Below are 134,883 nucleotides of genomic sequence, written 5' to 3'. Positions count from 1 at the left end.
CCTCGAAAACATCCACGAAACACTTGGACGCTTAGGATCCAAGAAAACAGTGGAAACCCTCCGTTGATACTTCTGGTGGAAGTCGATGAGGAAGGACACCCACAAGTTCTGCAGGTCTGGCAGAACTTGTCAAACAACAAAGAAAAGCACCAGGAGAAATCCCGGACTGCTTCACCCACTCCTGACCCTGGAAACACCATGGTCGTCAATAGCCATGGACTTCACAGGTCCATTCCCAACAAGCTTGGGATATGATTACCTCTGGGTAATCATCTGCAGGTTGATGCCCAATGTCCACCTAATTCCAATAAACACAACAACAAATGCATTAGAACTAGCGTTTGTATTCCTTTGCGAAGTTGTAAGACTTCACAGTCTACCACACTCGATCATATCAGATCAAGACTCGAAATTCATGTCAAAATTTTGGTGCGAACTACACGGTGTGCAGTTGAAATTCACAACTGCATTCCACCTGCAAGGTGACGGCCAAGCAGAAAGAATGATACAAAAAGTAGTACAGTCATTTGCTTCCGAAATGCACACTTTTCATGCTTAGTGCCTAGATGAGAATTTCGTATATATAAAAAATTAATAAAAATTATTCAGGGAAAGACCATCATCTCATCTCTGTGCAGGAAAATTTTGGGAAGAAAATATGGAGTTTCCATGGCATTATAATGAATCTTCCAAGGGGGATGATTTTGAGGCATGACCTCTGAAGTGCACAGGTGTGGAAAAGGCCATTGCCTAAGTTGCTGATGCGTGCTATCATTGCTAATTATTGATCAGGCATATGGAACCACTGTACATGCTGAATTGGGTCCCACATCTTGTTATTGTGCTTCTATGACCTGCTTTCTGTTTTTATATGCTGCACTATGGTTGCTGTGACTTTATGCTGCATGCAGTGCCCATTTCAGATCAAATATGCTCAAAAAAGTATTTATCCACTCCCATTGGCACTTGTTCTCCTGTCCTTCTTCAACAATGCCACAAGTGGGGCTGTAGCATGGATCAATTGAATTGCTAATTTGCTAAAAATGCATATTTCAGTGTTTCCTGAAATAACCATGAAGCCAAGGTAGTTAATATTCAGCATCTGTGAAGGCATTATCTAGTGGAATGTTATGCAAAAAAAATGGAGTGAAACGGCCCAGTTGTTGTTGAGAAATTGCCAGTGTGTACATCAGAGGTGTGTGCATTTCGGAGGCAAATGACTGTACAGATACTACGTGCAATGGTCAGACCAGATCAACATGACTGGGCAGCAAAGCTGTCAATGGCAGAATTCGCGATCAATGCGAGCTCGAACACATCAACAGGATTTGCCCTGTTCAAATTAATCTATGGCCACATGCCAAAGATGTGCCTAACAGCACCACCCTCGGACTACCCAGGAGTAAACGACTTTGCCCAAAAGGCAAAGGAAAACTTTATGGCAGCACACGACGCGATAATACACAATCACGCTGCTCAAACAATCCAGGTGAATAAGAAAAGACGCCCAGACCTGCCTTTGAGAAAAGGTGAGCTTGCATACTTATCCATGGATAAGCTGAACCTACCCAAAGGGAGGGCAGGCAAACTAAAGCCCCTGTATATAGGGCCTTATGAAATTCTGGAAACATTTCCAGAGACGTCAAACTACGTCCTCAAGTTGCCACCACAACTTGAACAATGCGGAAACCAATGATGGCTTAGGCTTGTAGCCATTGGCTGAAGGGGGAAGAGATGAATTTAGCAAATGGTGGCAATAGCATGAGTCATCTAGAACTAGGGCAGATAGGGGGTGAGATGGACAGTAATCCTGACTGCCAGGCCCCTTCCATTGTGTGTGTAAGCCCCACAGCATTTGCCCAGGCCACACAACTCAATGGCTCTGTAACCATTAGTCTGAGCATCCTGAGCAAGCAAGCTGCACTCAACCATGACCCCCAAGCCTACCAACCTCAATGCCATACCAAAGGCCTATCATGACATTGCTAATGTGTTTAGCAAAAGCAAAGCTAACACTCTGGCACCACATCATGAATTCAACCTGAGGATCAAGCCAGAGGAAGGTACACTGTCAGGGCACACCTGCCTGACCCGGGCCCACCCGGGCCCACCCGGCCACACCACACCCGCTCCCCGCTGTCTATCCCCCTCCCCCCTCCTTCCTCCCTCTCCTCCCCTTTCTTTATTTTGTTCTTCTCATCTTCCTCTTCCTGTTTATTTCTTTCTATCTACACGGACCACCTTCCTTTGTATCGATGTACTATTGACCCGTCCGGCCCACACACCCCAGACGGCTTCCCGCTGTGCCCAGCATGCGCGCATGTAGCGGACGCTCTCGGGATCCCCCACGGGGACACCCGGATGCCTGCGGCTGCCTCCGAGGATGACGTGGCACCTGTCATGTGACTCAAGCCGCATGTACATAAATGTACCTGAAGTGGGAACCGAAGAAGTAACCTTCTTCTCACATTCTCCACTTCAGGTAAGTAGTATAGTTTTCCCCTTTAATAATAACACATTCTCCACTTCAGTCTGAGTGGCCAGGGACCACTGTCCCGGATCGGGCCCGCCAGTACGCACGCCCGCTCCACACCCCGCGACGGCCTCAGTGCCGGATATTACCCCCGGGCCCTCTCGACCCCGGACGCGTCCCTGACATACACACCCCCCCTTGGGAATGTTATATTCCCTATCCCTGACCAAGTTTGAGGCTCTCCAAGCATTCCTCTCCAAGCACTTGGCCTCCAGCTTCATTAGGGTGTCATCTTTGGTGACATATTGTAGGAGGGCACAGCAAGTACTATACAAACAAGGCCAGAATCATGTTTTTCAAGGCTCCAACAAGCGCCCTCTATCTTCCGACACGGTCCCAACGCCCATGACACGCTGCCACATTTTTTCCAATTTTTCCATGCTTTTTTCTCATGACTCGTGTTGCCACTTCCTGTCACGACCGACAAATCCCGGGGCTCCGTCAGTGGCGAACCAATGCCGATAGGCGAATCCGCTGACCCGAAACCCATCCTAACCAGCCCCCAACCCCATGTCTGGCCCCCTGCCTTACTGCTTCCTGAGCCCTTGGCGCTCCCGGCATTCAGTCATGCCTGCCTTGTCTCCATCTGAACCACACTCATCGCTTCCCGCTATGTGGTCACAGCCACGCCCCGCTTCCGTGCATTCCGCACCCTCTGCCCACTCCGCACCCTCTGCCCATCTCTGCACCTTCTGGCCACTTCTGGTTGCCCTTGACACCTCTGGTCAGGTCAACACTCACACTCCCCTCTGTACCTCTGTTGGCCTTCATGCTGTCCCTGTGTGACAGTGCTGGCAGATCAACCTCTGTTTGCGGACTTGTGTCGGCACCGCACCGACCCCGCTTATTTGCGGACTTGTATCGGCGCCGCGCGCTGACCTCCGCTTTTCCTCTGGCCATTTGTCACTTGGCAGCTTATCATTCATTCCTTGCCGAGTGCCATTTATTGTTTGCTTCCCTGCCAATATCGGCATTTGATCCCCTCTTTATTGGCACTAGGTTATTGATCTCATTCAGTTATTCATCAATAACCCTTGCCACTTATTGTTTATTGATCTGTTCCTCGTTTCCAGTTCCCGGGCTCTTGTCCTTATTTAGTTTGACAATCCCCGCTTATCTCCGCGCCGGACCGCGCCGGACTGACCGGCCTTTCTATATTCCCTCTTGCCTATTTATCTACCTTGTAAATACTTTCGGGGACCCCAGTCTGAAATCAACTAGAGTACCCCCCTGTCTGTTCTGAGTCTCTTCTTCTGCAAAGGGGCTTCCCCCCCTCTGAGTCCGTGCTCGCGGAGTCCGCGCTCCTCCTACAGGTCCGCTCCGCCTGCAAGTCTTGTTTGAAGTCCGCTGTGAGTGTCAATCCGTAAATACGGGATCTCCCCCAAACGTCAAGCTCAGGGCACAGCGCTCCACCTGAGTCGCTGAGGCCGCGATCCCACTCTGCTAACCTTGAACAGCGCTTCCGGACGCGCCGCATATTTCCGCCCGCATATCCGCGCGTGCGCGCTCCAACAGACCTCTGCATCACCTCCGACTCCGACAATATCCCAGCCTCTGACAATAAATCCCGTCTCTGACACTTCCCCAAATTTCATGGTTATCCATCATTTTCCCCGTATCTCCACCAAATTCACACCAATTCACACGATTTTGAGCTCGATGGACAGCGACGGATCAGGAGAAGAGGATAAAATAATGGGACGGGAGTTCGGACGACGGATACGCGGTGGAGAAGCGAGATTGATGGTTGATATTGACTTCATGGGCTCATTTATCAATTTCATTGCCACCTTGTGTGTCATATCCATACCAACTCCACCTCACCTCTGCTCTACTCCGCCATGCCTCCAGTCCACCTGTCTGTCCTCCCCTCGCACCTCTGCTATACCCTCCAGTTCACCTCTGCCTCTGATCTCCAGTACCTTCTCCAGTACCTCTTATCCTCATCCTACACGATTATTAATATTTCTATCTACCCAATATTACTACGGACCTCCTAGGACCTCCGCCCACTCTGCAAAGGTTTTCCCACTTCTAGTAGCTGTCGCTAATTCCACCCTTCACCTACCCACTCCACAATGCCCGATAAGGCGATTCTCTCACAAGCTCGCTGACCCAGCAAGTGGGTAAGTCCCCCTTGGGTCTTCCCCTTTGTTCCCATTTGTCATCTATTATGTATATAAGTCCTGTACTGTAGTTGATGGCACCTCAGTGCAAAATCGATGACTAGACTACCCCCCAGAGTTCATGCCCTCTTGTTTTGAAGTTAAGGACCAGACTCCTAAGCATTACCAAACGTAGGCACAGTGCTCCTCTCCGAGTCGCTGAGGCCGTGGTCCCTCCACTCGTTCTCTACCTCCAGCCTCCTTCTGGGGAAAGGTCCAGGGACACTGCCCTCTGTCATATCCGTACAATCCCGACCTCCGCTCCGGGCTCCCAGAACTCCGAACCTGACTTCCAGAGTCCTACTTCCCTCCTCCTTGCCGACTTCCAAGAGGTTATCCCACCTCCAGCTCCAACACCACCTTCGGTCCGACTCCGGAACATTCCGGGTTCGACCTCAACCTCGACACCTTCCAGACAAGCATGCAACACCTATGCTCCCGACTCCGGACCTCCGCTCCGGAACCCTGTTGGCGTCTCCATCTCCGGAACCTCCGGTCTTAGCTCCGACCTCGGACTTTGACCCCACCTCCGCTTATACCCATTGTATTGGTTAGCTCATTCCATTTAATTATGTTTGCCAATATTCTGGAGTTTAACTTCCGAGTTCGGACTTTCCGGACTTACTCCGGACCTTGCAACTATTGCATTGTCCAATTCCGCTATTCTCCCTCATTCCTATTTGGGCTGCTGCTTCCTTTCTATTCAGTCAGCTGGCCATTCCCCACTCCCATCCTCCATCCTTCCTCCTTGGGCCTTGGCCCTTCATTCCTCCTTTGGGAAACACCATTGAGTCAAACACTTGACCCTCGGTGTTGTTCCTCTTTCCATCTCCCTTTGTCTCCTTTTGTCCTACCCTTGTCCCTTTTGATTCTGGACCCCTCCTTATATACAATGTACCTAGTAAATTGTAACCTCAGTCCGAAATCGACCTGAATTCCCCCCAAGAGACTTTCCCTCTGCTAGATCCGAAATTAGGGACCCCCAGGACAACCAGCAATGGCACAGCGCTCCACCTGAGTCGCTGAGGCCGAGGTCCTTCCACGATAAGTCTCCGATTCCACTCCGGAGTTGTCCGAATCCGCCAGTTCTAACACCCTCCTCACATGTCTTTGACATTGTGGTCCACTTTGTTGCCTTATTGTTCTTTATCCGAGCTGCTAACATTATTTTTGTTTCCATTGCTGCCATATATCGCCTTTTTTTGTTCTGATTTATCTTTTTTTATATATACACCCAGTTTACCTTGTACTGTCATGACCCAGCATATCCACCACTTCCATCAACGCTTCCTAGTGCCACTTGGCCCGTCCCACCTGCTACCATCATCATCCGTCCATCCATCTGCCCACCCATCACCCTCATCTGCACTTCCTCCCCCGTTGTCATGACCCAGCATTCCCTGGGGTCAGATGACCTCCTCCCCGACCTTCTCCCACGCCCAAACACTCCCCACACACTCCGCGCGCCGCCCATCGCCGTCTAACCACTCCCCGCCACTTCTCCACGACCCCTCTCCTACTTGTCATTGAACGACCTAGTGGCGCAGAGCGCCGCAACCTTCTGTCCTGTCAGAGACCAGGTTGAGACAAAGGAAAGTCTCCATGGCAGAGGGCTTCGGCCTCAGTGACTTATGCCAAGAGCGCTGTGCCAAGTAACACGTCCGTGCCCTAACTTACTAACTGGCAACCAGAACTGAAAGGGGGTAAACTCTAGTCGATTTTATTACTGAAGTGTAACCTATGTACAAGTTGGATATATATATGGTTACAGTGGAGACGGGTCCGCAAATGGCGGAGCTGAACAGAGCGGAGCTAACAGGGTTAAACATTAGCCGACTGAATATTACCGATGAGTCGGGTTGCAGGGTTAACAGAAAGGCAGGCAATAACCCAGAAATGGAAAGGAGGGATAGGCCCGAAGGCGGGCTCTGCAGGGCAGGCAAGTGTATTGCCCAACGGAGGTGGGAGTGCGCTAGCGGACGTCGGAGCTGTCCGGAAGTCTTCGGGGCTCCGTACTTAGGGAGGCGTAGGTAATAAATTGAAAGGAGGGGGTGGTGACCATCAAGGGGTACCGAGGGGATTGCGGAATACGGAAGCTCCGAGGTTAGTGGAGAAGGAGTGGAGGTAGACCGGAGGGATCGGAGGTACCAGAAGTCGTTGGCTGGGGATGGATATGACAGTATCCCCTTCTTAGGCCTGAACCCTTGAAGGCCCAGAATTAGTAAGGTGAGGGGAGCTGTACTTACAGAAAAGAAAAAGTGAGAAAATGAAAACGGAAGTGAGGAGTGGAGGAAAAAAGGAGAAATGGGAGAGGAGTCAGGGTTCCTAAGGGGCTTCGGGTCCAGGCTTCGCTGGGTACCAAGAGTGGAACGCTTCGACGAGGTCGGAGGCATGATCGAGTTCGCCGGCAAGGAGCCATTGTGTCTCCTTGTCGGTCCCTTCATAGCCTAGCCACTTGACCAAGTAGAGCAACTTGTTGCGTCTACGTCGGTCGATCTTGGAGTTGAGGATCTCCTCAATCTCGAACTCCATCTCGCCTTCGATTTCTACGGGAGGCAGAGGTGGCTGGTGGCGGTTCGGAATGATGTTCGGGACGGAGGGTTCGATCTGCGAGACATGGAATACCGGGTGAATGGCTTGCATGTTTTCCGGCAGGCAGAGAGTGAGGGAATGAGTTCCAACGCGGGCAATGATCTCGAATGGGCTGAGGTTTTTTTCGGAGAGCTTTTTGGAAGGTCGGGTGGAGTGGAAATACTTGGCCTTTACATAGACCAAGGTTCCTACTTCGAAAGCTGGGGCAGGACTCCGATGGGAGTCTGCCGGGCCCTGATAACGGATCTGAGCGAGATGCATTTCCTCACGAAGGAAGTGGTGGAGGGAGTTGAGATCGACGGAGTACTCTTGGGCGCGTACTGATGTCAGGTCTCGCTCCGGGTGAACGGTGATGTTCGGATGGTAGCCTTTGTTGGCAAAGAATGGGGAGACGCCTGTTGTGGCATTCGGAGCGTTGTTGTATGCGAACTCTGTGAGAGGCAGGAGTTCGGACCAATTGTCCTGCTGGTAGTTACTGTAGATGCGCAGGTACTGCTCGAGCGTCTGGTTCATCTGTTCGGTCTGACCGTCTCCTTCCGGATGATAACCGGAGGTGAAGTGGAGGTGGATGTCGAGGGCCTTACCAAGTGAACGGAAAAAATGAGAGACAAACTCCGGACCCCTGTCAGAGGTGACGTGGGATGGAACTCCGTGCTTGGAGAACACATGGAGGAGGAAGAGCTTGGCCAGTTCCGGGGAGGTGATGGTATCATGGGTAGGGATGAAAATGCACTGTTTGGACAGGCGGTCCACGATGACCAAGATGGAAGTGAATCCGGAAGAGGAGGGTAGCTGTTCGATGAAATCCATGGAGATGGAGTTCCAAGGACGTTCGGGGATGGGGAGTTGTTTGAGTAAGCCGTAAGGCTTATGATGGGGAACTTTGGCACGGGCACAAGAAGTGCAGGAGGATACATAACTCTTGACGAAGTTATGGATGCCCGGCCAGGTATACTCACGATGCACTAGATCCAGGGTCCGGTTTTGACCGAAGTGTCCGGAAAGTTGGTGGTCGTGTTTGTCTCGCAAAACACGGAGACGGAGATTGTTAGAGTCCGGGACGTAAATGTGGTTGTCCAGCCTTAACAGGCCTTCAGCATCAACGGACCAGCGGGAATTGGGGAGGTTGGGGGAAGCGAGATGAGAAGAGATTGTGGTGTCGGAGGAGAGGGAGGCTAGAATGTCTCAATGAAGAGCCTCTGTGTTGACGAGTACGGCTGCTTGGATTACTATGGCAGCTAGGAACGGCTGCTCGGATTACTGTGGCAGCTAGGAACGTGGCTTGTAAGGATGCAGTGAGCTGCTCCGAAGTGAAGACTGGTCGGAAGTTCTGCAGATTGATGTGAGCGTAGTCCATATCCCCTTCTTTGGGATAGACGTCCCAGCGTCTAGTCAACGCATCTGGTTTTACTCCGAGCCTTCCGGGATGGAATCGGACAGTCATGTGGAACTGGGAGAGGAACTCCGACCAGCGGGCTTGCTACCAGGTCAAGAGTTTGGTGGTGGAAAAATACTCGAGGTTCTTGTGGTCGGTGACGACGTCGATTGGGGTTCCTGAACCTTCAAGGTAGTGACGCCACGATCGGAATGCATCATGAATGGCAAGCAGTTCCTTATCATGGGTGTCATAATTGAGCTCCGGCGCCGAGAGTGTTCTAGAGCGGAAAGCGACGGGGCGAATCTCTCCGTCATCACAGCGGATGGACAGGATTCCAGAGATTGCGTAGTCGGAAGCGTCGGTTTCTACAATGAGGGGGGTGTCGGGCAGCCAATGTGTGAGGATAGGAGCAGAAGTGAAGGCTTCTTTCAAGGTGTTGAAAGCAGAGCGACAATTGTCAGAGAATAACCAGGGGGCTCCTTTACGTGTGAGGCATGTCAAGGGGACCACAATGTCGGAGTATTGGTGGATGAAACGCCGATAGAAGTTAGCGAAGCCAAGGAAGGATTGGACATCCTTGACTTTACGGGGCTTGGGCCAATCTTGGATGGCTTTGACCTTCTCGATGGACATGGTGAGTCCGGAGGGAGAAAGGCAGTATCCGAGATATTCCGTAGTGTCCATATGAAACTCGCATTTCTTTGGATTGGCGTATAGGCCGTGTTTGCGGAGTCTCCTAAGAACTTCTCGGACATGCTCCTGATGTGAAGTCATGTCTTCCGAGTAGGTAAGGATGTTGTCTAGGTAGACTACCACAGAAACGTCCAAGAGGTCGGCAAAGATCATGTTGATGAATTGCTGGAAGGCCACGGGTGCATTTGTGAGACCGAATGGCATGACAAGCCACTCATAGGAACATAGCGCATGCGGAAGGAGGTCTTCCATTTGTCGCCTGCTGCAATGCGGACCAGGTGGTAAGCATGCCGGAGGTCGAGTCTGGTGTAGACCGTGGCACGGCTAGGTGCGTCAAGGACGTCGGAGATGTGGGGAAGTGGGTAGTGATCCTTTTTGGTGATCTTGTTCAGCCCTCGGAAGTCAACGCAAAGATGGAGGGATCCGTCCTTCTTGCGGACGAAGAGGACCGGTGCCATGTGAGCGGAAGTAGCAGGGCGAATGAACCCGGAGGCCAGGTGTTCATCTAAGAACGCCCGGAGGGCCTCGAGTTCCGAAGTAGAGAGAGAGTACATAGTACCCAAGGGTGGGGAAGTGCCTTCCTCAAGGTTGATCTTTAGGTCGTGCTCACAGTGTGGTGCCAGCGTCGAGGCTTTGCTCTTACTGAACACATCCGCGAACTCGTGATACTCCTTCAGAACGGCCGAGAGGTCAACGGAATCGGTGTGGGATGAGGCAGCCCTCAGCGGCTTTCCTCGGAAGGGATGGTTAGGCTGAAGGATACTGATCCTTCAAGTCAACAAGCCTTTGCGAATGCAGAATGGCTGACGAACTCGATGGATGGTAACAGAGGAGTGGGAGCCTGTGACTGAGGTGCTGGCAAAACATCAGATGGTTGGATGTCGGACGACGGCAATAGTACCGGAGACGACGGGGGAGAGCTCGGGGTAACTGTCTTGGTAGGTTCGGAAGTTCGGAACGTAATACTGCTTGATACCCAGTCAATCAACGGATTGTAGCGGGTAAGCCAGTTGTGTCCTAGGACTAGGGAACATGATCCATCCAGGGATGTGACAAAGAAAGTCGTGGGGGTGATGTTTCCGGAAGCGAAGCAGAGGGGAATATCAATGGCATGGGTTATGATTGAGTTGGTGCTACCGTCGAATAGGCGTAGTTGTAGGGGTTTAATCTGGTATGTCTTCAAGGCCAACTATTTTATGAATGCATTGTCGATGAAGCAGTCCGAAGACCCAGAGTCTATGAGTGCGGGTACGTTCTCATAGGAGCGGAAAAGTTTATTTTGTGTCCTATCATTGGACGGAGGAGAAACAGGAGAAGAGAAAGAAGAGAAGCGGAGAGAGGTGGATCGATCTACGGAAGTAGTCGGAGGGGGCAGAGGAGAGAGTGGTACATCAGCAACACTATCTACAACGGGTAGAACATCAACCGAAGGGTCAACATTGAGAGGAGAAAATAGACCATTTGAAAGAGAAAAAGAAACGGGAATATGGAGGGAGGATAAATCAGAAATGGAAGACACGTTTAAACACACTTCTTTGAGCGCACGGAAGGAAGGATCGCAACCCCTGGTCCGTGCAGAGTCCACGGGGGTGCGGACTAATTTTTTGCTTCTGCGGAAGCGGATCCTTGCTCCTCGGTCTGGGCTGAACAGGCCTTAGATGCGTGAGAAGAAGACTTGGGACAGTCCTTGACCATGTGGCCAGACTGACCGCAGAACATACAAAGTTTCTCGTCGAGACGACGCTTATGCTCTTGTGGCATGAGCTTGCCGTTGTCTCCGAGTTTAGACGAAAGGTCCGGCTTAGCGGAGCTGGCCTCGGACTTCTTATTGTCCCTCGGAGGCCTACTACCGGAAGCGGAGTTGAAAGAGGAGGAAGAAGGAACGGGGTCGGAACGAGAAGCGGCGGTGGACTTGTCGAAAACGTTAGAGGAAGAGGGTTTCGCATGACGTGTAACTTCCGATTTACGCTCCCAATAGCGCGCATTGAGAGTTTGGGACAAGGTGCGAAGTTCAGAAAGAGTAGAGGGTTTACCTACTCTGGCAATATCGTCCTTGATACATTCTGGCAATCCATTATAGAAAAAACGACGAAGCGCGGCTTCTCCGTAACCGTGAAGTTGAGAGGCGTGTCGGTTGAACTCGACGACGTATTTATTGATGTGGTGCCCGTCCTTCATGTCCAGGGTCATCAGTTGAACCTCGGCGTTGCCCACAGGATCGTGAGGGCCGAAGTTAGTTTGAAGTTCATTAACGAACTCTTGATAGTCATTCATCCATCGCGGACGAAGCGTAGAATTCTGATCGAATAACAGATCCGGCTTGAACCAATCGAGGGCCATTCCCTTGAGGTAGGACTGCGCAAAGATGACCTTAGCGCGGTCGCTAGCAAAAGCGAGGGGTCGGTCCTGGAAATTGAGCTCGCATTGGACCAGAAATACTCGGAGTTCTCGGGGATCCTTTCCGTCGAACTGTTCGGGCTCACGGACCTTGGTCCGGAGAGCAGAGGATGGTGGTGGTGGTGGGCGTCCGGTGTGATGAGCCAGGCTGGCAATGGCTTGGGCTAATTGTGCAATAGCCACGTTGGAGGTGGGTTCGGCATCGTCGGTGGTTGGGACAGTGGGGATGGGAGGATCAGCAGGAGGAGGATCGACAAAGTCGGGGACCTCGGAACCAAGTCCAAAGAAGTGGACGGGGTCTATGGGTTGTTCCGTGGTGTCTCCGAAGTCGGAATCTGCAACTGGTGATCGATTCCTAACGGGGCACATGATCGGAGTCGATGGGAGAGGGGTTTCAAGGTTAGAAAAGCTTCGAAACTCAACTGGGTTTCTCACCAATCGACTAGGACCAGGCTGTGAGGGTTCTGGGGAAGGTGAGGCAGAGTTGGGAACTAATGTGTGTAGTTGCGAATGAGTGCGAAGGACTTTTGGTGCCATACAAGACATGTACTAGTCAGGGAGTAAGAAAATACTGTCAGAGACCAGGTTGAGACGAAGGAAAGTCTCCGTGGCAGATGGCTTCGGCCTCAGCTGTTAGAAATGGGTGGAAACAGACGACTCCGGAGTGGAATTGGAGACTTAGCATGGAGGGACCTTGGCCTCAGCGACTCAAGCAGAGCGCTGTGCCATTGCTGTTTGTCCGTTTGGTCCTTAATTTCACAGTAGGCGAGCAGGAAGTCTCTAGGGGGCATTTCAGGTTGATTTCAGACTGAGCCCCAAACGAGTATGTACAAGCGCCGATATATATAATGGAGGGGGCAAAAGCACAAGGAGACAAAGGGGATCCGAATCGGAACAAAGACATCTGAACGGGAACAAAGGGTAGACAGAAGCGGAGCGGTACCGAAGGTCATAAGGCAGGACCTGTGATACGTCCGAAAGGAGGTAGGGAGGGCGAGGCCCAGAGGGGCAGGAGGATGAGGAGAAGTGGGGATGATGACTAACTGGCTAGAATGGGAAGAAGCAGCAGTCCAAATAGGGATGAGGGGAAAACGCGAAAGATACATTACAAGCGGCGAAAGTGCTGAAGGTGATCCGCAAAGCTCGGAGGTTGCGGAGCTTACGGAGGTTACGGAGGTGGGGTTGAAAGTCCGAGGAATATTGGCAATGGTGTTTACGTAGTATGAGGTCACCAATGCAATGGACTAAGACCGAGGTGGAGTCAAAGTCCGAGGTAGGGACTATGATGGAGTGTCATGACCGACAAATCCCGGGGCTCCGTCAGCGGCGAACCAATGCCGATAGGCGAATCCGCCGACCCGAAACCCATCCTAACCAGCCCCCAACCCCATGTCTGGCCCCCTGCCTTACTGCGTGAGACTTGGCCAAGAATCAGAACCTAGACCCTGCCGGTATTCCGACCTTACCTCCAGTTCCTGAGCCCTTGGCGCTCCCGGCATTCAGTCACGCCTGCCTTGTCTCCATCTGAACCACACTCATCGCTTCCTGCTATGTGGTCACAGCCATGCCCCGCTTCTGTCCACTCCGCACCCTCTGCCCACTCCGCACCCTCTGCCCACTCCGCACCCTCTGCCCATCTCTGCACCTTCTGGCCACTTCTGGTTGCCCTTGACACCTCTGGTCAGGTCAACACTCCCACTCCCCTCTGTACCTCTGTTGGCCTTCATGCTGTCCTTGTGTGACAGTGCTGGCAGATCAACTTCTGTTCGCGGACTTGTGTCGGCACCGCACCGACCCCGCTTATTTGCGGACTTGTATCGGCGCCGCACGCTGACCTCCGCTTTTCCTCTGGCCATTTGTCACTTGGCAGCTTATCATTCATTCCTTGCCGAGTGCCATTTATTGTTTGCTTCCCTGCCAATATCGGCATTTGATCCCCTCTTTATTGGCACTAGGTTATTGATCTCATTCAGTTATTCATCAATAACCCTTGCCACTTATTGTTTAGTGATCTGTTCCTCCTTTCCAGTTCCCGGGCTCTTGTCCTTATTTAGTTTGACAATCCCCGCTTATCTCCGCGCCGGACCACGCCGGACTGACTGGCCTTTCTATATTCCCTCTTGCCTATTTATATACCTTGTAAATACTTTTGGGGACCTCAGTCTGAAATCAACTAGAGTACCCCCCCTGTCTGGTCTGAGTCTCTCCTTCTGCAAAGGGGGCTTCCCCCCTCTGAGTCCGTGCTCACGGAGTCCGCGCTCCTCCTACAGGTCCGCTCTGCCCACAAGTCTGGTTTGAAGTCCGCTGTAAGTGTCAGTTTGTAAATACGGGATCTCCCCCAAACGTCAAGCTCAGGGCACAGCGCTCCACCTGAGTCGCTGAGGCCGCGATCCCACTCTGCTAACCTTGGACAGCGCTTCCGGACGCGCCGCATATTTCCACCCGCATATCCGCGTGCGCGCTCCAACAGACCTCTGCCACAATCTCCGACACCGACAATATCCCAGCCTCTGACAAAATCCAGTCTCTGACACGGAGGCTCGGAGCAAAGATACGAGCGGTGCCCGAGTACAAAGTATGGGACAGCAGTGGAAGGTCGTAACTTGGCGGGGGGTTGGCGGAAGAGTACCAGAGGGAGGAGAGAGGAGAAAGGTAAGAGAGAAGGAGTGGCAGGAAGGAGAGTTGTCAGGTCCAAAGGTGAGTATCGGAGCGGACGGGGGAAGCGTAGGAGGGTGACAGAAGGGTGGAGGTGTTGTGAAGGAGGAGCGGAGTAGGAGGAGGAGGAGTAGTAGGAGGGTGGCGAGAGGGGTGGTGTTCGGTCCGAGGTGAGTATCAGAGCGGACGGAGATAGGGAAGGAGAGGGAAGGAGGAGTAGAGGTGGTATGGGAGGTAAAAGGAGGTGTGTTGCCAGGACCGAAGGTGAATATCGGAATGGGCAGTGGTAGGGTAAGACTCCGGAGGTGGGGAAGGAGGAGGTCCGGGAGTCGGGTTGGGATCGGGTATGCACGGATATGACATCAGCGACTTATGCCAAGAGCGCTGTGCCAAGTAACACGTCTGTGCCCTAACTTACTAACTGGCAACCAGAACTGAAAGGGGGTAAACTCTAGTCGATTTTATTACTGAAGTGTAACCTATGTACAAGTTGGGTATATATATGGTTACAGCGGAGACGGGTCCGCAAATGGCAGAGCCGAATGGAGCGGAGCTAACGGGGTTAAACATTAGCCGACTGAATATTACCAGCGAGTCGGGTTGCGGGGTTAACGGGAAGGCAGGCGATAACCCAGAAATGGAACGGAGGGATAGGCCCGAAGGTGGGCTCTGCAGGGCAGGCGAGTGTATTGCCCAACAGAGGCGGGAGTGCGCTAGCGGACGTCGGAGCTGTCCGGAAGTCTTTGGGGCTCCGTACTTAGGGAGGCATAGGTAATAAATTGAAAGGAGGGGGTGGTGACCATCGAGGGGTACCGAGGGGATTGCGGAATACAGAAGCTCCGAGGTTAGTGGAGAAGGAGCGGAGGTAGACCGGAGGGATCGGAGGTACTGGAAGTCGTTGGCTGGGGATGGATATGACATGTCCCATGTTTCGCCACACCCTGTTATCTCGCAGCGAAGGTCATGTTTGACCTTCGCTGTCTTGAACACGTGTTCCTTGTTTGTTTTTCCTTTCTCTTTTCTCCGCCCACAATCTCTGCGAGATCTGGCGACTTATTCTCTATTCAGTCCCCTAGCACTTATATACAGCTTGCAACTAGTACTTGTACTGTAGTTCGAAATCAACTAGAAATTCACCCCTAAGCTTACTTCTGTTCCCTGTAAGACCTCCGACCTTCTGAAGTATCAGGACCATGTCGAGAACGAGGTGCAACACTCCTCCTCGAGTCGTTGAAGCTGAAATCCCAGCTCACTCGCCTAAGTAGCCTCAGCCTCAAGATTATGGCTCGCTGAAGCTCGGTCGTGTGTAGGATGCCTGTACCACTAGCGGACAACGTTCAGTTGCCTACGGCTACCATCGGCGAAGCTTTGCACGGTTCTGACACCTGTGCACATACCTTCCAACCAAGGTTGCCTGTTTGAGTGGTTCATTGTTGTCTGCCTGCCAGCCAGATGGCTTGCTAGACAGCCGGATGGCCTTTTCTCTTTTGTTCGCTTGCGGACAATTGTTCCTCCTTTGTCACTCGTTGTTCTTGCTTGCCTTTTGTTGACCAAGTTTGCCGATATTAACTATTTGTCTATTTCTTCATTCATTAATATCGCACTTGATCTGCCACTCCTTCCGGGCCGGTCCTATTTAGTTACTTGTGCTTATAATGCATGTAGGTTACACTGGATGTACCTCAGTTTGTATATCGACTTGGATTTCCCCCCCCCCCCTAGTCTCTTCTTCTCATCGTAAGGCTTCTGTCTGAAATTGGAACACCAATGTAAGAACAAAGCGCAGCGCTCCACCCGAGTCGCTGAAGCTGAAGTCCCACCCCTCCAACCTTACGAGCCCGGACGACTTTGCACACCTTGCAGATCATCTGGATACGTGTCCGACATGTTCCTGACATGTACTTAGAGTTGTTGGACCCCTTGTCTGTGCTACAAAGACTGTGGTGTTGAGCAATCCCTCCATCCATTTAAAGAGCTTAGTTTGACTCCCTGGCAACTGTCCAAGAAAGACCAGGGGCAAGTACTGAGTATATTACTATCATGTTCTTGCACTGTCAGGAAACTGTCATATCCATTCCAACTCCACCCAACCTCTGGCCTACTCTGCCATCATTCAGGTCCCTCCTCACTTCTGCATTACCTCCTAGTCTACCTCTGCTCCACCTCTGCCTCCCATCTCCAATATCATCCTCCACCTATCCTATATGATTATTAGTATTTCTACCCCCCCTCAATCACTATGGACCCCCAAGGAACCTCCACTGTCTGCTGCAAGTGGGCTAGAAATCTAACCCCCTAATGTGAGCAAATTCATGGGGAGGAAGTCTATGGGTGTTCTAAGCTTGTCCTAGGTTTGTGTTACAGTTTAGCCATAACCCTGAGCGGACTTGACGGATGTCTCATGTGTCTTGCCTATTTCAGTTCCGTCTCAATTCATGTAGCTCTGCAACTACCTGTATGACTCGGATGTCTCTCTTGTTTCATTTTGCATGTGTTAATGTATATAAGGAGTTGACCAGTGAAGATGGATTCTTCAACTGGTCAACACAGGTTGCCAACCTGAATTGACTTCTTGTGATCTTGTGACTTGTGACTTGTGATCTTCTTGCTCGTGACCTCGCTTCTCGTGATCTCACAACTCTCACTCTGCTCTGCTCCGTCCCCACACTCCTAGCACCAAGAGGTTTGTGACAGTTTGGTCCAGGTGCTAACAAAAACAAAATAATCACAAACACTCTTTAAGAATTACATACCCGTGGTTTGTCTTGGACAATTGTTAGGGATTCCTTATAATACTCAAGGAGTTAAGCTTAGGGTTTCTTTCTTAGTTGGATCTCTCAATGCTACAGTCTCTTTGTAGTCAAAAGGGAGGTTGGTCTTTCCATTCCTATGTGTACAGGGCTTATAAATGCAAGGAATGGCAATAAAGTGGAAAAACAAATGAAAAGAAAATATAAAACAAAAGATTGTTGTTAGAGAAACCGTGTGGATAGTTATGTATGGCCAATAAGTCCAACGGCCAATGCAGAAGTTCAATCAATGGGAAATAAGTGAGATAAGCAGGCCATATGTCAGGGCAATAGCCCCAAACCTGTAACAAAGTTGTATGTAGAGTCACATGGTTAAGCAGCAACTTCTGTTACCACTTACACACTACTGTTTATACACATCTTTGTATCACTTATGGTTCTGGTGTGCTGAGTGACCCCTGAGACCTCACACCATATCCACCAATAATTGCCATCTTCCACTAATTTCCATCCTCACACTACCCTCGTCCATCTCCTCCTACCTGTGGCATGCCTTCCCAACCTCTCCATTTGATTCCCCTGGTCCATAGGTTTCTGCCAATACCAAATTTGTCCCAAATGGTTGAGATTTGACTGAGTGGTGGGCATGAGAATTGTGAAATTGGCCCATGCACAGGGTTAGACATTCCAGAAAGTGTCTGCAAGAGTTCCTAGGCCAACTAAATCTTTGTACACATCTTTTGTGATTTTTCTGAAAATTTCCAAGCACCCCAGAGTGCATTTTGGTGGTTTGTTTACTTTGGTACAGCTTGTGATTTCCATTTTGGGCTGAAAACCGGTTTTGCAATCTCCTGAAGTATGGATCTCAGCACTGCTGCCCTGGATTCTCAACACCACCACCCTCACGTTGTTGTGGGGACAAGTCTGTGCACCGCAAAAAGTTGGATTCTGCAGATTCTGCCCAACAATGCACACTACATACCCGCCAATACTTCCACTGCTCATCCCCTTACTATCCAACACTCCATACACCCATTCCCTATTTTTCCATAATTTTTCCCATCATTCCCAACAATCCCAAGTCAAATTTCCCATGCCCAACCACACCGCCAATTTCACCCCCTCCCCAGACCTCCACAACCACACATTAAATCTAGCTGTTTTTCTACCCGATGGTGACACTCTACCTTCCCCCTTTACCCACGGAGCATTTCCCAGAATGGAAATCCCATACTTGGATGGTTCAGCATGGTGTAGAGCCTCATGTGGTCTTGACAGCACCTGTCAATGGCCATATTTCAGGAACTACTGCACCAATTGGGACAAATGAGGGTTCGTTGGAAAGCTGGAGACGAGGAGGTTGCTGAAGGGAGGGTAGGCGGACGCTGTAGCGAAGTGTTGCGGAGTTAACTTTTACAATTTCCATTTCGGATCTGTTGCCACAATTTCCCCATTCATTCATATATCTTTTATTGTTTCTCTGTCCCTTATTAGACATCTTTATTTACGATTGCCTATCAGCCCGTATGAATTTCCCCATTCCATTCATTTCATTTCCAGTCCATATAAATAGAAAAACCTTGTACATAACAAGTTACCCATGCAAGAGTGAAAAACTAGTTACATCCAAGTGGCAAAGATGCCATCCATGACCCCAACGCCCCCTCTAAGCTTGTTACAAACGTCTAAGACCCCTCTTGTCATAATTCTCAGCCTAGCCTTCCAAGAGAGATGTAGGTGAGTGTTTGTTGAGGTTTTTGCAGACCTAGTAGCACCCCAGGACAAAACCCAGACCTCCCAACCTGTACCTGCACACATTATTACCCTCCCTGTCATATCCATAACAACTCCGCCTCACCTCCACTCTACTCTGCCATGCCTCCAGTCCACCTCCGGTCCATCCTCCCCTCGCACCTCCACTATACCCTCCAGTTCACCTCCAGTTCACCTCTGCCTCCGATCTCTGGTACCTTCTCCGGTACCTCTTATCCTCATCCTACACGATTATTGATATTTCTATCTACCCAATATTACTACAGACCTCCTAGGACCTCCACCCACTCTGCAAAGGTTTTCCCACTTCTAGTAGCTGTCGCTAATTCCACCCTTCACCTACCCACTCCACAACGCTCGATAAGGCGATTCTCTCATGAGCTTGCTGACCCGGCAAGTGGGTAAGTCCCCCTTGGGTTTTCCCCTTTGTTCCCATTTGTCCTCTATTATGTATATAAGACCTGTACTGTAGTTGATGGCACCTCAGTGCAAAATCGACAACTAGACTACCCCCAGAGTTTGCGCCCTCCTGTTCTGAAGTTAAGGACCAGACTCCTAATGTTACAGGAATGGGTTCCGGGGAACCCAACCTGAGCCGTTCGGCTCACTAATGGAGGTGGCTGCATAGCCATCGGAGGGAGAGCGGAATGGGATGAGTGTCTGGCAGTGTAACCTGTGGGTTGGCCAACGGTAACTTGGCGCTCCTGGGAGCATACCGGTAGCGAGTATGACATGGGCTCCTTGAGGGAGCCACCTGGCTGTCTGCTAATGGGGACTTGGCGCTCCTGGGAGCGTGCCGGTAGCGGGTGTGCTGGGAGCAGTTGGCTAGTGGTGACTTGGCGCTCAATGGAGCATACCGGTAGTGTGGGATACTGGGACTCCCAAAGGGAGTCACCCAGTTGGTGGCTATCGGTGACTTGGCGCTCATGGGAGCGTACCGGTAGCGGGAGTTGTTGGGGAAAGCGGGCTGGTGGACCAGTGCACGGTAGTGAGTGACCGTGGGAAGTGGGACCCGCAGGTGCGTGGCCAGACATTCTGGAGCTGCCTGGACTATATCCCTCTCCTAAGGAGGTGGGATAGGCTACAGTTCCTGATAGGGAACTTCTGGTTGGATGGGAGTGACCGCTCAACCACCCGGTGGACTGGTGGGAGCGGGCAGCAGGAGGTTGGGCGTGGGAATGCCCTCCTCGCTGCGGTTTTGTCATGGAGAGGATGAATAGGGAGGTGGACATGGTTCCAAGGTTACAGGTTGAGTTTACAGTGGTGGCACAATGGTGAGGATGTTACAATTGCGGTACAAGGTTTGTGGGTTATGTATTCGATAATGAGAACAGTTCCGGCATCTGCCTTATACATCATATGACTTCTAACTATCTAATATAAAAATCATAATGGTCAAAGGAAGTCCCTTGAAACTCAACAAATCCCCCAGCCAGCACCAAAACCCAGTGGGAAAGCTTGGCATGGGGTTTGACAAAGAAGTAAAGTTGAAGGGGCTAAGGTTTGATTGTCTATAGTCACGGACCATAAGATTCTAGGTCCATTCCCATAACAAGCGCTGTGCCATTGCTGGTTGTCCTAGGGGTCCCTAATTTCGGATCTAGCAGAGGGGAAGTCTCTTGGGGGGAAATCAAGTCGATTTCGGACTGAGGTTACAAGTTACTAAGTACATTGTATATAAGGAGGGATCCGGAATCAAAGGGAACAAGGGTAGGATGAAAGGAGACAAAGGGAGCTGGAAAGAGGAACAACACCGAGGGTCAAGGGTTTGACTCAATGGTGTTTCTCAAAAGAGTGAAGGGCCAAGGCCCAAGGAGGAAGGAAGGAGGATGGGAGTTGGGAATGGCTAGCTGACTGAATAGCAAGGAAGCAGCAGCCCAAATAGGAATGAGGGAGAATAGCGGAATTGAAATGGGACAATGCAATAGTTGCAAGGTCCAGAGTAAGTCCGGAGAGTCCGAACTCGGAGGCCAAACTCCAGGATATTGGCAAAGGTAAATAAATGGAATGGGCTAACCAATACAATGGGTATAAGCAGAGGTGGGGTCAAAGTCCGAGGTTGGAGCTAAGACCGGAGTTCCGAGATGGAGATGCGAATGGGATTCCAGAGCGGAGGTCCGGAGTCGGGAGCATAGTTGCATACTCATCTGGAAGGTGTCGACCCGGAATGGTCCGGAGTCGGACCGAAGGTGGTGTCGGAGCCAGAGGTGGGATAACCTCTTGGAAGTCGGCAAGGAGGAGGTGACAGAAGGGAAGTAGGGCTCCAGAGTCAGTTTCGGAGTTCTGGGAGCCTGGAGCAAAGGTCGGGATTGTATGGATATGACATGTAGTATCTGTACTACTTTTTGTATCATCCTTTCTGCTTGGCTGTCACTTTGCAGATGGAATGCAGTTGTGAATTTCAACTGCACACCGAGTATTTGGTGTAGTTTGCACCAAAACTTTGACATGAATTTTGAGTCTCGATCTGATATGATCAAGTGTGGTAGACCGTGAAGTCTTACAACTTCACAAAGGAATACGAACACTAGTTCTAATGCATTCATTGTTGTTTTTATCGGAATCAGGTGGACATTGGACGTCAACCTGCAGATGATTACCCAGAGGTAATCATATCCCAAGCTTGTTGGGAATGGACCTGTGAAGTCCATGGCTATTGACGACCACAGTGTTTCCAGGGTCAGGAGTGGGTGAAGCAGTCCAGGATTTCTCCTGGTGCTTTTCTTTGTTGTCTGACAAGTTCCACAAGACCTGCAGAACTTGTGGGTGTCCTTCCTCATCGACTTCCACCAGAAGTATTGACAGAGGGTTTCCACTGTTTTCTTGGATCCTAGGTGTCATGGATGTTTTCGAGGATTATTCCTCAAATGGACTTCCTTTTGTAGTTCCCTTTCAGGACTACTATTTGGGTCGTCCCTCCTTCTCCAAGTTGGGTTATCAGCCCATCTTTTATGGAGAAGCTTTTGAAATTCCCAGGGTTCTCTAGGATTTCCCAGTGGATCTGGCTTTGCGTGTATCCAGATTTTATTGCCTCAATGAGGTCTTTTCCTTTGAATTGTTTTTGAAGGTTCTCTTCTGGAATTATGATTTCTTCCAGGTTTTGGGTGCTCCCCCCTAGAGTTTCCTCTAGGTTGTCACTCCCCCCTAGAGCTTCCTCTAGGGTATTTCTCGCATGTATTGCTGCAAGTCTCTTTTCCTCTGAGTTTTTACTCAGAGTACTGCTTAGCAGCAGTTCTTCATATTCCTCAAATCTGTTGGGGATGATGTCTTCTGCATTTTTATCCAGATGGATATCCGCTGACATGTAGTCATCAAAATGCAGATCCTCGTCTGTTGACGAGTCATAGTACCGTGAAAGTGCATCTGCCACTTTGTTCTTGTGGCCTTCCATGTATTTTATTTCACAATTAAAGCTTGCAAAGAAGGCTTGCCATCTCAGGTGTCTACCTGAGTTGTGGTTTTTCGCTTTGAAATATTCCAAAGCTTTGTGATCCATGATTACTGTGAATTCACGGCCTCCCATGAGATCATCTTGCCATCTCATGAGTGCCTTGAGGACGCCAAGTGCCTCGAGTTCATAGGCAAAGTACCTACATTGTGTGTTGGTAAACTTCTTGGACATGAATGCAGCCAGGCAGCAGGTCTGCCACTTTTTGCCTTGTCCAATTAATGCACCCATGCCCACTGGGCATGCATCTGTTATGACCCAGACGTGGAGTTTACTCCTCTCTTCTTCCAAGAGGTTTTCTGGTGGATTCCACTGGACGGGGAATCAGAGCCCTGCATGCGAGACATTTAATCTTGTCAAAGCATTTCTGGTGGAGTGGTGTCCACCTGAATGTCTGCTTGTTGGAGCAGATTGTTTGCAGTGGCCCTGTGTAGCCACTGACGTTTGGCATGAATATTGATAGATATTCTACCATTCCCAGGAATCGTAAGACTCTGTGTGGTCTACTGGCTCTTGCCAGTTGCGGATTTTCTCCATTTTGTCCACTTGAGCATGGATGCCTTGTTCATCCATGCGGCTTCCTAGAATGTCTAGGATTGGAGCAAATGGCTGGAATTTCTTCTGGCTTATATAGAACTTCGCCCCCTTGAGGTGAGTAAACAACCACAATAATGCTTTATGTGGTTCTCCACCGAGCTTGTGCTGGTGAAGATGTCGTCAAACCAGACGTATAGGCGTCTGTCTACTTCTCCTCGTAGTTCCCAGGTCAACATGCACTGGAAAGTACAGGGAGCATTGCGACTCCTAAACGTTACCAAACATAGGCACAGCGCTCCTCTCTGAATCACTGAAGCTGCAGTCCTTCCACCCATTCTCTACCTCCAGCCTCCTTCTGGGGAAAGGTCCAGGGACACTGCCCTCCTTGCCATGTGCCTGACAGCTGCAATCAGATGTCCAGATGAACAACCTGGAGGAAAACCCTCCTCTGGGGCAATAACTCTACCCTTGAGGAAAGGGAAAGTGACATGGTAATATGCCATTGAGGCACCCATGAAAACACCTTCCCCCAACTTGAGGCCCTGCTGTCAGGGCACACCCGCCTGACCCGGGTCCACCCGGACCCACCCGGCCACACCACACCTGCTTCCCGCTGTCCAACCCTCTCCCTCTTTCTTCCTCTGTCTCTCCTCCTCTTTCCTTTCTCTCTTTCTTCTCCTTTCTTTATCTCATTCCTCTCATCTTCCTTTTCTTGTTTATTTCCTTCTATCTACACGGACCACCCTCCTTTGTATCAATGTACTATTGACCCGTCCGGCCCACACACCCCGGACAGCTCCCCGCTGTGCCCAGCACGCGCGCATGCAGCGGACGCTCTCGGGATCCCCCACGGGGATACCCGGATGCCTGCGGCTGTCTCCGAGGGTGACGTGGCACTCATCATGTGACTCAAGCCGCATGTACATAAATGTACCTGAAGTGGGAACCGAAGAAGTAACCTTCTTCTCACATTCTCCACTTCAGGTAAGTAGTATAGTTTTCCCTTTTAATAACAATAACACATTCTCCACTTCAGTCTAAGTGGCCAGGGACTGCTGTCCCTTCCCGGACCCGCCAGCACGCATGCCCGGTTTGCACCCTGCGAGGGCCCTTCTGCCGGGCGATACATCCAGACCCCCTCTACCCCGGATGCGTCCCTGACAGCTGCACACAATATTGTATGCGAGGAACTGCAAGTAACAATTGCGGAAATCTCTACTTTGTCAAACCCACATCCACCACTGCTCATGTGTAAACACCATTTACACACAAATCCTCATGGAACAAGTGAGGAGGAATACCAAAGACATATAATCTTTGGGTCGAAATTTATTTTCGAAAAACTCCTTCTCTTCATTATTTTTCCCCTTCACAATACCCATGTATCGCCGTTCACTTCAAAGTGACGGCCCCACACCCATTTATTCCCTCAATTTCCTCACCAACATGTATAAATTGTCCACTTTAAAGTGGCAATAATAAAACACTCATTGATATTCTCAAACTCAATGTAACTCCCTTTTTTAAATTTTATTCTCCCCATCATTAACCATGTATGCATCACAAATGCAATGCAAGGGGGGAGAATGTCAGGGCAATAGCCCTGAACCCTGAGCCATATGTAATTATGAGGTACATATAGTCATGTGGGTAAGCGGTAACTTCCATTAACTGCTTACACACACCGTAAAATACACACCTTCGTATCACTTACAGCTCTGTGTGCTGAGCTACCCCACTGAGACCTCACAGCTCCAGAGCATCAAGAGTGGCTGGAGCATATGGGAGACAAAACAGCAGATTGGGCACTCCTGGAGCCAATAGTGTTCTCCTGGGAGGGGTTTCAGGAGCAGCTGGGAGTGGTGAGGAGTATGCAATGTGCCAGGAGCAGTGGGAGGAAAATTTTGGTCTCTAAAAAGTTGAAAAAAAAAAATTAGGGAAAAAATCAAAAAGAAAATCAGGAACTATAGTGCCTTTAAAGTGCCTTCAGGACATATAATTATTTGCGAAATTGAGGAAGAAATGATGGAGAAAAATGGAAAATACTTTGGAGACCCAAGAAATAATGAGAACTGAATTGATGGGAAAGTCTGAAAATTGAGTAGGAAAGTGAGGGGAAGCCTTGTAGCATTGTTATTTTCTGCTGTTCTGATTTTTCCTGATTGTTCTTGGTCTCACTCCCAGCTGCTCCTGGACCCTCCCAGGAGCTTTCAGGAGCTTCCAGGAGTATTGAGGAGCAGCTGGGAATGAGACCAAGAAGAATCGGGAAAAATCAGAACAGCAGAAAATAACAATGCTACAAGGCTCCCCCTCACTTTCCTATTCAATTTTCAGACTTTCCCATCAATTCAGTTCTCATTATTTCTTGGGTCTCTGAAAGTATTTTCCATTAGCTGCTCCTGGACCCTCCCAGGAGCATCCAGGAGCATCCAGGAGTATCCAGGAGCAGCTGGGAGTGTGACCAAGAAGAATCAGGAAAAATTAGAACAGCAGAAAATAACAATGCTACAAGGCTTCCCCTCACTTTCCTATTCAATTTTCAGATTTTCCCATCAATTCAGTATTTCTCAGGTCTCCGAAAGTATTTTCCATTTTTCTCCATCATTTCTTCCTCAATTTTGCAAATAATTGTATATCCTGAAAGCACTTCAAAGGCACTACAGTTCCTGAATTTTTTTGATTTTTTCCCTAATTATTTTTTCAACTTTTTAGAAGTCCCTATTTTTCAAATTTTCCTCATTTCCCTCTATATTCCCCCCTTATTCTCCCCCTCATTTCCCCCCCCATTTCCCCCTCCTCCATATTCTGCAAGCCCGAAAGTGATTAAGTTGCCAGATTAATCATATATCAGGCCATAAATTTTGATTGTGTATTGGTGAGTCTCAGTGTCCTTGATATATAGTATAGTGTTTGATCTAAATGTTAAGCAGTGTCTTGTTGTGTTAGTCTTGTGGTAGGAGGTATTCATGGGGAATCTTCCCTCTTTTTTTCCTTTTCATTTTCAAATGCTCCAGGAGCTCCCAGAAGCTTCTCACCCCTATACACTTTGAAGCATTTAAATTGTATTTACTGGATATGTTTGTGCACAAAGCAATGCTCCATGCCCTCCTGGGAGTGCCCTGGAGTACCTGGCCAACTCTGGAGGAAATGAGCTGTTCCTGGACTGGCCAATCTCCTCCTGATTCTCCCAGTGCTCTCCATACTCCAGAGCACTCAGGAGCATAACAATTTTTTGCTGATGCAACAGAAGACCATTTGAAAGTTTCCTCATACCCCTTCCTCAAAGTCATCGGATCTCTCATGTATGCTGCTCTAGGAACCCATCCAGATATCTGCACATCTGTGAGAGCACTGGCACCATTTGCATTGACCTTCGGACAAGAACACATCAAGGGACTTAAGCACATAATGAAATATCTTGTGGGGACTATGAACCGAGGGATAGTATATACAGCCAGGAGCGGGGACCTCATAGGTTACACTGATGTGGATTGGGCAAACGATGTGGTAAACAGAAAGTCAGTATCCAGATATGCCTTTCTTTTATCTGGGGGAGTGGTTTCATGGATGTCAAAGCAGCAAGCCAGCATAGCATCATCTTCAACACACATGGAGTATGTTGCAGCAGCTGAAGCAGCCAAAGAAGTAGTCTGGCTTCAATGACTCCTGGAGGAATTACATGAAGGAATGCCCAGCCCAACCACGTTACACATTGATAACCAAGCTGCAAACCTACTTGCTCAAAACCCTGTCAATCACGCTGCAACCAAAAGTATCGACGTCAGGTATCACTTCATACGAGAATGTGTTGCAGATGGAACAGTTGATCTGAAGCTCATTGGAACGAATGATATGGCAGCCGACATACTTACAAAGTCCTTAGTCAAGGTAAAGCACGATCGCTTCTGCCTGATGCTTGGGATGGAGTTTGTGGCCTAAATGGATGTGTGGACGTTGGACTGTGGGGGAGTGTTAGAAGTTGCAGCCCAATGCCACTGGTGGTCAAGGGAGTCATGCCGGACATTCACGCTTTTGTTGGAAACTGCAGCCCAACACCACTTGTGGTCAGGGCCGAAGGTTGCCAAGGCAAGGTACCCGGGCTGCACACACTAGCTTTGGGAGGCAGGAGCACTTTGAGGTGTGATCGCCACCCAACCTTTCTCTTTCCCATTGTGTTGTTACTCACCATTGTTTTCACGCTTTTACTCTCGGTTTCACCTCAGTGGCATAGAGCCCGCATTTATGTATATAAGGATGGGACTTGCTCTGGCAGCCAATACTTTACTAATACAAGTATCACATTGCGCAGGCAAGTCCACCATTGCTAGCTACTTATACTTTACTAATACAAGTATCGCATTGCACAGTTATTACAGGTTATGAGCCGCTTTGGGAAGGGGAGGGGCACTTTGAGGCATGAACGACGGCAAACTCTTTGCAGCTTTGACTCTTTGTCTTCACACTTTTGTTTTCCACTTGTTGTCTACCACTCATGTTTCACTTCAGTGGCATAGAGTCATTACAAGATGTACAGTGCCCCAAAAAACCGTTGCAATGTTTTGCACTTTTCACTTTATGAGCTTATTGCACCCTGGGAAGGGATCCTAAAATTGCATAAAAATATGAAAATAATGCACTAGTAGCTCATCAATAGCTCCACCAATTCTCTAATAAATGTGTTCATTTTTGGTAAAGTTATTCACTTTCCAAAGGACCCATGTGTCAGGGCATGCCACGCCGCACCGCACCCTCCTGCTGCCCCTCTTTCCTTCTTCCCCCTCTTTCCCTTTCTCCTTTGTCTTCCTTCTTTCCTTTCTTTCCTTTCTTTCTTTATACGGACGACCTCTCCCCTTACCCATGTAGCACAGACATGTCCGGTGCCAAGTACCCCATGTGGATACTGTGCCGCTGGATACGCTGTGCATCTTCACTTGTACTTCTCCCCTCTGACACCCGGGACCACCTGCAGAGCCATCCACAATAACCCGGCTCCACCCAGGCTGACGTGGCACCCCCCATGTGACCCGTTCCCACTTGTATATAAACCGAGCCGAAGCAGAACCGAAGAAGCAGCCTTCTTCTCACTACTGCTTCAGGCAAGTGTCTTACTTTAGTTTAGCTTAGTCTTTCATCCTAATAATGATCACTACTGCTTCAGCCTAAGAAGCCGGACAGGGACGCAAGCCCGAGTAAGGGCCGTTCGCTATACATTCCTGCCACTCTGCCACCACCCAGGCCACTAGCGCTGGGGGCTACGCCGCCACCCCTGCCCCTCCTGTACCGTCCCTGACACCATGTCATTGCAACGGTTTTTTGGTGTGCATTTTGGAGAAAGGAAAATCACATTAACTAGTATTTAGTATAGCCACCTTTTGCCCTAAGTAGTGCCTCAATCCTCCTAGGCATACTCTTGATTAAATTCTGGCAGACACTTGGTCCTATCCTCTCCCACTCCTCCTGAAACTGATCCCACAGCTCATGAACACCACTTGGAGGTTCCTCATACTCCCCAAGCTTCCTCTTTACATGGTTCCATAATTGTTTGATTGGATTAAGGTCTGGGGACTGGGAGGGAATTTGGGTGACTTGTGCAGCATTGTTGGCTTTACCAGAGTTGATAAGATGCATTGCATGACAGATATTGGTGTCTGAGAGCTTAGGTGGGCAACCACCACTGGGCTTAGGAGTATCAGGATGATGTTTAGACCAAAGATGGGTAACAGTGGAATGGTGGACAGCAGTAATTGATGAGCACTGTGGCCAGAATCAATGAGAGAAAGCACTTGTTCAATTTTCAAAGCAGCCAATTGACACATATTAGAATTGGGGATTACAGCTTAAAATCCATGTGTATTTATGCTCCAGCAATGTTTATTTGTTTACTAGTGTGTATACTAAACAATATCACATGACATATCAGATGATATTTCCAGTTTTAGTCCATTCTGGCAGCACACCAAAAAACCGTTGCAATGACATGGGTCCCTTGTGAATTGAATAACTTTACCAAAAATGGACATATTGCTTACGTAATTGGTAGAGTTATGGACAAGATACTAACACATGTTTCACATATTTATTTAAAATTTTAGAACCCTTTCCCATTGTTCAATAAGCTCTTGAAGTCAAAGGTACAAAACATTGCAACAGTTTTTTGGGGCACTGTATATAAGGACTGGACTTGCGCTAGCAGTTGCACCTTGGACAACCGATATCTAGACCTATAGAGGGGGGTTCTCAGGACGTTTGAAGAGGGCCTAGAGGCCTCTTTTGTATGGGAACATCCTAGGACATCCTGAGATGTCCTGACAATTCACTTTCAATTCAAATGTTCAAGTAACGATGTCCTTGATTCACAATCCACTTCTGGAGCTGTGTGCATGCAGAATCATGAGTTAGAGTAATAATACGAAATAAAGAGGCGATTAAGAGAAATTTATCGCAAAAAACCCGATGGCAAATGGTTGAGAACTGATGGAGAAATGTGTGATTCTCGGTTCACTCAACACCGCATGGGAGTGGCATGCGTGGGAAATGACATGCAAGGTCAAAGTTCAGTGCCTCTCAGATGTCAAAAAAAATACGAAAAAATATGTCAAGTTTACTTTGAGGACATGTATTGTAGTGCACAAACTTTCAGGACATTTGGACTACTATTCAGTGAGATAGGGGAAATGCACAATGTATTCCCCGCTCCTCCCATACTATCTTGCTCATTTCTCCACCATTTGGAATGAGACCAACTGCGTTGTAAAGCTAAGGTTTAGTATAGTTGAATGGTGTAAAGTTAGAATGGTTATGGTTATGGGGAGCGGTTGAGGCTTCCAACACAAGTTTGGGTTTCCAGACCACTTTCTTATTGTTCTGTCTTTTTCAATTTCTTTTATTAGTGTTTTCCATTCCTTAAACCCAATTGGAATGTTCTTGAAGCTACCATAGCATATTATTTCTGTTTGTTTCTACAGGGAAAGGTTCATACACCACAAAATAACTATTTTTATGGATTTTACACTGTAACCCACACAGCGCACAGGCCCAGTCTTGCCGCCATTTGCACATCCATTTACGACCCACATTACTCGCTCTTTCCAATTTTTTCTGAAACCATTTTCAGTTCCTAAGCAGGATTCTCATGCACAGCATAACTTTCAACTTCTTACTCAACGGTCTCCACAACTACGCATTTATACCCAACGTTCTTATGCTCAATCGATAGAGCACGATTAGCTCTCCTACCATGCCAATTTTCGTGCCGAATGGACAAATATTAGTAGAAATTCTGATTCAACACCATGCTGAATCTCATGTGGACTTGTGTCAGGGCACACACCCTGACTAGCCCGGACCCGCTTCCACATGCCATGCTTCCCGCACGCCCGCATGCTGTCAGAAACTGTATTCGTGGTGATCGCAGGAAGCGGAGCGGAGTACGGCGGCGTGAGTGGTCACTTAGCTAATGAACTACTCCGTTGCAAGGCATCGTGGGGGTTGGGACTTCAGCTTCAACGACTTGGCTAGAGCGTTGTGCCACGCGTTCTAGGCTGTCCCATATTTCATGTTAGCGGGAAGGACCTTGCGGCGACGTTGACTTGAGCAGGGATGAATTGAGAGGCGAACTTAAGACGAGAGTACTTGGGGGGGGATTCTAGTCGATATTCGAACTAAGGTACATCGACAGTAAGCTACAAGTATAAATAAGAAAGGAGAACAGAGAAGGGGCTGGTCAGTCCGGCGCGGGATGGGAGCGGGATGGTAAGTACGACAGAACTAAAAGAGCGATGAGGACCAGGGAAGTGGAACAGAAGAAATGAATGGAACAGAGAATGGCGAAGTTGGGAGGCAGAATGAATAGGCCGACAATCTAGGCGCGCAGATCAGAACGTCAATATACGAATAAATCAAATGTCAATAAAGGAATAAACCAAATGTCAATAAGGAGCGGATCAACGGCGACCATATCAACCGCTAGTTAGTTAAGCGAATGAATAGAATAAAACGGTATCGGCCGAATGGCTGAGAAACTCAAGTGGTGGCGGGAGAACGAAGGAGGCACTGCTATGGGGCCGTGGGATGGGAACCGCTATTGGCGCTGCTAAGTGATGGGCAATGGCGCGATTTAATGGGCGCGAGTAACGGGCGCAAGAATGGGGGTGCAGAAAGTGGTAGAGGGGCAGGGACATTGCGGGGCCATGACAGTATCCCCCTCTTAGGCCTGAACCCCTGAAGGCCTAAGTTCCACGGCATGAGAGTTTTCCGGCAACTTCCGGGGATTTTGTTTCCGCTGGCTAGAATCAAAATTTTCGTTCATCACTCTCGTTCTCGCTTCTCAATACTTCCCACAATGTCTTTGGCACGCGCTACCAACATTCTCGATTTGTCTCTCTGGGTGGACACGACGCTAGAAGAGTGCATGTCGGACTCTGAGGAGCTGGCAATGGCCAAAGCTCGTGAACGACGCCTGCATCGATTGCAGGCCCAGAGGGAGGAAGAGGATCGATGGGTGAGGGAGGAGGAGGAGCGTAAGGCGCATGAGGCGGAAGATCGAGAAAGGAGGAGGGTTGAGAGGGAGAAAAGGGAGCAATGGGCCAGAGCCCAGAAGGAGTTGGTGCGAGCTCGACGAGAGAAGAGGCGCGCAGAGGAATCAGGCGAGGGCTCGGCACCTAACAAGGTAAGTAGACCCATTTTCTTGAACTCATCTTTTAATTGAACAATACTGATGGTTACTTTCGTTAGCGCCAAGTCGTTGAGGTCGAGTTACCCAGTCGAGAGCGGACCTCTTGTTCGCGGTGTGTCAGATGTAAGGTCCGCTGCGTGCGTGGTCCTGGCAAGGCCTGCCAGGAATGTTCCCAGGTGAGGCAGAGGTGTGACCTGGTCGAGCATGGCGCAGAAACGATGCCTAAGCGCCACTGGGCTGGGTCGTCAGACCTTGTACAAGAGCTTGGGGGGCTGAGGAAGGATGTCAGGGCCATCAGGGTCGCGATCGAGCGAGTTGGTGAGCGGATTGGTGACATCCTGGAAAGGATCGCAGGACAGGTTGGTGAGGAGCCGCATGGCAATGTGAAGAGGAGGGGTGTGGTCGAGAGTGAGGCGGACAGTGGAGAGAATTCGAGTGAGGAGGACGAGGATAAGGACGAGCAGAGGACAGAGGAAGAGTCAGAGGGAGTAGTGGGTGATGATGGTGGCGATAACGGCGCTGGAGACGAGGCCATGGATGTGGAGGCTTCCAACGTTGGTTCACCCTCGTTGTAATCTAGATCCTTCTTCCCACTTCTTTTTTTTTTTTTTGTTAATTAATTCCTCGTCCACTTCGAACTAAGCGTGATTAGGGCCCGGCTTGCCTGGGTAGCATGAGTGGAAATCAGTAACCAACTCTGAGGCATGTCCCAGCTCAGTAGCCAGTAACCAGGAAGTCTTGTCGTCTGTCCCTTCATAACCTAGCCAACGTACCAGATAGAGTAGCTTACAGTTGCGGTGGCGACGGTCAACCTTGGAGTCTAAAATCTCAGAGATCTCATACTCGGGTTCTCCATCGACCTCGATCGGCGGCGGCGGAGTTTGTACGCAGTGGGAATGGTGTTTGGGGTAGACAATTCGAGCTGAGAGACATGGAAGACGGGGTGGACAGATTTCAGGGTATCAGGAAGTCGGAGGGTGCGGGAGTGTGTACCAGGTTGTGCGATGATCTCGAAGGGCCCAAGGTTCTTTTCCGAAAGCTTTTTCGAAGGTCGAGTAGAGCAGAAGTACTTAGCTTTGACATAAACTGAACTACCGACTTCAAATAGCGGGGCGGCCATTCGGCAAGCATCGGTGGGACCTTGGTAACGTTCTTGAGCCTGATGCATTTCCTCACGAAGAAACTGATGCAGGGAATCAAGATCCACGGAGTATTCCTGGGCACGGGCAGAGGAGAGGTCTCGTTCGGGATGGACAGAGATGGTTGGGTGATAACCCTTGTTGGCAAAGAACGGCAAGACACCGGTAGTAGCACTCAGCACATTATTGTAGGCGAACTCGGCGAGAGGGAGCAACTCAGACCAGTTGTCCTGTTGATAGTTACAATAAACGCGTAAGTACTGCTCCAGTGTCTGATTCATGCGTTCCGTCTGGCCATCGCCTTTGGGGTGATAGCCAGAGGTGAAATGGAGTTGCATGTCAAGGGCCTTACCCAAAGAACGAAAGAAGTGAGAGACGAACTCGGAACCTCTATCGGAAGTGACGTGCGCCGGAACCCCATGTTTAGAGAAGACATGAAGGAGGAACAACTTAGCTAGTTCGGGTGCCATGATAGTGTTGTGGGTCGGGATAAAGATGCATTGTTTAGAGAGACGATCCACGACTACTAGTATGGCGGTGAAACCGGCGGAAGACGGAAGTTGTTCGATGACGTCCATGGAGATAGAGTTCCACGGGCGTTCAGGGATGGGGAGTTGCTTTAACAGACCGTAGGGCTTGTGGCGCAGAGCCTTGGCATGGGCACAGGCGGTACAGGAAGAGACGTAATCTTTGACAAACGAGCGAATGCCTGGCCAAGTGTACTCTCGACGGATTAGGTCGAGGGTGCGGCTCTGCCCAAAGTGTCCAGACAGGGGGTGATCGTGCTTATACCTCAGAATCCGCAGGCGGAGATTGTTAGCATCTGGCACATAGATACGGTTGTCTAACCTAAGCAAACCATTATTATCTAGTGACCAGCGTGAATCTGCGGGAATCGGGGAAGTGAGGTGTTGGGCAACGGCAGGGTCGGCGGGAAGGGCGGCAATGATGTCCTGATGGATGGCCTCAACGTCGACCAGTGTGCCTGCACGGAGAACAGGGGTGGCAAGGCAAGTGGCTCGAAGGGACGATGCGAGCTGTTCCTGGGTGAAGACTGGGCAGAAGTTTTGCGGGTTGATGCAGGTGTAGTCCCTATCCCCCTCTTTGGGATAGACGTCCCAGCGTCTAGTCAACGCATCAGGCTTGGCACCGAGTCTACCAGGACGAAAACGGACAATCATGTTGAATTGGGAAAGGAACTCAGACCAGCAGGCTTGCCGGCGAGTGAGGAGTTTTGTGGTGGAGAAGTATTCCAGGTTTTTGTGATCCATGACGACGTCAATGGGGTTGGTGGAACCTTCAAGATAGTGACGCCAGGAACAGAAGGCTTCATAAATGGCTAGGAGCTCCTTGTCATGTGTGTCGTAGTTGAGTTCCGGCGCCGTCAACGTCCGCGAGCAGAAAGCGACAGGACATATCTCTTCATCAGTACAACGAATAGAAATAATACCTGATATCGCATAGTCCGAAGTGTCAGTTTCAATGATTAGCGGGGCGTCGGGGACCCAATGCGTCAAGATAGGAGCGGAGGTGAAAGCGTCCTTGAGGCGTTGGAAGGCAGAGCGACAGTCGTCAGAGAATACCCAGGGTACTCCCTTATGAGTGAGGCGGGTGAGAGGAATCACAATGTCGGAATACTCATGAATGAAGCGGCGATAGAAGTTGGCGAATCCCAGAAAGGATTGGATATCCTTTACTTTACGCGGCTCGGGCCAATCCTGGATGGCTTTAATTTTCTCTGAGGACATGGACAGTCCATTTGGCGAGAGAATGTACCCGAGGTACTCCGTCGTGTCAGTATGGAACTCACACTTCCACGGATTGGCAAACAAGCCGTGAATGCAGAGCCTACGCAGGACCTCGCAAACATGTTCCTCATGTGAGGCCATGTCAGCGGAGTAGATAAGAATGTTGTCAAGGTAGACTACCACACACACATCGAGGAGATCAGTGAAGACGGAATTCACGAACCGCTGAAAGGCCGCAGGGGCATTTGACAGACCAAAGGGCATTACAAGCCACTCATAGGAACCGTAGCGCATGCGGAAAGCGGTCTTCCACTCGTCCCCAGCAGCGATGCGTACCAAGTGGTAGGCATGCCGGAGATCGAGCTTCATGTAGACTTGGGCACGGCTTGGGGTGTCTAGGAGGTCAGAAATTCGTGGGAGTGGATAGCGGTCTTTCTTCGTGATCTTGTTGAGGCCTCTAAAGTCGATGCAAAGACAGAGGGAACCATCCTTCTTGCGGACAAAGAGCACAGGGGCGGTGTGGGCGGAGGATGATGGGCAGATGAATCCCGACGCCAAGTGCTCATCAAGGAAAGTGCGTAGGGCCTCAAGTTCAGAAGGAGAGAGAGAGTACAAAGTACCCAGTGGTGGATGCGTACCTTCCTCTAGCTCAATCTTTAGGTCGAACTCACGGTGCGGTGCAAGCATATTGGCTTTCTTCTTGCTGAAGACGTCCGCAAACTCGTGGTACGCCGTTGGTACGGCTGAGAGGTCGATAGGCTCGGAAGGGACAGATGGATTAGTAGCTGCAGCACGCAGCTCACTGAATAGAACAGAAGTGCTCACGGCAAACGCTACCGAGCCTTCAAGTCAACAGGCCTTGGTGAAAACCTCGGCGCTGACAAGCTCGATAGGCGGCGCATGGCTAATGGATGGTCACGGTGTGTCGACAGATGGAATGCTTACTGACGGATTGGGATCCAGAGGTTCAGTGGAAGCGCTTATAGGTTCTAGGTGGGATTGTGTCGGTGCTTGGAAGGTTATACTACTCGATGCCCAGTCAATCGACGGATTGTTGTGGGTGAGCCAGTTATGCCCAAGTACCAGAACACACATGCTATCTAGCGGAGTGACGTAAAAGGTCGACAGAATGACGACACCGGACGAAAAGCGGAGCGGAAGGTTGATGGCCTGCGTAATAAGGTTATTAGTAGTGCCATCAAACAGGCAGAGTTGAAGCGGGTCAACAGAGTAGGTTTCGAGACGGTTCTGATTAACAAAACTACTATCTACGAAACAATCGGATGAGCCGGAGTCCACTAAGGTGGGATAAGTCCCTCCAGGTAGAGCAGCGGCGACATAGGCGGATTCCGATGACGAAGAAGAAAAAGGAACAGTGGAAGGAGGAAATATTTTTGAGCCGGGGACATTCCCCCTTGAATCAGGAAACAAATGAGAACCAGGGGCATACCCCTTTGAAGGCGAAACAGATGGAGAGCCAGGGGCATTCCCCTTTGAAGATGGAAGTCGACCATAATCAGACACAAAAGAAATAGGAACAGAAAGAGAGTTAGAGGAAAGAGCGGACGCGTTAAGGCGAACCACTCGAAGCGCACTTTCGCGATTGTTACGACCATTCGAGAGTGCTGGACTCGAAAGATCGACGACTAGTTTTTTGCCTCGTCAGAGGCGTCGAGTTCGGCGTCGGGCACCTCGGCGATCGCCTGATGGGCCTTAGTTGCGTTGGAAGACGATTTTCGACAGTCCCTTGCCATGTGGCCAGGCTTGCCACAGAAGAGGCAGAGTTTGTTGTCGACTCGGCATTCACGCTCTTCAGGAGTGAGCTTACTGTCTTTCCCGAGTTTTGTCAAAAGGTCGGAGGTGAAGGAAGTAGGCTTAGCGCCAGATGGCTTGTCCTTAGGTGCTTTACTACCAGAGGCGGAAACGGAGGAAGGAAGAGATGACAAGGTCGAAGAGTTCTTGTTGCTGTCAGATTTGGTGGGCTTAGAGGATGACGGAGCGGAGGGAGAGGCAGCGTTGTTGTGGGAAGGTCATATGCTGTCTTGGTGGCGTTCCCAGTAATGGGTGTCAAGTTCTTGCGCAAGATCACGAAGATCCCACAACGAATCAGGCCTACCAGATCGATAGATCTCATCTTTAAGGCGATCAGGCAACCCATCATACAAAAGAGACTGAAGCGCACCTTCACCGTATCCGCGCAACTGTGAAGCGTAACGGTTGAACTCAACGATGTATTTACTAATCCTTTGGTTGTCCTTCATGACCAAGTTTTTTAGTTGATGCTCCACGTCGTGGGCGGGATTGTGTGAACCGAAGTTCTTGCAGAGTTCCTCAATAAAACGTTCCCAGTCGTCTTCCCAGGGAGGTGCTCGACCACCAGGCGTGCGTAAGAGATCGGGTTCGAACCAGTTGAGCGCGGAGCCCGTTAGGAACGACTGAGCATAGATAACCTTCTTACGGTCGGAGCTAAACGCCTGGGGACGATCCCGGAAATTTAGTTGACACTGAACTAGGAACGTACGGAGTTTCTTTTGGTCCAACCCATCAAACTGGTCAGGCTCACGCACCTTCGTGCGATAATTGTCGATCGAGGCAGTTGGCAGAGGTGGAGGTGGCGGAGGTGGCGGCTGACGAGGGACATTGGACTGGGTGAGAGCCGCAATGGCTCGAGTTAACTGGATCAAGATACTTGCCTCATCTTGCACGTTAGCAGGATCATCAGGGTCAGGGTTGTTACCAACAGGACCATCAGGAGGTGGGACAACTGGGTCAACTGGAGGTGGCGGCCTTGATGAAGATGGCGGAGGACGAGGTGTGGAAGGATCGGGAACTGCGGTGGCGTCGACATCGCCTTCCACTTCAGCCTCAGATCGGGACCTTGTAAAAACAGGCGTCGACGATCGTTGGCCTCCGCGGTCAGCTGTGAAGCTAGCAAAGGGTGTGTCGATGTCGAGGTCGTAGTCGTCAGGAATCCCGAGACCAGACTGGTGCTGTTGTGTGGAGGTGGATGGTTCGCGGGTCTGCGAACGAGTTACGTAGTTGTCAGGGACTCATCCAGGGTCGAGGGGGTCCGGGTATAACGTCCGGGACCGAGAGCCTGGCGGGGGGCGGATCGGGCGTGCATACTGACAGGCCCGATGTGGGACAGTGGTCCCTGGCCACTTAGACTGAAGTGGAAAGTTGTTATTATCATTAAAGGAGAGATATTGTACTGCTTACCTGAAGTGGAAAGTTGAGAAGAAGGCTACTTCTTCGGTTCCCACTTCAGGTTCGTTTATATACATGCGGCTTGGATCACATGACGGGTGCCACGTCACCCTCGCACACAGCCGTAACCACCCGGGTGTCTCCGTGGGAGATCCCGAGGGTATCCGGTGCAGGCGCGTGTGCTGGGCACAGCGGGAGGTCGCCCGAGGTGCCCGGGCCAGGTACATGGTGGGCGCGCTGCAGATGGGTCAGTTGTACATTGATACAGAGAAAGTCGTCCATGTAGAATAAAGGGAGAATAAAGAAGAAGTAAGATAAGGAGAAACTGAGGAGGGGAGGATGAGGGGGAAGAAGGGAAAGGGGGAGGAGGTAAGGGAGGGTGGACCGGCGGGGTACTGGGTCAGGTTGGGCTGGGTGAAGCCGGGTCAGGCGGGTGTGCCCTGACAGTAGTGTCTAGAAGCCATTTGAACGCGCAGTGAGTTCGAATATACTGTCAGAAACTGTATTCGTGGTGATTGCAGGAAGCGGAGCGGAGTACGGCGGCGTGAGTGGTCACTTAGCTAATGAACTACTCCGTTGCAAGGCGTCGTGGGGGTTGGGACTTCGGCTTCAACGACTTGGCTAGAGCGTTGCGCCACGCGTTCTAGGCTGTCCCGTATTTCACGTTAGCGGGAAGGACCTTGCAGCAACGTTGACTTGAGCGGGGATGAATTGAGAGGCAAACTTAAGACGAGAGTACTTGGGGGGGAATTCTAGTCAATATTCGAACTAAGGTACATCGACAGTAAGCTACAAGTATAAATAAGAAAGGAGAACAGAGAAGGGGCCGGTCGGTCCGGCGTGGGATGGGAGCGGGATGGTAAGTACGACAGAACTAAAAGAGCGATGAGGACCAGGGAAGTGGAACAGAAGAAATGAATGGAACAGAGGACGGCGAAGTTGGGAGGCAGAATGAATAGGCCGACAATCTAGGCGCGCGGATCAGAACATCAATATACGAATAAATCAAATGTCAATAAGGAGCGGATCAACGGCGACCATATCAACCACTAGTTAGTTAAGCGAATGAATAGAATAAAACGGTATCGGCCGAATGGCTGAGAAACTCAAGTGGTGGCGGGAGAACGAAGGAGGCGCTGCTATGGGGCCATGGGACGGGAACCGCTATCGGCGCCGCTAAGTGATGGGCAATGGCGCGATTTAACGGGCGCGAGTAATGGGCGCAAGAATGGGGGTGCAGAAAGTGGTAGAGGGGCAGGGACATTGCGGGGCCGTGACACATGCTCTGCACGCCGCATGCTCCAGGCCCGGTTCCTACCCCTTCATGTGACTTCCGGGTATCCCCGGAAGTTTTGCTGATATTGTGGCCACTGTGGGAAGATGAGAAGTTAGCTTCCTTCTCATCTTCTTACCCACAGTAGGATTGTGCCCTGGATAGGGCTGGCCAGACCTGAGGCTGTGGGCCATAGGGGAGGGTCATGGGGACCCGGGAGTCATCCCCTGACAACTTGACAGCACCTGTTAATGGTGGTACCTCAAGAACCACAGGGCCAATTTGAATAAAATTGAGCTTGTTGGAAAGCTGGAGGAGAGGAGAAGTTAGTGTGGCTCAAAAAAAAGCATGGAAAGGGATGGTTTGGTTTCGCGTCGACCTTCTTTCATATCAGGCTGCTCCAGCAGTATTTCCCCGATTTCTCCCCCATTTCTTCGTCAATTTACACATATTTTGTATCATTGGAAATCTGTTATCAAAATGAGTCGAACTAGTCTGTAGCAGAGAGATTTGGTTCAGCCATTGTGGAGATCAACTTTATTCATTGTGTTGCCATCAATCCGCATAACTTGCAAATATATTGACAAAAATGCCATCGATTTCTCTCAAACTTGGTACTATAGGAAGAATATTCTCCACGGGCACTCAGGATATTTTTTCATATTTTTAAGGCTCCTGAGAGACTCTGAATGTCGACTTTTTCCCTTTCCCACGCAATCCATGTTCGGTGAATATTCATGACAACAAACATTAGAACTTGAATGTGGTAATATATATGCTTACATGCGACATAACATGTGTGTTCTTCATTCTGATACCTAGCTATAAGGTTATACATTTCCTTACAGAATGTTAGCCAGAGCTTGTATGTACTTGTAAGCAATGGATTTTCCAAATCGGTGGAGATTTGACAGAGATGCCAGCCTCGCAAGCTACCCATAGTAGATGCATACCGGATATGGTTATCTACAATGGCCTGTAAAATCTCCAAAATCTTTATAAGCATTAAAAATCCCCTTGAAAGCACCATGGCAGAGTATAATGCTCGAAATCATTGAGAAACATTGGCCATTCCCCCACCTCGGCCCTAATTCCCTTTATCTTTTCCATTTTCCTGTCTACTATTTATGTAAATAGCCGTATGTACAACATCATGGGGCACATAGTTATCAGGACATCCTCAGATTTTCCCACAGTCCATTTTTGGCAGCAAGCCGCATCACCAGGACGTCCCAGGACGTCCACATTGAAATAGGCCGTTTAGGCCCTATTTGAAGCGTAAAAAACACCCCTTGATAGGGTGGGTTAATTGGCTGACTAGCCTGAGCAGTTGATACCTCACTAATCGAGGTATCGCGCTGCGCAGTTGTTACAGTGACCCTCCTTGGACCATGAACTTTGGTTCACGTGAAGTTCATGCCCAACTCTAGACCGACGGCGTCCAGCACTTAGTGTGAAGCTTCGTATCAACGGGCTCCAATTGCTCACTTCCAAAATTTTCATCCCACTTTGTGTCGTAGATCTCTGGCGCCCAATATCATCGTGGACGAATGTATGATACAGTTACTCTGATGCAAGGGTCCTGAATTCCACAGTTAATGGTCGGACAGTCGCGAGTCAATTCGCGTGGGGCAGACTTGCGACGACAAATTTGGTCGAACGCAGTACCAGTTGATCCACACCCTTATCTGTTGACTAGTTTTCACCATCAACCCCTGGACGATGTTTACGACTCTGTCCTCACCATGCAATCTCCCATACCCGCCCCTCTCGATTCCTCTGAAACGAGTTGTCTTCGAATCCAGCTGACATGTCTACATCCAAAGTACCCAACTCGGGTACTGATTCCGAGCATAGGAAAACCATGAGCGCTCTAGTCCAACTGTTATTTGAACATCATATGATCAAGAGGGACAATAAGTAATATATGACCTCTCCTTCAGGTCCATTGTATCAAAAGAATGATGCAGTGATGCAGAGAATAGATTATAAGACCCAACTGGAACCCACTCTACCAACTTCCCTTGTCCACCCCCGCTTTGGATCCATCAATGACAGAGGCTCTTAAAGTCGATCTTGAGCTCACGGACGACAATTCCCTGTCTGACCCCTCCTCGGTATATCGCATCAGAGGAAGAGAAACATAAGCTGGTGGAACTGGGTCCTGCATTTCGTAATCTCGAGTGACACTCATCAGGCCTGCTGGTTGACTAGCATCGGTAGGCGCTCGATCATAGGACCTCCATTGAGCGCCCAAACCCGTCCTGCTATGCCCTTGATCGGCCGTGTTGCGCTGAGGCTGTAGAGGAGAATGAGTTCGAGAAGGTGTATAATCCTGGTTATCGTGATCTGGATTCTCGGTATCACGCGTTGGTAGACGTGTGTGGGCGTATGAATCATCCTTCCGAATGTGTTGAACGAGAGAGCGAATAGGGAAGAGGATAGAAATCACGGCGAGAGTAATTATGGGTATCTGGAAATCGGTTAGCAAAGGTGAGTATCGGAAGGTCGTCGTCGAAGGACAGGGACAGGTGTACCTGCGAAGGCTTGATTGTTCGGTCTGTTCCACCAAGGAAAGGAAGCTCTTGCGATTTTACATAAAACTCCGTAGCTGTTATCCATATCCCATACACCATCCCAAATAAAATGAAGAGAATTGACTTCTGCTTAACTGAGGGCTCCGCAGCCACACTAGAGGAACGACTTTTTTTCATGGCGACGCTATAAATCACCCCAGTTAACCACGGCATTCCGACCAGGATGACGAACACAAAATGATCGGGTATCTTTGAGGATCTCCACGGCGCGAGGTTCAGGCGGGAATTACAAGCCGCCTGTGACCCAAATATCTTTCTAGATGATTTTATCACGGTAAGCTTTATCACCAGCAGGCCACAAGTGACGTTGAAGAGTAGGTTGGATAAAACGAAGATGATAAGATCCAGGGCACGTTGGCTGAACAGAAGAGTATAAAAAGTGACAGTGACTATGATCATCTCGCATAAGCAAGTGAAAATCTAGTTATAAATATTTGACAAAAACTCACTGGTAATGTTGGCGCCGAAGGAGAGATAAGCGGCCAGGAGGGCATGATACGCGCTTAGTGTTTTGTTGCGCAACATCCCACCAAAAACGAGGGAGGAGATGGTAAGGATAAAAAAGATTGTGTACTGGAACCAATACAGGAAACGCTTGTCCGACAAATTCTTTATTGCGACAATCGAAAGCCCTAAAAACACATGGACAGCATTATTAATCTGTCCAGCACAAGAGGATGATAGTAGAAAGAACAAGCTTGCCTGATACCGTAACAATAACGTACGTCGCAACCCTGGCAGGGACTCCGCCAATTTCTACAATGATCGAGAGTGTCCACGGCGCTTAGATGCCACAGGGCGTTGCTTCCGGATAGGAGGTCACAAAGCTCACCATCATCCGGGCACCACCCTTTACAATCTGTTTGCGGTACCGCACAGTACGCTGCTATGGATGCTGCGTCCATGTCGAGAGTTATTAGGAACCGACTGACAGGTCAATTTTAGCCAGCCCTTGTCAGTTGGGTCGTACGTAACGTCACCAGCAGACCACGATCAGAGCTATCTGAGAGGAGGTCACAAAGTCCGGCTGGAAGGGGTTGAGCGCTGCGGTGCTGAAAGCGCAGGGTCAAGCTTTGAGCATTCGGACAGAAAGGCACGAGGCGGCTATGCTACCGAGGCACAAATCAAATTCGAGCCAAGCGCAGATCATAGGCACAGATGTTCAAGGCACCGCCTCGCAAGCGGGCGACAAAAATAAACGACAGCTGTTGGGAGGCTTGGCCAACTGGAGAACCGCCAGAACTGTGGGGTTCTGGATGTCTTACCGTAACGAGGATCGAGGTCACATGGCAACATTTTGGCGATAATATTTTCGACAAGAAATGGATGCGCGGCGCAAGCCAGGACATGGTCCTACGGCCAAGATCAAGGATTGTTTGGGGTTGGACTGTCGGCAATTAAGTGTCTACTAAACGCAAATAATGACCAACGGATGACAGTTATGACCTCAGCACACTCCGCAAGACGTCCAGCCTCAAGATCAATGCGGGCTTATTTAGTCGGACCTCGCGCCGGAGTCCAACTCGGTGCAAAAAAAAATCGGCGCATATAACTCGATGGGGAACAACTCCGATTTGGGATAAATGGGCCCTTGTCATCGTGACTCGGCACCGCTGCACGAAGACCATACGTGCATGGCAAGACTTAACCAGGGACCACTGTGGTAAGGACATGATATGAAACGAAACACAAGATACAGGGGAGAGTACAGAGGGGTATCAAAGGCATGCATGATAAATGAATGAAACTGGAAATCGTATGTGGGGCAGGAGAACGGGGTGGAGATGAGGTGCGCGCGAGATTCAATACACTAAGACGAAGGTTTTGCACAGAGTAAACGAGTGCAGTGACAAGCATTGACGATGTGTTGACTGACGTTGAATGAAAAAATGGCAAAGCAACGATATTGGCAGCAGCGGCAGTCAAAACTTGGGTGCTGCATGGATTTAGATAGATTAGTTTCACAAACTACAGCGGCAGCGCAGGGTAGTTAGCAGAGGGTCCCAGCTCTGGGACGAAATTAAGTGCGTAGCTAGCCGCAAAGGCAGGCAAGCACGTTCAAGCAAGCGCAGAAACACATAAGAGGAGATGTAAGTATGACACTGACAGGTATGTGGAGTCAAGGCATGTGAAACAAGGGCTCGCAGACAAGCGCCAACCTGTAATTAGTCTTGATACTGAATGTCAAGAAACCCTGCCTGATCGCGATGCCGAGTCTATGAGCATGTCGGATACTATCTCAGCAGCACGGCCGGACAGAGCTCCGCATGTACACGTAAGTTGGTTAGCAGGATGAGGAAAAGGCCTCAGATGGCAGCCCAAGAGAGAGATGCAACTGAGTTAGCAAGGACCCCCGAGGACGCGCCAGTGGAGGTGGCCAGATAGGGTTAAGGCGCTAAAACTGCGATGTATTGAATTATATTTTTGTTACCATTTTTGGATGATCATAAGATCTACCTCGGGCACGCCGATTTTTTTGGCACCTTGCTGTAAAAGGCCACCGCTGATGAGTTTACAACGTGAACAACTCACCCGGGGCCACCGGAAACAAAGCTCTGCTCATGGCCATCTCATAGTCTCGCGGTACCATTTGCTGCGCAGTGTAATCGAGCCCGAATCACGAGCCTTGGCCGTTCCCACTGTGTTCGCGGCCTCAACTTTTGTGTCTGAATAACAAGGTTTCTGCACTCTCTTGGCCACGTTGAATGGCCCGAAGCATGCTGGCGGGCCATTTGAGCCGTCGGGGGGTGAAGTTTGGGTAAGTCGTTTGGCGTTTTCATTCGAAACTCTAAGGAGACATAGGCTAAGCGGCCCGAACTGACCCAGGATGTGACTAGTATAGCGTTCTTCCCTTTGGCACACCTTCTCTAATCCTGCTTTTGGGTACCATGGAGTGCTCGAATTGAGTACGATGGCTGATCCCTAACCATCTGCAAGACTCAGATGGGAATACTAGGCGGAAACTGGCTGGAATTCAACGCCCCCTTTGGGGACCGCATCCTGGAAATAGGGACAACTGCTTCAAGTGTAAAGATCTACGTTTTGTGCTTGGAGAGACCAAGAGGCCATGGAGAGCCGATAATTCATTTACATTACAACGTTCTCCGCAATCACAGCTCCCAGAAGGAATGGGTCCTCCTGCACACTGGTGGATTTTGCTTGTCATTTCCAAACAGTTGTTTACGTAATCATGGAGATTGACATGTCATCGCCACCAAATTATTCAAAAGTCGCGGTGAACAATTCACAAGTGTGAGGCGGGTCAAAGGGGGCTGTCGGGCGGTGCGTCTAGCAGACCCACTCAGTTCCGGGTCCCTTGTGGGGTGTGGCTACTTGATGGTCCTGCGCGTTCCTATCCAATCAGGCGTTCGGCTCCATGTCCTCGCATTTTTGTTTCCGTGAAGTGTCTTGAAGGGCCGTGTGTCTATTAGCGAAGCTATATGTTTCACTTGTCACAACGGTGACAAGAGACTGGTTTGAATCATTGAAAGTCGCCTTGGATACCCAGAAATCCCAAGGCACATAAAATAACCGGATAGCACGCCAATGCATACCATCCCACAGGGGGCATTTCAGTCATTCTAGGCGGTCACCGCATGTCCCTACCAGCATTTAGTATAGATAGAACCAGGCCTCATTTGATTTGGCGTCTGTGTTCACTACGAACTGGTCGAATGTAATTCAAGGACTATTCTAGAGGAACTTTGGACAGGTGGACCTTCAAAAAAACTGCTACACCATATTTGGATCGGCTAGCAGTATTGAGCGGGCTTCTCTGTCGATCCATTAATTTTAAACGACACAGCCGGTGGGCATGAAACATGGAGCCCGGGAGACCGTGTAGGGTGCCAAGTGGCTGCCTCCACATTAAACGCCGGCGCTGGGCGTTGGCACACTGAAGACAGTGGCAAAAATAAATCAAGCCCAAGTCTCGCCTCTGCGTGGTATGGTTCAATTTCGTTTCTGGACTCAACTGATTCCTTGGTTCAATCGTGTTACGTACATGACTCCTATGGACTCAAGTATTGAGAGTTCTCCTTTCTTCCACAAACGGGGAACGGGGAATGTAGTACCCTAGCTCCCAAAGTCTAGGGGACGAGGGGAATGCCTCCCGCCCCATGGTCGACTTCTGCGGCCAACCGGGACGGCACCATGTGGTACTCGCATGCACACATCACGATTTGGTGAGGGCGAGGCGGCATCGGGCACACCTGAACAACGCTTGATACGAGAATACAAGCTGAAACGATGCAGGGGCCCGAAGTAGACAAACTGATTTTCCTTGACTTGCACTTGTCTGGAGGGTCAGGGGATAGTGCCAGGCCATATGGCCAGCGGAAGAAAGGTGTTGCCGGCGCGTCGTCGTCGTCTAAGACTGCACGTACAGGATCTGAATTGATCTGCACGCCGCATTCACCCAGGATAGAATCAGAGGGGGTACACGCGCTTCAACCCTATGTGGGATATCAAAACGAGGCTTCAGAGACATTTAAAATACTACCACTGCTTCGTGCGTGTGCCACGAATGAGGGGTTAAAGCGTGTGTGGAGTCGCAGGTTTTTCTTTGAAGCGTGGGTGAAACTGCCGTTGGTTATTGACGATCACAGCTTTTTGGGATCATCGTATTTGCATACTTTATTTATATGGATCAAACATAAAACACCAAGTGCCAGTTAACTCTAACAGTCAAAGCGACAGAAGGGACAAGCAGGGCGCGCAGTGTGTAGGCACGTTATGGAGGCTCGAATCAGCAAGAGAACTCCAGAGTGCTGGGAGTGTGATCTAATTGGGCACTGAGTCTACATACTAGAAAAGAGCTCGGATAGATGTTTGATAAGGGCATTGGCATCCGTGGCAACCTGCAGGGGAATGGGAAGTTCATTCGTCATCATTGTTAAAGATTCGAATCACCTTCTGTTCCTCTAGTTGCTCCTTTACCTTATCGTGAGTTTTCTGAACAGAGCACTTCCAAGCTCGGTTACGAATGGTTGCCCTCTTTTTTACTGCAATGTCGCACCAGCTCCAAAGGGGATTTTCACTGAAAGGTCACAGTACTATACCGTCGGCGAGGGCAAGCTGAACAACTAGGGAGCGCTCCTCAGGCATATCGGCGAAGTAAGTATTATAACTTTCTTGCAGTGCTTTCACACTTTTTTGCTGTGACGGATATTCATAGGATCAGAGAAACAATTCTAATAATCATACCGCTCACGTTGCGGAACCCAAACCTGCGAGCAACATTGCTAAGGTTCAGGTCAAGTTCAGATTCCTTCACTTGCGCGAGTTCTTCTTTAATTTCCTGGCTGAAGAAAAATAACTGTGATGAGTGGGCGGCCGAAAGCACGCAGCTGTGACTACATTGCAGAAAATAGCCCCTTCTCCAGCGAGGAAGCCTTCGAGCGTGCGTTATCAGCAAGGGCTGCATTCTTAACTTGTAATGCTTTCCCATTCATAGTTGATTTCGCGCTTTTCGCTGTTAAATAGGTCGTCATGAAAAGTGGACGTGTGTGAGCCATGAGCCCTAAAAAAAGGGCTTCCAAAAATATAAATAAAAGAACCTTTGGCAATTTCGAGTAGCTGTCGTAGTCTGAAGATGTGAGTTCAAATTCACAGGCAATTTCAAGTTGCACAGGGAGGATGAATGCTCACTTGGAATCAGAAATTGTTTCATCGTCCAGTAAAGTCCCACTCTCAACGTCCTCATTACCTCGTTTTCAATGTCATCATCAGGGTATGTATTACTATCCTGAGTGAGCTCAAGGGTTTGGATGCGTGAAGCAGGTGCGTTAGCGACGCGTTTTGTAGCTAGAATTGAACGAGTTGGAAATGAGAATGGTCAGTGTACTGCTGATAATTCCCAAATGCGATTCGTACGTGAGCCCATTTTCATAGCACGCGCCACTTACGACCCAAGATGTTTATTGATTATGTAATTACATCGCTCGGTCCCGACGGCTGTGCTTGAATCTCCGTCGAAGTGACAATCGTCGATTTATTCTGTATCCATCAACTTGAGACCCGTAGAGAAACACTAATGTCCCTTTCTAAACGATTTCTGCCGCTCGTAACTGTGGTCCGACTTGGGCTTGGAGCATTTGTGGCCTTCACTGCTTGTTCGCCAAAAATTCGGCCGCAAAGAGTCCCTGATCCTCTCTTTTTTGGGTGAAGGGGAACTGGCAACTGCCATAGAGGTTGAAATTGTGGTCCAGGCCGAAACTCAAGAACAAACTCCCAGAACAAGTGCTGCTTGATCTATGGTGCTTCGTCTTAAATTGAACCGGGACACTGGGTTGCTACTGAATAGGATGGCTTTGCGGCCTGCTGACAACGGTGGGATTCTTTCCTGAGGATGTCAACGGCGCGTCGGGTATAAACTTATGGCCGCAGCATTACCTTAGCGATTCATGATCAATTGGGAATGCAGATGGAAGAGCACAGGCGTACTCACAATAGTTGCCATCATACTTCTACGGACGTGGTTGAGGACGTAGTTGTAGCGGCGTCTGCAGGGGGCTTGGGTGTCGCAGCCACACCGCGACGACTCGGATATGTTATCTACTCAACTAACAGCTTTGAATAGGCTTTTCCTGCCTGGTCTCTCTACGCCACCCCCAGAATTCCATATCATGTCCCGCCGCCTTGTATCCGGTGTATTGTCTCGGTTTGCGCCGAGATCATTCCACCTTTTGAATTAGTCAGCTTACAAAGGAAACAGAATCTCTTGCCAAAAGCTGTCCAAAGACTGTGTTCGTGCCATATTTGTACGATGATGGACATAGCAACGAGGGAAAAACTCCACATTCAAGAGTATATTTATCGGCCATGCCCAAACCGGTACTAGTCAGAGGCGGTGATTACTCACATAGTGTTCCGGCGATCCTATTACAGTAATTGCGAGCAAACGAGTGTGGGTCTTCCCGCTTCCCGCTTCGAACAAGGCCCCGCCGACGGTCTCAAGCAATTCCGGCCTTTCTCCGTTTCTCCTACCAATGCGTTTCAGTTTTGAGTGCTTTTTCTCCGTATACGGATCGAGAAGCTTCGGGCTTTCGCTATTCTCAATGGCAGACATATTCGTAGAGGCGATGTCAGGGGCAAGACCATTCTTTTAGTTCCAGCCTCAAACGTGTCCATACCTGATGATATTCACTCACTTCGTATTGCAGGTCCCCAATAGGGATCGGCAGACGGTAACGGTTAGGATTGGGATACAGTATAAATAGAAGACTCCATCGAGGAGGCCAGAAATAACAATATAGTCAATACATTGGTGCCTGCATGTTGGTATTGATGGAAAGATGCTGCATGCAATGCAGTCAAAGAAACGAATTAACATGACGAAATCACAGTGTTGAAACGCGAATCTCCATATCCTTGTTCGTATCCGCGCGTAATGCAAATGGATGGAGTGATGAATGGGAATGTGTGGATACCGAAATGAAGTAATGTGCGGATGGCTCAGGGTAAGTGACTTCTGCAAATGAAGAGGGACAGCAGGAATGGGTGTTCAGGGAGAGCGAGAAATGGGCTGAGAAAGTGGATCAAACAATATGCAATGTGAATGGGGCGAAAAGAAGCAGAGGTGTATGACGAATACTGAATATCAGAAATGGGATATCGAAGGATGGTGGCGCCGGATGCATGGATCTACAGTAAAAGACAAAGAAAAATGGCTGGTAAGACTAAAGGGAACTATAGAATCGCACTTTATAAATTTATGAAGGGAATGAGGAAGATAAGCAGTGGGGAAAATATCATATGTAGGGCATGAGGATCATAATGTTCTTCAGGATCGTAAAGCGGCGGAAGCGTCCCGAAGCGTAGCAAGTGCATCAAGGGAAACCTCGGCAGGGTTGGACATGCCTTCCGCCTGAGTGGTCCCATGGATATTGTGATGGACATGATGACGATGGTGCTGTTGAGGAGTATGCAGATGACTGTGCGATTGTTGCTGCTGTGACGGCTGTTGCTGTTGTTGTGATTGCTGTTGCTGATGATGCGCGCTAGTACCAATATCCAGTCTGGGATCGTCGTCTCGTTCTCGTTCGTGTGATTCAAGGTGATGTTGAAGATGTTGAATGGGTTGATGTTCTCCAACACTTCCACCAGTGCTGCCACCCACATTTTGTCCACCGCCGAGGGCAGGGCCCGTCATGATACCAGGCGGGCCAGGATCACGGTGAGGGCCGAATTCTTCTTCTTCACCTACGTCCGTGCCAGTCATCTCCCCACGTTTGATGCGCTCGAGCTGAATCTGCAGACGGATGACCTCGCGTTCATGCCATCGTATACGCTCCCTCTCCTCACGCTCCCTATCACGCTCCTGTTGCTCGAGCTTCAGGCGCTTGATGGTAATTGTGTGCTCCTCACGCTTTCGCTTCCGATTATCTAAAGCGTGAAACAAGTTCACAATGGTCTGGCCGAGAGGAGGAGACGGCGGATCCCCGTCGGCTGGCTGCGAATGGTCTGATGAAACATCTTCGCCTTCCCTATGACTCAGGGGCTGTGAGTGCTCTCGAGCCGAGTCAGGCTACAAATTCAGGGCGAGTTAGCAACTCCGTAGACAGGAGGCTCGATAGACTGTGACATACATTCGCAGAATCACGGAGGCGTCCAGAAAGCTGAGGAGGAATGTAGCCGCCTCCAACAATAGGAAGCAGATGATTGGCGGCAGACGAAGGTGCGTTAGGATCATGGCCTGAGGGATCTAAAGAAGGGTAACTAGAAATGAAAGTGGTCCTCGGCGGGGGCGGAACAGGTGGAGGAGGGTAGTACCGCTGATACTGTGGATGGGTGCGACCATTAGTAGGCTGAATGGGGGACATGATGGGTGAAGTGGTGTATCCCAAGCTGCCCGCGGACTGGAGAGGGACAATTGTGAGAACCGAGCCAAAAAAAAGTGCGTAATAATGGAGTTAACCTACCTCTATGGGGAACGGCCCACTGACGGAGCGATTCAGCGGCCGATAGGTGCCATTTCCTGACCCAAGTGGACCAGAGGATTCTGTGAGGGGGACAAGTCCACCGGTGGCGCTGCAACAACAGGACGGTTCATAATGTCTCTGACAGTGAGAAATTGAGGGAGTTTGTCCTTCACTCTTGCTGACATGGTGGAAGGTTAAAAGTGAAGGCGTAAGTTCAGTCACATGATAAACATAGATTCTCCAGGCGCTTACCCCATATCCGCGACAGGTCTGAGTCAGGGGGAATATCGTGCTCGTCGTTCAGGGTATCCGCAGCAGGGCCAAGCTCTTCCTTGCACTCATTATACAATTTTCGAATCCTGTGGCGAACGCGAAGAGCGTCAACCCAGCTGTCAAGATGGACTGGGAACGCGTGCCCTACTTATTTACTTTGTTTTTCACACTAGTCCCCAGAAGGTCAATCGTGCGCGTGTCGTCCAGGTCAAAACGCGGGTCGTCTTGGAAGAGATATCGCGCAATCTCCCGTTGTAAGTCACTTTTTGGCATGCCAATGACTGCACGCGAGTGCTCAGCAGTGGAGGTGGCGATGAACACGCCTGCCCAAAGGTCATTGTTGTGTAGGGCATTGATGAGACGATCCGTGAGGTCAGCTTCTTCCCATCTACGATGAAAATGAGACGCGACGATTTGGGACTGAAGTCGCGCGGGGAGTAATGAAATTGGGCATGAATTGCGGCTTACCGGACAGAGATACCAGTCTTTTCCTTACTATCCTTCTTTCCCGGGCCACGTCCTCCTTTTTTCCGGATACGGAGGGGAGAACCCTCCTCGAATTTCTCAAGCATCACAGGATGCGGAGATGAATGACTCGGGCCAGCTACGACGTCAGATTGGATGAAGTGCTGATGACGCTCATCCGAAAGATGGGGCCGATCCATCGAGGACAGCGACGAGTGTGGTAGGTGCTGCATACGCAGATCTAAGTGTGGACGAGTGGGAGACGAAAAGTTATGCGGTCCAATGTTGGATTCTCGGAAGACGCGACGGAATAGGGCGGAAGCTAAGGAACGTTGCAGATGCGGATTCGGTAGCCCCAGCTTTTCCACTATTCTTGTAACAGCGATTAATAGAAATGAGCTGAAATAACAAGCGGCGAACGAGGAGCACAGCGACAGTCGAGTAGATTTTCTCGGAGGCTAGTTAACGGCGTATACAGACAGAAGGGAGCATACAGGACCAGTATTTACGCCAGGCAGAGAGGTGTGCACTGGAGCAGCGTGGTAGGGAGCACCAGCTGCCATGAGGCTCATAATATGAATGGGCGTGACGAGCCAGTGTGACAGATGATTCGTGACCGATTGACTAGGCTCTGCCGGCGCTTAATCTGATCACCGCAACAAGAACAATGTCTACATACTATCAGCGTCTGAGACATTCACGGCGAGAGCAGATCAGTGACACTCCATCAGATCTTGAAACCCCGGAGCTATCTGTTCTTCCCCAACACTCCATTCTCATATTCCCATCGCCTCCTTCCGACCCAAGCACTCCCTCCCTCACGCACCTGCGCCACGGATCAGCCACGCCATCTATCCCAGCTTCCCTTATCTCTTCCGTCGAGGCCCGCTCACCTCCAACTGGCAGCACACCAACTGACTCATGGGATGACCTAGGCTCAGACGCTCAGCGGCTGCGCGCCTCCGAGCCTCTCACTCGCGACAGACTGGCCCAGCTCCAGTCAGGCTTTGAATGGAGTGAAAATGGCCTGGTCGAGCACTGGGAATGGAGTGGTGGCATGTCATCGTCCAGTTCCAGCCCTTCATCTCTCCTACAAGGCAGGCGTCCGTTATCTCGACCTCCCCCAAGCGCGCTAGCCACAGACTATCATAGTGCTTCGTCTGAGTTTCACTTCTCGACGACATCCTCCTCTCGCCTTGATGATGAGTCCGATTTTGGCTCGCTGTTTATGGTCGCATTGCGCACGCGTGACGATCCGAACCTTCTGCCCGATCCCTTTGCATCCACTAATTCCTGCATAATTCGCCACCCAAAGACATTTCGGCTCCCTTTTGAGTCCTGGTTACGATATATCTTTGATTTGGACCCGACGACCCTCGATCTGCTCAAACAATCCAGTAGACCTCACCTGAATAATCTGTATCATGGTGACCACCCAGAGCAGGACCCGTCTTGTATCTTATTCACCGCCCCTACTATCGGTGAAAAGGCGACGGATGCGGATCAAGACGTACAGCCCCCGCGTGATGTATTCTCCGATGGACCCCACATTGCCATCCGCACCCTGCGCAAAGGTTTAGAGGGCCTATCGGACCAAAGCATTTCTGCCCAACAATTATTTTCGACCGCGATTCGAGTACCTTATATTATATTGCAGGCCGTGCTAAGATGACTGCGTTAACTTGCTATTTCGAGCCTTGAAACGTCAATCGTACGTTTTCCCTTAGGGCCCCTAACCCTGTAATCCTAACCACTTCGTCCTAGAGTTAACTTAGATCTATATACATCAGGATAGTAAATATCGCGGTTGTAATCAGTACATAGACTGCCATGTTCCAAACCCTCTCATCATTTCGTTATGGAGGTTTCAAATCAGTACCCACAACGCCTCATGCGCAAAGGGTGCCAAAGACGGGCGAACATGCTGATGCACGACTGGCTCGGTATCCTACAATCTTTAGAGTTGGCCGTGTGGGGACGCACTTCCGCTGAAACTTGCCATATTTCGCAAGTGGCCATGTTGAAGCTTCATGGGGCATACGCGCGCATCAGTACACGCCAAACCCCACCCTTCACCTGCTTCGATCATTGTGTGACATGTGGTGCGGCGTTTTGGCAAAGCAGTGCGTCTTGAACAACAAAGCTCTGTCCGATGCTACATGGACTTTTGCAACTAGTCCTTCACAGACACCTCTCACAGTTTAATCGAACGCGGCGCATGCCACGCTCCCTTCCCCCACTTCTACCGCCTAGTCCCTTTCCCTTCAAGCGACCAACTTCGCAGAAGAAATGACCGTGTGGAACAAGTTCACGTTTTATGGTGGACATGACAACAATAAATATGACGATGTTCGTTCAGTATTGGAAGGAATCTATCGTCATTTCCCAATCGAATGCGTACTATCCCAAGTGCCGTGCTGTCCAGGCGTGTTCGGCCACGCTCTCTTCTCTCGCGCAATATTTTGATTTTGGTTCCGGGGGCGTGTTTACACATGAATGGACTCTGAATTCCAAATTGACGTTGTGAGGCGTTTGGGGTAGGAAAAGAGCAATCCCTTTTCCGACGGAGTTGGGCATTATTCCAGATAAGCTGGGAGCCTGATCAGCTTGGGTGAGAACGGAGGACAATATCCGATATTGAGCAATTTGAGTATTCGATATATATCCAAGTGATGGCTTATCCAGGTGCGGGAAGAAAGGAACTTTTCTGTTGAGGCAATTTGATGTAACGCAATACTTTCGGCGGTCGATCGGGTTGCCATTCGTTATGGATCTGAACCGCACAACCGTCAATTGGAACTTTCGAATGAAATGGCCTATAACTGGTAAGTATGCCAGACTGAGACTGCTGGCGCCAATTTATGACCGCATGATTCAGGGGACGCTTTATCAGATTCACAACAATATGACAGCAATATTTGGATGAGGTAGGGACAGCATTGAGTTCGGTGTTTTACTGGACAGATCTGTCATTAAAAAAGTGACCGATATTGATGAAGGGTTCTTTAACGCCATATCGACAAGGAAGTAACAATTCCTACCACAGAGCAGGCGTTGGTAACCGTTTCGTGTTAAGTACTCGAGTGAAACGGGGTGTGGTGATCAAGTCTGCCCAGTTGATAGCCAAATCATTCGACTGTGATGTTGCAGCCAAATGAGGTTCAGATCCCAAGGGCACCTCAGAATGGACCCTAGAAACCCTCGAGACCCCTCTTTATTGTGACATAGATTCGATACTGGTTTGTACCCGAATTCAAGATGAGATGCACGCTCCAGATATGGCTTACGTAGAAGTCTGGCAAATCGCACAGGATGGATCGTGATTGCTCCGGAGACCAGGAGATACCCTTGTTTGGCATTCGAGAAGTTGTGCGTCCGCGATCTCGCAGCGAATGAGGACAAGACCGCCTGGATAGTCTCTGGGGCCCAGTGAAGCTCCGAGATCGAACCAAGAGCCGGGCCAAGGTTCTCGACCTGAAGTTCACTTATTCAGAAGATGTCAAGATCCTGAGTCTCTAACGTAAGTCGAAGGGGGATCCAGTAGAAATCCGACTTCTCATCCTCATGGCTTGAGACTCAAGCCCTGCTACGCAGCCATCTGGCGATCGTCGAAGACTCAGCAGCTGATCTTTGGGATGGCCAAAATGGATTGGACTTTCGTCCGCTCCACATGTTTCTTGCTAGCGTTCCTGGACCTGGCACTTAGTCGCTGGGAACACACATTCAGCAAGGAACACGTTTGTGTGCATTTCATATGCTTACGGAAGTTGGTGACGTTCTGTACCCAGCCCTCCGCGGTCACCGCCGGAGGCAACAAAACGGTATAAGCAAAGCCCGTTGCAGCCCGGAATTCGCACAGGGAGATGGATTGTGTGAGCACCATCGGCGGTCACAGGCGCGTGGTTTTCGCGTATGACAAACGGTCAGCGAATAAGCAGTTGCGGGTGACAAAGCTGCCCATTACACCACTCCGTAGTAGAACACCCTTCTATGACATATGATATGCCGCACTCGTCAGGATGACGCGCATTGACGGCCCCCAAATCGCATCATCCAACGGCATCAAATCACAGGTTGGAAAGTCCGAATGGCATTCTGACCTAGATGCGAACTGGTCGAAGGAATCGTCTATGCTTAGGCAGGCTAGCACAATTGGTATCCTCAACGGCGAAAGTAGCCCCCACATTGGACCCAAGGGCGCAGAACACATGTGTAGTGCTAGGCGAAATGAAACCAGCAGCCGCCAGGGAGTATAACGATATTTTCTATCTCAAGTTCGCTCAATGTCAAATTGGAAGTTGAGCGCGGCTCTAATTTGCATGAAGAAAATTCTGCATGACAAATGAGGGTGGTCCCATCAAAACAAGACAAGATCAGATATCCTTCTTTCCAAGGCATCTGCCGATTACCCTTTCCACAAGAGCCTTTGTAATGACAATCAGATTGCGGCACCGCACTTGGGTTGACTTATCAAGATACATACAGTTAGTCCCATACTCGGCACAACCCTGACTCCTGAACGACCAGACGTTATTCTCGGGTCTGTAATACCTAAAAAGCTCAAAGAAGGCTGACAGGACGGGAAGATGGGAATATTTCGGTCATATCCGCTTCATATGTGGCAGAGGGTGAGGACTCTGAGGAGAACAGTGCGTCCAGCCTTCGCCCCATGCAAACTACGGTGCTAGACAAGTTTTCAGAATGCCGCTTTAAGGGGACGAGGATCTTCCAAGTGAGATGCCCACGACGATGCTTTCAGTCATCGCAACATTGTGAGTCACAGTTGACCCAAGCTTGACGACGTCAGACTACCGGTCACACGGTCACGCCCATAGAGGCTGGTATCCTGCCTAGTCACGCCCTATCACGGTCTCAGGGTCAAAAGCCAAGACCTGGACATGTGACCGTACAAGAGATGTATGCCTGGCGGAGTTGGCCGAATTCTCACCTGGCAGTTGCCATCTCTAAATGCATATATGCATCCCGTTCCGCAGTGATTGACCAGCGAATGACACGGCCAGGACAGGGCTGACGAGAATTTGACCCGTCATTGTCAGTCCAACACACTGGCACTGAGTCATATTTCATTAACGGCTCTCCAAGACGTTCATGCCTCGTGGCGGCTCTCCCAAATCCGCAGGCTAAGATGTCTGTCCTACATGCCGCTTACGGCCTCGGTGCATTCTCATCGCCGTTTGTTGCAACCCAATTTATGCGGCAGGAGTGGTCCACACCGAAGACCACAATAATTCTTCTGAAGATTCCAAATTTGCGGAGGTGATGAAATGGGTGTGATGCATCTTTGATTCTTGTTTATGTTAGAGTCGAAGGCGAGCATTTGCTTCCATAGCATCGGTGAGTCTTGAAAATTTTGCATTTCAGTGTCCATGGGCGGATGGATTGTATCATTCATCATCGAGAAGCGCGGAGGTCGGGGAAATGCTGGATATATATCAAGTGGTTTCTTTGGAGGCGAGCAATAGGGAATATGTTTGTTGGTGAAATAATTGTTTGGGGTATCCGGTTGGATCAGAAGGTGGGTGACAACACCGTGTGCGTTTCTAGGCAAGGAACTTTTGGGGCAGCTCGGTCCACGCAAGGCCATAACCTTTACGGGCTATGCACCATTGGGTATGCGTTCACATCACATCATTGAGTTGCAATGATGGCACAACACGTTCGTTCATTCCTTTAGGGTCTACTGACGCAAGCTTCTCGTGTAGTATGGGCCCCAAGTGTTACGGCCGCTGTAAGGTTGGCATCCTTTGAATGAAAGTAACTCTGCGGCCAACTACCTGAGTGTTAGTTTGATTGGGATTTCTTTATGCTTGGGGCTTGGTGACGCGACGGTTGAAAGTGGCAGAGTGATGATGATATATAGCCAGCTCAGAACTTGTTCCCGTCAACAAGCGACTGGTTTGGAGCGGAAGGATGATACCAAGCCCACCAGCATCTGGCAACTGCCGCACTGCGGACAACGATTCACCATACGCGAACACACCACAGTAATGGTCTATGCGTCCGCAATACACATGTGACTCATCGACAGGCACAGAATTTTCGGTGTCTTTGCTTCCAAAGTTGACTATCATGGTGTTGTGGGTCAGAAGGCCTTGAGATGCCATGTGGCTGTTCACGCCAAAAACGCCGCCGGCGAACAAATACAGCACGCTGGCTTCATACACAGTGCCATCCCCGTCGCTTGTAAGCAATCAGACCGATGTCATTATCCCCCATGCTTGTCAGAGTTCCCACTGTGGTAGCCAGCCGACCCAGGTCCCCTCAGAATCTGAACATTGCTCCTGAGTCATGAAGTGTGCATTCCAATGAGCGCGCTCAGCACCCCTGCGGCCCAAAGGCTAGCTCGGCACATATTACAATTCCTTGGAAACCATTAGTGAAACCTAGGCAGGTTGCCAGCCTCTATTAGTATAGAAGTGGAGCCTCGTACTGAAACGGTTGGGCACGATAGCGAAGCTAATCAGCGATCAAGATTCCGTTTGCCGTGGACGTTACCGGGGAACGGTGGACACTGTTCCCGCAACTCCTGGCTCTTTGGCCGATGGGGTGATCCTCTCCTGAATGGATGGGTTAATGATTCGGAAAGCACCGGGGTCTAGCCTCCAAGATAATGCGAAAGTTTATCTCCTCCGCGTGCAGCCCAACGCTAACGGACTCGATTACACATAGAATGGGTGAAACACCAGCTGAGTTCTCGAGTGCGGAAATGGCCCAAGGTCGTGGGAAAATTACCCATTTTAAGAGAGAGAATTACGAGTTGTGGATGGCGCCACGTTTTGGCCACGTTTGAGCAATCACATTGGAATCATTCTGACGGTTGCTATTAACGCTTAGATATATTTTAGAGGCTGGAGCTATCCAGCCCAACGCTGTCCCCTAGTTTGATCTCGATGACTGAGATATCCCCGCCTGGGACTGGGATTCATCCAGCTAGGGAAATTGAACCTCATATCCATCTATCTCGACCGTCTTCCAGAGCCTCCAAGACAGAAACCCCAGCGGTTAGATACCCTCCGAGCCTTCCAACTCAACCACCCACTGTTGAAACTGTGGAACCTACTGAAACTATTCCTGCTTCGAAGCGCAAGTTGTTAGAAAGACAGTACTTTTTGTCGATGTGCATGAGTTTGTTCCTCGCCGGGTGGAATGAGTCAGTGTCCATCGCCTTTACTCGGATTTAATCCTTTACCCTTTGATCAGCGCGAGTGCTGGCCCCTTGTTACCCCGAATGCAAGCCACCTATCATGTTGGATATACTGTAGTATCACTCATCTTTATCTGTAACTGTGTCGTACGATCTATCTATTCCGTCGACTGATTGTTTTTATCTCACTGCGGTCATATTAGGGCTTCATATCGGCCGCCCTTGTCAACCTTTGGCTAACGGATCGTTTTGGGTTTGGAAAAGTGAGCTTGATCACGCTATCACCATGAAGTTCTGAACCAAATATGGTTGTCAGGTAATTACACTTGGTTCGATCCTTCAATTAATTGCGTACTCAATTCAAGCTCCCCAACCACCATTTCCGCTTCTCGTCCTCTCTTACTTCATCAATGGTTTTGGTCAGGCTCTCCAAGACGCTCAATCAAATGGCCTCGTGGCGGCACTCCCAACAAACCCGCAGGCTAAGATGTCTATCTTACACGCCGCCTACGGCCTCGGTGCATTCTCATCACCACTTGTCGCAACCCAATTTACCCAGCGGCGTAAATGGACATTTCACTTCTTGACTAGTCTTGGGGTCGCCTTCATCAACATGGTGGCCCTGGTATGGATCTGCCGTCTTAAGACGCAGGACGGTGAGAATGACAGCGTCGATGCAATTCATTCGTATTTATCTGCAATGTGGCGTAGAATTGCTTCGCAATGTTGGAGTGGTTCACACTGAGGGGCATAATGATTCTACCGAAGATTCCAAGTTCGCGGAAATGATGAAATCGGGTGTTGTTCAGCTTCTGGCATCTTTCATTCTTGTTTACGTTGGAGTCGAAGGTGAGCAATCGTTTTGGAGCGTTGATGAGTCTCGTGTGGACCCCGAATTTCAGTAACCATTGGCGGATGGATTGTATCGTTCATCGTCGAGAAGCGCGGGGGCGGGAGCAACGCTGGATATGTGTCCAGCGGTTTCTTTGGAGGCGAGCGATAGAAGATATGTTTGTTGGCTAAATAATTACTGACGCCGTTTTGGGGTGTAGGATTAACACTGGGTCGAATGCTACTTATCTGGTTGAATCAGAAGGTGGGTGACAATGCTACGGGGAGGGTTGCGCATGTTTGGATAATGGGTCTTTCGGGGCAGCTTGGTCCACGCAGGGCCATATACCTTTACGGGTTATGCGCCATAGGGTATGCGTCGCGCTGTATCACCTAGAATGGTACCTCACCAATTATGCAGCCTCGAGTTCACAATTTGGTTCACGCCTTCACTTATCGAGAATGCACTGGCGGTCTCCTTTGTCGGTCTCTTTTTAGGGCCTATTTACCCGCTTGTAATGAACGTAGCGTCCGCCATCGTACCTAGGCGGTGAGTGAAAGGAACGACGTCAACAACTGCAGGATCCTCAAAGAGATCAATGTTAAAGCATTCTGACTGGCTCGATTGGGTGGATAGCTAGGTTTGTAGAAGCCCCCAGTCAGTGGAGAAGGACTAATGTTGGAAGCGCAGCATTGGTCAAACAGGATCCGCTACATTCCCGTTTATTCTTGCAGTGATAGCACAACACGTTCGTCCATTCCTTTGGTATCCCACTAATGCGAGCTGATCATGACTTCTCGTTTAGTATGGGCTCCAAGTTTTACAGCCACTGTAAGTTTGGCGTCCTTTATGAAAATGACTCTGCCACCAACTGCCTTCGCGTTAGTTTGATTGGAACAATTTCTTTTATGCTTGGGGTTTGGTTCTTTGTTCCAACTCCAGATAGGCGCAAAGATTAAAAGTAGATGAATAACGATGGTATAGAACTGACTCGGACCCGTTCCAATCGACGAAGGTCTGGCCATAGAACTTTAGTGTACTACAAGCCATCCTGCTTGTAAACTTGAACTTTGCTGCAGCTCTGGGGTCATATCGAGAATACAGAGTCAAAGACTCACGCCGAATACATTATGCCACACCTCCTGAAATCACTACTCTATGTTGTGGAGCTATAGCCGGGTAGAAGGCATCGTTAGGTAAATTTAAGCTAGTCGAAGGGTTCGATGCGGGGGAACTTAGGGTAAAAGCAAGCCTACGTGCACCGGTATCTCAGCAAGATAGATGTCGAGCTTCGAGTGGATTTGGATGTGGGGTGGCTCCAGCGTAAGGCGCCCATTAGCTGTGCGTTCGCAACGCACGAGTGACATTTTGTGACTCAAGAGTGTCACATGTGACATGTCTTTGCACTTGTTCAATTGACTGCGACGGCGCTAAAAATGTTGGGCTCATTGCGTGCAGTGCACATAGGCCTCCGAGGGACCTCTTCTTTTCACTGTTCCTCGAAGTCCCTTGCCCAAGGTGCCAAGGATGTCGTGATGAATCGCTACAGCAGAACAGTTACCCAACCCAAAGATCAAGGCGCCAGTCAGGTGTGTTTGTGAGTTTCGTCATGTATTTCATTACCTACGCAGTGTCTATCTTGTTGTCAAAATGAAGGCTATGTTATTTGCCACTGAGGGGGTCTCTGAGGATGCTGATTTCAATAAGGCAATGGTTGGTGTTGCCAGCGTTTGGTGGGTTCAGCTCTTCCTCCGATCCCCTCCATAATTTTAACTCGTATTCGCCAGGTATGAGGGGAATCCGTGCGTATAATTTCACAAACAATCTGGCAATTCGAAGCTTATGCCAGCGGCGGATAGATGTAATCGTCATCTGCTCGGTCTAGGCCAACGAATTAAAAAGTCATTAGTGGAAGCCGATCTTATTGGGTATCAGTTTGGTACTGTTGGTGTCAGCGATGGTATCAGCATGGGGACACGGGGGATGTCATACTCTCTCCAGTCCCGCGATCTTATCGCTGACCAAGTCGAGACTGCTGCGGGCGGACATTGGCTTGATGGAATGGTCGTCGTCCCTGGCTGTGACAAGAATATGCCGGGCGTCCTTATGGCATGTAAGTGAAATTGGTTTGGGCTTCAGACTGCGTCTCTAAAGTGGTTTCTTCACAGTAGGACGTCTCAACCGCCCTGGGATAATGGTGTATGGGGGTACTATCCGACCAGGGGCGTGTGAAGGACAGCCCCAACTTGACATCGTCTCAGCATTCCAATCTTACGGGAAGTACTTGCAGGATGGTCAGACGTCCGAGGCGGAAAAGTTCCGTTATAGTACTATTCGACACGCGTGCCCGGGACCTGGTGCATGTGGAGGGGTACGTCCATTGCAGCCTCAGGTTTCACACCTCTAAGTCTTTTCCTTGTCCTCGAAGCTAGATGTATACAGCAAATACTATGGCCAGCGCTGCTGAGGCACTTGGAATGACGTTACCGGGCTCGTCATCCTTCCCAGCGGAGGAGAAAGATAAGCTCGACGAATGTGACAGCATCGGAGCAGCTATGCGTGCCATTATTGAACAAAATATCTTGCCGCGGGACATAATGACCCGCCCGGCCTTCGAAAATGCAATGGTAAGCATGCCAACTGCTCTTGGCCACCTACGGAACTTAGTAGGTCAAAGGTACTTACCATGATCCTCGGAGGGTCAACAAATGCCGTCCTACATCTCATTGCTATTGCACACTCCGTCGGAATAAAGCTCACCATTGAGGACTTCCAAAATGTCTCCGACCGTACACCGTTCCTTGCAGATCTCAAGCCCAGCGGGAAGTACGTGATGGAGGATGTTTACAAGCTAGGAGGGGTCCCGAGTGAGTCTGCGTGTTAATAATGGGTGGTTTGGTATTTCCTCATGCTCAAACAGAAATTTTGCACTATCTGATGAAGAACAGCCTCATTGACGGCAACACCATGACGGTGACCGGGAAAGCTCTCGGTGAAAACCTGGAACGATGGGTTGTGAAGCATGGGGAATTTCCTGTCAACCAAGACGTCATCCGACCCCTTGATAAGCCTCTCAAATCCACAGGACATATAAGGTGTGCTAGCTCTCGTATGGATATTGAAACAGTGCCCATTCTCCTATACTCAGGATTCTGAGGGGAAATCTTGCCCCAGGTGGCGCGGTAGCAAAGATCACCGGGAAGGAAGGGTTTCAATTCAGGGGGACAGCGCGTACCTTCGATGGGGAAGAAGACTTTGTCGCTGCTGTTGAGTCGGGCTTGTTAAAGAAAGGCGAAAAGACTGTTGCGGTTTTGCGGTATCTGGGACCGAAAGGCGGGCCTGGTAAGTCGATTCGTAGCCCATTGACCAATTCACGGCTCATTGTTTCCCATAGGCATGCCTGAGATGCTGAAACCCACTAGCCTGATCATGGGCGCTGGCCTGGGTCAAGATGTAGCCTGTCTTACTGACGGACGTTTTAGTGGAGGGTGAGTGAATTGTTCCCGATGCTGAGTGAACTTCTCCGACCGTCATGGGTGCAGTTCCCACGGATTCGTGATTGGTCATGTTGTGCCAGAGGCCCAGGTCGGGGGCCCCATTGCACTTGTCCGCGACGGAGACACGATTTCTATTGACGCCGTGAAGAATACCATTGACCTGATTGACGTCGATGATGCGGAGCTCGAGAGGCGGAGGACGGAGTGGCAGGCTCCTCCGTTGAAAGTTAGCCAAGGTACTTTGTACAAGTATACAAAAATCGTGGAAGACGCCAGTCATGGGTGTGTAACTGACGCTTGATTGTGCCCTGATCATGTATATGGTGATTATCCATGTCGCAGGATTCAGGACTGTCTGCACGGGTAGTGCCATAATTATTGTATTTAGTCGCTCCACGAAAATTAACGTATGAGGATGTTTGTGCGGTGTGGAACATGCTTCGTAAAACCCATCGGTTCCAAGTGTAGATATTTGTACGCAGTAGGAGGACCCCATAACTGGCTCTATGAATAGATAGGGGGGCCCTTGACTGTCAGTGCATTCCCCGACAGACCCGACTGCTCAGCTGTTAAGTACGACGCAACACGTGACGAGTATGTTTATTAATTCAACGCCAGGACTCGGGCCCATCGCCATTTAGGTGTCTAAGATTTGACCGGGACTGGTTGACCGCCGTACGATCGTCCACGATGCGAGTTTGGTCCAGGGACAGATGGATGCTCTTCTGCGCCAAGGGTCTTTGGGGTCTAGCCGAGTCGGAATTGCGTTCCTCTCGCCCCTTTTGATGAATTGGCTCATGGACGGTTCTTGTACACCGGCTGAAAACTAGCCCCATATGGTGTGTGTTGGGTTGGATGGCAAAACTGCTGTGGCCGGTCGAAATGTCGATAATGCGGCGATTGAGCATCGGGGGGTTGAGACGACATCGGTTCGGGTGGGTTACACTGAGGACGAGCTTGTGTCCCATTGCTAGACCTCCTGCTTTCACGCTCGCTATACTGTGAGTCTGATGGAGATCGGGGCATCAAGTCTGGGGGGGAATCCAAGTCCACTAATTGTGCACTCTACCTCGTGCATCATTATCGATGTGGACTGATGGTGAATCCCAGTCTAGAAAGTACACGGGTGTAGTCCTGAAGTCCCGCGGCACCCGATCCGTCTCATGAGTAGGCTCAGCTGTGGGACCAGGCAGTAGACTGGGCGAGGGGTCGGACAAGGCAGGCGGTCCTGAATGAACATGAGATTCGGGGTGCACAACAAGGTCTTCTCTTGCAATAGGTCCAGAACCGGGGCGAGAAGTGTTCATCCTACGATGAGTGGGACGGGGGGACGGGGTGGTGGAGCCGTTGCAGGATCTTTGGTTCTTTTCCCCGGTCCGCGACGCTTCACTTGCACGTCGTATTCGCATCCTTGGTTTCGCTTAGCGCAGTTACTACATGGGCGGCAACCATCACACTTGAGCTTGCGACCTGAGATGCGTAATAAGATCAGTGCAACCGAGCCATTCACTGAGGCTTTTTGGCTCACGGCGGCAGAAGTGGCAAGCGCTACTAGTCTTCCTCCTCCTGGGAGGACAAACACCGGTGGATGTCTGTATATTACTGCTGATGGTGCTTGGTCCTTGTTCACTGGTGGAAGCCTGGTTTTCCTCCACTGGAGAAGACACATATTCACGTTCCCCCGATGATGCAGAGCTCTCTGAAGTGTTTGGCATAAACCCGAGTCCGTCTTCTGGGCCTTCATCAGGAGACCTGTCCTGCGTATTCAAAGGTGGCAAGGGGGATGACCCGTGCGAGTCGGAAGACAGACGGATCCCCCTTAACCGGGCAGGTGATGGAGGACGTATGTGTGTCGACCAGCCTCTGGAAGCTGGCCAAGTGGGCGTCAGCGGTGGAAGTTGTGAAATCACGTCCGGGATCGAGGGATAGGACGATGGACGTGTCGAGGGAGCATGGTAGATTGGCGTATTAGCTCGGGGAGCTCGCACAGCCTGGGGATTGGGTAGGAGAATACCAGGTAATCTCGTATCACAGAAATCAGGTTGAATCCTTTCATTTGGCTGCGATTGCTGCTGAAAAAGTTGAGCTGATGGGGACCTCGGTAGAAAAGGAGGAAGGGGAAGGTGATTTGGGGGTCGATCAGCAAATGGATCATGGCTAGAAGCGTGCGCTGGAAGTGGCCAAGGGTAAGCACTTCGAATAACACGGGCAATTAAAGATCTCGGACCTAGGAAGTATGGTTGCATGTAGGATGGTGCGGGAGCTGACGTTGAAACGCGTTGGTGTACTGGCGCCTCTTCGAGTCCGTACAATGGAGGAAGGTGTTTGGAATTAATTGGCTGGCTGCTGGCATGATGATGTGGGCCCGGCCTGTCTCTTTCTCTGTGCCGAACTGGTTATTTAGTCAACAACAACGAACTATGATGGTGATATCGAAACTGGACATGCCTGGCTCGTTTGAAACATGGCGCGGTTGGTGGGCTCTGATCTCAGAGTTGTTGTCTGAAAATCCCTGGGGTTGAAGTCGGTGGTGCACTCCTTGTCCCGGCGCGAAGTGTTCTCTCGGACGATCACAAATGGGGAGGTCGATAGGCTCGGGTGCACCGCGGCGATATATACGTGAGTGTTGGTGCGTGGCAGAGGATCCGTACTCAGCGGAAGGGACGTATTGCAACAAGTGGTTTGGAGGCGTGCCTTGAGGCCGGAATACTTGTCTCATCTGCCGCTGATCGGAGGGGCCTGGACCGTCGAGGGTCGCCAATGCAATGTGGCGCTGAGATGAGGAGGACGGAGGGCGTGATCCTTGACCACGTTGAAGATGATGATGTGGATTTCTATCCCAGCTGCCTTCCATGTTTGATGCAGGTTTGGTGGCTTGTTTGCCAAGGGAGCGCAGGTGGCTTGCAGATCAGTGAAACCTATGTGAGACAACCGAATGTAAAGGTGAGCACGTTTGCAAGAACTGCTGGCGGAGGAGCCGATGGAGGTGTTGATGTTGGACTACGTGACAAGGAAAAAAAAATAGGTTGGACCTCGCGTAGACGGAGACGAAAATATTAAAATAGGCGGAACTGTGAATTTCAAGGAACCGATTTTCGGAGCCAACCTTGAACTTCTTATTGATTCCTCTTTGCTTTTCTTGGAAAATGTTCCAGAATGGGCGATGGACGCTGGATAACGTTTCGAGGGAGGAAGGCGGACTATAACATGTCAGGGCGCGTGGCCGATAGACCTGAGACATGGTGTCACAGGTCATGATGGCCTTCTAGTGAGTCACTCACGAGCTTCTCCCGCGAGGACTCATGCGAATCAGCAATGATATCTCGTAAGATGTGGACAGAATCCCTGTCTTGAACGTTCCCGGGTTTCAAGGGCGTGTAGCAGGAATTGTCCAATCCCCAAATAGGCAGTTGTCTCCGTCGGTCCTAACTCAGCGCCGGAAAAAATACCGAAGGGGTTTACGACTCAAATTTATTCCCATCCAGGATCTACTAGTGCATACCCTCTCTCTGACTTCAAGTCCTCGACTAGAAGTTTCCAAAGACTTCGTCATTCGCTCTATAAAGCCTGTCACAAGCTGTGCCCCGTTCACTGTTTGCCGGCAGGCACGCATCCTTAGAAAAACATGAACCATTCCCCGAGATGAATACACGGTACAAATTGGTTCAATTAGGCCTCCACCAGCTCATCACGCGTCAGGTAGCAAGGCTACCGCATTGCATCATGTCCACGATTGGAAGAGATGTTTATTTCCCTTAACTGGTGTGGGAGATTGAGCGGACGGATTGAACCTTGTCGAGAAAGTTGCCAACGACTGCAATGCTGCCGGACCCTTTCGGGTTTCAAGGGTTTGACCTCACAAACCATTGGGTCGATCTACGCTACCCAGCCCGCCCGTGTCGTTTGACCGTCTTCACGTCTCTTTTCTCCAGCGCTGTCTGGATGTCATGATTAGAACAACTTGGCCACAGCGTGGTGCTGTTGTGTTGTTCCCTCGCGGTGAGACCCTGAACTGCGCAGGGCTTGAAGGGTTTTCACAGTATCAATATTAGTGCGGTGATTTCAGAGCCGGTTATGGCATTCCTGAGACATCTTATTTATGCGTTATTCCACTTCAATTTCCTTTCGTCATTTCATGGCAGACTTAGCTAACTTTTTTTGGTTGTGACATCTCCTTCTGATCGCCAATTCGAGAATTGCGAGAATTGCGAAAAACATCCTGCGGTCGGGGGTTGTTAATTCTCTTCCGTGATGCTCTCATGTACTTTGGTATAGGAGGTGCGCGCGCAGTGGAAGCACTTGTGCCAAAAAACACTCGTCAAACCTAGCTGGAACACTTTAAAACGTGCGCGCCTGAAGGCCTAGGTACGTTAGGCAGGAACATGTGCTTATCACGTAGCCAATATAAGTGGGCAGCAGAACGTCAAGGATTGGCTGAGTGCCGACTCGACTTACATGGAAGTGGACGCTGAGATTCCACTAAATGGAAAGGCGGGAAGCTCAGGCAATACAGAGAAAAAGGGGGTTAGGCCGGAGGCGAGAATGGCCCGTTTCCGGCAAGGATTATTGGCCGGTCCTGAATGAATATATTGTCTGCTAGGTTCAAGCTGCGCTGAGTCGAGGCAAGCGCACGGAAACTCGAGATAGCCTCGTGGCAAGGCACGCGGTCATAAACAAATGCTCAGGGAAGGTACATAGTTCGAGATCTGCAACCGGAAGCGCCGCCATGGGTCGGAGACAGTGGAGATCCAACCCGACCCTTTCCGGAATCGAAATAATATTACTTTCTTGTAATCTTTACCGGAAAAAGGGTTAGTTTTCCTTTGCCTGCTATCTCCTTTGAGTGAGATTCAATGCCTTTCTGGCCGCGGTCGGCCTATTGTCCCTGCTTTTCATTTGCCTCAGCTGCGCTGCCCGCTATCTCCACTGTGAGCGAGATTGAGGAAAGCCAACCTTGCTATGGATCACTGCCTTCCCGCAATCCTCACTTCAGGGAGTGGGGTGGGTTTATTGTACATCTCCTTAATGCTCTCCTTGTACGTGCCGCCAGCTGCGCTGCTCGCCATCTCCACTTTATGGGTGAGATTTATAATTTGGCGAAAACCACCTTCGCTGGGGGTTGGCATATCGTTCCTTGCGTCTTTTGCCGGCTTGTACTGACCCACTTTGTGAGTGAGATTTAGTCTTGCCTGTGATTCTCGCCGGAAACATGCAGGGTCGGCTCATTGGCCCTCCCTGCTTTGATTTGTCCCCCCTGCGCTGCCCGTTATTGGCCCGTTATCTCAGGCTGGTGAGTGGAATTTAGCGAAGGTCGGGATCATGTTATGTCTAACGTACTTGCCCCTGTTTGTGTTGGAGCCCGCCTCTTTGCTCCAGTCGTCACACCGTTTTCATTACGCAAAACTCTTCCCAGTAACTTCTCGCTTGCGCTTCTTTCCTGCCTTGTGTTAGTTTGCCTAGATTTTTATGCTTTCTTCCTTTCCTAGTACCCTTTGTATGTGTGGGATACGCGTTGCCAGCATCTCAGCCTAACCAGGCAGTCTCGGGTTAAATAAACAACATTTTAACTTCTCCACCAAATTGCCCAGCAACGCAAACATCAATTTCTTTGAGCTCAGGAGATCCGCCATATATATTTCATGATAACACGTTGCTGCTTTGAATGAAATGAAGTCCACAGCTGCAGTTGCAGCAGCAGCAATCTGCAATATGTCCGGCCCGTTATCTTTAGTTTTAGAGTGCCAGGATAGCTGCACTGCGACGCGGCCGCGGGGCAACAACTGTATTATTCTCTTTATGCGACGGGCACGCGACTCGTGTAGCTCGCGTATAAGAAGGGAGCTTTTTAGTCTCCCCCTCCCTCAGACTTCTATCTAGTACGAGTCTGAGGTGAGATTGATTTTATTATTCTTTACAAAAATTGTCTAACTGTATACTAATTACTTACCGCCATTGCCTTATATTTAAAAACAACAACAACAAACACGTCCAGCCAGATATGGCAATTCGCTACTCAGCGGAGACTTTACTGATGATTTTGCTCGACGCACGTCTGCGCGTGTTTATATGTACGGCGAATGTATTGAAATGTGAATACAGGTAAAATATTCGACTGCGCAAGCGCTGACCGAGGAAGAATATTCTCGGTTGTTGTACTCTACTTATTTTGTTACCCGCGGCCTCGTGTCAACGTGGCAGTGCGGCCATCCCAACTCGCTACAGCGTGTGTACATGAGGGGATCATCCTTACATGACATGGGTGGTGTCTTCGGGTGAGTGGGATCCTCGGGAGTTGTGTCGTCGGGGGGGGGGGGGGGGGAGAATATTCTCGGTGACTCGTCCATTTCGACAAAATGCGTAAAAACTATAGCTGTTAAGGCTCGAGTATCGCAATGTTGCTTGCTGTCGAAGTACTCGATGACGCACTAGGCAGGTGACCAGCCTCTCGGATGAATGACGCACCAGACTGTGATTTAGGTCGTAACACGTGATGGCCGCGTTGATTCGGAGTGGCTGTGCTGGTCTAGAAAGGTCTCGGATCACGCCATTTGGGCTCAACCGTAAGCCAGTAACTGGCGCTGCACCACTTCCCCAACTCTGCAATTGTGGAAATCTGGTTGCTCCTATTAATTTGATTTGGCATCTCGTTCAGCCTTTTCCCTCTGAGTGACTCAGCGGCCATGAGGAAGTTACGTGTTAGAGCTGGATCTGCTCCAGTAATGCCAGAAATTATTCATCCTGTGAAGTTACTCATCCCCCACGATGTTGTGGAAAATATAGTGGCTTTCGCTGATACGCAAACGCTCAAGGCGCTCTCACTTGTCTCTCAGGAGTTGAGGGCACTCTGCAATCGCTTTCTCTGGAGGGAATGGTCTGTAGATATGCGAGAGGATGCATATGACTCTCAGGTGGTCAAGTGGATTCTTCTCTCTGACCGAGCGACCTATGTCCATCGATTATCTATCACCTTGCCGCGAACCGTGTTGTTCTCTTCACTCCCACATGATGCTTCCATGTCCAAACAAAACAAATTTCCGCCGCTGGAGCCGTACCTGAAAGGACTTCTTTCCCGTGCTACCCACTTGCGTTGTATTACTATAAATTGTTGTCAAGATCGAGCCCTTATCAGCCCCTCCCATCCCGCCGTTCAGCAAGACCGGTTTATCACTTTAATGATGTCTGGAATTAGCCAAGAAACACACCCTCACCTATCCTCACTGGGATTGATATCAATCAACCCGCACGTATGCAAGGAGGTTCTGCAACGAAACCTCAATTTGAAGAGGCTCGAACTCGACGTGGCATTTCCCATTGAGCGCCAAGCGAGTCAAACCCCTATTTCACTTCCAGACCTCAGTCACCTGTCCTTAGGATACAACGGAGTGTGTGGCATGTTTGGCGAGTGTCCTTCACTTATCCAGCTCTGCGTGTTTGTGAGTCCTGAGCTAGTTTTATTCCAACAAGCTGAGACGATCTGAAGGAATGGTTGATTGCCTGTGTTCAGCGCGTAGAGCTAAACTTTAGGGATTATCTTAATTTCATAAAACTTAACCCAAAAGTCCGGATACTCAAATTAGTCTTCAACGGTCACTGGTGGCAAAATTCGGAGCTGGAGGGAAACATGATCCATACATTCTCATCCCTGACATCTTTGGAAGAGTTGGAATTATGGGGAATGGTGGATGGTTTTGCGGAAGCGAAGGGGTTTTTGGAGGGTATTTGCAGCCATCCTTCCGCGCCCCATGCACTAAAACAGGTCACTTTCGTTTGGTGGCACGGTGACGGCAGTGTGAAATTAACCTATCGAATCCGGGATGTGGGGAAGCCCTGGGCTTTGGAACACATAAGAGCTCAAAGACCTGCCGTGAAAAACCCTCCTTCGCTCCATCAAATCGGGTGAAACATCGCCTGTATGCTTCCTATGACGCGCCAGAGTAGTCGTGCCGGGCTCGTGCCAACGGGCACAAGTGGGCATACATTCTCAATGAATTCTCATCGTAACCAGTTTCAAGTAATAATCTTCCCTCAATCTCTATCCTCATCTACTCCCCCGAGGATCTCTGGCGTCTCCTTGCGGTTTACTTTTTTGGGTTTCAGGGACTTCCAAGTCACTTGCTTACCATCTATCCTGCAGGCATCGAAATTCACGTTGTTACCTTACCTTGTTTTGTATTACACCGACGCCAGCGGGACTTGCTGCATGCCCCTCTTCCATTACGATTCCCAGAGCACATCTTCAGGGTTGCATAATTCATGAAAGATAATGAAAACATCCGCGTTTCTCGTGGGTTTAGTTAGAGCTGAGTTGTCTTTCCGCATGGATCGGGACATGGTTGGCAGTGGTTCACTCATTTGTCCCGTGGAGCCAGGAGAGAGGAAGGAATCCCTGGTGATTGCGTAGAAGATGGACGTCGAGCTCCACATGCGATGTCGGCTCACCGGCAGGCAGAAGGGAATGCGTTGTAAGCAGGAAGGAGGACACTGAACTAGCCAGGATCCCAGCCTCCACTAAAGTAGAACACTGAACAGCTGGGGATAATATCGACGACAGTGCAACCTTCGTGAGCCTGAGCTAGAGGCGGGTTCCATCTTTGTGGGCCCAAGGGGAAGTATAACTTGATTGTACTCTTATGTCAGAAACCCTGCTCGAGTGATGGCTTCGGAGTATTTTTGGCTGCGGTACGTAACAAGGGGAGTGACGGAATCCTTCCATTACCCTCTCAATCCTTGGGGGCCACTTCGGATTTCGAGCGTGGTGTCTCCAGGGCCGGACAATACGGCGGGATTTGATGGAAGAGAAATGGGAAGATTGCGGTAGTATCGGTCAGTGCTTCAAGGGGAACAGGAGCCAATAGGCGAGCCTAGTTGTCACCAATCTACAAGGTTCAGTTAGGCGGCGATGCCGATTGTCATGTCCATATTGTAAAACCAAGCAGCCGGCCCGGGATTACTTGCAAGCGCGACAATATTAATGACATAGATTCTGAGAGCCGACGAGATGACATAGACGTTGGCAGCTAACCGAACCGGAAGTTCATGCTTACGAACGGATTTCGGGTCACCCAAGAACTGAAGAGGGCGTGTATTCAATGACTCCCCACCATTATCCGCCAGCATTAGGAATAGGTAGGGAAAGAGACGGAAGATACGTTGTTCCTCTCATACCGCAACCGTACTTAACGAATTGGATATATGGGCAGTTCGCCTCTACCTCAAGTTGTGAAGGCCACCAAGACCGAACGAATGTAGCAGGTTATCCCAATGGGCGAACTTCATCGGTTATGAAAGTGAAGGTTCTCACTCAGCGTACTGTGGTCCGGCGTGTCAACGATCTTCTACCTCTCGGGGGTGCATGGGCGCACCCACTTGTAGTGCGTAAGTAAATGCACATTTTCAGTGTAAAAAATTACCTAATTGTGGGCTGGGGAAGTGACTCTGCTGTGCAGGTAATCTATGTCAAATACAAGGCTATAAAATATTAGAGCAGTTAGCTAATGCTGCGCAACCCCGTTATCCAAATTCTCAGAAACCCATCAAAACGTTCCATCCGAAAAATCGCTCCTGTGTTTTTTCCCAAACACTCGGGTGCCAAATTTTTAGCCGATTCCATCCAGCTGTTGGGGTGAAAAGTGGGGATGAAGTTCAGCTGCCTAGAATTTAAAATAAACGAGGCTATCTACAATTAACACCTTCCAATCGCCTGGAAAGTTTATTACTTTTTCCCTTTCGTTTGCTTGATCTTCTTCTTCTTCTCAGCTTTAGGCATCTTGTTCTTCCTTTTCTCCCTAGCTGCCTCCTTTACTGCCTTTTTATGCGTCTAGCAGTCGAGTACCCGATGTTAATGAATATGCTTAGTATGCCACTGCGAAGAATCTCATACCTTGCTTGCCTCTCTGTCCGCGTATCGACGTCCACGGGGTTTACGACGTTTATCTCCATCTTCGTCTTCATCCTCATCCTCGTCGTCATCGTCTCCACTTTCGTCATCCTCATCGCTTACCTCCGACTCACTCTCGTCAGCAACGGGCGCCCGGTTCGCTTCCACTACGCCCGTGATATTTCCATAGATAAGCTCGTCGCCTTCACCACGTTGAAGTTTCCTGACATCTCTCTCAGGATCGAACACTTCGTTGAGGGTACGTGGAATGTAGGAATGCATGAAAACGGCATCCTCCAGGGCTTCATCGCCAGCCGACGTTGGGGGAGGGATGGGAAGGTTGGATTTGGCGGGAGCTGCAGGTGGTGGTGGTGGTGGTAATGATGATGATGGCTGCGGTTCGGATATCCGGACTTGTTTTCGTTGTTCAAAGGTGGCAGAAGGAGGAGGCTTCACTGACGAGGGGTCTATCGGTGGCGGAGATGACACCACCGTTTCGGAAGCTGTGGTAGAGTCATGCTGTATTTGCAGCTCCTCCGTTTCCTGGAGGCGCAATACCTCTGCTCTAATATACTCTTCAAGACGTTCATTCGTTTCTTCCTCTCCATTCGACAACACCTGATCCGAAACCACAAAATCGAATGTTCGTCGTAATCCGAGCGTCTGAATTCCTCTTCTGGTCCAAAACTCATCCACGTTCCTGATATCTGCACGCAAGAAATCGAATGCAGATGGATGATCGTGCTCGACGGATTGTGAGACATCGATTACATAAAGATGGGAGTTGTGGTAGCTGGGAAGTTAATATGCGATAACCAAATTGGGATGAGAAAGGAGTTTTTTTCCATCCGGTTGAGGGTACGTTGTGGACTCACAGCAGATTGTATTCGCTTAAATCGGCATGGACCAGTCTGCATGAATGGTACAGTCGTCGAACAATGATCACCAACTCTACGTATAACGCCTCAGCATCACCAGCTGGGACGTGCGCATCCTTCAATCGGGGAGAAGCCCTATCTAAACGGTCAATTTACTCTTGACCAGCCAAACAAGAAGCGAAAGAACACTCACCACCCCTCCTTATCGCCCAAAAAAGTCATCACGAGCACGTTCTGCTTAACCTCCAAAACCTCCGGACAAGGGATCCCTGCATTAGCTAGCCTCCTCAGATTCCTCATTTCCTTCTCGGCCCACACCCGAACCATTTTACGTGGATTGTGACGACTGTATCCGCTTTTGAATCGATATTCTCCAGTGACATATTTGTCTCGATCTTTGAAGACGAGAATGGAGGTTTTATAGATTTTTAAGGCGATATGACGACCTTGGGGTGTTAGAGCGTGGTAGACGTTTGCCTAGTAAATAAATGAGATAGTGTGTACTTTGGGAAGGCTTAGAGTATTATAACAGGGAAGAAAGTATGGAGCGGATGATGGGGGTTAAAACATTTCGGTTACCTACCTCTTTCCCCGTACTAACACACCCATTGATCTCCTCGATCAACCCTTTGTTAATCATCTTGAACAAGATAATTCTCGTTCTGGGATCCAAGACCTGCTCGTTCGTTGCACGGTCTGATTTATCCTTAATGGGTAAACGATCATTGGCCGCCTTCGGATTGGCTGCTACACCGGCCAGGCCGTGATAGGGAAGAGCGAGGTTGGCTATGCGGGAATTGTACTTTGCTAGGGCTGTCAGTTGGTCAGTTTGGAGTTTCCTTTGTTTGGTCGAGGGCGTGGACGCGTCTGTTGTGCCAGATGTCGCGTTAACGTGAGGCTGGGGTGGTCGTGGTCGGTTTGTTGCGGGCATGGGCATTGTCGACGTACGAGGCTTTGCAGAGTCGGTTGTTTGGCCTGTTCGAACCTCGAGAGCCTGCCGTAAACGATTGTATGATTTTGTGAAATCTGGGCCATAGAATGTTAGGGCGGTTGTAACAGTAGTAAGCTAGATTCTACGAGGATGGAATCTCGTACCTCGATCGGCCAATTCCCAATCTTCAGCATCCACACGCGCCAAAGATTCCTCCCATGTTTCCGCCTCGAGTTGAGAGTCGTAGTCAGTGGACAAATCGTTATCAGAAAAGCCGTCTAGATCGCCATCGCTCGCTAAATCAAGGGCAGCATTATTTGACGGTAAATCAACGTGACCGTCAGCAGGTGCAAAGGCCTCGGCATCATGGGACAGCCCAGGCCTACTTTTGTCCAGAACGTTGTCCATAGTCGTCTAAGTACTTAATCGACTTTCAGTCAAGCCTGTCCTGTGGAGAGAGGCCGGGTCACCTGCCTATGTCTTGTGGCCAAAATTAAACAGAATCCACTGGAAGGATGGCTCCATTCAATTGGAGTCACACGTGACCCGTTTCCAAAACGAATCAGACGGTCAAGCCGTCATGAATACCAACAGGGAAGAGTTGTCAAAGCTCCTCAAGGCGGCTGAGACGCTTACGGGCCCGGCAGATGGTCAAGAAAAAGCCCAGGCAAAGGATATGGCAGATGTGCTAGGGCGTCGATTAGAGGCTGCGTGTGTTGTTCTCAGTAATGACTTCACCGTGGCTTCAAGCGATAAGCTCGTTCTGCAAAAAGCGACGGCAGACTATGCGCTCTGTCTGTTGGAGCGTATACAGGGCCTCCTGGATGTGGATCAAGGCATTGGTGGTAAGGCATATGTCTCGAGTTTTCGTTTTCTGCCTTGGGGATGTGGGCAGGGATGATTGACAAGGATTTTTTCTTTAGCTGCTCCTCCATTGATCGGCACGCGCGATATGGGTCTGATTAGGATGCTACTATCCATCGTGTTCAAGTGGGGAGTGGAACAACAACTTGTTCAGCTCTGGAAGAGTGAACCAAGAGATCCAGCATCAGGCTCACCTCCCTCAGCGCAACAACCCATGGAGATCGATCCAACGAACCACCGCGTGGACCTGAATAAGGCCGCTACTCGCATCTATGAACTAGTCTTTCGTAATAAGGCGCCGATCAAGGCAGAGCCGAGTCTTGCAAACGGCGTCGGACATCAAAGCAATTCGTTGCGACAGACACATATCACACAAGTATTGTTGACACGACACGCGACAGATATGCTGCGCCCCGCAATATACCTGGGGTGGCACGATGGCACCCAAACTGCAACAGTCGACTCTGGCGTGGCGGTTCAGATGACGACATACACCAGACGTCTGCTCAATATGTAAGTCGCGTGTGAAGCCCGGCTAAATGAGGAGGACTAATATAGTATACCTGTCCCTGTAGGTTGCCAGCCGCGCAAACGATAGCGTCGTTAGGCGGTATTATGTCACCGCCGCCTTCCTTCCCATCTCCGCCAGCATCGTTGTTGAAGGGGTGTTCAAACTTGCTCACTCAGCAACTACTAAGGCCGGACGGAGTGATTGGATTGTTCTCCGCTGTGCTCGGTGATGTTGAGGAAGGGGTCAACGGTGAGTTTGTTGTTTGCTCCGAGGGGTGTCGTTCTCTTTTCCCTCTTTTTCCTCGGAACCCCGTCGTCATTTCGTCATTGCAATAATCCATATCAAATTGATTTGCCTCCGCGATGATTCGCCTTTTTTTTATTTTATAACTCTATTCTCACTGTCTGGTTTTTTTCCCACGTAGATGCACCCCTGGCGCGTCTAGAACACATCGCTCAAATCTTGAGCACTCCCCCAAAAGTTTTATCCAAGGCTGTACGTCATCCAACGTGCGAGCTTTCTCACTGATCTCACTTTCATCCTTACATCCATCAAGGCTTATTTTCGCACAATCATTCCTCGACTGCTTCCCCTCTTGCTTTCTCCAGACAACGCCAACAACGATGGCTCAACTCCGGTACAGAATCCGTCTGAGGCACAAATCAAAGTCATCCCAAGACCATTCATCAGAGGCGCAGCATTCGCCCTCGCTCGCATCTTGACTCGCCCTTCCACCGCAGAAGCTGCATCAAATTTGCTCTTGTCGTGCGTTCATTCACCCTTTCTTCCCAAACCGTCTCCCTCCTTGGCTACTTCCTCAGATTCCGACTCACTCCCACCGTTCAAGACTGTACATTCATCCATCAGATTCCTCGCTGCTTTTATTCTTAACACCGACCCATCACCAACACTCATCTCGTTTCTGATCACTCCTGTGCTCGTGCCCTTGTATTATCTGACCGAGTTTTTTGATACCCACCCACGTGTGGTATTAAAGAGTCCGGAGGTGAAAGAGATGACGCAAGGACTGATCAGAACTTGGGCCAGGGTCATCAGCACTCTCGACGCTCGAAATGGTTGGTGGGACGTGATCACCGGAACCGGTGGTTGGTCATCCTCGCCCTCATCAAGCACGTCTCATCCCGAATTTTCCGTTGACGAGGAAGATCAGGTTTGGAATGAATGGGCCGCTATCGGCGGCGAACTTGTCATCCAACAGCGAAAGTAAGTGAAGCTCTCGTAACCGCGGACCCAGGGGCGATAGGGCCGATCGTGCTTCCTTACCTTGTGGAGGCTAATTCATTTCTTCCGTTTTCGATATTGTGCCTGAAGATCGTCGCTCCTTCCCGACGTCAGCAAACTTCTTGGGAAAAAAGGTTCCTCGACGGCAGGACCGCTCGAAATACGGCCTAATCCAGTCCACTTTGTTAGCTTACTCAAAGGTTTCGACCGTAAAGAAGTGACTGGGGCGATCTTCATCCGCACGCTGGATGAGTACAGTGCTTTGCGACAATCATCCCATTTGCGTAGGAGGGCTGGTGGTGACTCGGTCCGGTACGTTCGGTAAGGATCTGAAGGCGATCTAGCTTAATTAATTCTATTTACCCTAGGGCAATGCTTTGTCTCTCGATCGTGCTTGAGATGATTCAGCAGTTGGACACGTCTGTGATATCGCAGACGCACCATATCTTGGGATTTATATCTCATGCTCTCGAGCCTGCTGCAATGGATTCAATGTCTCGGGCTGGGCGTGGTATCAGCCGACGGAAGGCCGAGGGCTCCACCGACAAAGCACGTTTGACTCTCGATGATCTCAAGATCGTCCATGACGAGAGCGATTTCTCTGATGATGACATGGACGGAGGGGATAGTGATGATGAGAGTGATGAAACTATTGATGACAGTAGGCCATTGGTTAAAGGGGGTGACGATGAGATGGCGTTTACTGCTATCAACCTGCTCTTGAGCCTCCTCGAAGGTACGAATGGTCTCTAACGCCATGAGATTTCGCGATTAATTAGGTCCACCTTTGAATTAGCAAATCCCGATCTGACACCCCAAACCTCACCCATATTGCTCGTAATCTTCCACAATCTCGAAACACTGATGGACCACCTCTCACCATCAATTCGTAAGCCAGCACTTGAAGCTCGGCTAGTCATCACGACTCGCTCCTCTATCATCCCCCCTCCTTCACCTACATCAACAACCGGCTCATACCGAGCAAACTCGGACGGCGACGAAGATCCTCCAGGAGGTCGACAAGGGACAGTAAAAGAGGGTCCCCGAACAGATCAACAGTCGATCTATCAAGAAGCACTTCGGCTGATTCAAGATCCTATCTTACCAGTGCGGGCATATGGATTAACAATGCTCAGACAACTTATTGTTCCTTCTGTTTCTTCCAATGCCAAGCCACCTTACTCGAACACCCTTTCAGCGGAACACGCGCTGATCCCTGCTATTCTATCTATTTTTATTGAAGCCGTCCAGGATGATGATTCATTTATTTTTCTCCATGCGGTGCGAGGTCTTGCTGCTTTGGGGACCGTGTCGGGTGGTGTGGGGAAAGAGGTTGTTCGGAGGTTGGTGAGTGTTTACGTGGGCGGGCTGAAAGTCGGCAGGGGAGGTGGAGAGATGAGTAAGCGCGAGATGGACAAGAGATTGAGGATTGGTGAGGCTCTTGAACAGGTCGTAAGGAGGACAGGAGGAGCGTTAGGCGGTCATTGTGAGCCACCCCTTTTTTCCGTTCATTCTGGGATAACTAAAGGCCCCTTGAAATCAGCCGAAACGATCATACCTCCTCTTATTCTGGTGTTCCGATCTACACACGCTCCAACGACACTTCGAACATCTGCTCTTTCAGTGCTTGCTTTATGTGCAGATGCAGCTCCGGATGCAATCCTTACATGGAGTGGAGAGTTGACTTCTGCTCTCGTGGACCTCTTACAAGTTGAGAGTGTCCCGACGAAACTGAAACAAACAGAACCACCGGACCCGCCTGCGTTGGGATCTCGACATGCCCCTGTGGGGTCCTCTGGCGCTGCATCTGCGACTCCGTCATGTCCCAATCGCAAGAAGAGCCTCGTAACTGTCCCGACTAATGGGAAGACAACCTCGTTAAGGAGTGACGGAAAATCGGCATCGTCTTCAACCGCGAGACATGACTATGAAGACTCTGTCCCACCTTTAACGAAAAGCGCAAAGATTCCATCGTTCCGTCGTGCAGCGCTTCATTTCATTGCGCTACTCATTCGAACATGGCTATCCCGCTCTTATGATAGTTCGTCCGTGAACGGCGCTTCATTCTCGGGCCCACAAGGTATCGGATTAGAAACGTTGTCAGTGCCCTCTAAGAGGGATATTCCTCACGCGAAGGGTCCGTCGAAATCAGGCGATCCGATGGACGAAGACACCAAGCGGTTGAATAATGTCTTGAGGTACGTCCGCATGACGGATGAGGATGGGCTGGTGAGGATTCAGGCAGGGGAGTGCGTTGAGCTTTTGGAGGATTTGGTAAAGTATCGTTTGGGAATGGTTTAGACTCTCTCGCAATCAAGTACGGCGCACTACAACACAAACCTATACTTCGCAGTGAAGTCACACGTCCGAGGAGGGGGGGGAGGAAGGACTTGTGCTGATCTGTTTACTTGTTTTCTTTTATACCGCGCATCTGTGCAGTCTTATGGTCTACGGTCCGGTTTGCAAACCGCAATCTTTTTCTTGGTTCCTAAAGCACAAATAATAATCCCATCGTACGTCTCGTCTCGTCTTTGTCTTTTTTTTTCTTGTAGTCCCTTCCAACCCATTCTCATCCCATTCCACATCTATCAAATTTTTTTCTTGGTTTTCGTTTTTCTGAGCTTTGTAACAAACCGTCACCGCCAGCCGATGATGTTTGTAGTTTGATGATATGCTTGCTCTCTTCATGCACTCGTGCATCTCTCTTGTCGTTGCTGCTTCTGTAATGTCTGTTCCGATCACACGTTGTATTTGTACCTACTTGGCATCTAAATACATTGCTTGTCGCGTCGCGCGTCACTCGGGGTTGCCCTTGAATCCAATTGTTACGGCGATTTTTTCACAGCGGTCCTTTTCCCGAGGTTTGCGTACATCCAGTCCTCTCACCCTGGGCATATATGGACAGGTGAGAATGGGCACGAGCCCCATCTTTCTGCCTAGCGAAACGAAGTGATTGTACGGAACGAGTTGAGGGATACTTGATACGTTACGTAAGCGATCCTTTGTGCATATACGTGAACCCCATTTGGGTGCCTGAACCTTGTCCAAAACTCGCGGCTTCTAGCTCTCTTGCGTCCACCCGCAGGGAGAGGACGCAAGTGCAGATCGAGTACGTACGGGACTCGCTGATTGCAACAACTGCCTGCCGCCTTGATACTCGACCAACCTATGCCCAACTAGCTCATTGCATGTGGGGCTCGACGTCATTACTCGAGAACTCTGGTCATTCCGATACAAATTTTTTGCCTCAAGATGATATGCTGTTTGAGCCTATCCCCATACTGGGAAATCATCAAAAGAGCGCGCGCATTCAGACTGTGAAAATCCTCGTGTTATTGATAACTTAATGGGGCACAACGACATAGCCTGGCTTATTTTTGAAATAGTCACACCTACGTTCAACGAAAACCCGCCTACATTGCCAATAGTATTGCGTGGCGCTGGTTAATAGCCAGCTAACTGTAAAGTGGTTGTCACGATGAACCGTTTCATCGAGTGTTGAACGCCCCCGTGGAGAACGCCAAAACCAATGCTTGAGTATCATACCACTATACCAATTCACTGTCATTTGTTGAAGAAACGGAGGGGTTTCCCACTCTGATTATCACCCAGTGATCCCGACGTCTAGTGAGGCGTTCCTTTCTCTCGGTGAAACGTGGAGACTGAAGATGAGAGAACCTTCAAGCTGTGAGCAGTCCGTCTCGACCAATCATTTCCCTTCCCCTTAGAGCATGCACGTATGTATTTCTTTTCTGGAAACCGGATTACCAATTAAGGATAACGAGAGTACAAACAAGCGCTGGATCCTTTTAAAGTTTGCGTGCAGTTGTAGTCCCGTTCTAGCGGTTCCGCAGCAAGACCTTGAGGGATGTTGATTCCGAGATCTCGGCGGATGTGACACTGAAAATGCTGAGCATGAGGTTGCAGGTGTATACGGATGATCAGAGTTCACGTCTCAAAAGTATGGAAGTCGACGCTTAGTGTGCGTCGCGCAGTGCTCGCGCCGCTGTATCTTGCCACTATATATACGTGTTTCAAAGGTGTCAGCGCGTCCAAGTCTAGCTCTGATATCATAATACTGGATGATCGTCGGGGTTTAAAAATTGGAATCAATCGATGAAATTGCGTGGTACTATGCATTTGTAAAATTGTGTCCCCCCCCCCTTTCGTCATGACTCGTTTCTCCTTTCCAAACTCTGTTGTGGCGGCATCTTGACGGCAGGATTTACGAGGCACAAGGAAATGAAGGCCACAAGCAACAAACCTGCACCTGTCAAGAACATCATGCGCGGAAAGAACCCAACGGTACACGCGTAGACCTCCCCCATAAGGAGCGGCTATTGAAGGACGAATATAATTTCAATTATCTTGACCTTTTTGGAAGCACAACCTGACTGAAACGACGTACCCCGATGATCGTTTGCCCGACTGCCTGTAGTACGCTTATCGCCCCAAACACCTCCCCTACCCCAACATTTTCGACATTCGCCACCTCCGCCGAATCTTCTTCATCATCGAACGAGACAGAAGCATTCTCATTCCTGCTACCGGCATCCATAGGAGCATCACCATCACGAGCGGCGGAAAAAAACGACTGTAGTAGCATGTTCTTCACGTCCACGGTGGTCCACTAAGGCTAAAGCTAAGCTTTGGGAGGCGGGTGGCATGCCCCCGCCGAGGCTACTCAAGCCAGTGGTGATGATAAATGCAGTTTGGGAGGATGTAATACCGGTGAGTGTGAATGCGATCGTGTCGCATAGCACGGATAGCTGGGCAAGACGGAGATCGAAGCGTATGATGGGGAGCAAGTATGTTCTGCGGTGTGCGGCAGTGATTGCATTTACTGAAGTGGTGGTGGTGGTGGTGGTGGTGTGTCCGGTTGCGGCCTCTGGTTTGGGTTTGGGAAGGCGAGGCTTGAATGCTTGAATAAGAGCTTCATGACGCATATTAAACGCGATGGTCGTTATTCTCGGGCCCATATATATAACTTACCAGGAAGAGCGACCACTAGCCAAAAGGCGCGAACAGCTGCAACTGTCATTATGTAATACCCAAGCTACAAAGACGATGAATGAGATGGTAAGAAAAAGAAAAGAAAAAGTCGTAAAAGTGTCCACATGCCTCCTCCGGTGTCCAGTTGTAAACGTGTTCCGCATACAAGTACTTGTTTGGAAAAATCCCCTGGAAAAGAGGCGCGTGAGCAAAATTCATTAAGTTTGAAAAAAAAACACAGGACATGTCACCAACCATACTGAGATATGCACACCATAACGCTATACCAATCAGCGTCAGATCCCAGTCCCACCGCCAGAAAGGCTTCCGCCTTGGAATCCCTGATTCATCGGAACCACCATATTCAGGAGACACCCTTGGCGCGAGGACCGACAACGGCGCCAGGAATCTGAATACCTTCCTCAAGCTACGACGCAAACGCAAATAGCAGTAGTAGTGATCACGAGGGTACTGAGAAAGCTCAGTCATCCATTGTGCCGATTCTTTCTTTTTCCGCGCTTCTCGTCCTATACGCAGGCGTTCCTTCTCCTCGGGATCGAGGCTCTCGGGGAGTGCAAAAGTGACGTAAATCAATACGATGAGATTGGAAAACAAGGCAAGGTAAAAGTTGTTCGACAACTCTGGTGAGTCCGAGATGCGTAGAAACGCTGAGCCTATGGCTGGTCCGATGGCAATACCCCCATAGTAGAGTCCTCCATATGAGGAGAACAAGCCAGCTCTGAGAGGGATGGGCGACAAGCCATTAAGGCACAGTAAGTAGGCTGCGCATGGAAAAAAAAAAAACCAAAAAAGGGGGGTACAGTCACCTGGCACCTGGTTCTGAGCAGTCTGAGATGTAGGCGTTCATAGTAGCGAAAAAAGTCGCCCAGCTCCCCATTAAACCTTCAACTATGGCGCCGAAGACGACCAGAATACGGGCAGCACGTGGTGACGTTGCGAATTGTGGACTACAAACTACCGAGAACATGAGGTCCCTGAAGTTCCAGAAACGGCCCAAAGAACCCAAAAAAAAAAAAAAAAAGTTCTCAAAAAACCCCCCCAACAGTGCTGAAAAAAAAGGGGGAGGGGGCACATACCAAAACATCAAACCCAAAATTAGAAAAGTCATCACTCGAGTGCGCCCATACTTGTCGCCTATTTTTACATCGGCCTCAATGGAGCAACGATAATAAATCGGAATACTACCTTACCCGAGGTACCCCAGAAGCCAGTAGTAACAGCGCTAAGAGCTCCGTTGAGAGTCAATGCTAGAGCCTGTAACTCGGCAGCAGACGCCTGAACAGTAGGAGAAGCTACGCAATCCTTCGAAGGAGAGAATGATGGCATGGAAGTGGTAGGTAGTTGGATATTTGGGAGATATACTTCATGCCCTGGAGATCGTAAGCTGGGTACAGAATGATCCAAGGCATAAGGGGTCGAGTGCATATCAGGGGCCGAATCGTATTTATTGACGCTCTCTTTGCACGCTACGAGGTGGTGCATAGGAATAAGTCATACAGGACGCCCAACTGACTGATCGACGCGGGATCACCTATATCCATGTATACTTGGACACGAGAACCGATAGTAATTCCACGCTGTGGTACACATAAGCCACAGCTTTATGGCCATTATTCGAGTACAACGCACGGATATCGACAAAATTATCACGAATGGTACCAAGTAAGCCACCAGAGGTTTTCTTCGCGTCGCTGGCACGTTGCAGTCCTCAACCACGGAGGTGCGCGGAAGCAATCGACTTGATTCATCCATTGTGGTGTGGATGTCGCGTTATGGGGACTCTTTTGCGACCAAGGGGCTGGTTTAACGCAGCTAGACCACCCTTCGCACTGACACGTGATGCTAAATTTATTTGAATGAGTACTGTCAATGTCAGCGGGGAGAATACTCCGGCATGTGCTCACAGTATCCTCCCCATGGGACGATACTGAAGCTCGCGAGGACGGCCCCCGGGTATGCACGGAAGTGTACTATGTAATTCGTCGTTTCTCCTAGCAACAAGGTTCCACCATAAGGGCTGCTTCTCACTAGAGTGTTCGCCTCGGGGACGCAAGCACCCCCAAATGAGTTATCAGACAAATTTCACGCTACATACTTAAAAACTCGATTGGTAATGCTGCTTTCAAATTACTTACATATTTTTCCAGAGCGGATCTGATCGGAAGACCGAGGCCGCCGCCCAAACACCTCCCTGAGGTTGGAATTACATAGCAGCCGCCAACCCGAAACGCGTGGAGCGCCCCAGCCGCAATTTGGAATTCAATTGTCTTGTGAGTTCACGTTCATAAGTAATTGGCCGGTCCGTATTTTGCCGCTCAGGAAAGTAAGCAGTATACATATTATCATGTGTGAGATGATGTCAGTTCGGACACAAATTTATCCCCTCGTTCGGGTACGGGCTCCAGGGACATGCCTAAACCTTCTTGAGGTTGTTGCGGGTAACCCATGCATACGGTTCACTGAGCATGTGGACCTAAACCAGTATAAGTAACCATTGCGACTGCCAAGAAATTAGTGCAAGACGTAGATGTGGACAGTGCCTTATTTGATTCTCTAACAACTTGTTCATGGATGTTTATTCAACCCTATTAATTCTGTATTGTTCACGCATGCTCCGTGCTAGATTAGCTTAGAGGACACTCAGGGGAAAGATGAAAACCAACTTTACACAAGTTGCAGCCCTTGATCAAACCACTGCCCACGCTATACCGATGGAATGTTTTCCCGTTTTCAAATATATCCCATGTATACAGCACCCCTGTCACTGGACAGTCCGTCCCATTACACACTTGGTGATGATTCAGTCCTATTGCCCCACGATTGCATGAGATTGAACAAGCACGGTCATCCCCATTGTAATCTACAGCGAGTGTACAGATACGTGATGCACCAAATCATCATCTCCTTCGTCGGGCTTCCATCGCAGCCTCTGCTCTCGTCAAGTACACGCAGCTGAAGAGGGGTACAACTGAACGGAACCAGGGCAATAGAATCGCCTCTACTTTGGGGCAGTAGTTAACCGTAACCGATCGAAGTGGAGAAGACATCCGTGTGGGAGGTGATGGCCCATCGCCGATCTTGTTCACGGAAGTGATGGCCTCTGGGTGCAACCGAGACTTGACTAAATCTCGTAATGCACCTCCTTTGAGTTTGACGCATCCCGAAAAATCCACCTCGCACAGGGATGAACACAACAACTGTCGCGTTGAACCTTCTTGCCCTCTTGCAGCTGCGAATGGGTCAACGCCGGCAAGCGCATAAACGACCTTGTTGATGTCAAAGTCGCTCTTCGTCACTTGAAGGATTCTGAGCTGTGAAAGTGTGGCCAGTATGGGGATAAGATGTTCTTCGTTGATGCAACATTGGATGAGACGGAGTTCTCCTAGGGGCGGGGCTGATGTATAACCACACGCCCAGGGGAGGGAAGAACTCCGGCGCCATGCAACCCATTGATAAGCAGCTCTGTAGGTATCGCCAATGCACCAGAGCTCGGCCATAACGTTGCACACGGCCACCAAAGCTGTGCGTTTGATTCGAAGGATTTCTAGATTGGGTGCTACGATCCTCGTGAAAACGTTCATGGCTTCTCTTGCATTGGAAAGATCCAAGCATTTGAGAGCGGGAAGATTAATGTGTTCACCCGCTTGAACGAGGTCTTCGAGAAGTACGTCTCCGCTGAACTCGACTTCCAATGTCTCCAGTGTAGTTGAATTTGATCTACAAGCGACAAAGACTGCGTCCAGAAGTGAGCGCGCGTCACGCACGCATCTAATTAATGATAGTGTCCGAAGTCCCTTTCTGGGGATGGCGAGAGGAACGTATGAGGATGCTGCGCCGATCAAGCTTAGGGTGTGAATAAAATGGCAGCAGAGGGGATTCCTCGCGTCAGGAGGTGCGGGGGAAGCAAGAGCGTCAGGTCGTTCCTCCAAAATATCCTTTGGTTCCCCCGTGTCTATCGTGTAAAGACGCGGAAACGTGGACGTCAGAGCGACTACGACTGCATCGGTCGCCCGATGAGTGTCGCCCGATTCAGAGTATACCGATAAATCCAGACATAGTTCCCTCAGACTCGATGGGAAAGCATTAGTCGACAAGAAGCAAGTGAAGCTAGAAAGTCTGATATCCACTTTCCACGTCAGGGATGTCGGCTGTAACAACGTTTCAGAGGGGATCGCTCTAAGTGTTTGGTACCACCTATCAAGGATGGCGATCGAATGAGACGAAGGCACTCGTTCCGTGATATCGAGGTGTTTGACGTAACGCGTTGCCGAATTCTTCGAAGTTCGAGCGGTCCATTCGGCAAGTTTGTTCAGAGGACGGGATCGTCCCAACGTCAAGGTTTGCCAAAGGCAACTTGTCTCGAACGCAACGTAACGCCAATGCCGACACACGCCTATAATAGCTACCCAAGACGGGCGAACGACAACGTTGTTAGAACGCGTTATATATATAGATATATATATAACACGAGACCCTTGTGAACCGGGGCAAAGAAACAAACCTATCAGTTCCCGACAACAAGGCTGATCCATACAAGCAAATGTCATCATCTCAGACAACACTTCGACTGGAAGCTTAGAAATCCAGCAATGATTCTTTCTATCATCCATTTTCTCTGCCGCTGCATTGATGTCTGCCAAAGTCTTCTGTACTGTTGCACAGCGGGCTGAGTCAGGGGGTAAACGCGCTAGGGCCATATCGATCATTTTTTTCGCTGCCTCCACACGTCCTAACAGCTTGAATAACGTGGCGGCACGGTAATATCCCTATTCGGTTACGCAACTGCACGTTAAGCGATGAGACGGGGGGAAGAGCAACGCCGAACTTTGTATGAGTCTGGACATAGGTCGATAACCATTTTTGCATCTTTGAGAGCGTCCGAAACGCGTCCAAGCTTCTGTAACGTTGCTGCTCGAGTGTCATAGACTATATGTTCGTTCTTCACCATGTCCAGTATCTTGTTAAAATAGCAAACAACAACAACAAATGGTTTTGAGTTTGGGATGCCATGATCGAAAAAAAAAAAAAAGGAATTTATTTACACGGTCGAAACGTGCCAATGCAACATCGTAATTCCCTCTCCTGAACTCAACTACACCTTGATCGAACGCTTTCTTCCATGACTCCATTACGGAGAGCTTGTGCGGCTGGTTGGAGAAGTGCTCTCAAGTAAGTAAAAAATCGGCGCGAATCGGCTAGTTCCGCTATGCATATCTATAATAGGAAATGCACAACTTTGCACATTTCAGGAAGAGAGTATGTATCTTCTTGGAAGACGAGGCGCTCGTCTCATCTGATCACTGGCATCACAAACACAAACACTTCTCTCTCTCTCTCTCACCCTCCTATTTTATCGGCCGACCCTACCCAATATGGATGTGCGCCGACAAGGTCTCACGGTACCCCGTCCAGTACAACCAAACACCCCCGACGCCAACAAACGAGAGGATTCCGTCACCTCAACCAGCCACCCTTATCGTGTTATTGTTCGAGTTTCAGAATGGCTGCACCGCCACTCATCAACGCGGCCGCCGTGGGGTTACAAAATAGACAACGTACTTCTTTTTATCCAGCATCTCCTCGATAGCTCTCTTTCCGGCTCATTGGCCTCTGGCGCAGCTTAATTTTTAAGTAATATCTGAAGCGCCCCACTAGTGTGATGAGCGACGCCCCATGATCCTGGTTTATAATTAGCCTCTCTCTCATTCAATGTGTGTATGTCCTCGGTTCTTGTCATCCTCTCTTTGCTGCGAGCCAATGTCATTCCCCTCTTGGCTACTGGATGATGGGCTCGCGTGGCTTAGTCATTGGTTCATGCGAAAGGGCAAAGCGTGCGTGCGCTTGGTATCTATTACTTACGCATGAATTTAGCAGAAGCTGAGGCAATCGCAGTACTACTCTCGCTGCATAGGCGCCCAAGGTTTCATGTTAGTCAGTTTGATCTAGACTTGCGGTTACATATCTACGTTTTCATATCACCAACTGTATGCAGGGATCAGAGCAGCGCGCATCTGTCCTGGCAATCAACCACTGAAACTTCACCCCAAAACAACATTTACTGGAGCGCCCAAAGAGCGGAAGCATAAGCGTAAGCGAGTTTGTTTCAGTCAGAGGATTTCGCGTATACTTCGACTAGACTCCGATCATTCTGATCACAGCATGTTGTCTTGTGTCCGTGATGGCAAAGGCCCCATATCCCGTAGCCGAGGGGAGTCGGCCCCCGCCCCCTTCGGCAACCATTTCCCGTTTTATCCGATAAGCGCTCTTCAGTACATAAGGTGAAACCCGATTTTAAGATTGCCGTTAAAATCGATGGTGTCGGTGTTCCGAAATACAGTGGCGCCGTGAGACAAAACTGATATTTGGAGTACCAGTAATCTTTACATTCACCCTTACAGAGATTGTCAAGTCCAACCCGTCCCTACGATTTCTCTTCCGCCAACAGCACATTGAGCGCTAGCTCTGATGCATTCTCTCGCGCACCCGCCCGGGTGATGTGTTCCGATGCAGAATAGAGCTTGTCGTCGACTAGCAGTCCAGATCAGTCATAAGGACGGTGGCTGGTGCGATGGGGACGTCCACACGAACCAAAAACCGAACACTTCCATTGAGATGAGCCAATCTGCCTGTCTTGCTGGGGTTTTGGTAAGTATACGAAGTGGGCTAGACAGATGTGGGGTCGACGACTCACTAGATGGAGTGACATGTTCATACGTTGTGCATGGAATCGCAATGAGTTGGCAAAAGGACCATCAGCCACAGATTGAGACTCTCGTCGATAATACTGCATCTTCACGAATGAGATTGCGATAAACCCAAGTATTTAAGCAAAAACCGCCGCCGCGCGGCGGGGGCTAAAATGGGAGGCCTCCGTGTTACCCCTATCCAGCAACGGGGATGGGGATGAGTTGAGTCGTACTGTATCATGCACGGTGCATGACCGTGCATATAATTCTGGTTGTGTGCACAGGAGGTGTGACCCGATGGGACGTCCAACCTCATGGGTCCCATCAGTGTCACACCCCCGCGGAAGTAACCCAGTTATTTCTGCAGCCGTGCTGAATGTGAGAGATGCAAAGCCATATTTTGATTTCCCTGAGGTATTTGGTATCCATGCAGCGAGACCCAAAGAGAGTCGCAACAAAACTTTCAAGGCGTCGCTTAAAACCAGGAGTATCAAGAGGCCTCCATCCATTGGATGGGGAGTTATCGGATGAGCCTCATATTTGTGAAAAACGTTTCTGCACGCGTTTTGTTTCTTCCCATCGCAACCGCGGCTTCAGAATGATGCAGTCTAAGATCCATCCCAAGGAGTTGAGAATATATATCTTCCGTCATGCCCGTACGGCTTACCATGGAGGCGGGGCCCGGACTGCAAGAAGCAGTGAGGGGGTGGACAAGCATTACTGGCGCCAGAGCGAACCCCCCCCCACCCCACCCCTTCCCCCACGCCTATCAATGAATGCACCCTTTTTAGGAAGCCTGAAGAGATGGTACATTCGGCGATCTGCCACACAGTGAAGCCTTCGTCTTGGGCTGACGTGAGGTATGTCGAGAAATAAGATCGCCTTCTGCATCTAGAAATGTCATTCCACTTGTCCTGTCCTTCACCCAACGCCGGTTCCACAATCGTTTCATTATACTGTGGTTCCATCGCCACGCGATTGGAAATCAGGGCCGAAGCTAGCGTGACGAGATTCCGTGTCGCACAAGCCACTCTTCGAACAAGTGTTTGAGCGTGGGAAAACGAGCCATTCACTCCTTCAAAAGCAGTCTTCTCTACATTACTTAGTCAATATTTCATCTACGCAGCCAAAGGGTCGTAGTGACGATGGGGTCATCATCCTCGGAAGAAATCATTAGCACTCGGTCTTTAGACCAGTTTCTGGTGTCCCAAGATCGTCTCATAAAACAGGCTTCAAAAGCACTCCCCCATTCCTTTGACAAATGCACGTACTCCCTTGGACATATTAAGCAGGCCGTATATTGGTGTAAGACTTGCAACGGGACATTCGGACTGTGCTCCGCTTGTAGCATCGCCTGCCATGGCAGTGAGTTACCCCACTGAGCGCTCACCCAGTCACATTGTCCGATGTTTCCACGCGCAACACCCTAGATCATGAACAGATAGAATTGTTTCCTAAAAGGAATTTCCGTTGCGATTGCCCTACATCAAGCTCCCCTATCAGCTGCATGCTTCATCGCCTTACGGAGGAGCCCAACGCCGAAAACCCATATGGGCAAAATTTCCGGGGGATATTTTGCCGATGTGGGAAGCCCTATGACCCTACTGCCGAGACAGAAACTATGCTCCAATGCCTCGTATGTGAGGTTCGTAGCTCTGTGCCCTTTGTTCGGACCGAGCCTCATTAGGGATCATGCAGGATTGGTATCATGAATCTTGCCTCAATCTACGAAAAACCGAAGCTCCGTCACTCGAGTCCAAGCAAGATGCAAATGTTTCTACAGCTCCTATGACAGACCTTGCCGAGGACTCCGATTCAGAAGGGGAACTTGAAGAAGAGGACGACCCTAACTTGCTCATCGCTCCTTCTTCCTATGAATCTCTGGTGTGCAGTGCTTGTGTTCTTGACAGTCCGTTCCTTTCATTGTACGCGGGGACTCTTGGTGTGCGCATGATAATACGGGGCGAGCATGATAACAGTTGGATAGTCATTGGGGGTGCCGACATCGACAGCCAGTTAGGGGACCAAGCAAGGCCCGACATTGGGGACTACACAGCACTTCAAGTGGAACCGTCGGGAGGGTCTCAAGCACCCCATCTTGCTAAGCGCGCACTCTCTCCGGATATCGAGAGGAATGGAGGTGAAGCGAAGCGTCAACGACGCGGGGCATCACCTCCTTCAGAATCCAAAAACTCTCCTGGTGGTTTGAAACCAGTCGGTTCTGTGTCGTGCTCACGTCCACCAGAAAACTCACTTGCCCAAGCCACAATTCACTGCCGAAAGACTCGGAAGCCGTTGACAGGTAGCTCTTCGCCATCAATCGAAGATTTAGGTGATTGCGACATTTTTCTAAGCGAGGGATTCCGATTACGCTGGTGTCGTTGTGCAGATGTGCGTGGTATGGCTACCGTTTCGAATCACGCCCTCACGTCTCTGTTGTTCAGTGTACATTGATGTTTGAATGGGAGAAGAATCATCCACGATACAGATTTCTATTTGAAGAGGAGCCCGACTTGTATGAACCACCCGAAGACCCAGATTCTGGTGAGCAGGGGGGTTATTTCTTCTGCCGGATGACCACTAAACGATGAGCACTTCCACTAGGGACATCTTTGGAGGAACTCGGTATGCGTGCTTTGGATAGGCTCCCTCGGGATAAAACGATCGATGGAATACAAGCGTATAATAACATGCGGTAAATAATGATGAAACGCCTTCTTTTTCTTTTTGCCACGCTTACGATGGACGACATTGATCTGATAGGGATGAACTCATTGAGTATCTCCGGCCATTTGCTGCAAGCGGTCGAGTGGTGGAAGAGAGTGATATGACAACGTTCTTCAAACAACAAAGAGCAAAATTGGCTACCGAAGATCATTAAAATATGCGTCGCGATCCAGCCGACCGTACCCGTCTGTTCGCAGAGTCGTACCCTAAACGGTGTTTCGTATTCTGTTCCTACGGAAGGGGGCAATGTGTCATCCAACGAGTCCCAACCTACGGGAGCCAAGGCACGGCGGTTTGATGCATCGATATTATTATACAATCGAATGATTCTCCATCAATGGCAGTTTTGGCCCTCTAGACAAGACGGCCGGGGGCTATAAGTCGCCCTCAAAAATCGAGCTTTCAATGCACGATGACATCAGGCGAAAGGCGTGCAAATAGTCACGTATCTCCCCGTGGTTTCCGAGTCTGAGGAGACCCACATCTTACGCGTCCCAATACTGGATCGTCGACGTTCGCAGCAAGTGACAAAAATTCATGTATCCACTTTGGATGTACTATTCCAAAGTTGCCAGTGAAACGATTTGTCGTATATATATGGCTCCTTACAGCGATAATTGGCACGGTGTTCGGCTGTCACGGGCCGTAGGAATTGGAGCGAAAGTGAAGCCCCCTTATGAATTCTCCTCTCAGAGAAGCCCGAGAAAGCCGTGCACCGAAGCTTCATGATGACCTGGCTGCACTTCATCTCGGGCGTGTGCACTGACCTGACATGGGGATGGAATAAGATTGTCTTCTGCAGCTAGCGACATAACGTTTTATCCTTATCTGTCCGCCCGCAATGATAAACAACAATACACAGAACGCAGCCTACTTTCATTCATGAACAGCCTGGAGCTCGCAGATTAAATATCAAGCAGACAACAGGTCCCGTTCTTGTGCTTTGTTTGCTACCCAGTCAACGCACCATCCAACCGATGGGAGGTAAGTAGTGATGATAGGATCGTCATTCTCGGAAGACATTATCAGCACATCAGAGATCATAGTAACATCCGCAAAGGAGAATTCGGCCGAGTCTGCTCTGCCCGTAGCATCGCCTGGCAGGAGGTTACTCCAAGCGCTCACCCGGTCACCTTGTCCGATGCTTACACGCAACCCCGGACAGTTTCTTAGTTTCCATTGCGATTGTCCTACATCAATCAAATGCACGACTCCAATGCATTACGGAAGATCCGAATGCGGAAAACCCTTATAGGCGATGTGGGAGGCCCTACGACCCTACTGTCGAAACGGAAATTATGCTCCAATGCTTCATATGTGACGTTCGGACCGAGCTTCATTGGTGATTGGTATCATGAACCTTGCCTAAATCTGAAGCCCTCACCAACTGAGTCAAAGCAGGATGCAAATCTTTCTATAGCGCTTTTCTGGGGACTCCGATTTAGATGGGGAAGAGGAGAACAACCCCAACTTAGCCCGCTGCTCAGCCTTCTATGGTGCAGTGCTTGCATTCTTGACAGTCCGTTCCGTTCATTGTGCGTGGGGACTTTGAGTGCGCACATGATGGCATGGGGCGAGCAGGACAACACTTGGATTGGCATTGGGGGTGCCAACATCGTCAGTTAATCAGAGGACTGAGCAGGGCCGGACATTGGTGACTGCACAGATCCTCGAATGGGATCATCTCCGGGTTCTCAGGTACAGCACCCTGCTAAGCGCCCACTCTCTTGATGTCGAAAGGAATGGGGGTGGCACTTCCTTCAGAATCCGAAAACCAACTGGATGGTTTGAAATCAGCGGGTTCTGCGTCTTGCTCACGTTTAGCAGTAAATCCACCTGCGTAAGCTGGAATTGACTGCCGAAAGGCTCGAAACCCGTTGACCGATAGCACTTTGCGACCAATCGAAGATCCAGGTGATCGTGATATCTTTCTAAGCGAGGTATTTCGATTGTGTTGGCGCCGTTCTGCAGTATAAATCACGTCCGCGGGTCGCTGTCGGTCAGTGTGATGCAATTTTCTTTTGAAGGGGAACCCGACTTTTATGAGCCGGTTCTGGCAAGGTGGAGGCTACCTCTTCAGCCAGACAACCGTTAAACAATAGGCACATCCACTAGGGGCACCTCGCGAGGAACATGCTTTGCACAGGCTTCTTTGCGACCAGACCATCGATGGGATGCAAGCGTATAATAACATGCGGCAGATGATGAAATGTCTGCCTTTTGGCCACGCTTCTCATGAATTGCGCTGATTTGCTGGGGATGGGTTCATTGAGTATATCCGACCGTCGGGACCCTCGGTGGGACGGTTTCAGGGTGATTGTTCGAAATTACACGCATCCGTGCACAACACCCGCGAATAGAACCTGGTGTTTGCCTGCCCTCCCCCGCCTGCTTATTATCCTTGTAGCCTTGCCTGGCCCAATAACCTGACGACCAGTTTTTTTCGTTTCTACGTCTACCGTCCCCTTACCCTCTCATCACGATTCAGGCAGTGTCGCCAACGGCCCGTTTCCCCGCTATTCACCCATTTTTAATTTTACCCGATTCCCCGTCTCCTTCTACTTTGTGTAGTAGAGGCTGGGATCCTGCCACCGTATCCTCTAATACATCCATGGTTGTGCAACAACAGCCCTTCCTAATTTGAATATATACAATCAAGCGACTTTGGGAACTGACTGCGTCGGTGGGGCCGTTAGTGATTGGTGATGGCAATTCAGAGTCCAGATCGATTCATAATAATATTATAATAGTGGCTATATATAAACAAGCACGGAGGCAACAGGCACCTGTCATCGAAACAAACACAAACCGCTGGCATGTCCAAAACGAATCAATCCGCGGTGGATAAGGTTGGTGGTATCCCACAAGGATGATTGACAAGGAGAATTTGACTTGAGTCTGGCAGTAAGTTTTCTTTTTTTTTTGATTCCGGTTAGCCTGCTGGGACCTGTTTTGCGCGGCTCCTGCCACCTCAAACTCAGCCTATCTGCTTTTTTCCTGTCTCGTATAGCCTACCCTTCGTGTTTAACCTTGCCAGTGGAGAGGTTCTTGAATGTCCGAATCCAAGTGCCACGCCCGATCTCAACGGCCTCGCGATCCAACTGGCCCGCTTCTGGATGAGAAGGATGGCCAAGTAACACCTAAACGTATTATCTGGGGTCACAGCCTTGATGACTTTTTTCGCGTTGCTCATATCGAGGGGCGGGGTCTCACCACAATCTGGTCACGAAGTATGCAATGGTTTGGAGAGAACTACGGAGATGAACGGCACAGGTTCGGGCCTCCTCCGAGAAGAAGGAAACCTTGGCCACTTCTGAAACTCCCCAAGCGAATGAAGGTGGAGAGCAGGAAATATGGTTTCGGGGTCGTCGATCCGGGATCGGATTACGATAGTGATGATTACAATAAGTGCCATGTGGTCCTTATTGACGTTGACTCCGATGACGAGGGGGAAACTAGGCCACTCTCTGGCAGAGATGCATTTAGGAAACTTCGTACGTTGACGTATCGATGCTGTATTGATGTGGACCGGGGCTTACATTCATGTACATTTCGCTACCAAGTCGAAAAGGGATTTAACAAGGACTGGCCACCAGGTCGAAGCGAAGTCATCCAAAAGGGCTTAATAGAGAAGATTTCTGTAGAGGATGGACCGAAGCTTGTTGTTTTCAGGGGGGGTATTAATGAAGCTTATTTTCTCGCTAAACTGGACTGCCCTCTTTGTGAAAGCGTTGGAGCACACCTCTGCTCCGAGTGCACCGTTGACCCTCCTCCAGTTATTTATGTTTCCCACTTCCATGCACCAAACCCGTTGTTCATTAAAGACGACTCGACGGCCTGGTTCGCCGATCCTGATATGCCGTGCATATTTAGTGGAGCTCCCATGCGTAGATAAAACCCGCTTTCAATTAATGCCCGTTCACCGACGTTTTCTTTAGGGGTCCTTATCACAATTCAAAAACAATGGGACGTTATCAAGGCACCCTCGGAGGATAGTTCACTCACAGGCGCATTAGGAATCAAGATTCTTAGATTCCCTGGCGGACACCCGACGTTTTACATCATAGATACGGCATGTAAGGCATGCGAAAGGGGGAACTTTTCTGACTGTGAAGTGTGTGGGAAGGACACCACTGAACCTATCTTTTCCAAGTTTGGTGGAAAGTGGGGGCCTTGGTTTGCGGGTGTGATTGGAAATGGAGTGGGAAGGTTGAATGACTTAGGTCTGCCGAACAGCCTCTCGAATTCAGTAGAGCTTCGCATTAACTCTTCTTTCAGGAGACCTGAAAGAGGGAAGTGACGATCCAAAACCTGATGATGCCCTTGTAGCCATGTCTCCAGTGGATTCACCCGAGCCGCCGCTAAAAAGCCCTCCAGGCACTGTCTTGCCGGAATGCACACCAGCAACTGAGGAGAATGGACCAGTCCGATCTCGCCCCAGCCTTGACGAGGAACCACCCGTCGATTTCGTAGGCGATTGCCCAGTCCCTGGAGATGAAAAAGACGAGGAGAGTGACATAGATCCAGCAACCAACATATGGAATTTGCAGCTATCCAAGATGCCGCCTTCCCTGGAGGAAAACATCCCGCCCGAATTCCTTCCTGATATACTAATGGTGGAAGACTGTGGAAACGCCATTCGTTATCACTCGTCGCATGGTGCGCCTATCTCTGACGAGTACTCCTCGGTCCTTGATAAGCCGGTCAAATTCAGACGAGTTTTGCCCTCTCCGGCAGACAATCCCAAGCAAGGATCGCCTTCCTTGACGCAAGCGTTGCGCGTGGCAAAACTGGACCTCTCTTTAAACTATAAGCTGGGGAGGGGGAACCATTCTGACGTTTATCTCGTCTCGCTCAGGTTACCTCATCCACTTTCTGCTCGCACTCCTACTGGAGAAGTCTCAGTTGCTTGCAAAATGGCGCATGATAGGTCTTACAAGGCGCGGCAACTCCTTGAGAACGAAGCGGGGATATACGCTTCGTTCCCTGACGCTATGTCCGAAGGAGGCAATGGCTATGTTCTCTTCACTCCCAAATTCAAGAGCCCTGTCCCTTCTGGTCCTGTGGTCCCGAAATTCTATGGTTACTACAAGCCCGTCTACGATCCAGAGTACTATGCTGAGGAAGAGAAGGATCTTGACCAAGTGCTCAAGGAATGCATGAAAGCATTCATCGAAGGTCTGAGCCCTATTCTCTTGATGGAGCACTGTGGAAGTCAGATCAGTCCATGGCGGATGAGTAATGATAATCGGCAAGTCTATATTTTATTCATCAAAGTTAAGAACTGCCTTGACAAGTAACCAACAGGAACAAGTACATGTCGCTCTTACATCGAATGCATCTTGCAGATTATACACACAAGTCCGCTCATGTTCGTAATGTCGTAGTCCAACCTGGTCCGCTTACACTCCCCCCGCGGAGTCGTAGTCTGAAAGATCCTTCGTTCCGCTTGGTCGACTTTGGTCGCACAATGCACCTATCTCACTATAACAAGCAGCGGGGAGCGCCTGCAGGCAGGAAAGGCGACTATAATTGGGACTGTGGGCAAGATGATGAGTTCCGTGAGCTACAAGGTGAAGTGTGGTGAATAAAAATAAAAAATGCTTCATCTTGTTTGGCGCTTTTCCAGGCACCTTTTGCTATCGATCCACTTTTGCAGAATGTCCTAATATGGCGGAAGTACAAGTCGGTGGCTCTTGCTTCTGTTCACGACTCAGTAAATCTCTTAGTTGTCTCTCAACCACGGTTTTCACCTTTTCTTGTAAAGTGAGACCGCCTAAAGATTTGTTGTGTGACTATTGTGCCATCTAACTCATCCTCATCCTTACTGGAGCGGTTCCGCCTCCGCCACAATCCGTCCTGTACATTTCCTTCTTGTCTCAAACGCAATAAAACCTGCCTTCAGTTTGAGAGTTTTGTGTAGCCAACATGCCTGTGTGGATGCACGCGTTGGGAAGATGTGGAGAGGAAGACATGTCCGCAAACCATCTAACGATGTGAAAGCGCAAAAGGCTGAATGCGCAAGAGTGGAAGCCGGCAGTATCCGTCATATTCCTACAACTATCCAGAAATTAATTCACGAGGTCGACTTATCGCGCCATCAATAACCGAGTTCTCTTCCCGCGCCCTCCCGCTTGCTCGTTATCACACCCGCCCCTTCATCCGCTGTGTTGTACTAGTGCACAGACCGTGGGACTATCCGCATCATCGGCTGCCCTACACCATCTCTCCCCATCCGCTCGTGAATAGACCTCAGTGTTTTTTTTTTCCTGCCCTTTCTCACCTAGTCATTGTCGTACTACGCACCCACCAAACCGTTTGCACCCCCAACCCTGTAATCTGATGACCGGATTTCCACGCTTATGTTGTCCACGATCCGCTTCCTCTCTTGTTCGTGCCATGGTTGCTTTCCGCTTTCCTCTTTCGCTACCTGCATCGGTTTTCGAGTTGTCTAATGCCTTTGTACTCCATCACCTTTGTATTGACACATCACAGTTGTCACAACGACCGTTCAACCCAGGGTTGGACTTGACACTATCAGATCACCTGGTCAAATGGTCAAGTGACAGACACTGAGGGGCGTTATCAGGTTTAGTCTCGAGTTTTCAGCTGCTACCACTCAATCACCAGATCTGGTCCATCTGCCCCTCGTGTTTAGTCTTCCCAGTGAAGACTCTCTCGGATGCGAGAATCCAAGCGTAATGTCCGATTGAAGTGGCTTCGCGATCATGGTAGTCCGCCCCTGGATAAGACGAAAGGAGTTCCCTGTGGCCAACGACCGCCTAATCAATTGATCTGGGGCCATAGTCTTGATGACTTTTTTTGGATTGCTCGTATTGAAGGGATCCTGCCTGGAGCTGCATTTGACGGGGTTGAATGCTTGACAATCTGGTCGCGAAGTATGGTACGAGAATCCAAAGACTCGGGCTACAATGATGACGAGCACAAGAGGGAGCCTCCCCCAAGAAAAAGGAAACCTTGGCCCCTTCTCAAACTTCCTAAGCGAATGAATGCGGAGAGTAGGAAATATGGTTTCGGAGTCATCGATCCGGGATCGGATTATGATAGTGACGATGATGAGTTCAAGTGCCATACGGCCCTTATCGACGTTGACTCCGACAACGAGGAGAAAACTAGGTTACTCTCTAACAGAGATGCGTTCAGGAAACTTCGTACGTATATGTATCGATGTTGATCGGGGCTCACATTCATATCCATTTCATTCCTAAGTCGAAAAGGGATTTAACAAGGACTGGCCACCGGGTCGGGGCCAACTCATCCAGGAGGCTGTAAAGAAGGGGAAGATTTCTATAGATGATGGGCCGAAGCTTCTCGTTTTCAAAGACATCAGTGAGGCTTATTTCCTTGCCAGACGTGACTGCGTTACGTGTTGGAACGTCGGGACGCTCCGTTGTCCCGACTGCACTGTTAATCCTCCTCCAGTTGTCTATGTTGTCCGCTACAATACACGAAAACCGAAGTTCATTGAAGACAGAAAAGGAAAATCGACGGCATGGTTCGCTGATCCCAATATGCTGTGCATATTCAGTATAGCCTTCATGCAACGCAGGTAAAATTCGCCTCTAATTGAAGACTGTCCACTGATTTATGTCCGTTTGTCTGTCCAGGACGAATTCTCCGAGATCAATATTACCGGGACCTTCTCAACCCGTGCGTGCAGGACGGTTCGCTCACAGGAGTATTCGGGACCAAAATCCTTCATTTTTCTGACGGGGAAACGTTTTATGTGATAAATTCGCAATGTAAGACTTGCGATGGGAAAGGCTTTCCCGGCTGTGGAGTATGTGGGAAGGACACTGCTGAACCTATCTTTGCCGAGTTCGATAAGAATGGGAAGGTTTGGTTTGCGGATGCGAACGGAAATAGGGTAAGAGGATTGGATGACCCAGGTCCGTTCAACGTCTTCTCTAGCTCTGTTAGAGTTTCACACCAACCGGAATGTCTCTTCCTTATACAGACCCGAAAGCGGGAAGTGACGACTCGAACGGTGATCATGATTCGAGTATTGATGGCGATCCGAACGATGGTGAAGATCCGATCGGAAGTAATGATTCGAACGTTGGTGACGATTCAAATGCCGGTGACGATCCAAACGTTGGTGACGGTCCAGGCGTTGGCGATGGTCCAGGCGTTGGCGATGGTCCGAACGTTGATGACACTCCTGTAGCCACGCCCCCAGTGAATGCCCTTGAGCCGCAGCTAAGGGGTCTTCCGAAAACTGTCCTACTGGAAAACACACCGGCAACTGGAATGAATGAAACAATTCGATCTCATGCCAAACCCGACGAGTCACTACATGCCAATACAGACAACATCCCAACCGCCGCAGATGAAAAGAGCGAGGAGAGCGACACAGATCCAGCAGTCACAAGCAAAGGGAGTCCATTGCTGATCAAACCTCCTAATATGCCACCTTCCCTGGAGGAAGAAATCCCACCAGAATTCTTTCCCGATATACTAATTGTGAAAGATGCGGCTGGAGGCATCATTCGTTACCACTCGTCAGATCATGCGCCTGTCGCTGATGAGTACTCTTCTATACTTGATAAGCCAGTCAAATTCAGACGAGTTCTGCCCTCTCCGACAGACGATCCCAAGAAACGATCGTCTTCCTTGGCACAAACGTTGCGCGTGGCGGAGCTGCGCCTCTCTCTTAGCTATAAGCTGGGAAGTGGGAGCCATTCTGACGTCTACCTCGTTCCACTCAGATTACCCCGTCCACTTTCTGCTCGAACTCCCACTGGAGAAGTTTCCGTTGCTTGCAAAATGGCACATGATAGGTCCTGTGAGGCACGGGAGCTTCTTGAGAATGAAGCGAGTGTATACGCTTCGCTCCCTAGCCACATGTTCGAAGAGTGGAATGGATATAATCTCCTTACGCCTGAATTCAGGGACCCTGTCCCTGTTGGTCCCGTGGCTCCGAAATTCTTCGGTTACTATAAGGCCACCTACGACCCAGAGTACTATGCTGAGGAAGAGAAGGATCTCGATGAAGAATCCAGGGAAAGCACGAAAGCGTTCATCGAAGGACTGAGCCCTATTCTCTTGATGGAGCACTGTGGGGAACAGATTGATCCAGACGAGATGCCTGAGGATGATCGGTGAATCTCTATCCCACCCGTCCGAGTTAAGAACGATGTTGACAAGTAATCAATAGGGACGAATGCATGTCTCTTTTATACCGAATGCACCTCGAGAACTATAAGCACGGTTCTGCTCATGTTCGTAACATTGTAGTCCAACCTGGACCGCTTACACTCCCGCCATGGCGTCGCAGTCTGAAACACCCTTCGTTCCGCATGGTTGATTTTGGTCGCACAATGTATTTCTCTGATTATATCGAGGAGTGTAGGAGATCGAGGCCAAGGGATGAAAATTGTTATTTTGCGCCACGCGAGGAGAGGAAGACGCTGAAACGGGAATTGCTATACGAGGAATGGTGGGAGTAACAAAAAACTCCCTATCTCGTTTGCTATTGGCCCACCCTGCAAACGTTCCAATCCGACGAAGGCCCAAAATTGCTGGTTCTGCACGACCCACTCAATTTCTGCAACGAGCTAACGCGGCACTCACATGTGCTATCAACACCCGAGTTCTCTCTCCCTTGCGCATTATTACACCCACTGCTTGATCCGCCGTACTGTTCATGTGCTAGTAGCATCATAAGCCGCCATGCCCGACCGTACTAGTGGGTGCAATTATCCCACTGCCATATCAGTACGTGCACAGCTGCTGCTCGTCTCTCCTGGTATTTGTTTCTTTTTTCCTACTTGCTCATTGTCGTACCGCGCGCGCACCTGCCACCGGTACCCACCAACTCCTTTGCAACCTCCGTCCCAGTGGCCCTGATGACCAGTTGCCTACATTTTGACGCTTTTGTCGTCCACCATCAACTTCCTCTTTCTTGTGATGTAGTGTTGTCTGGTTTACTTTTCCTCTTTCCCTGCATGATCAGTTTTCGATTTGTCCAATGTCCTCGTACTCTATCAACATTGTTTGTCCTCGTGTTGATACATCACAGTTGGTCGTCTGCACACGACCGTTTCCCATGTCACTCGATCTTCAGCCACCCAATATCCTTCATATGTATACACACATGCAAAGTCATGCAATTGACATCTTTTCGAAAACTGACTACAGTCATTTGCTTCCGAAATGCACACTTTTCAGGCTTAGCACCTAGATAAGAATTTCGTATGTATAAAAAATTAATAAAAATTACTCAGGGAAAGACCGTCATCTCATCTCTGTGCAGGCAAATTTTGGGAAGAAAATATGGAGTTTCCATGGCGTTATAATGAATCTTCCAAGGGGGATGATTTTGAGGCATGACCTCTGAAGTGCACAGGTGTGGAAAAGGCCATTGCCCAAGTTGCTGATGTGTGCTATCATTGCTAATTATTGATCAGGCATATGGAACCACTGTACACACTGAATTGGGCCCCACATCTTGTTATTGTGCTTCCATGACCCACTTTCTGTTTTTATATGCTGCACTATGGTTGCTGTGACTTTATGCTGCATGTAGTGCCCATTTCAGATCAAATATGCTCAAAAAAGTATTTATCCACTCCCATTGGCACTTGTTCTCCTGTCCTTCTTCAACAATGCCACAAGTGGGGCTCAAGTACACTGTATCATGGATCAATTGAATTGTTAATTTGCTAAAAATGCATATTTCAGTGTTTCCTGAAATAACCATGAAGCCAATGTAGTTAATATTCAGCATCTGTGAAGGCATTATCTAGTGGAATGTTATGCAAAAAAAATGGAGTGAAATGGCCCAGTTGTGGTTGAGAAATTGCCAGTGTGTACATCAGAGGTGTGTGCATTTCAGAGGAAAATGACTGTATTTATACTGGCGGCGTGATGCATGAATCCAAAGTCCACAAATTTACAGTGCTAGCCACTGCCCATGCAGAGAAGGAAACGTGGAAAAACAAAAAGCCGGGGCTTCGAGGTGACAAATACTCACAAACTATTGGCATGTCCAATCGAAAGGTCAATCAGTGTCAGTGAATGTGGCATTTCTGTTTCGGCTTGTCGGTGGGGAGGCAAACTCGACCCAGCTGTGGATGCGAATGTTAGAAGATAACCCCTTTTGGATTACATACAATTCAAATATCAATTAGTTTAATCCAATTCGATCAACTCAATACAAATAACCAGTCACATGCAACAGGATCAAGAACACATTCACTGCGTTTAGAGTAAAATTATCCTGTGTACAATTCCCGTGCTAAATAATGCAGAATCAGTATTATCCTGAGCTGTCCCCTGAGAAATCCCAGGCCCCTGAGCAGGTGCGGGTTCAACTTACGAGACGTGCAAAATCACAGCTGAGTATTTGCCTGGATATAACAGAGCTGTGCACGTGCCTGCCATATCTCTGTTCTGTTCCGTCGTTTCTGCAGTATTCCTGCCCTATCCTGGACCAAGCGCTGCCGCTTTATGGCGAAATTAGTTGATGTCGACTTGTCTTGTTCACAAGTCCCTTTTATTCAGAGGATTTCTTCGACTGAGTCTACATTTGACATTTGACGAGGCTCGTCGATGACAGGAGGACGATCAACACTGTTTCATCGTGCAAATGACTCTCTTTCAAAACCAAACAACCTTATTGTGCGCACTAGTGATGTTGTTGATGCGTGTCGGTAACTCATGCTGATGGATACTGCTGCAGCACTCCATACTTGCCACGAACAGATCATTCCATGATAGGGAAGGGGTTAGCATATCTGAATATCAATACAATGGACATCTGGTAAGCACACGAAAGATAGTAAGTATTATGGATTTAACGTTGGTTTTAATCTTCATAACTTCAAGGGAGATGGATGCTCATGTGCCGATCTCCCAGTGGGCTGGAAACGAGATGTTCTCAGTATCTGTCAGTCTACCGGACAGTGCCTGAAAGATAGTATTGTCATAAAATCATGCAAGACGAAATTCCTCTATCCTCAGGTACGTCGATGGATTAATATTGTTCTCGAGTTCGAAGGAATGAAGTAGTTTGTTGTAGGCACCGAAGCCCATCTTTGCAGTCCACTTCAAATCTTTCTTTGAGCCGCTGCCTCTTTGTGATGGTGTTCTACACATCAGTCAACGCATGAGTCCGGAATTAGTTCATCAGCGCTGGCAAGGTACCTCAGAGGTGGATGCGCCTTTGTGGGTTTCTGAGGGTTGGTGGATCTTAGCAAACGACGGTGCTGGGTCTCACAAGGAGATGGTCAATTTTGAGGTCGTTCCGCGTGCAATTGGACTCCGTATGGCACGCGAAAGTTCTGAATATGGCGGGTACCCCATCGGAGGTTGGGCAACTATATCTTACAACATACTGGTCAGTATACAAATATATTGGGTCATGCTGACATGGCGCTGATGTAAAACTGTCCCCATTTCCAGATGGACGGCTTGATTCAAGCTCTCCGAGACTATCTTACCAAGTACCTTACAGCCGTGCAGACTAACCCTGCCTACCGCCTTCAAGTCGACCTCCCTAGGGACCAGCACGTCCCTGTCTCAGATCCCTCAGGCCCGTGGGACAATCTCGAAATGATGCTATTGGGCTCGCGCATGGCATGTCTGGATCCCAAGCATGATGTACTGAGCGATGCTGGAGCATTCATCAAGGGGATGAGCCTTAGTTTAAAGTTTGAGGCGATGTTTTCAAGTGCTCGCGCATCTCTACCTGGTCCATCTCGAGCACATTAGTTCATAGAATTTTTGGATGTACGTTCTTCAACACCGACTGAAGTGCTTGTCGCACTTTGGAATTTGATGCAAATGTATCGGAGACATAATTTGATCATCTTGGAACCGTCAAGGCATACATTACATGTAGGTAAGGACCACATCAGCTCTGAATTGATGCCAAAACTTCGAGAAATGCTTGTCACATCGAAATGGTTTTCGGATACTGCCGAGCCCCTTCATCTCCACAATCGATCTCCCCCCACGTCTTCACTGTCGACAGATCTCACTCACACGACTAAGCAACCCATGGGCACAAGTCTGTAATGCCCATAAGTAAGGTAGCTGGCTATTTTGTGCTGAAGAATCTGATATATGTAAGTTTCAAAACTTTAGCGGTGTCACTGCAGCAGATGTGGGATCGAGGGCAAGGTGCTCCACGTCAAGACGTGGAATGACCATCTGAATGCTGAAAGGCGAAAGATTAGCCATCAACGCTACTCGGATGTCTTAACAGTGTCTGCATCTGGCTCACTGATGACGGCTGACTCGCCGATGACAACTGGCCCACCGATGTCAGCTTCTGGCTCAAATACTGATGATACCGAAATGATGTTCAACGAGTTCGGAAGTGGCTTATTTCCCCAGCAACCTGAATCTAACAATTCAGAGCCAGATGTATTTCTGGTGCCGCCCTTACCCGGATTTGTGAATGACCACAACGATAACTTATCTCTGGAATTCGAGGCCATACAGCCTGGCAATGATGACTCGGCCGAAGATGACGATGGGTTCCAAACACCCAGCGACAAGGAGTCTACTTCCAGTGGCGTTGACATCGATTCTGGATCTGCACCTCTAGACGAGGCCACCCTTCAGGCTGGGTCTTCTACCGTCCCTTCTCCCATACCTTTGATCCACTCTATCTCTTGGTCGGGTGGTGTGGATGAGAATTCCCCAGACCCTTTCTCATCCCATGCTGACACATGGCCCCGGACATCCTATTCCACAACTCATTATTTAGCACCCATTCGAATTCTCTACCTTTTGGCCATCTGGCTCCATTCCTACCACCATGTCCCATTCCGAATCATAGGGGCCATTTTGTCCATAGTTCAACTTATCCTCAGCGCTGCAAACTTTCATCTGGATCCATCTACAGTCTCCGCCACGACCTTAACGACTGTCCACTCGCACATGTCTGTTGAACCTTCCTTTCAAGTTCTCCCAATATGTCCTGCATGCCAGGAAGTCTACCCTGAGCTTGAAACTACACCGGCACTTTGTACCAAATGTGAGCATAACAACAGGACTATCCCCCTGTTCGAAAATGATGAAAATACACACACGAAAGAGAGGAGCGCAAAGGGACGTGAGCCAAAAATCCGCTTTGCCTTCAAATCCGTCAGCGAACAGCTTCGTGAGTTATTGCAGGAACCTGGGATGGAGGATCTCCTTGATCGGTGGCGTACATTACCTGACCGGCATCCGGAGCTGGGTATATATCAAGATATCTTCGATGGCCGTGTTGCCCACTCAATTCTGGGCCATGATGGGTCCCCTTTCTTTCGCAATGAACCTGAAGATCATGAGATGGGTCCTAATGGAGAGCTCCGTATTGGTCTCACACTTGGTACTGACTGGCAAGTATTCCCCTTTCATCACGGTTGAGTTGGACCAAAACAAACATCTTAGGTTCTCGTATCGTCGATCTCAGCAGTCTGCATCGCATTCATCAGGGCCAATTTCGCTATGTGTAGCGAATCTCCCCCCTCATGTCAAGTAAGTCTCAATTTCAATCGCTTCGGATGTATCTCTAAGGGTCCAACAGGTATAAAACATCCAATCTTTTCCTTGTGGGTATCATCCCCGGCCCCAAGGAACCAAGCCCCAATCAGGTCCAACGGTACATGAGACCACTAATCAACGATCTTCTCCACCTGTGGGAGAAATGAATTATGGTTGAGACCCGCAAGTGTCCTCAAGGCAGGTGTGTCCGTGCTGTGCTGCTGTGTGTTGTTTGTGACGCACCTGCGGCACATAAGCTTGGAGGGTTTGGCTCCCATAGCCACACTATGTTCTGCACTCGCTGCTGGGTGACGCTGTCTCAAAAGAATGAGTTAGAGGCTCTTCGTGTTGGAGGTATGTGATGTCGTCTGTCCCATCTCTATACCTGAAATGTTGTCTTAGGTTTCCGGCATCGTTCTAATGAAGAGCATCGCAGAATGGGAGAGATATACCAAGATCTCCCAACGAGAACTTTGAAGGAGAAACATGCCACACAACACTCTAACCAGTGGTCAGAGTTGTCACATCTCCCATATTTCGACTTGTGCAGGATGATAGTAGTCGATCCGATGCATAACCTTATTCTTGGTACAATGCAAGAAAGCCATGGTGCAACCTTCACACTGACGGTATATAATCTAGGTCTTAGTAAAAACCATTTCTATCATATGTGGATCACTCAAAATATCATCCGGCCTAAACATGAGCTCATCCAACTTCACGCCCTGCTTTCAAAAGTATGATCCATCCTTTTCAGTGTGTCACAGATTCGGGTTAGGTACTGATGTATCTCAGTTCACGGTTCCAGGACACATGGCTACACTTCCAACTGCTGTTGGGGAGCCAGCAGGAGGCTCGCTGACTGCTGATCAGTGGTTGCTCATGGCGACGGTTTTTGGACCAGTTACAGTGTGTTTCTAGTATATCCCTTGGCGATCTCTCTCCGCTAATCTTTCAACTAGGTCCCTTTGATATGGGACACACATCTATCACAGGATGCAGATTGTGCACGAGAAGCCTGTGTGCATTCAATTAATAATCGTCTTGCCAAGAAGGCTCAGGAGAAGAAGGATGCCAAGGAGAGACGCAAGCAAGCTAAATTACTGAAGGAAATGGCACAAGAGTCATTGGTATGTCATGAACTTGAATTTTTGAACGGAGTACTAGTATAAACTCCAACATTAGTCTGCCAATACTCAACCCCACCAAGGGCCTTCATCACATGAGGTTGCCTCACGTACAACTGCAACCTCTACAAAGTCGGGAAAATCGCGTGGACGCACAAATAAGAAATCCTCTACTGTTGCTACAGGCGATTTGCCCTCAAATCTACATCCTGATGAGCCAGCGAACTTTTCCAATCTCACAATGGCTCTCAAGTGTTGGTTGTCTCGCAGAATTACGGAGGCGCAGATAATTGAAGGCGAAAGATATATGCTGGGTTACCTCAAAGGCGTTCTGGAGGTAAGTAATTACCCGTGAAATTGGAATACTGGATCCCACTTTATACAATAGATTTTCGGTCCTGATATGATTAAACCCAATCATCACTATGCCGTTCACACAGCCGAGTTCATCCGCGACTTTGGTCCTGTATACGGTTTCTGGACGTTCCTCTTCGAGCGTCTCAATAAAGTCCTCAAAAGTTACAAGTCCAATAACCATGGATGTGGACAATTGGAGGTCTCCTTCTTTCGTGAGTTTCACCGTGCAAACCAGGTGTCACAGATAGTATGTCCTGATATATACATATCCTTGCTGGTCACAACCAAGCTGATGAAATCCCTTCAGCTCAACGAGGCATCCCGGTCATCCAATGCGGTTGAGAGTTCAGCTGCGATGTTATTGATGAATGCGAGCCGCGATGATCGAGGCACTGTGCAAGCGTTAGCAAGGGAGCTTGAAGATAAGAGGATAGATGGTAAGGTTCGCTAGACTGCCAGCCCTGTCACATTTGACCCACTCCAGACATCAGAGGAAGTACCGCTACAAATGGTCTTGTTGGGCCCTGCTCCAAAGAGAAAGGTTGAACTAACCATTTCCGAATCTCTCTCGATAATCAATCATCTCAAACGTCGAAATTCCACTCTGAAGCTGCATCAGTACACTGCGCCGAGCCCCGAACCGAATAGTATTCCACTGCCAACCCATTGCTGGAATCACCATTATGTTGTAGTTCATTCGAGAAGATACCTTGCGTCACAGTCAGCAAAGAATCCTCGAAGCTCGCTGGTTGAGGTGGAACTTGCAGGCCAGCGTTATTGCGGGGAGCTCACTCAAGTTTTATCATTTGACGAGGACTTAGGTCTCAGCGGTAAAAGAGTATCCTTTGGGTACGTCAAATGGTTCGCTCCATATCAGCCTCAGAACCCAACGGTTTGGACACCATTGTATGTTGGGACTTTGTTTGTGTTTCACCTCACTCAAAACCCGTTTAACAGCGAAAAGAATGCTCATATCAAACAATGGCATGCCGGAATGTGGTGGAATGGTGGAGCATTGACCATCATCGCCTTAGACTGCATAATCAGCCATCTCGCGCGACTGGAGGTAGAGGTGGGTGGTGTCAAACTCTGGGTGACCATCACCATCGATCCCGTAAGTTCGATATCTAAACTTGGGCTCTAACGATCGGAATAGCTGATGATGTTTACTTCCTCTAGCATGGAGAAGGCATATAGCATAATAGTATGTAGTCTGAGGAAAACAAAATTTTGTCGCCCAATATATGTTGTTGTTTGTTTATGTTGTCACTTCAATATGTCGATGTTCGACCACCTCCCGCCGTTTGTGCCACCAGAGTCTTTTGTCCAAGCAACAAGCAACCTCTTTTCAACCCAGAGGCATGCAGCAGCCCTGTATGCGATGTACCTCACTGGCACGCACTTCTGACTATCCAGCATCTGACACATTATTTTTGCATTCCCACACCGCACATAGCTGAGGCTTGAGTTATTTTACAGCGGTTTTGTTGCGCGTGTACTTAACTAACGGTAGTAGTACTAGCACTAGTACCGGGAGCAGACTGGTGTTCTTGCTCTTCAAGTTGTCGAACGATTTCCAGATCTGGCCCATCCACTAACGTATCCGCGACATCCATAGCATCCCACCAGGGTAAGGTTTCAGTGATTCTCATCTTCTCCTCCACTTCCGCCTTGATTACCGGGCTCGTTAGGGATCTTGGGATTGGCAGCCTTGGGAGTCGCTGTGAAAATGTGTTGCCATCGTAATTTGCATGTTTTGCAGGTTTGTGGGTGTTTTGGGCATGCATTCTCTTGCGCTTCAGGCATGCCCTCGCTTCCATCTCTAACCTGCGACTTTTATCCGAGGCATAAAGGAATTTCACAAACTTAGTATATAAGTTAGTGTCCTGGTAAGTTTCAAAGTTTTGGGTTATGACTCACCTTGGCGCTTCTCCACAGGTTTTGTCTGCGGACCAGGATTTTTTCATGCCTCAGGCCTTCGGTGGTTGGGGTCTCGACTTCCGTGTCGTTGTCGGAAGACATATGGTCAGTAAGTATAACCGACTCCATCTCGTCCTCCGTGGCTTTGACTTTACCCACTAACCCTCCTATGCCTTCACGTCTCCTGGCGGCTTTCTGGAGACAAACTTGATTAACATTAATATTGCCAGTCATCAGGCAAGGATCGGCATACTGCTTTCAATCGTGCCATAGTCGTGTTTCTTTGTTGCGAGTTTGCCAGACTTTGACGACCGGCTTCCGTCTGTGATCTTTTCCACTTCAATTTGAGGGAATTGAAGTACTGCTCAGCTGCGTTATGAACATCACTCTGATCAATCCTTCGTTCATCAATGTAGGCCTTTATCATCTGTGCTGGGTGTCAGGAGTTGTGCAAGGGTATGGGTCACTTTCACGCACTGAATCATTCATACTGAACCTAACTGTTTCGCTGATCACTCGTTGATTGATTTTTTCCTTAACTCCCAACTGCCAGTTCGGGATCAGGAGGGGGTCCCCATTTTCTCTGCATGGTGTGGGAGCACCCTCTGGCAAAGGTGAAGGAAGATCTTCAGCATTTGGCTTTCGTATATTGCAGCCAATCACGTCACGTAGTGCCTTTCGCACTGGGTCCTGGAACCCAACGCTGGATCAGTTGGGCCCCTCAGCTGGTATATGCGACTCACCCGTCCGTTCGCCGGCCACTTGTCCTTTGCCTGGCCTCTCCTGCTGCTTGGCTCAGTATGACTGTTTGTGGTGGCGCTGGTGGTATTTTCGTTCACTTGTTGCGATAACTGTTCTAATTGTTGCGCCATAGTTATCATTTTTTCGTCTACCTGCTTTTGGACGAAATCATTTATCAACTTTTCGAAAGCTTCCTGAGTGGGTGGGGGTCCATATGGCGCAAGGTTATTAACCGGACTTGCATCCTGGAAGTGAGTGCCAGGACTCGCAAAACTTTGGCTCATGGAATACTGTTGCATTATAGCGGGGGTCGGCATACCTGAAGCATATCACGTAAGTGCTGGTTTCTCAGTGGTTTCAGGCAACTTACCAGGAGGATTCTGGCTGTAGGGAGGTCCTCTACTGTTTTGATGATAATTTGCAAGAGTCGGAGCAGCACTTGGGATACCTAAAACGTGTTTGGTAAAGATTTTTAGCGGTCTTTTCTGCCCTATTATTCATCTGTTAACACCCACTCATGTTTAGTCCATAATGGCTTGATCCTGACCATGGAATGGACGATGGGGATGGGGAAAATGCAGCGTGGGGGCCCAGGGGGGCATATGTGCCAGATGTCCCGGTACTGGTTGCATGTCCGTACAGGTCCAGCTGAGGGGCGGAGTTGGTTCTGCTCATTGGGGAGGGCGAGGTGGATGGGGCATTGAGGTCGTTTCCTTCAGGACTGGTACTAGTAGTACTAGTACTGTTTGGCGTGTTCATCACTCCGTTCTTCTGTACATCCAATGAGGAAAGCGCAAAGGGGCAAGCAGCTGGCGCACGAATAATAATTAATACCAATATATTAATACTAATTGTATCCGGTTCGGATCCAAAAGCCCCAGTTTCGGGCTCTTATTCCGAGTCTGTAATATCCCATGAAATATTCAGTCACGTTTACTACCAGACCTGGTCGTTGCCCCACTAAATCCGGTCAGTGCAATCACTGTGCTATCCTCTGTCAAAGTGTGTGGGAGTTTCTGAAATATTCTGCGCTTGCTCTGCAATCATCAAGTGTGCGATACACCAGAGGATATTAGTAATATTTCTGTACTATCCGACCGTGGATAATCTTCCCCTAAACGCAGTGAATGCTACAAGGCTTCCCCTCACTTTCCTATTCAATTTTCAGACTTTCCCATCAATTCAGTTCTCATTATTTCTCAGGTCTCCAAAAGTATTTTCCATTTTTCTCCATCATTTCTTCCTCAATTTCACAAATAATTATATATCCTGAAAGCACTTCAAAGGCACTACAGTTCCTGAATTTTTTTGATTTTTCCCTAATTATTTTTTTCAACTTTTTGGAAGTCCCTATTTTTCAAATTTTCCTCATTTCCCTCTATATTCCCCCCTCATTCTCCCCCTCATTTCCCCCCTCATTTCCCCCCTCATTCTCCCCCATTTCCCCTTCCTCCATATTCTGCAAGTCCGAAAGTGATTAAGTTGCCAGATTAATCATATATCAGGCCATAAATTTTGACTGTGTATTGGTGAGTCTCAGTGTCCTTGATGTATAGTATAGTGTTTGACCTAAATGTTAAGTAGTGTCTTTGTCACGACCCGGCAATTCCCACAGTCAGGTGATCACTCCCCACATCTTCTCCCTCCCCTGCTTCGACCCCGTCAACCCCACTGCCCGCCTGACGCCGCCTGAACAAGCCCGTCACCCTTCCCCGTCACCGCTACCTGTTTCCACGGCCCGTCACGGGCCTACGAGTCTTTCCTTATCATGCTCGTTTATCTTGACGGCCGTGCACGGCCGTCCTTCTCCCACACTCTTTGTTTGTTTTTGTTCCTTCTTAACCCCGCCCGCAATCTCCGTGAGATCTGGCGACTTATTTCTATTCATTCCGTTATACTTAAATACCGGTTGTACGCTACCTCGTACTTTAGTTCGAAAATCAACTAGGGTTACCCCCTGCACTCTCTGTCTGACCCAGTTGCACCTCCTGCCTCCTGAAATATCGGGGCCACATCAAGTACGAGGCGCAACGCTCACAAATGAGTCGTTGAAGCCGAAACCCCTTCCGCCGCGATTGTCATCCCCGCCCTTGACGGGCTGTTACACCGAAGCAGCGGACCTTAACGGTCGCCGACGGCGAGTCACGGTAACATTTCCCACGCCCTGACAGTCTTGTTGTGTTAGTCTTGTGGTAGGAGGTATTCATGGGGAGTGTTCCCTCTTTTTTTTTTCCTTTTCATTTTCAAATGCTCCAGGAGCTCCCAGAAGCTTCTCACCCCTATACATTTTGAAGCATTAAATTGTATTTACTGGATATGTTTGTGCACAAAGCAATGCTCCATGCCCTCCTGGGAGTGCCCTGGAGTACCTGACCAACTCCAGAGGAAATGAGCTGTTCCTGGACCGGCCAATCTACTCCTGATTCTCCCAGTGCTCCCCATACTCCGGAGCACTCAGGAACATAACAATTTTTTGCTGATGAAGCAAGGTAGACAAGCAAAAACTTCAACAAAAAACAGCATGCAGGCCAAAGGAACGAGACTAAGGAAGAGAAACAAGGGAAACGTCTTCAGCAGAGGATGAGGTAGAAGAGGGCTAGAGCCCTGTAGCATGGGCGGATGAAAAACAGGCACAGGATTCATCTGAAGAAATTGACCCAAGAATGCAGTGGCAATAAACCTGAATCGGCATGACTGTAACCTCGGAAGGCACAGTATGCATAAGGCCGACAGCGGGTACGGCACATAAGATAAAGCATCACCGGGGAAAGTGCCAAGCGCGAAAGAAAAACAGAAAGAGAGCGTTTAGTCCGACCGCACACAAGTCTAATTTAATCTCGTACCTCCATTAAATATCAATTAATTTAAGAGTGAATCAGATTTCCAAGGAATCATGATTCATTGACGGATGTATGTTTCAGGAAATTGATGCAGATCCTATTATTATGTGGCCATGACAGGGGATTTGGAGCGGACGTTGGATATGACTCCTGTCACTTGCGAATCGTGCAGGCCGGGAGGATTTTCCCCCATGAGACACCAAGCTTACAGCTCATAGGCTGTGTGCAAATTCACGGATGAGGGCGTAAGCCACACTGAGAATCGTGAACAATGGGGGCAGCTAGAAAACGGTTCTTTATGAAATATAACGCAAGCGACTTCATCTATTCATCAAAGATATACAACTTCCTGGTTTAGCGTTATCTTTGCCAATGAAAGCGTTTCTCCGTAAGACGATCAGTCAATAAGATCAATCCATTTCGTTCATGGTGTAAGCGTGGCTACGAGAGACCGGGTCGCCGGCCGACAGCAAGGCTGCACGCAGGCGAACCCTCCGTTCATTAAGGGCTTGGAGACTTCAGAAAGAAATTCTCGCTCAGTTGAGTCCCCGAAAAGAGGGATGACTACTTACCCGTCACGGCGGAACAAATGTCCGAGCTCATGTATCCCAGCATTCACGAGGGCAGATCCCGCACCTGAAGCGAAACCATTAAAGGCCTGACTACCAATGCCACGTTCCTCGAAAGCGCGCCCGTCGAGTGCCGCGAGCCTGTGAATGATGGGATACAGTTCAACTTGTTGCATCGAAATTATGTGATTGCGCACTCACTCGTCACGGTGGTGGAACAAATGTTCGATTCCAGTTACCCCAGCATTCACGAGGCCAGATCCCACACCTGAAGCGACACCGTTAATGGCCTGGCTACCATACCCACGTTCTGCGAAAGCGCGCCCGTCGAGTGCTGCGAGCCTGCGAATGATGGGACACCGTTCAACTTGCTGCAACGAAATTATGTGAGTGCGCACTTACTCGTCACGATGGTGGAGCAAATGTTCGATTCCAGTTACCCCAGCATTCACGAGCCCAGATCCCACACCTGAAGCGACGCCATTGATGGCCTGGCTACCATACCCACGTTCTCCGAAAGCGCGCTCGTCGAGTGCTGCGAGCCTGTGAACGATGGGATACAGTTCAACATGTTGCATTGAAGTTTTGTGACTGCGCACTCACTCGTCACGGTGGTGGAGCAAATGTTCGATTTCATTTACTCCGGCATTCACGAGGCCAGATCCCACACCTGAAGCGAAACCGTTAATGGCCTGACCACCAGCGCCACGTTCCTCGAAAGCGGGCCTGTCGAGTACCGCAAGCCTGCGAATGATGGGACACCGTTCAACTTGTTGCATTGGAATTATGTAACTGCGCACTCACCCGTCACGGTGATGGAAGAAATGTTCGATTCCATTTACCCCAGCGTTCACGAGGCCAGATCCCACACCTGAAGCGAAACCATTGACGGCAGAACTACCGGCGCCACGATCCCCCAAAGCGCGCCCGTCGAGTGCCGCGAGCCTGCGAATGATGGGACGCCGTTCAACTTTTTGCATTGAAGTTAATGTGACTGCGTACTCACTCGTCACGGTGATGGAAGAAATGTTCGATTCCATTTACCCCAGCATTCACTAGGCCAGACCCCACACCTGAAGCGAAACCATTAACGGCGGAACTACCAGCGCCACGGTCCCCCAAAGCGCGCCCGTCGAGTGCCGCGAGCCTGTTAATGATGGGACACCGTTCAACTTGCTGCATTGAAATTATGTGACTGCGCACTCACTCGTCACGGTGGTTGAGCAAATGTTCGATCCCAGTTACCCCAGCATTCACGAGGCCAGATCCCACACCTGAAGCGAAACCGTTGATGGCCTGACCACCAGCGCCACGTTCCTCGAATTCGCGCCCGTTGAGTGCCGCGAGCCTGTGAATGATGGAACACAGCTCAACTTGTTGCACTAAGATTATGTGACTCTGCACTCACCCGTTACGTGCATGCTTCGGCTTCGAACCATGGCGATGATGACCATGATGATGATGGTGGTGGTGGTGGTGGTGGCGGAATGGATGGAACCGTTGAGCAATAACCCCGTTCAACCTGTTGGAACAACATTTGATGATCAGCTCCTCCGCAGACACTAACACAGTAAATGTTTGCGACTCACTCGTCACGGGCCTCTTCAGGAGCGCGGTTGAAAATGGACTTCCCGCCATCGGTGCGCTCTTGGTTGGCATTGGCAGCGGAAGGCGCCTCAACAACAAGCGGCGCGGCGAAAGTGGGGGCAGCAAGGAGAGCAGCAACAGCGATGGAAGTGGAGGTACGCATTGTGGATTGATTTTAGAATATAATCAAGACAAGGACGTGAATTTGGCGTGGTGTTCGCGAAGCGTAAGGATAATGCAAACTTAAGTGAAATCAATATGTGCATCCTGACTGGGGAGATCTCGCTTACTGTGGCCTGCACAGAAAGTCCCAAAAGGAAGATTTGAACAAAGAGAAGAAGAAAGCTTGCAACGAACGAGTTGTTGTGGGACTGAGACCAGCAGTGCAGAACCGAGAGCCTTGAAACTTTCCCCTCTTTATCCCATCTCAAGTGCTGTGTTTCTTTGTGGCCGAAGAACGAGTGGACTTTCCATCACGATGGGTGAGGTCAAGCTGCTCATGCGATGATCACCTCCGTAGCTCTAGCCACAATTCTTCCAAAACTTCCCACGATGTTCCATCTGAGTCGCCCACCGCACTTTGCTCGGCTCATGCAGAAACCCTCGGGCATGTACCGCTGATGCTTTCCCCAAGTTTCATTCTACATGTGGACTGACTAGCAGATCCGAATTTCCCAGAGTTTCTGTTGGAGATCATCGTTGCTAACGATGTTTATTCTCAATTAGTTGCTTCAACGCGGTATCATTGGAGATACTGCCAAGACCAATGCTGTTGCTTTTGATTGATGTCCTTTTATTACGGGCTATCGCTATAGGCGCCCCGTCACATAAGACGCGATGCGCGACGATTTTTGGAACTCCCTCAGTTCAACCGTGATACGAGTACGTCGAGTGCAGTCTGACCCCACCAAATTCCAGACCAGAGGACGGCAGACTCACACCCTATGCAATTTAGTCTACATCCGGGCTGACACCGGCGATGTCAATCTGGTAAGCTCCGATCAAAAGCTTGGCGTCATTCCTGACGCCATCAGGCAGGTTAACACCAGTAACTGCCTGATGCGGCAGAATCCGCTACTCTTTCGCATTTTGGGATTGGCACTGATCAGGGCTGAATGTGGGTTTATACTTTTTTGGGTTTGGTTTGGAGTGCGAGATGACCAAGGTCAAAGGACTCCGGAAAGGAAGAGAATTTGCGATAATAGTGGACCTCGTTCTTCATCTGTTTTGCAGGGCCCGCTAGTAGCATACAGGAATACCAGCCTCTGTTGGAATAGACAACGCCACCGGCACTGGGTCTCGATCGGGCCCACAAGTGGGAAATTCGCCAAAAACGGAGCACCTTATCATCGCACGTTGTGCGCTCGTAGCGAAGTCTTAATTCGTTCGGTGCTTCTACTCTTGGTATTTAAGCCTTGTCCACCGGTCCCGAAACTTCATTGCCACTTTCCTACTCAACACTGGCGTGATATAATTGTCTAGTATAGAATTCGCAGGGACATTATTCATGAACTCCGCCTAGCTTATCATGACCAAGCCCCACCGCAAAGGAGGTATTCTGTGAGAGAACTAGCGTTACAGATTAGCGCTCAGTTCACGATAGTGTAACTTGATTGTCAAGAAGTATTACCTAGCGTTACAGATTAGCGCTAGACAATGAAAGACATTAAGCAAAGGTCTAATGAGACCAAGAATGAGACCTCACCTCAGTTCACGATAGTGTAACTGAGGAGAGAGGAAAAAACGGTCGCGACGAGTGGCTTTTAAGCCTACAACGCCGCCTATCAACAAGAAAGGTAGAGAATAATGGTAAATCTCCTGCGGCTGGTGAGTCCGTGCGCCATAAAGGTGGGACATCGACCTTGTCTCTAATACCCCCACTCGACATGCCATCTCACTCTCCCAAACCCATATCCTTCGCAAATTCTCAACCTTTTCCTTCGACAGCACCTTGGTGAAGATGTCAGCTAGTTGATCGTGAAGAAATTTCACGTTGCCCCATGGGACTTACTCCGTGAGATCCAACTGAATGATACAGTTAAGGTCACAAGACAAGGACATACAGTAAAATCATGGACAAGCCTGGCATCGAAACCAGGACCTCTCAGTGTGCTACCATTACACAACTCGCCCATTTGACCATGCCGGTATAGGCTGTTAAACTCTATACCGATGGGAACAGATATCCATTCTCCAACAGATCGTTTGTAGGAATGTATTCTAATGTGATTTTCTTGTTTTTGATGCATTCACGGATGAAGTGGTGATGAATACCGATGTGTTTTGTGTGCGTGTGAAAAGCGGGATTGTTGGCGAGAGCGATTGCACCTTGATTGTCAACGAGTAATGTGGTCGGAATGGGAATGGAGAATCCTAGGTCAGAAAGGAAATGCTGTATCCAAACAGCTTCTTTAGCAGCATGAGTGGAAGCCATGTACTCCCCTTCAGTACTGGACAGTGCAACCAAGGACTGCTTCTTAGAACTCCAACTAACTGCTGCTCCTGCCATTTTAAAAACGAAGCCAGAAATTGACTGGCAATCACGAGAATCTCCTGCCCAATCCAAATCCGAATATCCACTTGTGTTGCCTTCCTTTGAATTGCCATTGTATGTTAATCCGATGTTGCGAGTAAGTCTCAAGTAGCATAGTAATCAATTAATTGCCATCAAATGTTCCTGTCCTGGATTTGCTGAATACTGACTCAGAGTGGTTATTGCATAACTGATGTCAGGGCGAGTTCCCAACATAGCGTACATCACTGAGCCAAGTTTAGACTGGTATTGGTGAGCATCAATCTGTGGCATGTCATATCGAGGTACTGTACTCACACAACCAACTACCGGTCACGCGTCACAGAGACCTCCCGGTCCAGTCGAAATTCAGGGTCTGTCACGCGTCACAGCCGGTTGGCGGTTGGGTGTTTGGGTGTCACACCAGTTTTGCTGAGGCAAGGTGGCTGTGCAAGGCAATTCAAATTTTCCATTTCTGGAATGTATTTACATTCAAAAATGGAAATTTTTCATTTGGTCTTCCAAGTTTCTTGTGTGCCTTGCTTGCATTCCACGGCCAAGTTCCTGCTCATGAATAGGCACAGGGAGTATGTGAACCTTGTAAATTTGTTTGGAGGACTGGAAGTGTAAACTGGATAAATTCAGTGACAGACAAGTTCCCATCTGGAAAGTAGGATCCAATAAAATCACCCAGGATGTCGCTATATGAGATAGTCTCATCCATACACAAAGCAATGCGGTGTGCAAGGGTAAAACCATTCATGAGATGATGCACAGATGCTCAGAAATTTTATGGGGGCAGTGTTTTCAAATGTTTAAATTTTAAATTCAAGGTGGTTAACAATTTAATATAAGTAATATAATTTGGACAACTCCGCAGTGCCCTGCCGGTTGGGTGTCACGCATCACAACAAGCTGCCGGTTGCCATTTATATCATGTGACAAGTCACGTGGCTGACTAAGCCGGTAGTTGGTCATGTGAGTACAGTAGTTTCAGGCCAAGAGCAGCTGGTGTTGAGACAAAACGTGAATCCAGAAAACCGAAGTGTCAAAGGATGTCTTCGATATAGCATGCCTGAGAGATATGGATAAGATGACGAGGCTGATCACATGTGATTTCGAGTCCGAGGAACCAGTGGATCTCTCCAAGGTCTTTCATCTTGAAGGCTGACATAAGGAGTTTCTTCTTCTTTTGAAGCAGGGAGAAATCGTTAGAAAGAATCATGAGGTTGTCAATGTAGAGCGCAATGATGCAAGTTAATCAGTGCTTAGTGTAAATGAATACCACATGGTCTGAATCACAATGGACAAAGCCGATCTTTGTCAACTCTTGCTTCACCTTCAAATACCACGCACAAGATGCCTGTTTCAGCCCATATAGGCTCTTCTCCAACTTCCAAACAATGTCGGACCTTCCATGATCAGCACTTCCAGGTGGAGGCTGCATGAAGATCTCGTGCTCTAACTCACCATTCAAGAAAGCCGTTGCCACGTCCATCTGATGATGTCAGGGTTCAGCACCCTGCCTTAGGGTGCCCCGGACTCCCCACCTACTTTACCCCCTTTTTATTCTTTGACTGTTGCCTTGTTGTTGCCTTTGTGTGTTGTGTACATGCGCGCATGGGATAGCGCGGGAACTTTCTGAGCGAGCAGCTCGCCCAGAATGTTCCCACGGGTCACAGCCACAGTTCTGGGCGAGCAACTCGCCCAGAATGTTCCCACGCTTGGCACTGCCACCTGGATGTTCCCTCCGGGTCACACTACACAACTCTAAGAGCTGTATAGTTGTGGGCATGTGACCCATTCCTTTATATAGCAACCATGCGGGGAGATGAGACCTTTACCCTTCTTCTCATCTCATGCCCCACATAGGCAAGTGTATATATTCCCTTTCTTTTACTATACATCTCATGCCCCGCATAGTGTGAGGACAGGTTAGATGGGGGCTGAGGTCAGGGAGCCTCCGAGTCCGAGGCCGGGCCCTGACAGATGAACTTCAAGATCTAGACATGCGGCAAGTGCAAGGACTTGAATGGAGGACCACTTTACAACTGGTGCAAAGGTTTCACTATAATCAATGTCATATACTTGACTGAAGCCCTTGGCGACAATGCGGGCCTTGTAACGTTCGACTTCTCCGTTTGGTCCTCATTTCAGGGCAAATACCCATCGACATCCAACAATGTTCAAAGCATCAATATCCCTTTTGTGGACTGGTACATACATTTTAGTTTCTTTGAGAGTGGTGAGCTCATTCAAACACGCTTCCAGCCATGCATCAGAGTCAGGGTGATTCATAGCCTCGTTATAAGTTCGAGGCTCGGTCCCCAATGCAGTCATCACCCATGCTGCCCCCACTGACTCAGGGTCCTTAGGTCTATTGTAGGATGAGATATTAAATTGGTTGTCGTCATCAGGAATGGGGGCATGGCGTATACAAGTGGATCGTTGGGGAAGTTCAGTGAGTGTCCTTCCATCTCCTTTGGCCTCTAAATTTTCATCCCTTTCATCTAATCCTTCCTCTTCCTTCGGCACTTCATCATCTCCATTCCTTTCTACTTCCTCTCCTTCATCCATTGACACAATTACATGTGTCATCAAACCCACCTTTGGCACTTCAATTGTTACTCGCTCCGGTTCAGAAACACCCTCAAAGAAATGAATGTCCCTTGATTCAAGGACTTTATGCATCACAGGGTCATAGACCAAGAAGGCCTTCTTGCCTGGCGCGATGCCAAGGTGAATACCGGCGAGTGATCGATCATTGAGTTTGTTTCAGCGATCTTTGGGGATATGGACAGTGGCTTTACAGCCAAAAGTCCGGATGGTGGAGATAGTGGGCGTGTTACCCGTGTAGAGTTGATGAGGAGTTATGTCGTTGGGGAGTGAGGAATGGGGTGAGATGTTTTTGATAAGAGTGGCATGTCGAAGAGTGTAGGGCCATGCGGTACATCCAACTTGTGATTCTATTCCTTTTAACATCGCAATGGCCATGCTGACTAAAGTTTTGTTGACTCGTTCGGCCACTCCATTCTCTTGTGGAGTCTGGGGATTTGTCTTCTCGTGGATGATGCCGATGCTCTTAAGGTAAGTAGTGAATTCGTTGGAGAAATATTCACCTCCTCCATCTGTCCGCAGAACCTTTAGTTTTCATCCCATCTGTCTCTCCACCTCGGCAAGAAACTCCTTGAACCTTTCAAGAGCATCACTTTTGTTCTTCATGGGATAAACTGTAAGGTAATGGCTGTAGTCGTCCACAAAGGTAATAAAATACTTATACCCTTCACACATTACTGTTTGAACTTCACAGACATCAGAGAAGATTCGGCCAAGTATTTGGTCTGATTGGTGTCAGGGCTCGGTCCTCAATCCGGGACAGCCTGACCTTGGCCCTAGGTGTGTGCAGTGTTCCAGGTGGCTGGGCACTAGACCCTGTCCTCAGCTCCTCAAACTCACTGAAGGGACTCCAAGCATGTTCCTGCAACTTGGAAAAGGTGTCACATGGGTTAAGGTGAGTTACTTGCCTTGACCCACGTGATTTTTCCTGCCAGCTCACATGCGGGCTGAAGCTGTGAGAGATATGTAGGGATGGGGAGGTCAGGGAAGTGGGGGAAGTCTGGGAGGGTAGTTCTGGGGTGTGGTTGGGTGCCCTGACAGCGGGGTCAGGGGCCAATCCCTGACAATCGGATGTGAGTTTCAGTTGGGATAGGGTTGTGGTGATGCGACGACGCTTCGCACTCTCGACAATATGTCACTCCTTTGGGTGACTTGGCCCCAAGTATGTCCATTCCTTTAACCATTCCGCTGCATAGCATCTTGAGAATTGATTTTATTGAGATGTGACCTAGGCATGTGTGCCATATGTCAAGTGATGCACTAGCGGTTACAGATTGTGCCACATTGGCACTTTCAGGAATGTCGGGGGTGGATATGAAGGCTTCCTCAGTAGCCACTACCTTTACAGGTAAGCAGAAGAGGCCATTTTTGAGATTAGCGACAGCGATTAACTCATGTGATGAGTTGGAGATGTGGCAAGTCTTGCCAAGGAAGCGTACTTGAGCACCAGAAGATAGGAGTTGTGGAATGGAGAGAAGATTATGGGCAATCCTGGGACAGTAGAGTACGTCGTGAATCATGGTGAGTCAAGAGGAGTTTCCAACTCTAAGTATAACCTCTATCTGGCCCATAATTGAGCGCTTATTTCCAAGGACAACTTTGCAAGGGGGATCAAGAGTATGATAAGAGGTAAACCAGTTTCAGTTACCACAGAGGTGAATCGTAGCTCCAGAGTCAACTACCCATTCAGTGTGGTGCCTCCAGCTGGACAAACCATCATCCGCAGATGCCATAAGCATTTCAACCTTCATGTCAGCAGAGGTGGCTACCTTGGCAGATTCTTTTGAGGTTCCTGCAGGTGGTGTTTGCTTAGCTTTTGCTCTTTTTGGTCCCTTTCCTTCAGATCCTCCGCCCTCTGCCCAACATCGCTCAAACGTATGACCTGGTCTTCCACATTTGGGATTAGTGCACCGAACATTAGACTTGGGAGTGTTAGGTTTTTGACTGCTTGGCTTTGGTGAGTTATTCCGCTCAGGTTTTGGCATTTTAGCGACCATAGCGGCAATACTGGAAGAATGTTCCTTACGTTTTTCTTCACAGTAGATTTGGTGAAGAAGTGTGGCAGTATTTAATTGGGAGGAGTCATCGACAGTTGCAACAGTCAGGGTCTTAAAGACCTCATATGAAGTGGGAAGGGCCTCAGAGATAGCGATTGCAAAGCCAGAATCAGAGACAGGTTGACTGAGTACAGCCAGTTGGCTGCATATCTGTTGCATGGCGTTGATCTGGGGTTCAAGTGGTTTAGAGTCATCGAGTTGGAAGCGATGTAGCTTGGAGGTAAGGATGCCAGCGTCATGAGAACCGAAACCATTGTACTTATCAGACAAAGCTTGCCAGACTCCTCGAGCAGAAGTTTGCTCTTCAACAGACATCATAGGTTCGTCATCAATATAGAGTTTTAGTTGAGTCATGGCTAACTTATCCTTTTTTGTCCATTCAAGAAGTATTGGGTCACCAGTGCCGAGCCCCCCTGGCACAACAGCACCATTAGAAGAGGGGTCGACAACTTCCCAAACATTTCCAGCCTCGAGGATGAGTTTCATCCTAGATGCCCAAACTCGGTAATTCTTTCCTTCGTTATCAAGGGGTTTTATGGAATAACGAGAACCATCAGTAGATATGGCAGTGGAAGACATGGAGAGGGGTGAGGTGGATGGGTATGGAGTTCACTGGGCTCATAACCTGTGAGAGAACTAGTGTTACAGATTAGTGCTCAGTTCACGATAGTGTAACTTGATTGTCAAGAAGTATTACCTAGCGTTACAGATTAGCGCTAGACAATGAAAGACATTAAGCAAAGGTCTAATGAGACCAAGAATGAGACCTCACCTCAGTTCATGATAGTGTAACTGAGGAGAGAGGAAAAAATGGTCACGATGAGTGGCTTTTAAGCCTACAACGCTGCCTATCAACAAGAAAGGTAGATTGGGAATAATGGTAAATCTCCTGTGGTGGGTGAGTCCGTGCGCCATAAAGGTGGGATGTCAACCTTGTCTCTAATATGTTCTTGATCACAATCTTAGTCATCTTTCATCCTTGTCGGCATGAGCAACAGTGCCTGGCTGTCACTCCCTGAATATCATCACAGCATGTTTGAGAACACTCATTGTTATGCTTGGTGGATCGGCCCCAGGATTCTTTGGATTCTTGCTGGCCTTGGGACATCATATTGAAACTCATCGATTCATAGCCCGTCGCCTGCATTGTGAGCCAGACATTTATCTTGAGCCTGTTCATTCTCATCTTCGGGCCATGGACCACCCATCACAAGGTTCCGGTCAGTGCAGAATTCTTTCCTTCTATGCTTTCGGCACCCTATCCCTGTCTGCTCTGATATCCACCTTCAGACCTGACATCACCTCCCTCCTCACTCCTCTCTTTACTCCCTTACCTTCCATCCCTCTTCGACCAACCTCTGCCAAGTTACGACCTTCTGCCACTGTCCCATACCCCGTACCTGGACACTGCTTGTGCCTTTGCTCTGAGATTCCATCATGGTCCCGACCTTGGACTTTGACTCCACCTTGGCTTAAGTCCATTGCATTGGTGACCTCATTCTATGTAAACACCATTGCCAATATTCTTTGGACTTCCAACTCCATCTCCATAAGCTCTGTCACCTCCAAGCTTCACCGACCAATCTTGGCACTTTTGCTGCCTGTAGTATACATTTCGCACTTCTCCCTCATCCCTATTTGGACTACTGCTTCTTTACATTCAGCCAGTTAGTCATCAACCCCACTTCACCTCATCCTCCTGCCCCTCTGGGCTTCACCCTCCTTACCTCCTTTCAGATGTACAGTGGGGGACACTCAAAGTCATCCTCTCAGCTCAAACCGATTTTTAGCTCTTTATCACCTCAGATTCACAATCTACAGCCCAAATTACGTTGATTTGACCCCTTTCCAGCATCTGGTACTTAAATTTTGTGTAGTGCCAATTTTCGAGGTTGATTCATAAAAATCTACCTAATCTGAGGGAGTTGCGGAGTCATAACACAGAATTAGCACCAATGAAAACACGCATGCAGTTGAGATCTAAGTGAGCAGTGACTCAATTGCCACACAAGCAGACTCAGGAACTGTGCAATGAGAGCGTTGCTTCCGAACAGCCCATGCAGCAGCTCAACCTGTCAAACCCTTGCAATATGCAGACATAAAGCGATAACTTTGGTTGATGAACCATCGGATAGTCTCTTTGGGGCAGTTATCCAATGCCCAGAATGCAGAAGCCTTTGCAGATTCAAAAGTTGTCTTGATCTCATCACGATATCGATATTTCGTCCATCCCCAATACTAAAGTTACATGGAAACAGAGTGAGTGTGAGGGAGAAAAATAAAGACATTGAGGGACATACCATTTCAATCGGGTTCAGCTCACAATGAAATTTTGGCAAGAACATACACAAGTGGCCAGCCTTTGTGATGCAATCTTCGAGCATGGAGATTTGATTCGCAAAATCATCTTGATGGCTGAGCAAGCGAGCCATACAGCAATCCATGTTCTCATATGGGCAAACAGGTTTACACTTAGCCCTCAGTTTCTTGACATTAAAGCCCCTTTTGACCAGCATTTGTTCTAAACCTTTCACTTCTCCATTGTCAGTTGTCATCTTTTGAACATGTCCTTGGAGAGCCTCAACAGGGTTATTCATCAGGATCACAGTATCCTTCTGAATGCGCTGTTTTCCACCATTCCCCTTGTTCATTTCCCAGGCATGCAAAGCATCTGGAGCAAGAGATGCATGGGCTGAGGACTGGTCAAAAACAAAGAGTGCTTGACAATTTGGGTGAGCCGCTTCAAAAGTTGGGATTGCTTGATTGCACACTTGTGCAATCAACTGATTGGTGTCCCACCAAGCATCACCATTTGAGCCTGGATAGATTACTTTGCGTGCTTCTTGAATGATCTCACCATCCTCATTGCAGTGAACCAACCGACCAGATATGGAGTTAATGAACTCTGAGATGTGGATAAGCCGTCCATGGCTCTTTCTTTGAAGGATTGTGCCATTTACAGGGAGCCTGGAAACAATTATTTGTGAGTCCTACTTACCAAATTGTCGGAGTTGTTACAGGTGCACACCATCCTGATTTCTTGAAATTGAATGCATGATAACAGCACTTATTATGATACAGGGCTATGATCTCTTTCTCCCCCTCCCGGAGTTTTGGTGGTTGTTCCTCAAGATCTGGCCCCTCAAACTGGGTCATGCGATGCTCATACTCAAGCATTTGAGGTAAGAATTCCTCACTCTAATACTTCACGACATCTGGGCACTCATGGCCATCCATATACACTCGCTTTCAGAACTGGACATGCTGATAACCAAGCTTGTGTAACCAGCGGCATGCCATGCACTGGCCCAGTGGCTTCTCTATATCAACATTAAAGTTGGGAAGAATTGTTTCATTTATGGCTGCTGCAAACTTTTGGGGAGTGATGGTGCCAGCTGCCTGTTGTGCAAGCCAGCTGTGGCATGCATGTTTTATGTTGGTGTCACTCAAGAGAGTATTGGCTGCTTGAATGCCACCACAGTGCAAGAGGGCTCGTGGCTCTCTATGCCGACACAGCTCATGGGGGACAACTCTCCCTAAACTCTACTTTCTCCACTAAACTCACTACATTCTCAATCCTTAAACTCCATGTGGGCCCTCCGGGATTCCACAAGGTCCGGGCTCAACAAATCCACTACCCACTTGTTGCAGGCTAGATTGTTGCCCTTATTCCTACTGTTGGATTCCACTCACTCACACCCACTCTAGCACATCCTAGCACCTTAGAGAAATTGGGGGAGGGGAGAACTTCTTTTCAAAATCCGGTATGTACAGGATTATATCTAATAATTATTTTTAGAAAGAATAGATGGGGAATATTGGTACCATATGGCACCTGGATACCTTATTAGGCGAAATAATAGAAAAGGGTAACAGTATCAATAAAAGAATATTGATCAATAACTGAAATGATGGCAAAATATGAAAATAAAAGAAAATAAGCGATATTTCAACGGATTTATCTCAGTTTAATCCCATTTCACGTGACTAATCAGGTGGATCCGCGCGCGCCTCAGAGGAGGCTGTCTTGTTCTGCACTGTCGCAGTGCGGATGGAACAAGACGGACGAAACCCTCCTCCGGGCCCAAACTTGGTCTCAGACCAGCTGCGGGAAGAGACAAGTTGCATCCGGGAGCGAGATAAATAGCGCACCTTATCCACTCCCCACCTGCCTGCGCAATCGTACTACAACGTCTAACTGGTAAGTTAACGGTAGTGCGATGAGGCTTCTAACCGTGTGTGCTGGCCCCGCTCCTCAGGCCTGCACACGGTTATCCCTGCTCTCGCTATCCACTAAACGCGCGCTTACTCTTACTTTCATAGTTCTTAACTGAATCTCCGCGCTTCCCACCTCCTTCCCCATCGCCTCCGTTGCGTTACATCATTTTTTCACTTGCTACCCTCTCCTGCATTTACTATTAATGTATTTAATTGACGTACGGCTCGCATCGCTGGCGCACAATCATACGCATTGCAGGTCCATACGGACCGTGTCCACTAACTCATGGACCGCTCACGGAACCGAACTGATTAGCGGAATTAAGAGCCTAAATTGGAAATGTGACTGAATAGAACTATTATGCGGCCAATGAGCATTTTTACCGATTTGTTAGACGCTGTGGGAACAAGTGAGGCTGGAATTCTGGGTTGCTACTTGAGATTCCCATGCCTGCATGTACTCGTGACCTGCTGTGCCTAACTTCTCCAACACAGAACTCCATCAAATCTCCACCGATTGGGACGTTCTTGGTATCGTCAGAATCGTACGAATTAGGACTGATTTTAGATACCAAATTTGTACTGAGTCGTCACGTGAATGAAAGTGGTTTCCTAATCATAGAATCGGGTATCTGAGCTGAGTGCATGGGCAATTATCCCGCCTACAATGGCACTCAGGAGGGAGACTCCCATACCTTTCATAATATCATGCAAGCATGCATAAGCGGCGTGCAAACCAAATACCAGCATGCACATGGTAAGTATTGGCAAGCAGAGCACTAGCATCCACTGCTGAAAACCCCTTGACCCGAAGGTTCCCATACTGCCATAACATTGTGTATCTTTGAATCTAAGGTCAAAGTTTAGCACGGCTTAAATCACCAGTGTTCATTAAACACACCTCACTGAGTCGCATTGTAACCCTTCTCTTTTGCTTCTCAAGCATCTTATCAATCTGGTCTCGCAAAACCTTCCAGTCTTTGATCCCCTCCATTACTCTTGGACCCGCTTCATCACCCTGGATCAATTCATCAACCTCTTCATCCATCTCACTGTCAATATCTGATTCATCTGATTCAGTGGCAGTGCATGCAATTTCCTTGGCTGTTCTAAGCCTAGTGTGGCCAAGCAGCTTTGTGGAAGCCGGAATTTGTGGTGGGAAGTCTTTGTTGCCAACAGGTGGGGGGTCATCTTCTATTTCGATTGCTGGGGAGTGGGGAGGGCTGGACCTAGGGGATACGCTGAAATATCCACTTAATAATGTTTGCCCTTTCATTCAGTGGTGATGGCGAAATTGGGACCAATGTGATTTGTTTGTGATAACAGGGCCAGTGCTGTAGGTTTTTCTTTTGGCTGAAAGATGTCAGTCTCCCTTGGAGAATATACAGTTAAGGACCTCACATTCTGGAATGGACTCTATAGCAAATGGGTTTGCTGTTCTTTTTTTTGCTTGGTTGTGTGGCTTCCAATTGGGGTCTAGGAGAAGTCCTTTTGACTTGATTTTCTTCAGCTCTTCAAAAATGAGAGCCTCTTCTTCTGCAGTCAATTTATCTTCTTATCTTCATCATCTTTCTCATTGTCATTGTCATCAGTTTCATTTGTGCACATGAGCTGGGATGAGTGAGTGTCATATCCATCCCCAGCCATCGACTTCCGATCCCTCCGACTCCTCTGGTCTACCTCCACTCCTTCTTCACTAACCTCAGAGCTCCCATATTCTGCAATCCCCTTGGTACCCCTCGATGGTCACCACCCCCTCCTTTCAATTTATTACCTACACCTCCCTAAGTACAGAGCCCTGAAGGCTTCCAGACAGCTCCGATGTCCGCTAGCGCACTCCTGCCTCCACTGGGCGATACACTCACTTGCCCTGCAGAGCCCACCTTTGGGCCTATCCCTCCTTTCCATTTCTGGGTTATCACCTGCCTTTCTGTTAACCCCATAACCCGACTCATCGGTAATATTCAATCAGCTAATGTTTAACCCTGTTAGCTCCACTCCGCTTGGCTCCACCATTTGTGGACCTGCCCTCGCTGTAACTATATATACTCAACTTGTACATAGGTTACACTTCAGTAATAAAATCGACTAGAGTTTACCCCCCTTCAGTTCTGGTTGCCAGTTTAGTAAGTTAGGGCATGGATGTGTTACTTGGCACAGCGCTCCTGGCATAAGTTGCTGAGGCCGAAGCCCTCCGCCATGGAGACATTCCCTCGTCTCAACCTGGTCTCTGACAGTGAGCCCCAGAGAACATGCCCTGATTTGGATGTAAGAACCACTCTTCAGCATCAGAAAACCAGTCAGAATTAGAGTCATTGTCCTCAGACATCAGAGCTAAGCTTTTTGAGGTGCATTGTCAGTGTTGAATCAAGCATGCAAAAACTTCCAAATTTGGGTCACATTCATATTTTGGCTTTTTTGAATACTGATTGTGAGCTTGAGTGTAGAACCACAGTGTATACATCAAAAGCTGTGAATTGGCAGTTTTCCAGGCTGCAGTGCTTAATTATTGTGATAGTGCCAATTTTGGGTGGCACAAAAAAAAACATCAATTCTCAGGAAACTAATTATGCCCATAGCTTAATATATGCCTAAACAACATTCCTATGAAGTTTGTCAGGGTGTGGGAAAACGTTACCGTGACTCGCCATTGGCAACCGTTAAGGTCTGCTACTTCGGCGTAACAGCCCATTAAGGGCGGGGAAGACAATCGCGGCGAAGTGGGGTTTTGGCTTCAACGACTTGTTCATGAGCGTTGTGCCTCATACTTGACATGGCCCTGATACTTCAGAGGTCAGAGGGTGCGACTGAGTCAGACAGAGAGTGCAGGGGGTAACCCTAGTTGATTTTCGAACTAAAGTACAAGGTAGTATACAACCGGTATTTAAGTGTAACGGAATGAATAGAAATAAGTCACCAGATCTCACGGAGATTGCGGGCAGGCTTAAGAAGGAACGAAAACAAACAAAGAGTGTGGGAGAAGGACAGCCATGCACAGCCGTCAAGAAAAACAAGCATGATAAGGAATGACTCATAGGCCTGTGATGGGCTGTGGAAACAGGTAGCAGTGATGGGGAAGGGTGACGGGCTTGTTCAGGTGGCATCGGGCAGGCAGCAGAGTTGACGGGGTTGAAGCGGAGGAGGGAGAAGGTGTGGGGAGTGATCACCTGACCATGGGAATTGCCAGGTTGTGACAAAGTTCCAGTGCCATTGGAGCACATGAGTCTAAGAGGATGACTTTGAGCGTCCCCCACTGTACCATAGAGTCTAACCCTTGACCCTCAGTACTGTTCTGCTTCCGTAATTCCCTTTGTCTCCATTCAGATGCCTTTGTTCCATTTTGGACCACCCTTGTTTCCTTGTGCTTTCATCTCTCCATTATATGTAGGTGCTTGTACATACTTGATTAGACCCTCAGCCTAAAATCGACCAGAAATGCCCCCTAGAGACTTCCTCTTTGCTATGTCTGAAATTAAGGACCACATGGACAAACAGCAATGGCACAGTGCTCCCCTTGAGTTGCTGAGGCCAAGGTCCCTCCTTGCTAAGTCTCCCGGTTCCACTCCGGAATTGTCCACACTCACCCCATTCTGACACCACCTGTCAGGAACTCATCTGGGGTTGAGGAGGCCCAGGTGTAGCGCCGTAGGCAGGATAATCGCCCACATGCAGAACCAGCTCAGATACCTGCTTCTGTTAGACACTGGTCCGGGGTCAGCACCAAGGGTCGCCGTTGCGGGCCACTATAGGCCGCGATGGCCATGATGCCGTGAACAAGGCCCGAGGGTAGGGCATTCGGCCTCAGCAACTCTAAAGGGAGTGCTGTGCCCCCTAGCTGTCTCTTGGCCCTCATTTCAGACTCACTGGGGTTGCCTTGCTGGGGTCAGGACTTAGGGGTCATGGTCACATCGATATTAGAGCTAAGGTACAATAAAGTATCATACAGGATATATATAGGAAGAAGAAATGAATGGAAGCGGACCCGGGCCAGAGGCCGAAGGGTCTGGAAGCAAACAAGAAGAAGGAGCGGGGTTGGCCGCATAGCGGCCGGCAATGACCGAGGGTCAAAACAAACAATAACAGATAAATAAAGGAAAGAGCATAGGGCCGCGATAGCGGCGATGGTATCGTAGTGGCGCTGGACTCGGAGTTGGGCCAGAGTCAGGCGCGGGGATGATAGCGGCCCTGTAGGGGCCAAGTGGGCAGGGTAGGGGAGTTGCGCTGGGCACGGTGCCAGAGGCGGACTCAAGGTGGGAAGGTTGGTGCAGCAGCAGGGGAGTCGGCCAAGTGTAGGGGAGCCTAGGGGCAAGTGGGGAAGTGAGCAGGGAGTCCTCAGGGAGGATAGGGCTGAGGTTGGGGCTCGCACTCACGCTCGCATAGCGGGAACGGGCTTGGGTGGCATTGGGATGGGCGGCTAACAGGCCGGAATGCACAGCCGTGACAGCTTCCACCATTCAGAAAACCCCTTCCATTCATGCGATGACTCAGTACATATTTGGTATCTAAAAATGGTGCTAATTCATATGATTCCAACGATACCAATAATGTCCCAATCGGTGGAGATTTGACAGAGTTCTATGTTGGGCAAGTTAGGCACAGTGTCAGGGTCACGTCCAGGGTCAAGGTGGTCTGGGCATAGCGTCCGGTGCTGAGGACCTCACGAGGGGTGGATCGGGTGTGTGTACTGGCAGCCCCGATGTGGGACAGCGATCCCTGGCCACTTAGACTGAAGTGGGAATGTTGAGTTATTATTAAAAGGGGAACTATGCTACTTACCTGAAGTGGGAATGTTGAGAAGAAGGTTACTTCTTTGGTTCCCACCCCAGGTGTGTTTATATACATGCGGCTTGGGTCACATGAGGTCCGCCACGTCACCCTGCATACAGCTGCAGTCACCTGGGTGTCCCTGTGGGGGATCCCGAGGGTGTATGCTGCATGCTGAAAGAGGGCTCGCGGCTCTCTATGCCGACTAAGCTTGTGGGGCCAAACTCTCCAAAATCCTACTTTCTTGACTAAACTTCGCTATGCTCTCGATCCTTAACTCCGTGGTGGGTTCTCCGGGATTTCCGCAAGGTCCGGGCTCAGTGTTATAGAAACGGATCTAGAATCTTATGGTCCGTGACTATAGGCAAGCAGACTTTGGGATTCCATCACCTTATTTCGCTGTCAAACCCCATGCCAAGCTTTCCCACTGGGTTTTGGTGCTGGCTGGGGGATTTGTTGAGTTTCAAGGGATTTCCCTTGACCATTGTAATATTTATATTAGATAGTTACGAGTCATATGACATGTAAGGCAGTTGCCGGAATTGTTTTCGGATTATCGAATACATAACCCAAAAACCTTGTACCGCAATTGTAACATCCTCACCATTGTGCCACCACTGTAAACTCAACCTGTAACCTTGGAACCATGTCCACCTCCCTATTCATCCTCTCCATGACAAAACCGCAACGAGGAGGACATTCCCACACCCAACCTCCTGCTGCCCGCTCCCACCAGTCCACCGGGTGGTTGAGCAATCACTCCCATCCAACCAGAAGTTCCCTATCAGGAACTGTAGCCTATCCCACCTCCTTAGGAGAGGGATATGGTCCAGGCAGCTCCAGGATGCCTGGCCACGCACCCGTGGGTCCCACTTCCCACGGTCACCCACTACCGTGCACTGGTCCACCAACCCGCTTTCCCCAACAACTCCCGCTACCGGTACGCTCCCATGAGCGCCAAGTCACCGATAGCCACCATCTGGGTGACTCCCTTTGGGAGTCCCAGTATCCCTCATGTCAGGGCAATAGCCCCGAACCCCGAGTCACATGTAAACTAGATAGATATAGTCACGTGGACAAGCGGGAACCTCCGGGTAACCGCTTACACACCACCGTAAAATACATCATCTTGTATCACTTATGGCTTTGTGTGCTGAGCAACCCCAAAGACCTCACACTTTTTTAAGTGCATGAGGTGTGTTTTACAACACAACCCACAACTATAAAATCTCAACATCTGATTCGGAAGCGCTTATGGCGCCTAAACACGCCCGCAAGGGCAAGGTCGCATCTGCAGCGACGTTAAAAAGAAGCGAGCGGTTTATTAAGAAACCGCAATCTCCCATCATGGGAGATTCAAACCAAAAGCCGTCGTCAGATGACGACGAGGATCAACGCGATCCGGGAAAAGCAACCACTTCAGGGCTGGTCCCTGAAGACTTTAGAAACTTACGTGGAGTAAGTGCGGGGCAAAATACCCCCAGAACTCCACAACAAACCGATCTAACCCAAGCTGGGGAAGATCCCTTACCTCCTCACGAGGTAATCGACTTGCGCGAAAAACGCGTAAGCGCCGAACGATCAGCCCAAAAAGCTGATCGGATAGAGCCGCAGGAAACCCCAGGGCCCCACTATCCCCTAGAGTTCCCAATCACGTCCCCAAGTCAAGCCCTAAAGGCAGACAAAGGGAAACAAAGGGAAGAAACCCCGCATTGGCTATCCGAAAAACTACTGGACTTGTTCCAGGTTCCGTCCGAATGGAGGACGGAAAGTGAAGATCAACTTCTTCTCAGGCTGAAAGCCCGAGAAGGCGCGAAAATACGCCCTGAGAGCAGGATCTCTCAGAGCGCGGAAGCTCCAAAAGAGCCTCTGCTGTTTACACCCCCACGCACCATGCCAGACAAGGCAAGGTCGCCAACTTCGGAGGAGGTCTCCGAGATAATGAGGAGGAGGCGAACTGAAATGAGGGAGTTCGCTGAGGAAGCCTTACGCAAAAATAAGGAGAAACCAGCGAACAGACCCCTCTATGAAAGGGAAGCACCCTCCGCAACGGCCTCGCCAAAACAAAGCGAGCGTGGAGTGTTCACTCCAAGAACCCATTCTGGAACTCCCAGAAGCGGAAATGTCAACTGGGGAGAGTCACTGCTCGCCCAACCAAACTTCCTCCTGGAAAACCAGGAATCGCGCATAATAAACGCGATAAACTCGATCCAGAAAAAGATCGAGGAAACGAACCATAATAGCACGGCTCGTCTAGAGATAACTCTAGAAAGAATGGCCAACGCAATCGATGCGTTGACAGAAAAAATCAGCGAACAAACAGATTTGCTGAAGGAAATAAACTCCTCACAAAAAAGTGAGGAAACAAATAAACACCCCTGGACCACGGTCCAGGACATAAATAGAACTCGTGAAAAATTCACGAAAAGAACCACCAGTGAAAGCACACTGGAATATCACCAGCGACTCGACAGAGACGCTAAGGAGATCCTTCTCCCAAGGATAGGAGAAGACGATGCCGAGAGAAGACATCGTTCAGAGATCAGAAGGAGAATTGGCACGTACCAAAGGTTCGGCCAAACATCCAATTATGACGGACCTCTCGAACAGAGAGGTAACGCATTCATACCCTCTCAAAACAATGAGAGAATACAAATACAACTTCAGGCGAATTCGCCTGAAACCAAAGAAATGCTGCGAGAAAGATTCCCCCCAGCAAAAACCCCCCCAAAGGAGAGATCTCCATTGGACAGCGACCCCGCGAAGGCAGGGGAGCAAGAAGAGTACCTGGAGAAATGGTACGAAAAGGCCATAAGAATGGCCGAAGTGAGAATACTCACTCCCTACCCAGAAGGAGTGAAGCCAGAAGCCCTAAAGAATGGGCCGGCATTCCCTGACAAGAAATGGTCAGGGGAGAACGACATGGAATCGTTCTGGCAGTGGTTCACAGAACTACTGGGATTCCTCGCCTCGCGAGGATGCAAAGGTCCCCAATTCGACGAAGTCCACCTGGACTGCTTGATTCGTGGATTAGGGGGACCCGCATTTGACCTCGGAATTAGACTCCGAGACGAAACTCTCCTCAGAGGAGACGAGGGCATGTTCCTCAAGGTTCTCAACATATTGATGAGAACCTTCATCAAAGCCTCCGCCGCGTTGAACGCGACAAAGAAATACTGCAACGTCAAATACGAAGCGGAAAAAGGCCTAAAACAGTTCTACTTAGAACTGTCAAAAGCAGCGTCCCAAATGGTGACGCCGCCAGACCAGGCGTCCTTTAACGCCAGGTTCTTAAACTACATTCCCCTCGAATGGAAGAGGGAAATGATTGCTCATGATAGAATCAGAGCAGACTTCTCCTCAAACGAGGAGATGTTAAAAGCAATATCTCGTGTAGACGAGATAATTGACGGGCTGAAGATGTCTTCAGCCTACAAATCAGGGTACTATACCCGAACAACCACCACGGCAACAACGAGCCGCGGCAAAGCCCTCCCATCAGGAAAGAAAGCGGAAGAGCTGAAACCCAGATGGAAAGAGGATACATCCTCGAAAAACTCGAGGAAAACTGACCAAAAGTCAGTTCCAATTTGCGGCAAATGCGGCAAAATAGGGCAAACGAAAGATTGCCC

The 134,883-nt window shown here is 49.3% G+C and overlaps 25 protein-coding genes across 25 annotated transcripts; 13 read left to right on the top strand and 12 right to left on the bottom strand.

Moving 5' to 3' along the window:
* Positions 1–40,901: 40,901 nt before the first annotated feature.
* Positions 40,902–42,590, bottom strand: EI90DRAFT_590583 (uncharacterized protein). Its single transcript, XM_039067842.1, has 5 exons — positions 42,392–42,590; positions 42,262–42,315; positions 42,009–42,191; positions 41,500–41,948; positions 40,902–41,435 (listed from the first exon to the last, which is right to left on the bottom strand). The coding sequence occupies exons 1-5, from the start codon at positions 42,462–42,464 to the stop codon at positions 40,974–40,976; spliced, it is 1,221 nt and encodes a 406-aa protein (XP_038917656.1). The 5' UTR covers positions 42,465–42,590; the 3' UTR covers positions 40,902–40,973.
* A 3,588-nt stretch (positions 42,591–46,178) lies between these two features.
* EI90DRAFT_3052672 (uncharacterized protein) lies at positions 46,179–47,041 on the bottom strand. Its single transcript, XM_039059968.1, has 5 exons — positions 46,918–47,041; positions 46,772–46,862; positions 46,620–46,716; positions 46,471–46,562; positions 46,179–46,418 (listed from the first exon to the last, which is right to left on the bottom strand). Exons 1-5 carry the CDS (start codon positions 47,010–47,012, stop codon positions 46,359–46,361), a joined length of 435 nt encoding a protein of 144 aa, XP_038917655.1. The 5' UTR covers positions 47,013–47,041; the 3' UTR covers positions 46,179–46,358.
* Positions 47,042–50,546: 3,505 nt separating this feature from the next.
* EI90DRAFT_590422 (uncharacterized protein) lies at positions 50,547–51,668 on the bottom strand. Its single transcript, XM_039067841.1, has 4 exons — positions 51,222–51,668; positions 50,902–51,141; positions 50,733–50,839; positions 50,547–50,654 (listed from the first exon to the last, which is right to left on the bottom strand). The coding sequence occupies exons 1-4, from the start codon at positions 51,449–51,451 to the stop codon at positions 50,650–50,652; spliced, it is 582 nt and encodes a 193-aa protein (XP_038917654.1). The 5' UTR covers positions 51,452–51,668; the 3' UTR covers positions 50,547–50,649.
* Positions 51,669–51,885: 217 nt separating this feature from the next.
* On the top strand, positions 51,886–52,890 carry EI90DRAFT_3121998 (uncharacterized protein; the record flags this gene model as incomplete). The annotated part of the gene is made up of 1 exon (XM_039063457.1): positions 51,886–52,890. The coding sequence occupies one exon, from the start codon at positions 51,886–51,888 to the stop codon at positions 52,888–52,890; it is 1,005 nt and encodes a 334-aa protein (XP_038917653.1).
* Positions 52,891–54,706: 1,816 nt separating this feature from the next.
* EI90DRAFT_590325 (uncharacterized protein) lies at positions 54,707–55,212 on the bottom strand. Its single transcript, XM_039067840.1, has one exon. The coding sequence runs from the start codon at positions 55,099–55,101 to the stop codon at positions 54,835–54,837; it is 267 nt and encodes an 88-aa protein (XP_038917652.1). The 5' UTR covers positions 55,102–55,212; the 3' UTR covers positions 54,707–54,834.
* A 2,917-nt stretch (positions 55,213–58,129) lies between these two features.
* On the top strand, positions 58,130–60,174 carry EI90DRAFT_2916686 (MFS general substrate transporter; the record flags this gene model as incomplete). Its single annotated transcript, XM_039054593.1, has 13 exons — positions 58,130–58,395; positions 58,446–58,530; positions 58,587–58,646; positions 58,700–59,039; positions 59,095–59,232; positions 59,286–59,363; positions 59,436–59,479; positions 59,540–59,586; positions 59,636–59,764; positions 59,823–59,855; positions 59,906–59,963; positions 60,021–60,046; positions 60,102–60,174. 13 exons carry the CDS (start codon positions 58,130–58,132, stop codon positions 60,172–60,174), a joined length of 1,377 nt encoding a protein of 458 aa, XP_038917651.1.
* A 691-nt stretch (positions 60,175–60,865) lies between these two features.
* EI90DRAFT_3121996 (dihydroxy-acid dehydratase) lies at positions 60,866–63,013 on the top strand (the record flags this gene model as incomplete). Its single annotated transcript, XM_039063456.1, has 10 exons — positions 60,866–60,948; positions 61,003–61,017; positions 61,075–61,328; positions 61,384–61,586; positions 61,648–61,842; positions 61,893–62,082; positions 62,136–62,310; positions 62,364–62,557; positions 62,610–62,703; positions 62,758–63,013. 10 exons carry the CDS (start codon positions 60,866–60,868, stop codon positions 63,011–63,013), a joined length of 1,659 nt encoding a protein of 552 aa, XP_038917650.1.
* Positions 63,014–63,951: 938 nt separating this feature from the next.
* EI90DRAFT_589842 (uncharacterized protein) lies at positions 63,952–65,215 on the bottom strand. The gene has a single exon (XM_039067839.1). It carries the CDS (start codon positions 64,956–64,958, stop codon positions 64,164–64,166), a length of 795 nt encoding a protein of 264 aa, XP_038917649.1. The 5' UTR covers positions 64,959–65,215; the 3' UTR covers positions 63,952–64,163.
* On the bottom strand, positions 64,817–65,790 carry EI90DRAFT_3052649 (uncharacterized protein). Its single transcript, XM_039059967.1, has 3 exons — positions 65,725–65,790; positions 64,963–65,655; positions 64,817–64,898 (listed from the first exon to the last, which is right to left on the bottom strand). Exon 2 carries the CDS (start codon positions 65,564–65,566, stop codon positions 65,117–65,119), a length of 450 nt encoding a protein of 149 aa, XP_038917648.1. The 5' UTR covers positions 65,567–65,655; positions 65,725–65,790; the 3' UTR covers positions 64,817–64,898; positions 64,963–65,116.
* Positions 65,791–69,240: 3,450 nt separating this feature from the next.
* EI90DRAFT_3052640 (uncharacterized protein) lies at positions 69,241–70,309 on the top strand. Its single transcript, XM_039059966.1, has one exon. The coding sequence runs from the start codon at positions 69,393–69,395 to the stop codon at positions 70,188–70,190; it is 798 nt and encodes a 265-aa protein (XP_038917647.1). The 5' UTR covers positions 69,241–69,392; the 3' UTR covers positions 70,191–70,309.
* Positions 70,310–71,666: 1,357 nt separating this feature from the next.
* EI90DRAFT_589420 (uncharacterized protein) lies at positions 71,667–72,544 on the top strand. The gene is made up of 2 exons (XM_039067838.1): positions 71,667–72,087; positions 72,159–72,544. Exons 1-2 carry the CDS (start codon positions 71,802–71,804, stop codon positions 72,371–72,373), a joined length of 501 nt encoding a protein of 166 aa, XP_038917646.1. The 5' UTR covers positions 71,667–71,801; the 3' UTR covers positions 72,374–72,544.
* On the bottom strand, positions 72,099–74,873 carry EI90DRAFT_3052636 (RIO1 family-domain-containing protein). The gene is made up of 7 exons (XM_039059965.1): positions 74,785–74,873; positions 74,563–74,694; positions 74,051–74,493; positions 73,661–73,944; positions 73,465–73,602; positions 72,593–73,382; positions 72,099–72,529 (listed from the first exon to the last, which is right to left on the bottom strand). Exons 1-7 carry the CDS (start codon positions 74,804–74,806, stop codon positions 72,425–72,427), a joined length of 1,914 nt encoding a protein of 637 aa, XP_038917645.1. The 5' UTR covers positions 74,807–74,873; the 3' UTR covers positions 72,099–72,424.
* EI90DRAFT_3052630 (uncharacterized protein) lies at positions 74,870–79,601 on the top strand. The gene is made up of 9 exons (XM_039059964.1): positions 74,870–75,243; positions 75,322–75,775; positions 75,838–76,022; positions 76,198–76,268; positions 76,330–76,997; positions 77,106–77,327; positions 77,384–77,751; positions 77,812–78,501; positions 78,559–79,601. Exons 1-9 carry the CDS (start codon positions 74,979–74,981, stop codon positions 79,314–79,316), a joined length of 3,681 nt encoding a protein of 1,226 aa, XP_038917644.1. The 5' UTR covers positions 74,870–74,978; the 3' UTR covers positions 79,317–79,601.
* Positions 79,602–81,153: 1,552 nt separating this feature from the next.
* EI90DRAFT_3052627 (uncharacterized protein) lies at positions 81,154–83,865 on the bottom strand. The gene is made up of 11 exons (XM_039059963.1): positions 83,658–83,865; positions 83,560–83,605; positions 83,219–83,494; positions 83,105–83,162; positions 82,835–83,002; positions 82,263–82,746; positions 82,137–82,196; positions 82,008–82,071; positions 81,647–81,948; positions 81,424–81,624; positions 81,154–81,352 (listed from the first exon to the last, which is right to left on the bottom strand). The coding sequence occupies exons 1-11, from the start codon at positions 83,778–83,780 to the stop codon at positions 81,185–81,187; spliced, it is 1,950 nt and encodes a 649-aa protein (XP_038917643.1). The 5' UTR covers positions 83,781–83,865; the 3' UTR covers positions 81,154–81,184.
* An 889-nt stretch (positions 83,866–84,754) lies between these two features.
* Positions 84,755–87,207, bottom strand: EI90DRAFT_3052625 (uncharacterized protein). The gene is made up of 4 exons (XM_039059962.1): positions 87,071–87,207; positions 86,854–86,976; positions 86,530–86,794; positions 84,755–86,430 (listed from the first exon to the last, which is right to left on the bottom strand). The coding sequence occupies exons 2-4, from the start codon at positions 86,974–86,976 to the stop codon at positions 84,926–84,928; spliced, it is 1,893 nt and encodes a 630-aa protein (XP_038917642.1). The 5' UTR covers positions 87,071–87,207; the 3' UTR covers positions 84,755–84,925.
* A 1,499-nt stretch (positions 87,208–88,706) lies between these two features.
* Positions 88,707–89,467, bottom strand: EI90DRAFT_588813 (uncharacterized protein). Its single transcript, XM_039067837.1, has 3 exons — positions 89,382–89,467; positions 88,948–89,322; positions 88,707–88,882 (listed from the first exon to the last, which is right to left on the bottom strand). Exons 2-3 carry the CDS (start codon positions 89,221–89,223, stop codon positions 88,781–88,783), a joined length of 378 nt encoding a protein of 125 aa, XP_038917641.1. The 5' UTR covers positions 89,224–89,322; positions 89,382–89,467; the 3' UTR covers positions 88,707–88,780.
* Positions 89,468–89,800: 333 nt separating this feature from the next.
* EI90DRAFT_3052621 (uncharacterized protein) lies at positions 89,801–92,013 on the top strand. The gene is made up of 6 exons (XM_039059961.1): positions 89,801–90,079; positions 90,145–90,359; positions 90,413–91,105; positions 91,159–91,258; positions 91,319–91,409; positions 91,478–92,013. The coding sequence occupies exons 1-6, from the start codon at positions 89,860–89,862 to the stop codon at positions 91,593–91,595; spliced, it is 1,437 nt and encodes a 478-aa protein (XP_038917640.1). The 5' UTR covers positions 89,801–89,859; the 3' UTR covers positions 91,596–92,013.
* A 631-nt stretch (positions 92,014–92,644) lies between these two features.
* EI90DRAFT_3015472 (uncharacterized protein) lies at positions 92,645–93,543 on the top strand (the record flags this gene model as incomplete). Its single annotated transcript, XM_039056900.1, has 3 exons — positions 92,645–92,976; positions 93,023–93,281; positions 93,469–93,543. 3 exons carry the CDS (start codon positions 92,645–92,647, stop codon positions 93,541–93,543), a joined length of 666 nt encoding a protein of 221 aa, XP_038917639.1.
* Positions 93,544–94,378: 835 nt separating this feature from the next.
* On the top strand, positions 94,379–97,350 carry EI90DRAFT_3052617 (uncharacterized protein). The gene is made up of 5 exons (XM_039059960.1): positions 94,379–94,935; positions 95,005–95,328; positions 95,380–95,664; positions 95,720–96,692; positions 96,749–97,350. The coding sequence occupies exons 1-5, from the start codon at positions 94,494–94,496 to the stop codon at positions 97,026–97,028; spliced, it is 2,304 nt and encodes a 767-aa protein (XP_038917638.1). The 5' UTR covers positions 94,379–94,493; the 3' UTR covers positions 97,029–97,350.
* Positions 97,351–97,994: 644 nt separating this feature from the next.
* On the top strand, positions 97,995–99,476 carry EI90DRAFT_588482 (uncharacterized protein). The gene is made up of 5 exons (XM_039067835.1): positions 97,995–98,613; positions 98,672–98,791; positions 98,885–99,011; positions 99,070–99,351; positions 99,420–99,476. The coding sequence occupies exons 1-4, from the start codon at positions 98,124–98,126 to the stop codon at positions 99,170–99,172; spliced, it is 840 nt and encodes a 279-aa protein (XP_038917637.1). The 5' UTR covers positions 97,995–98,123; the 3' UTR covers positions 99,173–99,351; positions 99,420–99,476.
* A 392-nt stretch (positions 99,477–99,868) lies between these two features.
* Positions 99,869–100,911, top strand: EI90DRAFT_2916492 (uncharacterized protein; the record flags this gene model as incomplete). The annotated part of the gene is made up of 2 exons (XM_039054587.1): positions 99,869–100,563; positions 100,620–100,911. The coding sequence occupies 2 exons, from the start codon at positions 99,869–99,871 to the stop codon at positions 100,909–100,911; spliced, it is 987 nt and encodes a 328-aa protein (XP_038917636.1).
* A 3,817-nt stretch (positions 100,912–104,728) lies between these two features.
* EI90DRAFT_3121987 (uncharacterized protein) lies at positions 104,729–105,826 on the top strand (the record flags this gene model as incomplete). Its single annotated transcript, XM_039063455.1, has 1 exon — positions 104,729–105,826. One exon carries the CDS (start codon positions 104,729–104,731, stop codon positions 105,824–105,826), a length of 1,098 nt encoding a protein of 365 aa, XP_038917635.1.
* A 7,670-nt stretch (positions 105,827–113,496) lies between these two features.
* Positions 113,497–115,247, bottom strand: EI90DRAFT_3121984 (uncharacterized protein; the record flags this gene model as incomplete). Its single annotated transcript, XM_039063454.1, has 9 exons — positions 113,497–113,638; positions 113,699–113,839; positions 113,900–114,040; positions 114,101–114,241; positions 114,302–114,442; positions 114,504–114,644; positions 114,705–114,845; positions 114,906–115,019; positions 115,087–115,247. 9 exons carry the CDS (start codon positions 115,245–115,247, stop codon positions 113,497–113,499), a joined length of 1,263 nt encoding a protein of 420 aa, XP_038917634.1.
* A 642-nt stretch (positions 115,248–115,889) lies between these two features.
* EI90DRAFT_3052612 (uncharacterized protein) lies at positions 115,890–116,579 on the top strand. The gene is made up of 3 exons (XM_039059959.1): positions 115,890–115,966; positions 116,040–116,074; positions 116,123–116,579. The coding sequence occupies exon 3, from the start codon at positions 116,144–116,146 to the stop codon at positions 116,564–116,566; it is 423 nt and encodes a 140-aa protein (XP_038917633.1). The 5' UTR covers positions 115,890–115,966; positions 116,040–116,074; positions 116,123–116,143; the 3' UTR covers positions 116,567–116,579.
* Positions 116,580–127,193: 10,614 nt separating this feature from the next.
* On the bottom strand, positions 127,194–127,763 carry EI90DRAFT_3015466 (uncharacterized protein; the record flags this gene model as incomplete). Its single annotated transcript, XM_039056899.1, has 2 exons — positions 127,194–127,337; positions 127,389–127,763. 2 exons carry the CDS (start codon positions 127,761–127,763, stop codon positions 127,194–127,196), a joined length of 519 nt encoding a protein of 172 aa, XP_038917632.1.
* Positions 127,764–134,883: the final 7,120 nt, after the last annotated feature.

The sequence above is a fragment of the Cantharellus anzutake genome (assembly GCF_015039405.1).
Source record: "Cantharellus anzutake strain C23 chromosome Unknown EI90scaffold_17, whole genome shotgun sequence".
Lineage (NCBI taxonomy): Eukaryota > Fungi > Basidiomycota > Agaricomycetes > Cantharellales > Hydnaceae > Cantharellus > Cantharellus anzutake.
Note: the sequence above shows the minus strand (reverse complement) of the source record. Positions and strands in the feature narration are given on the sequence as shown.

Excerpts from the sequence above, each read along its gene's own strand:
- EI90DRAFT_589420 (XM_039067838.1), top strand. The coding sequence starts at position 71,802 with ATGACTCCCCACCATTATCCGCCAGCATTAGGAATAGGTAGGGAAAGA. Across the intron at positions 72,088-72,158 it reads GGCGCACCCACTTGTAGTGC|GTAATCTATGTCAAATACAA; the intron begins GTAAGTAAATGC and ends TCTGCTGTGCAG.
- EI90DRAFT_590583 (XM_039067842.1), bottom strand. The coding sequence starts at position 42,464 with ATGGACGCAGCATCCATAGCAGCGTACTGTGCGGTACCGCAAACAGAT. Across the intron at positions 42,192-42,261 it reads CGTTATTGTTACGGTATCAG|GGCTTTCGATTGTCGCAATA; the intron begins GCAAGCTTGTTC and ends ATGTGTTTTTAG. Across the intron at positions 41,949-42,008 it reads CTTCGGCGCCAACATTACCA|TCACTGTCACTTTTTATACT; the intron begins GTGAGTTTTTGT and ends AGATGATCATAG.
- EI90DRAFT_3052617 (XM_039059960.1), top strand. The coding sequence starts at position 94,494 with ATGTCCGAATCCAAGTGCCACGCCCGATCTCAACGGCCTCGCGATCCA. Across the intron at positions 95,665-95,719 it reads GGGAAGGTTGAATGACTTAG|GAGACCTGAAAGAGGGAAGT; the intron begins GTCTGCCGAACA and ends CTCTTCTTTCAG. Across the intron at positions 96,693-96,748 it reads CGGATGAGTAATGATAATCG|GAACAAGTACATGTCGCTCT; the intron begins GCAAGTCTATAT and ends AGTAACCAACAG.
- EI90DRAFT_3052636 (XM_039059965.1), bottom strand. The coding sequence starts at position 74,806 with ATGGACAACGTTCTGGACAAAA. Across the intron at positions 73,603-73,660 it reads TTGGGCGATAAGGAGGGGTG|GGCTTCTCCCCGATTGAAGG; the intron begins GTGAGTGTTCTT and ends CCGTTTAGATAG. Across the intron at positions 72,530-72,592 it reads CGGACAGAGAGGCAAGCAAG|ACGCATAAAAAGGCAGTAAA; the intron begins GTATGAGATTCT and ends CTCGACTGCTAG.
- EI90DRAFT_3052630 (XM_039059964.1), top strand. The coding sequence starts at position 74,979 with ATGAATACCAACAGGGAAGAGTTGTCAAAGCTCCTCAAGGCGGCTGAG. Across the intron at positions 75,244-75,321 it reads TGTGGATCAAGGCATTGGTG|CTGCTCCTCCATTGATCGGC; the intron begins GTAAGGCATATG and ends TTTTTTCTTTAG. Across the intron at positions 76,023-76,197 it reads TGTTGAGGAAGGGGTCAACG|ATGCACCCCTGGCGCGTCTA; the intron begins GTGAGTTTGTTG and ends TTTCCCACGTAG.
- EI90DRAFT_3052649 (XM_039059967.1), bottom strand. The coding sequence starts at position 65,566 with ATGGAAGGCAGCTGGGATAGAAATCCACATCATCATCTTCAACGTGGT.
- EI90DRAFT_3052640 (XM_039059966.1), top strand. The coding sequence starts at position 69,393 with ATGAGGAAGTTACGTGTTAGAGCTGGATCTGCTCCAGTAATGCCAGAA.
- EI90DRAFT_3052672 (XM_039059968.1), bottom strand. The coding sequence starts at position 47,012 with ATGAATGGGAAAGCATTACAAGTTAAGAATGCAGCCCTTGCTGATAAC. Across the intron at positions 46,863-46,917 it reads AAGGGGCTATTTTCTGCAAT|CCAGGAAATTAAAGAAGAAC; the intron begins GTAGTCACAGCT and ends ATTTTTCTTCAG. Across the intron at positions 46,419-46,470 it reads AGCAACTAGAGGAACAGAAG|GTTGCCACGGATGCCAATGC; the intron begins GTGATTCGAATC and ends ATTCCCCTGCAG.
- EI90DRAFT_588482 (XM_039067835.1), top strand. The coding sequence starts at position 98,124 with ATGCGAGAATCCAAGCGTAATGTCCGATTGAAGTGGCTTCGCGATCAT. Across the intron at positions 98,792-98,884 it reads TCTCGTTTTCAAAGACATCA|TTGTCTATGTTGTCCGCTAC; the intron begins GTGAGGCTTATT and ends ATCCTCCTCCAG. Across the intron at positions 99,012-99,069 it reads ATAGCCTTCATGCAACGCAG|GACGAATTCTCCGAGATCAA; the intron begins GTAAAATTCGCC and ends TTGTCTGTCCAG.
- EI90DRAFT_589842 (XM_039067839.1), bottom strand. The coding sequence starts at position 64,958 with ATGCAACCATACTTCCTAGGTCCGAGATCTTTAATTGCCCGTGTTATT.
- EI90DRAFT_590422 (XM_039067841.1), bottom strand. The coding sequence starts at position 51,451 with ATGCAGCACCTACCACACTCGTCGCTGTCCTCGATGGATCGGCCCCAT. Across the intron at positions 51,142-51,221 it reads AAGACTGGTATCTCTGTCCG|ATGGGAAGAAGCTGACCTCA; the intron begins GTAAGCCGCAAT and ends TTTTCATCGTAG. Across the intron at positions 50,840-50,901 it reads GTGAAAAACAAAGTAAATAA|GATTCGAAAATTGTATAATG; the intron begins GTAGGGCACGCG and ends CGTTCGCCACAG.
- EI90DRAFT_588813 (XM_039067837.1), bottom strand. The coding sequence starts at position 89,223 with ATGGATGGAGGCCTCTTGATACTCCTGGTTTTAAGCGACGCCTTGAAA. Across the intron at positions 88,883-88,947 it reads CATGCACCGTGCATGATACA|CCCCCGCCGCGCGGCGGCGG; the intron begins GTACGACTCAAC and ends CTCCCATTTTAG.
- EI90DRAFT_3052612 (XM_039059959.1), top strand. The coding sequence starts at position 116,144 with ATGCGGCAGAATCCGCTACTCTTTCGCATTTTGGGATTGGCACTGATC.
- EI90DRAFT_3052625 (XM_039059962.1), bottom strand. The coding sequence starts at position 86,976 with ATGGTGAAGAACGAACATATAGTCTATGACACTCGAGCAGCAACGTTA. Across the intron at positions 86,795-86,853 it reads TATGTCCAGACTCATACAAA|GGATATTACCGTGCCGCCAC; the intron begins GTTCGGCGTTGC and ends GTAACCGAATAG. Across the intron at positions 86,431-86,529 it reads TTGTTGTCGGGAACTGATAG|CTATTATAGGCGTGTGTCGG; the intron begins GTTTGTTTCTTT and ends CGTCTTGGGTAG.
- EI90DRAFT_590325 (XM_039067840.1), bottom strand. The coding sequence starts at position 55,101 with ATGGTGCTCACACAATCCATCTCCCTGTGCGAATTCCGGGCTGCAACG.
- EI90DRAFT_3052621 (XM_039059961.1), top strand. The coding sequence starts at position 89,860 with ATGGGGTCATCATCCTCGGAAGAAATCATTAGCACTCGGTCTTTAGAC. Across the intron at positions 91,106-91,158 it reads GCTGGTGTCGTTGTGCAGAT|TGTACATTGATGTTTGAATG; the intron begins GTGCGTGGTATG and ends TCTGTTGTTCAG. Across the intron at positions 91,259-91,318 it reads ACCCGAAGACCCAGATTCTG|GGACATCTTTGGAGGAACTC; the intron begins GTGAGCAGGGGG and ends CACTTCCACTAG.
- EI90DRAFT_3052627 (XM_039059963.1), bottom strand. The coding sequence starts at position 83,780 with ATGGATGAATCAAGTCGATTGCTTCCGCGCACCTCCGTGGTTGAGGAC. Across the intron at positions 82,197-82,262 it reads GGTGTGCATATCTCAGTATG|GGGATTTTTCCAAACAAGTA; the intron begins GTTGGTGACATG and ends CCTCTTTTCCAG. Across the intron at positions 81,949-82,007 it reads GCTAGTGGTCGCTCTTCCTG|CTCTTATTCAAGCATTCAAG; the intron begins GTAAGTTATATA and ends TGCGTCATGAAG.